This window comes from Euleptes europaea, chromosome 1 (genome assembly GCF_029931775.1).
Source record: "Euleptes europaea isolate rEulEur1 chromosome 1, rEulEur1.hap1, whole genome shotgun sequence".
NCBI classification, from domain to species: Eukaryota; Metazoa; Chordata; class Lepidosauria; order Squamata; family Sphaerodactylidae; genus Euleptes; species Euleptes europaea.
In genome coordinates, this window is record NC_079312.1 from 25,761,930 (window position 1) to 25,906,108 (window position 144,179).

Sequence of the window (144,179 nt, forward strand, 5' to 3'; positions counted from 1 at the left end):
CCAGTTTTATTTAGGACTGTATTTGATTGAATTGTGATTTTAAATTTTGGTTTTGTGTTTTTAGGGTAATCTATTTTATGTATTTTATTTATATTGTTTTTTAATATTCATGGTAATGTAAACAGGGCTCCAATAAATAGCTGGTAGATGGATATGACAGCAAAGGGTAGGAAAAGGCATGCAAGGCGGACTGAAATGTCAAGAAATCCTAACTTGCTAGTTAAGTGGTCTGCCCTAGAAAGGTTCTATCTAAGGCTGTTAGCAAGTCAAAGAAATGGGAAAATCCAACCATTTAAAGGGTCTTCCAAGCTGACTGAATCCAGGTCATAAGAACATAAGAAAGGTCATGCTGGATCAGATCAAGGTCCATCAAGTCCAGCAGTCTGTTCACACAGTGGCCAACCAGGTGCCTCTAGGAAGCCCCTAGACAACTGCAGCAGCATTTTCCTGCCTGTGTTCCAAAGCATCTAATATAATAGGCTTGCTCCTCTGATCCTGGAGAGAATAGGTATGCATCATGACTAGTATCCATTTTTACTAGTAGCCATGGATAGCTCTCTCCTCCATGAACATGTCCACTCCCCTCTTAAAGCCTTCTAAGTTGGCAGCCATCACCACATCCTGGGGCAGGGAGTCCCACAAGGTCCTAGACACTTGATCTCTATTCCAGGAGTGAAGGTCAGCATCTGTCTGTGCTTTTCTAATGCAATCCTTTGCCTTCTTTCCCTTGTAGGCACAAGTCCAGAGGAACAACCATTGAAGTTCTGGGGAATCATTCTGATCTCATTAGTAGTGACTACGGTTGTTGTTGCTGGATTTGTTGGGTTCTGCTACTTTTGCAGAGTAAGGCAGGAGTTCCAGCTTCCTTCAAATCAATGAGTGTTTGGGTTGATGATTTAATCAGAGCTGTGTAAAAGTTTATTGGGGAGGGAGGAGGCGCTGTGTTTCAGGCAATTTGCTTCTCTGCATCTCTCACGACACTTTCAAAACATTTCGTCATCCCAAGCAATGTATAACCCCACCCATGCACCTGTCCTCTCTCTACCCTCCTGTTAGTTCCAACGCAACATGGGTTCATGAAAAATAACCTGGGATATAAAGCAAGTCAGAATTACCATTCTATTGCAGGTGTGAAGAAAAAGTGGCTTGCACATGACCATCTTGTGATTTCACAGACCTGAGATTTGAATCAGGGTCTTTCCAGTAGGGCTGTGCATATCAGTAAACCTGAGCTGGAAATAGCAGAAAATTGCCATTTTGGCTTATTTTCGGCTTGGGTTTACAGGAAAAAACAAAAAACACTTGAATCAGCTGAAGTTCACAATATTTCTCTGTGGAGGGGGGTGACCCCCTCCAAACCCCATAATATCGAACCCCCTTGCTCAATCTTCACCAAACTTCAGGGGTCATGCAACGAGAGTCCCTTCAAGCTACGCTGTAAATTTGGGGGCTCTACCTCCAAAAATGGCCCCCCAATGGCTTTAAAAAATCGCCATAAATGGGCCCGAATTCTTCCAGTAAACCCAGAAATAAGCTGAATTCCCATATTTACCAGTATGGATATTCAGCTTATTTCGGGTTTACCGGAAAAAATCAGGCCCAATAAACCAGAACCCGAAATTTACCAGAATTCTTTTTTTGCACATTCCTACTTTCCAGTACACATACAGCCATTACAATGGACTAGCTTTGTAGATCACAGTGTGTGTGTTAAGTGCCATGAAGTCACTTCCGCCTCACGGTGACCCTATCAATCAATGTCCTCCAAATCATCCTACAGTTAACAGCCTTACTCAGATCTTGCAAACTGAGGGCCACGGCTTCCTTTATAGCAGGGATGGGAAACCTTTTTTTCCACCAAGGGCCATTTGGATATTTATAACATCATTCGCGGGCCATATAAAATTGTCAACTTAATAATTAGCCGACCAAGCCCCAAGCAGGCAGCTGCCCCAGATGACCCCCCCCCCCGCATGGGCAAGCAGGCAGGCATCCAACCGGTGGCGCACTCGCCCACCTGGTGGCACAGGATGGTCTGTTGCACCAGCCGGGCACAGCTGTCCAGCCGCACACGGGAGTTGCTCCTGCTCCGCATGGTTGGGGCCGGATTCTACAGCTGGCTGCTGCTACCTCCACCTGCAGGGATGAAATGAAGACACACTGGCTAAGAACTTGACACCCCCCCGGACGCGCATTCTGGCCCTGCCCAATTTAACCCCTCCATTGTTGCCACTTCCGCCCCCAGCCCTCTTGTAGTACAGAGGGAATACGTTTCTCCATGGCCCGGGTGGGAAAGGGCTAACACAGTTTCTTCAACGGTCCTAGCAGCTCCATAGCTAAAGACTCTTCTGCAAGGGGGGGGGGGTTTCCTTTTCTCGGCAAAAAAACTCACATCTGCCTTGAATAGAGGCTATTCCTGTCCGTGGGAGGGGGCGGATCACCAGTCTTAGATCCTTCTGAGCTAGAGATCTGCCAGGACCCACAAAGGGCCGGACCAAATGACTTCACGGGCCTTAAACAGCCCCCAGGCCTGACGTTCCCCACCCCTGCTTTATAGTGTCAATCCTGAGATTTGAAACAGAGTCTTTCCAATACACATACTGCCATTATAATAGACTACTTTCTAGATCACTAGAATCCTGTAATTTTAGGCATCAAAAAAAAACACAAAATTCTACTCAGTTTGATTTTGAACCAAACCACCAAGCCAGCCCTGAAACAACAGGAGCCTTAGAAGGTCATGGATACTAAATTAACAGCCTCTGATTTCCTTACACATTCGAGACATAAAGTTTGAAGAGCTGAAAGCCCGCCCTCCATTTCATTCCAAGATGATCACATAAAATAAAAGTTATCAACAACTGAGGTGGGAAATATTTGAGACTTGTACAACTTTTACTGGGCAATATTGGTAAACTGTGCAACCTATATGGAATAAATTATAGAAAGCAAACATTCTCTTAATAAATTGCAAGATTTGGTATTCTTCTGATTACAGAATATTGTGTTTATTATTTCATTTGAAGTATTTATACCCTGCTCACTTTGTTTTAGGATTTTAAGGTTTGCTTACTAGAAAACACAAAAATGAATATAGGAACCATTTCCAGAGCTTTTAACTGTGGCGTTAGGGAGGTGGCTGTTTGAGAGGTACATCCATGTGATTAATAATTCCATATGAGTGAGGCTTAAACCCAGGAGCTCTCCTCATTTCTGTACCCCCCTGTCAATGAAGGCTGTGTTTGTTGAATTTCTGCCTATCAAGTAGCTGTTGAAGGCACAGATGATCTTCTAGCAAAGCGAAATGATGCTGTTTTACATTTCAACATTGTTGCTCAACAAGACAGCCCAGGTTCCTCATCTGAGACCTAAGCCCTGATTGTAGGTCCCTGTAAAATAGTCTATAGGTTGGAACTTAATGGGTAGAACAAGGCTGTCATATGAGATGTGCTGACTGTTTGGTCCTGATATACTGCCACTGCTATGTTTGCAAAAAAGCCTGGAGAAAAATGTCCTCTCCTGTTAATAAAGGTGGAAATGGGCAGCTGAAGCATTTCTTGGCATGCAGGGAATAACACCACCTGATAAATAGCATCCCATTAAACCTCTGTTAAGGGAAAGAACTTTTTTTCTCCAGGCAATTGGCAACCCTAATTCTGTGTTTAAAATTCCATTTTCCTCTAGGGTTGCCAACCTCCACGTACTAGCTGGAGATCTGCTATTACAACAGATCTCCAGCCGACAGAGATCAGTTCACCGGGAGAAAATGGCCACTTTGACAATTGGACTCTATGGCATTGAAGTCTTTCCCCTCCCCAAACCCTCCCCTCCCCAGGCTCTGCCCCAAAATCCTCCCGCCGACGGTGAAGAGGGACCTGGCAACCCTACTTTCCTCTCTTTTAACCAGAATATGTGTTTGTCTTTTTTCCAGAAGAATTATTTCTAAGCCATATGCTCATCCCGACTCTTCTCCTCAGACCATCGAGATCATCTTGTTCAATAACATCTGACCTTGAATACAAAGACAAAGGGGTTCAGAGAGAAGAACTGCTGTTATTCTTGACAACCAAGATCCAGCAAGCTTGCACTGTGGGCGCATGTATCTTCCAGAGCAGCCTTCAACAGGATATTGTCATTCTTGAACAGGCACTAAAACAAAAAAAAGAAAGCAATGCTTCAAAATATGTTATAAACACAGCATAAAGCAATCTCAATACTGTGAAATTAGATTCCTTTCTCCTCTCCTCCCCGCCCCTTCTCGCCAGCTTCTCAAACTCTCTTTCTGAAGCATACAAAGTGTGATATCTTGGTTACCCTACGAAACGAGGTCACCAGAATGTCCGACATGAATGTCTGACTGCCCAGTCAATGTTCCAGAGGCATTAAATACTTAACAGTTCGGGTTGCCAAACTCCAGGTACTAGCTGGAGATCTCCTGCTATTACAACTGATCTCCAGCTGATAGAGATCAGTTCATCTGGAGAAAATGGCCACTTTGGCAATTGGACTTTATGGCACTGAAGTCCCTCCCCTCCCCAAACCCCGCCCTCCTCAGGCTCCCAAAAATCTTCAGGTATTTCCCATGCCGGAGCTGGCAACCCTATTAACAGTGTACATAATTTTGAAGTGTATATGGTGAGCCGTAGAACTGCTAAGAGGGAGGTAGGGTTGCCAGCTCTTGGTGGGGAAATACCTGGAGATTTTGCAGGTGGAGCCTGGGGTGCGTGGGTGGGGTTTGAGGAGGGAAGGAACCTCAATGCCATAGAGTCCACCTTCCAAAGCAGCCATTTTCTCCAAGGGAACTGATCTTGGTCATCTGGAGATCAATTGTAATAGCAGGAGATCTCCAGCTGCCACCCGGAGGTTAGCAGCCCTAGGAAAGTTGCTGCCAAATGTGCTGGGTAAACAAATCTGATGGGAGCCCCTGAACCATTCAGAGCAAGAGATCAACAAAGAGCCAGTATAGGAAAGTCTACTTTGCATAACTGAAAGTTACATAATTTGACATTACTGCTCACGAATATGATGATTAATAATATAAAGTTTTTGCCTCCCGTATACTGGTTATTGGGTCGTACACTAGTAAGTGGCACACCCACAGTCTCATGAAATAAGTAATAAATATACCCTGTGTGATTGCTCTACTGCACTGACATAAATCTGTACAAGGTCTGTACTTGGATTACTGACAACAGTTCACCTGTATAATTTCCCTTTCTATAAAGCATCTCTGAGAAACCTCTTTGTTCCATAAAGTCTTTCCCTGCCATTCTCCTCCCATACTTATTATAACATCCCACTTAACCCCTCCAGTAGACATTAAGATTTAATTTTTCTTTTGAAAAAAGCCAGATTTGCTTCCATACTGATCCACATTTGGCTCTATAGCAAACCCCTGCCCTGAACCTTTGGTCAACAGAGGTCCAAGCAGCTGCTGCAGTTTGACAGCTGAAGGGTGTGGTTTTTTCGATGGGAGGAAAGAGAAGAAGAAGAGTTGTTTTTTATATGCTGACTTTCTCTACCACTTAAGGAAAAATCAAACCGGCTTACAATCACCTTCTCTTCCCCCCCCCCCAACAACCCTTCAGATATCTGATGAAGTGAGCTGTGGCTCATGAAAGCTCAAACCCTGCCAGAAATTTTGTTAGTCTTTAAGGTGCTTATGGGGAGCAGGGCAGAGCCTCCTCCGTCTCCCCAGATCAAACCACCCCCAATGGCCGAGCCTCCCCCAATGTTCCAGGACTTTGATTTGCATAAGGAACAGAGACAGATGAAATGGCCACAGCTTTGTTGTTACTGCAATAGACATTGGCATGGCATTGGGGCGTGATCCTTAACATCGGCCCACCCGGTGCAGGCCGATGTGGCAGACCTCCCAGCCTGCTTGCTGGGAGCAACAGAGATAGCAGTATCTGAACCCCACGTGGATGGAAGCCCTCTGTGTGGTCCCCTGCCACTTGGGAGGAGGCCCTACCCACTTGCTTCCAAGCTGGGCAAGTCCCTTGACAGCCCCTGAGCTGGGCTTGTCCCTGGCAGCCCCCAGAGTTTGGCTTGCTCCAATGCATCTCTAGGCCTCCCCAAAAATCCCTTATTGGGATCCTCATAGTGAGGGATAAAGGGGGCACACAGGCTGGCTTGCCCCAAACTGGATCTGGCCCCAAGCCAAACACTAAACAAAACACTGAACAAAAGGAGGGTGGGTGGGTGTTCTTATGGGATTCTGAGATAGCGGCACAGCATCTTGATAAACAGTATGATGGCTTAACCGGGTAAACATATAAAGATACACACACACCCAAAATAGTTGTATATATGCTTTTGATGAATAATGAATATGCATTTTGCATGATTATCATTGTTGTTTATTTTAGCATAAACATCCGACAGATTTACAGTAAGTTGTGTATATATATATTTGGGGGGGGGGGTCTTTATATGTTTACCTGGTTTAGGCACAATGCTGTTTATTACGTTTGTGCTCAGTTTGTCAGCAAAGGTTTGTTCTTGTAATTGCCTCAGGCACAGCATCTTGGGCAGAAAAGTCAAAGGGGGGATTAGGGTTTTTGGCTTCTGGGCTAAGAAAACTGGAAGTAGAGACAAAGCATTCCTGTTTTCTCTTTTTGTTTTCGGGGTTAAGAATAGCTGTGGGGGGGGGTGTCAGTTTGGATCTACATAATTTCACAGAGTAAGGATTAAATCCCACCAAAACCCCACCAGAACACAGAAAGATCCATTCATGGATCTCCCAGTATCGCAACTGGTTTGGCCCTCGGAACTTAACTATTTTGTATTAACAACTATTATAGGACATTTGAAAGCTTTCTTTTTTTTGTGTAATGTTTTAGATTAGCAGAGCCAGCATATAATGGTTAGAGTGCCAGTGGGGAGACCCAGTTTGAAACCTGATCTCTATGGGAGTAATACCAAGCAGGTCTGTGTGTGTGTCAGATGCCATTAAGTGGCAACCCTATGAATCAATGTCCTCCAAAATGGCCTATCTTTAACAGCCTTGCTCAGGTCTTGCAAACTGAAGCAGGTCTACACAGAGTATAGACTCCTGTCATTACATGGGGATTACTGCCAGGAGTGTCCTTAGGATTCCAGCCGATGAAGATCAATCATGATCTCAGACAAGTCATTCTCTTTTTTATATATAATTTTTTTTTATTTTTCAAATTAATTCAAATTCAGTTACAATTTGTCCATTAACATATTGTATAATCTAATAAGTTCTATCTTATCATTTAACAAGTATATATATCTTTGACTTCCCCTCTCCCCTCCTCTGTCCATTTATTATCATTGTTATCTTCTTTTTGATTTATTAATGCTGTAAGTTTTGCCATTTCAGCTAGTTCCATCATTTTGTCTATCCAAGCGGTCTTATCAGGTATCTCCGACATTTTCCATTTCTTGGCACAAGACATTCTCTTTCAGCCTCACAGGGGCATTCTTCACGGTAGATTTTGCTTCGGTTTTGCCATGGACTAAAAAAAAACACGATTTAAATTATTTTTTCATGGCCGCGATTTATCCCTGTCAATCTCAATGTAGTTTTGGTTTTTCATGGGAACAAAGCACGCTGTATTTGACAACGGTTTGGTCTGTCCCTTTTGCAGGAGGCCTCCCCTTCCAACAGGCTCATTGTTTATGCCTGCCCCCAGCTCCGCCCCAACTCCGCCCAGCAGATTACCTCCTGCGGTTCACCAGCCCCAGCGCAAAAAACAAGCACCAGTCCCTCTGGTCTACCCCAATTTTTCTTCCACCCTCGCTCTGTTCTGCTTTGGGAACAGTCAGATTCCAAATTGGGGGGGGGTGGCAAGGCATCGCTTTCCTCAAAGCTTCCCTCTATTTTCTATAGGTGTGGAACCCATATCCCTTTAATGATAGACAGGATTTGGGGGGGGGCAGGGAATCCATGTGCCCAGAGAAGTGTTTAGCTGAAAGTGGGAATGGGGGGGGAGAGGAAAGAAGGCCCTTGGATTGTGCGCTGGCCATGATCCGGCCACATTGCATCGTGAGAGACAGGAGGGCTCCTAGCTTGCGCACCAGCCCCGATCCAGCCTGTGTGCATGGCGGGGGGGGGGGGGAGAGGAAAGAAGGCCCTTGGGTTGCGCACTGGCCATGATCCGGCCACATTGCATCATGAGACGTCCCCCTGGGCTTGAAGGTGTGGGCCCAGCTCCAAGGCCCATCCCGGGCGAGGGGCGGGGAAGGTGTTTGGGGACGGAGGGAGAGAAATTCTAGGCAGGCAGGCAGCCAAAGGGGCGGTATTCTTGTCCGAGCGTAAAACTCCCCCAGCCAATCACCTTTCTTGGGGGAGGAGAAAGGAGACGTCCCAGGGAGCGAAGCAAACATTTTTTCATGGGCATCCGCGCAAGAAAACATGTGTCCACAAGAAAGATCGTTTCAAAAGTGGTTTGGATTGCCTCTCTTTTATCCCGGCTTATTTTGCTCGGGGGGGGGGGGAACCGATCTGCAGTGAATAACCAAAATTTGACTCCGACACAAACGAGCGTCGAAACAGCAGCAAATCTCCGTGAAGAATACCCCACACAGTTATGATAAATGGAAGAGGAGATGTAAGAAGAGATTCCCTCCTGCATCCTATTAGAGGATCTGTAGTAAACATTTTCTAAGGCGTTCCCTGTGCAAAAATAATTAGCAGCAGAGTTCTCCAGAATTTATTTTACTAAAGGAGATTTACAACCTTTACCTCTGATAATACAAAAGAGTAAGGGGTTGAGTTCGGTTCTCTGAACTATTAACCAGCAAACCAGACAGAACACCTGTAGAAACGTTTATGTTTTATTGAGGCAAGACAATATTCTTTTTATTGAGCAAGGCATGAAAAAGTTAACCCTGCAATTACTGTGAAGATAAATGCTAAAATTATCAACGTTCCTTGCATTCTTTATTCATATTATAGCAAGTAAAAGTTTTTTAAATCAAGTTCAATCTTTGTCTCACTGCTTTTAGAAATTATCAAAAAGCCCAAGTTACCCAAAAAATCTCACCTAGAGATCTCACTGATTCTTCTTCTGAGACTTCCAGCCAGAGCAATCAGAGTTGCTTGTCACATATTTGCATATTTCTAGGAAAATATGAATCTTATCTTTCTCTTAATCTGATTTATTAGAATCATATGGTTGATTGCTAGATAACTGATTAGTTCATAAGTAAATTTGAGATAAGTAGCATATGTGCAAATAAACCAACCAGCAGGCGCACACGAGTTACATGTGATGAGGCAAGATAAGAAGGCCAATCTCAACTCTTAACCTCTATTAAAATGCAATTAATCTAACCTTTTTCTGTAATTGTTTCAACTAACTGTCCAAGATAAAAGTAGCTCTAAGCAGATGGATCCCCAAACAAAAATCTATTCCAATTTATCAAAGGCTTTCTCAGTATCCAAAAAGAAATGCAGGGTGACATGTCAACATTTCTTGCTATTGGTTCTTGTAGGTTATCCGGGCTGTGTAACCGTGGTCTTGGAATTTTCTTTCCGTGGTCTTGGAATTTTCTTTCCTGACGTCAGGAAAGAAAATTCCAAGACCACGGTTACACAGCCCGGATAACCTACAAGAACCAATGAACTCTGACCGTGAAAGCCTTCAACAATATTTCTTGCTATCATTTGATTCCATTTATTTACTAAGAACTGTGCTAAAGAAGTCCCTTTTCCAGGCTCTGCACCCCCCAATAATCTCATAGGGCAAATGACCATTTAGGGAAGTAGAATGTTACATTGGCAGCTTTGCAGGCTGAAGGGGTTAAACCCACCCCCACAGAGTGCTATGTTGCTGGCTCAAATAGTCCTAAATTTAAAAAAAGGATGGTTGTGATTCTGCAAGTTTCCATAAAAACTAAATATGTCCTGACTTCTGCCCATGATCTTACTATATACTCTACACCCCTCCAATCAGTCGATCACACTTACATTTTAAAGAGAAGCTAGATTTTGAAAGAAAGACAAAGTGACAGCAGAAACTAAATGCATGAATTACAGTGTTCAAATGTTACTTTAGACAAATTAAAATTAAATCTGCCTCTCGCAGGAGCAAAAATGATGACTGAGCCAGTTAGTATTGACATTTAACTGGTAAATTGAGAAGCTGGGCTTGTTCTCCCTGTCCGGGGATGTGAATTCTCCTAGTAGTCTCATTGCATCCTCAACAAAATTACAGTTTGCGGTTGCAGCGATCGATATCGTCACAGCAGCGGTATTCATAAGTAACTCCATTTCTTAGACTCTCAGAGGTTCCACATTTGTGGAAAATGTGGGGATAGTAGCAAGTCTCCTTACGTGCCAAAAAAGTATCACCTGCAAATGGGGAGAAAATGTTTATTTCAAATATGTATATGCCCACCCAAGGACCTCAGGGCCCCAAGGCAGGTACCCGCAGCATAAAAAACAATTGGAAAATAAACAGTAGAGCAATGGATATGCAGTATGTCAAAACCATATTAGTGTCCAATCGAAAAACACCCCTGGCTAGCTATTCCCCCTTACCGCCAGATCAGTCTGCTCCCAGAATAATAATTTAAAAAGTCTCTCCAGAATAACTGTTTTACAGCTTCTCCAAAAAACCAGGATGGTAGGAGCCCTCCTGACCTCTTCTGAGAGGCTGTTTCACAGGCAGGGGCAGCCCCTAAAATGCCTAAGCCAAGACCTTTGCAAAAATTACATTAGACAGAGGGGGTGCTGACAATACACACTACCCCCTCCATACTGGCTGAATATTTGTGTTCACTGTTAATCCTGAAAGAGACGGCCTTATAATGGAGTGTGTGTTACAGAGATCTGTGCCAGCAAGTGCCAGGCTTTGAGTGTCAAGGCAGAAAATGAGGTGGGCTTTGGTGGGAGCTGAAGGTATCTTCTCCCTGGATGATCCCCAGTGCCCACAGCCTGCAGAATCAACTTGGTTTCTGTCTGCTGCACAGTCCCATTCTGGGTTCAGTTTCTGGGATGCAGCTTGCGCGAAAGGAATGAGACATCTGGCAGTGCTCTTTTTTGCACAAGGGTGGAAACCATTCCTCCTTTGCACCTGGCTACCCTGAGCATGGCCTCCACAGTGGGACAATGTAAAAAAAAAAAAAAAACCCACACCAATAAGAACATTCTCCATACCTATAAGCACATTCACAGCCATGCAGCCTGCCGCTGTCCCATGGATGGAACATGTTTTGTCACAATAGTCCCCTGGCTCCTTTATGAGACAGTCTGAGCATATGAGGGCATCTGCTGGAAAAGACAGATTTTAACATTCTAACGTACCTCTGCATGCATTGCTCCTAGCAGAAAGACCACCAAAAGTGAAGATTGGGGGTTTTTTTTTGTTTTTTTGCCTTCCCTCTATAAAAAACTGCCACAAAGCACTTTCACTATCCCCATGGAAGCATATTATGGTTGTTCTTCACAATGATGGAACATTGATAAAGTAAATCCCTGCAGTTCTGATTATGGGTGGGGTGGGGGCTCAATTTTGCAAACCTGCTAATGAAGTTTGTGTCAGACGTTCTTACCTCCTAGCCCGAGGCTGAGGAGAGCACCGATTCCAAGTAGCCAAGACGGAGCCATATCTGATCCTCGAATCCTGAAGAAGAAGCTGTGTCCTATAGGGTGTCCCTTTGGCTCTGGTTTTAATCCCCTCTCTGGGACAGCAGCTGGTTTTTAAGGTGAAAGCTCAATAGCCTCAGAGAAGACTTCTGCTTTCTGTCCAATCAGTATCGGCACAATCTATGCTACAGAACAGGTAGTTTACAATGAAAATGTCAGGCCTGAGACAACAGTTATATTAGGTCAGATGGGACCTTACAGGCTCGTCACATCATCTGATCCTGTTGTGATTGGAAGCTGCAGTGGCCCTCCAGTTAAGTGAAGGGGAGGTGCTGCTGAGCGGTGGAGACCAGGCCAGAGATTCACGCTGCAGTCAGGCTTCTCTGGTAACAGAGGAAGCACAGCCTCCTCTTGCATACAGTAAGTTATCTTTGCCATTATAATGTCTCAGAATGCCCTGGTTCACAGTCTCATGCGTCTTACATTCCTGTTTTGAAGTGTTCTTACATTCAAGAAACCAACCCATCCTTTAGGACTGGATGAGAAGGAACATGGCAAACATAAACCATGAGATTTGTGCTTGTTCTTTTAATACTGGCACTTAAAATGCAATATTAAAATGCCTGAGGCATTGCTGGCTGGCAAGCTTATTTATTGCTTCCAAGTGTATACTGAACTTGGCAAAACTCACCAAAAATCGACTGTATAAACCAGTGGTCGGTAAACCGCGGCTCACGAGCCGCATGTGGCTCTTTGGGCCCTTGAGTGTGGCTCTGGCGGAGAGATGGTCCAGGGCCCTGTTCCCAGAGCAGCCACAGTAGTCGCACTCGTCCCGGCGCCTAGGAAGCGGCAGCACAGGACAAGGAGGAGGAGGAGGCGGCACTCTTGCTGCTGCTGACAACTTCGGTGGCGCTGCGAGCCCCGGTGAGGAGGCCGGGAAGGGATCTGCTGGGGGCGTCACCCGAAGAGACCCGAGCAAGGCGGATAGGAGCAAAGCGGGCGCTCAGTCAGTCAGTTGGCCAGAGCGACGGTCGGCCGGGCCTGGTGGCAGTTGGGGACTTGAAGGGTGATGTGCTCGCGCAAGGACGGGGAGCGCCCCCTCCCCCCCTCCGCCTATCCCGGCGGCAGCTCCATCTCTCTTGTTTTTCTCATGCTCCGGCACCCCTGGGGACTGGTGGGGAAGAGAAAGAGGCCTGGATGCTGGGGGTGGTGTTACTTCCGGGCTGCCTTCCCCTTTTTTACTCGGGAGTAGGAGGCGTCCCGAGCTCTTCCTCCACTGCCACCATTATTCGAGACTACAGAAGAAGAGACGGGCTGGCAAGGGGAAGAAGAAGCCTGGTCGAGCTGGGGAGGAGGCTTGAGTAGCCGGGAAGCCTATCATCCCTCCCCTGTTTGGGACTGGATCCTCCTCCTGGGCTTCTTCCCTCTCCCCCCCCCCGCAGTACTCTTGCGTAAAGGGGGGATCAGGCTGCGAGGGTTGTGCGCAGATGAGAGGCCAGGCTTCCCCACCCACCCCCCCACTGAGTTCAGGGAATTGGGTGGGAGGGAAGTTATTAGGTATGATATCAAGTTTTATTCAGTGTATTTATAGTTTAATTAAGAATTAAAACTTTAATTAAAGTTTATTAAGTTAATAAACAGTGTACCTACCTATATAGTTTAAGTTTAAGAAATTTGGCTCTCAAAAGAAATCTCAATCGTTGTACTGTTGATATTTGGCTCTATTGACTAATGAGTTTGCCGACAACTGGTATAAATAATAGAGAATAATGTATATATTACATATTCTTTACTTGCTGAATAGCCAGACGTTTCTTTACCAACTGACCTGTCAAAATAGTTTGCCCAGCATATAGAGGAGACATGTCATCAATTCTCTATAATCCCTTCAATCATCTTTGATGTCTTGAAGAAATCTAGTTTGATACCCTGTTCACTGTAGGAGTAATCCTAAACAGGTCTACTCAGAGTACGTTTCGTGTTGTTGGGGATTACTCCCAAGAAAGAGTCTTTAGGATTCCAAGTTTTGAAGCTTGTTGCCGATTCTCTCTCAGCCTCATGCAGTCATAGTAATGATAGTATGCAAGAGGGGAGAACTAGATGTGCCCCCCCCCAGGGTGCTCTTTGATGGAAGGACAGGGTAAACATAAATATGTAAATCCTAATTCAAAGTACTTGATGCTTGTTGATTTTGATTTTTTTTCTAGGAGATCACCTCAACTATTTGCACTTCTTTCTAGAATTGATATGGGTTAGGCATGTTGAGTTGCTTGGTTGAGACCTTACGTTTCTTACTGGATTTCTAAATTCTAGATGTTGATACATTTTTGTTCCTATGTATATATGTTTACATGTATACACATTTATATGAAACAGAAACAAATCTGCCTACTAATAGTAATTATATAGATCAGGAAAAGACAATAATGTTAAATAAAGTGGAAGACAGCAGGAAAAGAGGAACACCCTATGTGAGGAGATGGACTGACTTTACAAAGCAAGCTACGATCTTCAGTTTGCAAGACCTGAGCAAGGCTGTTAACGATAGGTCATTTTGGAAGACATTGCTTCATAGGGTCTCCATGAATCAGAAGTGATTTGACAGCACTTAACACACACACACACACACAGTTTGCAGTATGTGAATTTGTATTGGAATAGGGTGATGCTTCACTGGACAAACAAATATCGTGCTGTAAAAGAGCTATAGCAATGATATGAAAACAGCACAGTAGGCAACAATATATAATAATGTCACAATTATAATAAATTAACCCATCAAAGTAATTTGCTTTTGTAATTTATGTCTCCAAGTCTGATGTGTTTAGCCCTACTTTGATGGGTTAATTTATTATAATTGTGACATTATTATATATTGTGACATTATATATTGTTGGCCACTGTGCTGTTTTCATTTCATCACTGGACTCCTTGGCCCTTTTTAAAAACCAAGGCTTGTTTCTTGTGTGTTTTTAAATTGTTCCCTTGTTGAATACAATGTTCTGGCAGTTTCTCTGCTTTGAAGAAGGTAAGTTCAGAGAATTGGCGGATTTTGAAAAGCTGATAAAGAAAGAAAAAAACCATCTCCTGGGTAAGATATGCAAACTTCTACTGAAGTATGACAAAAAGACTGAACAGGTAAAAGGATGCATAGTCAAATGGATGCAGAATTTTGGGAAAGAGATATCCATGCAACAATCGGAATATCTTTGGACTAAAGCGATAGAATTTACAGTTAGCCAGAGCCTGAAAGAAATCGGGTACAAACTGTTTTACTGTTGGTACGAATCACTGAAAGATATTTAAAAATGGATAAGAATGCTGATTGCCATTGTTGGAAGTGCAAAGAAACAGAGGGAACTTTCATTCCTGGTGGACGTGTAAAAGGATTAAATGTTTTTGGGTAGGACTGCATAAATAAATGCAAAAAATACTGAAAGTTACTTTTCCGCTAGACTCCAAAACTATGTTACTGGGAATCTTACCATCAGCTATAGACAAAAGTAAGGGAAAGTATTCAGATATATGACAACTGCCTCTAGAATGGCAATCGCCGCAAAATGGAAGCAGGAACAAACACCAGGAATAGAAAATTGGCAAGAAAAGCTTGCAGAGTATGCGGATGACAAACTTTGTCAACAAAAGACCCATGGAAGAGTTCGAAAGAAAGTGGAAATTATATTATCAATATGTTTCTGGTACTATATAATATTTGCCTTAAGGGTATTGAAGAATGTTTGTAAAGTTGTTAAAGAGATTAAGACTTGTGTTCAAGAGAACTAGGTTAAATATAGGTAGTCTGACAGTAAGAACAGAATAGATAAATATGTTCATTTAACTCTATAAGATATAGACACAATAAGCAGGTTTCCAATATTTGATATGAAGAAATAATAGATTTATAATTAAGCTTAAGTCATTTAGCTATTAGAATTCAAAAATAATAAACATATTAGTCAGGTGGAGGAGTTAAAAAAATGATGATTTCAATAATATGATCAGAAATAGACCACATCGGTTTTTAAGAGACATCTACGTGAAATATAATCGTGTAATAGATGGTAGATACAAGAATGTCAGAGCTACACCCAGATTAACATCAGGCGTTAGTTTGTAGAATAGTAGTTGGGTATGGATGTTTATGTTGAGTGTATGTTGTATTGTACAAGTCTGGTGTTATTTGTGTATTATTAAAAATATTTTAAAATGTTCTAGCTGTCTCTGTTAAGCACTTACCTACAAATGAAATGGGAACACTGTGTAATAACTATTTTAATTTTAGTACGACATGACTATTAATTGTGTTTATTCTACCAAAAAGGGGAAACGTTCGATGACCATATTGAGAAATTAATTTTCCATATCAATGTACTCAAATTGTTTTAAGAAAGGCATCATGATCCTTTGTTTAGTTTATGGTGTTCCATTTAATTGTCCTGTTTTCTGTGCGTACATCTTTATTTTCCAGGTTAAATGCCATCCCCTTGGGCCTTTTTCTCTATTAAGCTTGTCAATTAAGTTGACAATCTTAATTCAAATCCTTATAATTCCACCAAAACATAACAGAATTCATTATGTCTATCAAATATAAAATATCTGCAGCAGATAAACTGATCTCATTTTAAACTGATCTTATTTTAGGGGTCTGTCCTGGGCCCTGTGTTGTTCAACATCTTTATAAATGATTTAGATGAAGTAATAGAGGTTGTCAACCCTAGGATAGGCCCAGGGAAGGGTAGGGACTATTTGGATTTGGCCCGCCAAAATTGATGGCCAGCTAGGATATACTCTGATTACCTTGTATTTTATCATAATTTATATGGTATTTTGTATATTAGCTTTGATCTTTATTGTATAATTTTCTTGTTTTATAGTCAAAGAGCCCATTCCTGAGGTTGAGAGGTGAGCTGGTGGCTGGAGGCAGTGCAGGGGGGGGAACCACCAAAGCAGGATCCATCCCCCCCCCCATTGAAGCCGGACAGCTGCCCTTACCTTTGAGCCGCATGGAACTGCTCCATAGCGTTCCACAGGGTAATGTCACCTAAAAAGGTGGAGTAAATTGAAGTAAGGGCAAAGGGGGTGTTCCCAGCCTGTGAGCAGTTTGGAAGATGCCTAAAGGCAGCTCTACTCCCCGGAAGGCCCCGTGAATGCCCCCAGGGACAACGGTGCATGGACTTGTACTGTCAGGACACCAGCGGGAGGTAGAGCCGGCGTCCAAGGGCTGCACTACCGTGGCAGTGCAGGGAGGCTGGCGTTGAGTGCCCCAATGACAGGGTCCGTGCCAGTCTTGCTGGTGCAAGTGGCAAGGGCGCCGCCACAAATGGCATGGATGCCAGTGCGGGCCCTTGCACTCCTCCTGTCCACTTTTGGCCCTCAGGCTTAGGAATGGGCTGTAATTTATTTTGTAATTGCCCTTGGCAACCTACAAATAAATATTTACTTGTAAATGATGCCTTTACAATCCCGTAGCCCCATTCACGAGGGACACTGGCTTCCAGATACTATTGTCCATGTTTCCACTCATAAATAATGCATTTTCAATCTGCACTGCAACTGGATTTTACTGTAGGAAATGGGAGAATCCAAGGGCATTATTCAATGTGCATGAAAGCTTTCCAATGGATGCTGGCATGTTTTACTCACATTGTAACATTATCCACAAGAGCAGTACCCCTTCCATTTTCTCCTAAGAATGAATTGCAGACAATACATTCAATAGCGAGCAAAAGAAAAGGGGCACACTGTGGAGATATGGTTGGCTTGGGGGTTAAATTTGGAGCCTGCGCCTGGTGTCTGGAGATCAGTTATAGAAGAAGGAGAAGAAGAGTTGGTTTTTATATGCCGACTTTCTCTGCCACTTAAGGCAGAATCAAACCAGCTTATAATCACCTTCCCTTCCCCTCCTCACAACAGACACCCTGTGAGGTAGGTGGGGCTGAGAGAGTTCTAACAGAGCTGAAATTTGCCCTAGGTCACCCAGCTGGCTTCATGTGTAGGCGTGGGGAAACAAATCACTCAACTTTCCAACATCATGTTGTTAAATCTTCTATTATAAAAATATGGTTAAGATACAAGCACCTTTTGGAGACTAGAACACCTTTATGGATCTCGACACAAGAAATGTTATCATTGCAACCACTACGACCTTCCTCCTTTATAACTTATCAGGATATTTTGTTATGGGACGGTAATAGAGTAGCCCTAAAAGAATATGAAGAACTGAAGGATCATTTGACTTGGCTTCAATATTATCAAATAAAGTCGGTATTCGCTCAGAACATGAAAATAGGTTTTACAAAAGATAAATCACTATTGCAACGGACGTTATTAGATACAGATGACCATTTAATTTCCAAGATGTATAAAATACTATTGATGATTTATACAGAACAAGATCAAATTAAACCTACGTTGATAACATGGGCACAGACATTAGGGCGTAATATACCATTGAACAGATGGGAAAAGTTGTGGTCTAAGGATATGAAGTCTTTGCTTTCACAGTCATTAAGGGAAAGCATTTATAAGATGATATACAGATGGTATTTGACTCCAAAAAAATTAGCAAAAATGTATGGAACAGGTCGTCAAAATGTTGGAAATGTCAAAGTGAAGTTGGTTCCTTCCACCATATTTGGTGGACATGTGAAAAAGCAAAAAACTTTTGGGATATGATCTATAATGAACTTAGAGTGATTTTACAGCATAACATCCCTAAAACACCAGAAATGATGTTGCTAAGTATTGTACCAGATACTATAATAACTCAGAGATCCTTTTTAATATATGCCACCACAGCAGCAAGATTGGTGTATGCAGCAAAATGGAAAATGTCCGAAGTACCGGACAAAATGGACTGGATAAATAAAATGATGGAACTAGCAGAAATGGCTAAATTGACAGCATTAATAAATCAAAAGGACAACGGGGGATTTGTGGGGGAATGGGAGGCATGGAGAATGCATTGTCACAGCTCAGGTTCGCTGTGGCAACCAAGGAGAACTAACCGAGCCTTTTGAACTAGTCAAGGTAGTTAGACAAGGTTGCCTCCTTGCTCCTCTCTTGTTTAATCTATACCTGAATGATGTGGCAAACAATTTCTCAGAGTTTTGCCACCCCCCAAAAGCTTGCAAGCCATCCCACCCCGATTCTACTCTATGCTGACGATGCAGTTCTCCTGTCCCGCACAAGAATTGGTTTGAAAAGATCTTTGCAAACTTTTCTGAGTACTGCTCTAGGGAAGGTCTTAAAATAAACCATCATAAATCTAAGATCATGATCTTCACTAAGAGGAGAAAAATGCCTCTTTTTCGCTGGGTATTAGATGGCTTTGAGGTTGACCAAGTCAAGGAGTTTGTTTACCTTGGCATTCTGTTTTCCCATAACCTAAATTGGAATGCCCATCAAAAAGCAGTGTCCAACAAAATTAAACCTGGGGTTGGTGCTATTGTCAATTTTTTTCACACCAAAGGTGGCAAATATATTCCAGGGGCTATTCAGGTTTTTAACCTGAAAATTACCCCAATTATCCCCTTTGGTGTTGCCATCTGGATTACAGTCATCAATGAATCTATAGATCGTCCACTGCTTCAGTTCTTACGAAAACTCCTAAATGTCCCTCGATGTGTTGCTGGCGTTACTCTTCGTTCCGAGTCTGGCCAAATGTCACTTGAAGCTAGGGCATGGTTGGCCGCCTTTAAACTACACCTTAAACTGTGCTTTAGCACTGAGGGGTTCCTAGCTTCTCTGAAGCATGACCCTTTCAAATCCTCATGGCAAAAAATCTTAGATGAGAAACTGGCGTTGCTGGGCTTCTCGCAGGATATGTTATCAGATCTTGGGAAAACTGAAGCTTTTGCCAAAATTAAAAAACGCATTAAAGAGCTCGATTATAACAGCACTACTTTTCGTGCTCGTCGCGTCTGTTCATCCCAGTTCTTCGGAATACCCCCTCCACATGGTCTGCCTGCCTATACATATTATCTGACAACTCCTCGTCTCTGCAGAGCTTTTTGCTTGGCTAGGTTGAATGCTAACCCTTCTATGGTAATGCAGGGCAGAATTCTGAATATACCATACTCAGACAGGATCTGCCCTTGCTCTTCTGGCTCTATTGACACATTAGCCCATGCCCTTTTGGAATGCCGCTTTTATGAGGAACTTTGATCGCACTATATTTCCCCTCTTTTAATATACAAATCCAATGTCTCTGTGACTGACATAATGCCTTTTTTACTAAGCGACAGGGACCCCAAGGCTACATAGTCAGTGGCAAGATTTGTTTCAGTCCTTATATCCCTCCAACACTAGATATATGCTGATCAAGATCAATTGATCAAGGAGCTTCTAAGGGATAAAAAGAAGGGCTTCTAAGGGATAAGAGGAAGGAAGGAAGGAAGGAAGGAAGGAAGGAAGGAAGGAAGGAAGGAAGGAAGGAAGGAAGGAAGGAAGGAAGGAAGGAAGGAAGGAAGGAAGGAGAATGCATTGTGGAAATGAATTTAACTTAGCAAATATCCAAGGATTTGAATTAATTTGAATGTATAGGTTCATATAAGCGTGTTATTAGTTTTTAAACGTTGAAGGATATGATATAATCCTATGATAAAGAATGATTTAAATTAGAAAATATATGCAAAGGGAAGTACTAAGAGTATAAATGGATAGAGGAGGATGGTGGGGAAGTCAATATTTTTCTTTTTTCTTTTCTTTTCTTTTTGGTATTGATTAAATTAGTAATGCTTATATCTTTTTAAATCAATATAATACATATTGTTCTGATATTATTAAAAATAATAAAAACTTTTTTTTAAAAAGGGGGGGAAACAAATCCAGTTCACCAGATTAGCCTCCGCAGCTCATGTGGAGGAGTGGGGAATCAAACCCTGTTCTCCAGATCAGACTGCACTGCTCCAAACCACTGCTCTTAATCACTACACCACACTGGCTCTCTCTTATACTTCCAGGAGATCTCCAGGCCTTGCCTGAAGGTGGGCAACCATTCCTAAAACCTCAGTACATCTCTCAGAGAAGTGAGCCTTGATGGGCATGCCCTTGTTCTGGTACACGGAATCTCACAGTTAAGCAAAGGAGGAATCGTTTGGCTAGTGACAACATTTGCAGGGATTCATTAGACTCAAAAAGGTCTGTCTTTTGCAGTAGATGCTGTAATATGCTCCAAATGTTTTCTCCTGATGCCAAGAGAGGGTTGTACGGAGAAATGTGAAGTCAGTGGAGAATATGCAGGCTGCATGACCTGCAAAATCTTTTCAGGTAAGGTGAATTCCCTAGCTGTGTGTTTGTGTGTTTTACACTGTTCTGCTGCGGGAGCCATGCTCAGGGTGGCAGGGTTCAAAGGAGAAGAGGGGTCCCCTAGCTTCAGCACTTCTGCCAAGAGTGTTAGAGCTGCTGTGGCATTTCTCACTCTTATACAGCAAGCAGCATTTGAGATGCAGAACCCAGAATAGGACTATGTACATGGAGAGATAGAAGATTCTGCAGGCCGTGGGCTCTGCGGACATCCATTGAGGAAGGCGAATTTATCACCCACCCACCCCAGAGTCCTTCATTTTCTCCCTTGATGTACAGAAGCTAGCACTTGCTGATGCAGACCCCTGTAACACACACGCCATTTGCCGTGGATTAATGTTTACAATAGCACAAATATTCTGCCTTCTCTCGCCGTCCCAGATAATAATTGGGAGAAGACTCAAGTGACTTGCTATGATATTGATGACTTCAACACATGTGGAGCTATCTGGTTTCTGGTTGATGGATAACGCCACGCATTCCACTGCTGTTCTAACAGGGATTACTGCAATGTCCACAGGTCATCCACTTGAGAGTATAGTTGAATAGAAGTACTAGTACGAGAATTCAGAACCCTGGACAGGGGGGACAAAGCCATCTTCCCATATTTACCAGGTATTGACACGTGTCAATACCAGCTGGCTCAGGAATTGGTTCTACCCTTTCTGCATGCTTACAGAAATGTATCTGCCATTTATTTTTTAATATAACATTTGAACATTGTTGTGCGTTTGTCTAGGGGACCGGGGCTCCTACTGTAGCAACAGCAGGAGAAATTAAGTGGTCAAAATTGATGTCACAGCCAAACATTAGCAGCCCCTGACACTCTATGGCTCTACTATACAGTTTTGGAGGATTTCTAGAGTGTCCCAAAAATGCATGACATCACTTCTGGTTATGTGACTGAAAGTGACGTTTCAGTGTTGAATGATGCCATATGACATGTTGCCTCACCTCCTAAAGCTCCCAGGGGTTCCTTGAAAGGAAAGAGACTCTGAATGTAAGATGGCCCTCCCAAAAATTATACACTCAAAAAAATTGCTGGATATAACAATACTTTCTATGCAAAGGTAAGATGACCCCTTTTCTCTTTTCTTTTGACGGCATAATGAAAAAAAACCTAGTCTTGTTCTTAAGTGAACACAATACCTAGTTTTTCTCGAAAGTTGCAAAATGTTTTTTAAAAAATCTTGTTAGCCAAATTTCCTAATTATGAACAGTTAAATCATGAGATGGGGAATAGCAAATTAACAACTGGCAAAAAGGCGTAATTAAACAGGATCTAACCTGTGTATACGAGAGCTCTTTCCATGACCCCCAGAATAAGGCGAGGGCGATGGATTTTGTTTAAAAGGTTTTACTTAATTATATGTATGCAGGCAAGCAAAACAAACTTTCACAACATACAAACAGAACCTAGAGAATAAAGGTGGTACAAGCAGAACGTTCACCAAATTGGCAGGGTCCCTTTGAAGATAGGGTGATAGTGACCTGATCCTGCAGACGGCGTCCTGGGTTCTGTGTGGCGGAGACAAGGGAGAGGGGACAGGGGGTTCCCGTGACTTGACCAGCAAGGCGGGAGGAGTGCGTGGTTGGGCAGCACTACCCAAACCGACAGAGTGACAGTGGGTGAGAGATAGGAAAAAAAGGAGGTTTTTTTTTAGAGTGTATGCTGGCATCCCCAGTTATACTTTTACTGGGGTGGGGGTTGATGAGATTACCCCGTGTGGTTTCCTGAGTGAACAAAGACCTTGATGGTCTGCTGAGAGGTGGGGCAGAGGGCAATTTGGACAGACTACGCCTAAACCATTGACTGAGCACATTTCGGGAGTGTCGGGAGACGTTGGTAGATGGGATTATCCAGTCCAGGACAAAGATTCATAGAGCTGCGCCCGGGTGATTAATCCTTTGATGCCAGGGGTGCGATCTTCTGTTGCTATTATCTTGGAGGTTTCCGATGAGCCATCAATCATGCAGATGGAGGGTGGGGCGGGCTGCCCGCGTGTCCAGTCGTTCTTTGAGAAATGGCTGCTGCTGGAGACTTGATCTGGGCACAGAAAAAATGGATTCCCTCTGGTTCTCCATGAGGGACTTCTCTGCCCATGGTTCCTCCTTGTCAGTTTCGCTTGATAGTGAGGGAGCCTCTGTCCATAGCATCTGGGCTTGGCACAGGTCTGGGATGGCTGTGACACATGTACATTTGGAAGCTATTTGGCTACAAGTCCGGGAGATGGTTGTTGACTAGATAACTGATTCATTCGTAACTAAATTTGAGATAAGAAGCATGTGCAAATAAACAAACCAGCAGGAGCATATGAGTTACATCTGATGAAGCAAGATAAGAAGGCCAATCTCAACTCTTAACCTCTATTAAAAAGCAATTAATCTAACATTTTTTCTGAACTGTTTCAACTAACTGTCCAAGATGAGAGTAGCTCTAAGCAGATGGATCCCCAAACAATAATCCATTCCAATTTATCAAAGGCTTTCTCAGTATCCAAAAAGAAATGCAGGATGACATGTCAACATTCATTTGATTCCATTTATTTACTAAGAACTGTGCTAAAGAAGTCCCTTTTCCAGGCTCTGCCCCCCCCCCAATAATCTCATAGGGCAAACAACCATTTAGGGAAGTAGAATGTTACATTGGGGGCTTCGCAGGCTGAAGGGGTTAAACCTACCCTCACAAAGTGCTATGTTGCTTGCTCAAATAGTCCTAAATAAAAAAAAGGAGATGGTTGTGATTCTGCAAGTTTCCATAAAAACTAAATCTGTCCTGACTTCTGCCCGTGATCTTACCATATACTCTGCACCCTTCCAATCAATAGATCACACTTACGTTTTTTAAGAGAAGCTAGATTTTGAAAGAAAGACAAAGAGACAGCACAAACTAATGAATAAATGCATGAAATATAATGTTCAAATGTTACTTTAGACAAATTAAAATTAAATCTGCCTCTCGCAGGAGCAAAACTGATGACTGAGCCAGTTGGTATTGACATTTAACTAGTAAATATGAGAAGCTGGGCTTGTTCCCTCCAGGGATGTGAATTCTCCTTGTAGTCTCACTGCATCCTCAACAAAACTACGGTTTGTGGTTGCAGAGGTCGAAATTGTCACAACAGCTGAATTCATAAGTAACTCCATATCGAGTCTGAGAGGTTCCACATTTGGGGGAAGGGTGGGGATAGTAGCAAGTCTCCTTACGTGCCAACAAAGCACCACCTGCAAATGGGGAGAAAATGTTTATTTCAAATATGTATATACCCACCCAAGGACCTCAGGGCCCCAAGGCAGGTAACCGCAGCATTAAAAACAATTGGAAAATAAACAATAGAACAACAGATATGCAGTATGTCAAAACCATATTAATTTCCAATCTAAAACACTACTGTTTAGATATTCCCTGTTAGCCCAAGCTCAGTCTGCCCTCAAAGCTCTCCAGAATATCTGTCTTACAGCCTCACCAGAAAACCAGGATAGTAGGAGCCCTCCTAACCTTCTCTGGGAGGCTGTTTCACAGACGTGGGGCAGCCCCTAAAATGCATAAGCCAACACCTTTGCAGAAGGTACATTAGACAGAGGGGGTGCTGACAGTACACACTACCCCCTCCATACTGGCTGAATATTTGTCTTCACTGTTAACATTAATCCTGAAAGAGACGGCCTTATGGGGAATGGAGTGTGTGTGGGATCTGTGCCAGCAAGTGCCAGGCTTTGAGTGTCAAGGCAGAAAATGAGGTGGGCTTTGGTGGGAGCTGAAGGTGTCTTTCCCTGGATGACCCCCAGTGCCCACAGCCTGCAGAATCAACTTGGTTTCTGTCTGTGCTCTTTTTTGCACAAGGGTGGGAACCATTCCTCCTCTACACCTGGCTACCCTGAGCATGGCCTCCACAGTGGGACAATGTAAAAAAAAAAAAAACACACACCAACAAGAACATTCTTCATACCTTCAAGCACATTCACGACCATGCAGCCTGTCTCTGCATTATCTATGTAACATGTTTTTTCACAATTCTCCCCTGGCTCCGTGAGGTAACACTCTGAGCATATGAGGGCATCTGCTGGAAAAGACAGATTTTAACATTCTAACGTACCTCTGCATGCATTGCTCCTAGCAGAAAGACCACCAAAAACAAGTGAAGATTGGGTGGTGGTTTTTTGTTGTTGTTGTTGTTGTTTGTTTTTTGCCTTCCCTCTATAAAAAACTGCCACAAAGCACTTTCGCTATCCCCATGGAAGCATATTATGGTTGTTCCTCACAATGATGGCCTTCCTCTTACTTGTGATAAAGCAAATCCCTGCAGTTCTGATTATGGGTGGGGTGGGGGCTCAATTTTGCAAACCTGCAAACAAAGTTTGTGTCAGACAATCTTACCTCCTAGCCCAAGGCTGAGGAGAGCACCGATTCCAAGTAGCCAAGATGGAGCCATATCTGATCCTCAAATCCAGAAGAAGAAGCTGTGTCCTATAGGGCGTCCCTTTGGCTCTGGTTTTAATCCCCTCTCAGGGACAGCAGCTGGTTTTTAAGGTGAAAGCTCAATAGCCTCAGAGAAGTCTTCCGCTTTCTGTCCAATCAGTATCGGCACAATCGATGCTACAGAACAGGTGGTTTACTATGAAAATGCCGGGCCTGAGACAGCAGTTATATTAGGTCAGATGGGACCTTACAGGCTCCTCACATCACCTGAGCCTGTTGTGATTGGAAGCTGCAGTGGCCCTCCAGTTAATTGAAGGGGAGGTGCTGCTGAGCACCTGAGACCAGGCCAGCGATCCGCTCTGCAGTCAGGCTTCTCTGGTGACAGAGGGAACACAGTCTCCTCTTGCATAAGTCATCTTTGCCATTATAATGTGTCAGGGTTGCTTTTTACAGGATGGGATAAGAAATAATACAGAATTTGAAGATCTAATCAGTAAAGAATCAGATCATATCTTGGGAAAAATTTATAAACTGTTACTTAAAAATGAAGAAGAACAAGAACAAGTTAAGGTATGCATGGTAAAATGGATGGAAAATTTCAAAAAGAAGATAACCTTCCAACAATGTGAAAGACTGCACCAAATCTATTAAATTTACAGCTAGCAATAATCTGCGTGAAAATTGGTATAAACAATTTTTAGATGGTATATCACACCGATAGACGTTAAAAAAATAGATGAGTCATGCAATAGTCAGTGTCGGAAATGCAAGGATACAGATGGAACATATTTTCATATGTGGTGGACATGCAAGAAAGTCAAGAAATTTGGGTACAAATACATCAAGAAATGCAGAAAATTTTAGAAATAAGATTTCCCTTGAACCCAGAGACTATGTTGTTAGGAATTGAACCTAATAAATTATTATTAAAACCTAATAAATTATTATTAAAAATTAATTATTAATTTTTTTAACATGTTCTGGCAGTCTTGGTTAAGCACTTACCTACAAATGAAATGGGAACACTGTGTAATAACTTTTAATTTTAGTACGACACGACTATTAATTGTGTTTATTCTACCAAAAAGGGGAAACGTTCGATGACCATATTGAGAAATTAGTTTTCCATATCAATGTATTCAAATTGTTTTAAGAAAGGCATCATGATCGAGACTTCCGGTAACTGAGCTGGTGCCAGCGCTCTTCCCTTGGGAGAGCTCCCAAGGGAATCCAAGAAACGTTTTGAATTGGAGTGCTTTTAGCACACCAACCAGGTCCTAAATAGTGGACCGGGATGCAGGAATTCCTTTGCAGCCCGAAGAAAGCGGTGTGACTCCCATACTCTCCGAGGGAGCTTTTTTAAGCCCCCCGGAGGTGTGGATGTTTGTCCCTGCTGGCATCGAGAGGAGATTGCATCGCCGCAAGCGTTTTCTTTGGCATTAGGCTTGGACCTCCATTACCTATAACCATCTTATGAACTGTTTTAATGAAGAAAAACCTCACCCTCCGAAATCTAAGTGAGTAACAAGAATTCTTTTGATCTTACCGGGAATAGAAGGTTGAACTGATTGGGAGAATTAACTGGGAACTCCGCATTTTCCCTCCTTATCGGATAATAACTTTATTATTAAGAAAAGATATCAGATAAAATGGCAAAGACTCTATCAAGTAGATCTTTGGGTAGACTAAACGACTGAACTTTTTGAAGGATGGGGCAATCACCAATCAGACTGTGTGACGTTTGAGAGGAAAGGAGAAATGAAACCCTCCTACCCCTTGGTCACGATACCTTTTCCGGGCTGGGAAGGTCCTCCAGCCACGTTTTCAAGATCCATTTTGAAGTACCGGAAGACCTCTAGGAAATAATATCACTGTACTGCAGACGGCCATTGATAACAGGGAGATGGGAAAGATAGAGGTTTCAGGACAGGACGTGAATCCCCTCGGTGCACCAACTAAAAGGTTCGTCACTAAAAACTACAAAAAGGGGATGATGGAAGGTCCGTGACTCCACAATTTCAGGCTAACTTCCTACTTCCTGTATGCTTGCCGACCTAGAGCACCCAGAAAACTTGATGGTACTTCAACCTTTATAACCTAAGCGATTTTGCTCAGCAACTACCCACATGCTGGAGATAATATTTTTTTACCTGTCAAAATTGTTCAAATCCAAAGACCCTCGCAGACAGTAAATATGGAAAAGGAAATTCAAGATATGTTTTCCAAACAAAATGAGACAACTGCAAAACAATATGAACAGCTGTTCAAACAACAAGAGCAGATGTCAAAACAGATGAAATTGATGACTACTCTGCTGAACACTTTTACCCAGTCAATTACTCAAAAAATGAACAAGGTAATAGAAGACCTTAAAGACTTTAAAGATATGCCTCTAGCTGCCAAGAGAGATGAAGAACAGAAGAATCTTGCAGTGGAAATAGATAATTATAAAAATCAAAGTGCAATAATCCAGATGACAACAATGATTTTGAATGTGAGTGATCACTTGGCTTTACCAATAAACTCCAAGGATGCCCTTTGACGCTTACTATTAATGGGGAAAAGAAGGAAATGCTGGAAATTCCGGGCAAAGGGACTAATTTAAAAGAGTTTGGTTTCTCTTGTGGATATGATTAAAAGGAACTGATAAAAAGGACTGGCCTTAACGGAAATAGAACCATATATGATATTGATTTACCAGAACTATAATATGTTTGAAATGAGTGTTGGGGTGAAATGGAAGACTAATAAAGTAACTAATTTTTAATGGAAATGGAGGGAGGTGTAGGGGAAGTTAACATGCTTTTTATTTTTTGACTATATACAAACATCTTTCAATGGTTCCTATTTGTTTTTATCTCTTACTGTTTATCCTAACTGTTAAACTATGCGTTTAATATTTTTGGAAAAATTTAATTTTCAATGGGACCATTTAAAGAATACTTTTTGATCTAATCCCTTATTTACACCTTTTATTAATTTTATATTAGGTATTGATCTAATGATGTTAGATAGGATAAGAATATGTTAATTAAAATAGTAATGGGATTAGTTCCGTTAGCAAAAGTTTATACAATTTATTTCTAGATGGAAGAGGGAGAGGGGGAAGTCCATTTATTGTTAATTTAGAAACATTATTTGTGTTTTTTAGTATTATTATTATTTCTTAATTTTGGATATTGTTTTATATGTTAATATACCAAATTAGGAAAATAAAAAAATATTTTTTTTAAAAAAGGCATCATGATCCTTTGTTTAGTTATGGTGTTTAATGAAAAATGGCAACCATTTTTAATTTAATTGTCCTTTTTTATATAAGGTTTTTATTAAATATATATGGGGTACAGAAAGGAAAAATAAAGGACAGGGGAAAATAGGGGGGTTCGTCTGCGATAAACATTAGCTAAGAATATAATGATATCATTCTAATGAATTCCAAAAACATTAAAGAAGTCTTAGTAATTTAAGTAAACATTTGCTACTTGTAACATTTTCTACCTTAAAAATATATATTTTTATTCAAGTAAATTTAATAGTGGTTAAATCGTTACTGAAATATTCTCTATAAGTTTGTAGTAATATAACTGTAAAATGGTTGCCATTTTTCATTAAACTGTTCTATTGATTCATTTGTGGTATGGTTCATCATGAAAGTCATTCTGGCCATATTAGTGTAGTCAAGGAGTTTCTCTTTCCATTCTCCTATATCAGGTACAGACGTTTGTTTCCATGTTCTTGCCAGTACAATTCTTGCCGCTGTTGTAGCATATTTAAAAATACCTCCATAGTTTGAAGGCAAGTCAGATGGTAATATGCTTAGTAAGAAATGTTAAGGATCCAATTTTAATTTCATACTTACAATGCTCTGTAGTTCATATTGAATTTTCTTCCAATATAGCTGTACCTTTGGGCACATCCACCAAACATGGAAGTAGGAACCATCTATTTGTCGACATTTCCAACAGGCCCCCTTTTTCTCTTTCGGATTGACCATCTGAGAGATCATATTGGGTGTCATATACCACCTGAAGAAAATCTTATACCAGTTTTCTTTGACATCTTGGCTTACAGTATATTTTAATTCTGAAGAACAAAGTTTTTCCCAAGTATCCATTAATATCATTTCTCCAAAGTTTTGCATCAATTTTATCATATTCATTTAACTTGCTCTTCTTCTGTATCATATTTCAAAAGTAATTTATAAATTTTTCCTAATAAATGGTCATATTTGTTGGTCACAAGTGATTCAAATTCTGTCAGTTCTCGAAATGGGCCAAATTGTAAACAGTCTGTCTTCAGGCGGGAGCGCAATTGAAGGTATGTCAACCAACTCAGCTTTTCAAATTTATCTTGAAGTATTGATAAACTTATAATCTCTCCTGTTGAATCGACCAAATCACAGTATACTAATAACGAATTGTTCTTTAGTTTAACATCATCCAGATAAGCTTCGGTTGGAGACATTATTGATGGTGGAGATGGACTAATTCTTTTTTTATACTTTTTCCATGCTTTAAAGATTGCTGGTTTAACATCACAGTCTTCAATGGTTTTATCTGGATACACAGAATTCCATAAAGTTTTATGAAAACCATGTAGGAGGTCTGCTCTTTCAAGTGTTAAGTTTCTGTTGAGAGGACATTTGATCCATTCTGCAATCCAGGTCAAGCAAGCTGCATAGTAATATAACTTAAATTTTGGTAGTGCCAATCTGCCTCTCTTCTTCTCATCCTGTAATACTTTAAATCTGATTCTTGGCTTTTTGCCATTCCATACAAAATGATTTATTTGTTTCTGCCAATTATCTAATATCTTGTCAGATATGCTGATTGGTAAAAACTGAAACAAAAAGTTTAGTCTTGGGAGAACGTTCATCTTAACGGTTGATATTCTTCCTAACCAAGAAATCTTCATCTTTGACCATCAACTCAGATATTTTTCTATTTCTCCCCATATTTTAAGATAATTTGCTTTAAAAAGAGTCTTATTTTTTGAGGATATATTGATACCCAAATATTTGACAGAGTCAGCTATTTGACATCCTGTAAGTTCTTTAATATATGTATCTTCAGCTTTGGTGGTGTTAAATGACATTATTTTCATCTTTGTCTTGTTCAATTTGTAACCCGAGTATTTGGCAAATTCCATAATATGATGTTGTATATAAGGAAGATTGTCTGAGGGTTTTGACAAAATAATACAATGTCATCCGCATAGCTTCTGATTTTGTGTTCTTCTTTTTTAAATTTAAGTCCCTTGATGTTTGGGTCATTCCTCATATAGTTAGCTAAAACTTCCATAGATAAATCAAATAAGAGAGGTGAAAGTGGACAGCTTTGTCTGGTACCTTTTAAGATGTTAAAGTGTGACGTCAGAGAACCATTGACTTAAAGCCATGCTTTTTGAGCTGAGTATATTGCATTGAATATTTTAAGGAACATATCTCCACAGCCCATTTGTTCTAACGTCTTTGATATGAATTGCCAAGAAACGTTGTCAAATGCTTTTTCTGCATCAAGAAAAATCATGGCTGTTTTCAGTGATTTTGACTTAATATACTTAATCACACTAAGAACCAATCTCACATTGTCTTTCATTAGTTTTTTGGGGATGAACGCTGTTTGATCAGGGTGTACTAGCTTAGTAATACATCTTTGAAGTCTCTTGGTTAATATAGAAACAAACAATTTGTAATCCACATTCAACAGGGAGATCGGTCTATATGCCTGAGGAAGATGGGGATCAGTACCTTCCTTCGAGAGCAAGGAAATATGGGCCTCCTTCCAAGAATTAGGAATCTGTCCATTTTCCATTATGTCATTAAACAAAGATAACAAAACAAGTGTAAATTGTTGTTCGTAAAGCTTGTAGAGTTTTGGAGTTATTCCGTCGGGGCCCGGAGCTTTGTCAGGTTTTAGATTGTTTATAGCATCTACAATTTCCTGAGTGGTTATCTTTTGATTAAGATTTTCTTGTTCATCTTCTGTCAGTGTGGAGAGTTTAGCTGGTGATACGTTTGTAATCCCTGTTGCTGCAAATAGTCTTTTGCATAAAGTTGTTTGTAGTAATCAACAAAAAAAATCAATTTCTTCTTGTTAGTTGCAAATCTTTCCATTATATTTCGCTCCTAGGATCTTCCTTTTCATTTCTTGTTGCCAGAGTTGGTTGACTAAAAATCAGCCAGGTTTGTTAGCCTTCTCAAATAATCTTTGGCATATTTAAGCTTCTGATCTGTCTCTATTGCTTCTATTTTATGGTTAGTCAACGATATTATGAGTAATAACTTTGCTTGGTTTTGTTTGAAAGTCTTTTTCTAATTGTCTTTGTTGTTTCAATAGATTTTTATAATTGTTTTCTTTGTCCTTGTCCTTTCTGAGTTTGGCATTGAAGGCTATCATTCTGCCATGAATAAATGCCTTGCTGGCGTCCCAAATGGTAAAGCTGGAGACTTCCGGAGTTTTATTAAGGATGAAAAATTCTATAATATCTCGTTTACATTGTTCAAATACTTGCTTTTTTCGAAGTATCTGGTCATTTAATCTCCATCTTCTTAACCAGATCTTCCTCTTTTCCAAACCAATTCAAGTGGATTATGGTCAGATAATGTTCTGGGGGCGATGTTAATGGATTCCACCTTCATCAAGATTGGTCTGGAGATCCAACACATGTCAATTCTGGAATGTGATCCATGCCGATCAGAGTAAAATGGAAAGTCTCTGGTTTTAGGGTTTCTCATTCTCCAGACATTAAGTTCCTTCATATATTTAGAAGCATTTTTTGGAAGTTTTCCCGAAACACTGTTGTGTGATCTATCAATTGCTGGGTTAACAACTGCATTAAAATCTCCTAGTAGCACAATTTCTCCTTGATGATAAAGTATTAAGTTCTTGAAGAAAATTTCATAGAAGATTTCTTTAGCAACACTGGGAGCATAAATGTTTGTCAAGGTAAAACAAAGTCCATCAGTACCATGTAATATTAAAATTTAATATTGTCCGCCTGGTCAGCATATTGATTCCTGACAATTAATATCCTTTTGTTAATATAAGTGACATTTCTGTGCGTACATCTCTATTTTCAAGGTTAAATGCCATCACCTTGGGCATTTAACCTTGGTCTGGTTGATGCTGGACTAGTCACAGTTCTCTCAGCCTCACCTACCTCATGGGGTGTCTGTGGTGGGGAGGGGGAGGGAAGGTGATTGGAAGCCGGTTTGAGTCTCCCTTAAGTGGTAGAGAAAGTCGGCATATAAAACCAACTCTTCTTCTTCTCCTTTTTTGATCCTTTGCCCTATTCTCTCTGAGCTCTCTCTGCGTTAAAAGCTTGCTTCAGCATTATGCCCGTAGCGACACACATTGCTTATCTATTAGCCAAGGACATAGACGTGTTTAGATAAAATAATATTAATAGTTTCCCTTCTCCAGCACCAGACAGGGCCAGGAAGAGGTAATGGCAAAGAGAAAGCAGGCTGACCCCGTAAAAAAAATTTTTTAATTGAATCGAAATACATAGGGAAAGTCAAAAAATTCTGAAGATTAACTTTCCAATGGACCCTAAAATCATGTTATTAGGAATCCTACAACCAGCAATAGCTAAAAATGTGGAAGAAATATTCAGATACATTATTACTGCTGCTAGGGGTGGCTATTGTGGCTAAATGGAAATTGAAAGAATTGCCTACAGCAGAACACTGGCTAGACGAACTAGCAGAAAATGCTGTGATGGCCAAACTGACAAATTCACAGATCATTCCTGACAGGAATACCCAGCCAAAACCTCCACCCGGTGCAAAAAAACCATGCAACCCTAAGTGGCATAATGCCCCGGGAACGCCTCCTGGGATGCTGTAACGCCTCCCAGGCTACCGCTGCGACCTTTGCCAGTGGCCGGTGTTGCTATATGCGCTGCCTGACCTCCAGCCCTGGTCATGGCACCCACACCAGAGACTCAGTACACTGCCTGAGTAGCAAAGCTTGCTGCTTTGGCAAGCTCTCCCCCGCTTCGTGCAAGCCAGGCTGTCCAGAACCAGACAGAGACCGCGTCACCCCTGCAGAACCAGCCAAAGGGAAGCTACGATCCTGATTGTCTTCTGATCCAAAGGGAAGCCATAAAGCCGAAGTGAAAGCATCACGGCGCCTTCTCCTCAAGCATCCCCCCCCCCCCGTATCCTGTGGGAAAAACCGTAATCTGCATTAAGGACTGCTCTGCCGCTCCCCAGGAGTGCAAAGATTTACAGCTTCCTGACATGAGAAGACCGAATCAAGTCATCCCGAGGGTGTGCAAATCACTGGTGCCAGCTTAGTTTACAAATTGTCACTTTGCCTGATTTTTGGATACGAAGTCTTTGATCCCTATTGTTTTGGGAAAGGAGCCATCTGGGGAATCCCACTCCCCCCCACCCCCAGAGAAGGGTATATTTTGCCCTCCCCAACAAGGTAGTCCGGTTCAGATCTGCCCTTTAATTCTGTCTTGCCTCTCTTGTGTGTTGAGTTTTGCAGAGCTCCACACCCCCTCACCTTCCTCCGGTAACTTGGCTGGCTCAAGGCTCCGGTAAAATCCTTCTCCCAGTCCATGTTGTACTTTGTTGTATGCCCCAGGGATATCACTCCTCTCCCAGCATCTGTCACGCACATGTGGTTCAGATGTGGAAAAGACTCCAGCCCGAGTCACGTTCCCATGTTCTTAGTTACGTGGATGATATCCTTGTCCTCAGGGTCAGTAGAAAAGACAGCAGAGGTTACCAGAGAAGTACTGAAGCTTATCGAAGAAACAGGCTTCAAAGCCAGCCGCAAGAAAGCACAGCTGGTACAGACTAGCGTCAAGTACCTCGGACTAGCACTAGGACCTGACGGAAGGACTCCGGATAGGCAGCGGGTCGAAGTAATTTCCAAGCTCCCCAATCCTACCAACATGCCTTCGCTCAGAGCCATCCTAGGCACCTTTAACTTTTCTCGCGACTTCATTGAATCTTTCTCCAATAAGGCTATTGCTTATATTCCTGTATGCGCTTCTCAAAAAGAACACCCCCTGGACTTGGGGAAGAGAACAGCAAGAAGCCTTTGCGGTGCTAAAAACTGATATGATGCAAGCTCCTGCACTGGCTCACCCCGATCCCTCCCAACCTTTCCACATACAGCTGGCAACCTCTGAACGCAGTATTGGAGCTACCTTGACTCAAGACCCCGCAGGCTCGCATAAAGTGATTGCATATGCCTCTAAAAATCTTAGCCCCGTGGAAATGAGGTTCAGCCTCTGCCAAAAGGTTTGCTTAGCTCTGGTGTGGAGCATCACCCATTGGGAGTTCATAGTAGGAGGGTCCAAACTCGTGGTCCATACCACGCACACCTCTCTCAAATACATCCTATCTGGAAAAATCCAAGACAGGCAGGTGTCCAATGCAAAAATGGCTCAATAGACCCTTGCCCTCGTTAGCAAGGGAGTTGACTTTAAGAAAGAGCAGAACGAGCCCGCATCTCCAGTATGGCAAAAAAAAACCCTGGAACACCCAAGATGGGAAACCAGTTGCCCACCAGCAACGCTGGATGGACATGGCCACTTTAATTCAAAGGAGAACAGCGAGTACTCAAATCTCTCACATTAAGGGTCATCAGAAGAACAATCCCGCTGTTGTTTATTGGAATGCCCTGGCAGACCAGGAAGCCAAAGCTGCTGCTGCTGTGAATTGCCCATCCCCACTGCATTATATTGACAGAATTGAACCAGTAGTCACTCACAGAGCTGCGGCACAGAGGCAACCCCCCGAGGTTCTTGACTTAGCCACCCTACAGGAGAAAAATCCTGACATTCAGGCATTGGCTCAAGCAGGCAAGGCCTCCACGGGCAGGTATTCTATTGAGACTAAAGATTCTATAGTCTGGGCTGTAGATTCTGATGGGAATTTCCATTGGATCGTGCCCATGGATGTTCGGGGAGATCTCATTCAGTTTGTGCATGAACAAGGGCACCGAGGGAAGGAGCACACGCTCTCCCATGTCCAGGAAGTGGGGTGGTGGCTGCACATGCACCAGGAGGTGGCACAATGGGTAGACAACTGCTCTCCTGTGCAATGGTCAACGCGGACCCTTCCGGCCCCAAAGTACCCCTTCAGCACCAAAGGATCAAGGGACCATAAACTAGCATACAAATAGATTTCATAGGACCCTTACCTACCATGGCCAGAGGTAACAAGTACTGCCTAACCATCATAGACCCCTTCAGCCAATGGACTGAAGCTTTCCCCTCCCAGTGCAATGATGCAGCCACAACTGCATGTATCCTATTCAATAACGTATGGAGTAGGTGGGGGATTTGCGATGTCGAGAGCGACCTGGGTTCGCACTTTACAGGACAAATCACTCAAGAATTATGCAAAGCCTTGGGCATCAAACAGCGTTTCCATATAGCTGGCAGACCCCAGTCATCTGGGAATGTAGAAAGGGCAAACCGTACTATCAAAGAAGCCCTCAGAAAGATGGTAAAATCTTCCGGGAGAGACTGGGACGAAAAATTGCCCATCATCCTAATGGCAATTAGGGGCACCATGGCCACGCATGGATTTACCCCGCACATGATTATGACAGGGAGAAAGATGCGGCTCCCTGAATCATTCTGGTTGGATTCGAAAATGCCTAATAGCCTGAAAACTGTGGTCATCAATGAGGAGTGGGTCCGCAGTCTAGTAAAAACTGTGCAGGACATCCACTCACAGGCAGTCTGCAATCTCGGGGTAACCCAGCAGAAAATGGACAAGAGCAATGTGATGAAGGACAATTAGTCCTATACAGGAAGTTTTCCCGGGACAGCCACCTGCTGTCCGCTAAATGGCAGGGTCCCATATCAATCACTAAGCGTGTTAGCCCTGCAGTGTATCAGGTGGCCATCCCCACAAAGAACAGAGAGAACTGGCTTAAGTATTTCCATTGCTCCCAGTTGAAGGAATGGAAAGGAGAGCCTCCTGAATCACAGCAGCCAGCTGAGCGGACCGCCCCACAGCCCTCGCCACCTCCGATTTCTGCCGTACAGGTGACTCAGGTCTCCATAGGCAGTGTATTTCACCTTCCAACAGTTTCTTTGGAAGGAACGTTTATGGAGCTCTGAGCACCCCGGCTACTCAACAGCAGCTGACCAGCTAATGTGTGTTTTTCCTTTATGTTAAAGTCACAGGAAAAACAAAGGAGAGAGGGAGAATAAGAAAAAGACCAAGCAGAGAATACCCCTCCCTCCCGACTCATTTTTTTTGTACTTTTCTTGTTATGCCCCACAATCCCCCTGAACGTGCCCCGTCTCTGTACTTGCAGGGATCCAGAATACCCTCACAATGGAATGGAAGACATGGATCAGGACCTTGTGCTTCCTTGCCAGCCTGCCATTCGGTAACAGCCAATCCATGAACAATACCGTTTTCAGCATCCTGGGAGAGCCTCACTGGCAATGCAGACCCACTGAGGAAGAAAATGAGCCCATGGTCTGTGATATTCTTAAGAGTAATTATGCACACAGAGAGTTCCCGTCTTTTCCATCAAGTAACACATTCAGAAGTTGTGAGGAACAATGGGTCAAACTCCCCAACTTGGTTCTCATGTGTATGGAATTATAGATTCACTGAAAACAACCCTCGTATACACTGGGTGATTCCACTATATAAATTAGTGCCACTGCTCATGCTAATTTCACCAATCAAAGAGCACTTTGGGTAACACCAGATGCCAATGGCAGGCTCCGTCGGGGTCCGGGCCCAGCGCTGCCACAGCAGCGGCCGGATACCAGCATCTGGCCCTGCATGCCAGAGCTGGGGCCACAAATGCCAATGTGCACTGCATGGATGCCGGCTCTGTGGGCCCTTGCGTCAGCGGAGGCCTTTGCTGGTCTCCAAAGGCCTTTGAGTTGGGCTGCCAGTGCATCTCAGGAATGTGCTATTAGTGAATAAAAGATCCATGGAAGAGTTCAAGAAAAAGTAGAAATTATATTACAACTATGTATTTTAAACTGTAATTAAATAATGTAAGCAAGTTTATGAATGTGTACAGTAATAGTGATGGTGACTAGAATGAAGAGAACTTGATTAATGTATTTGTTTCTTTTAGAATAATACATATAAGGCATAAATACGGTTTTGAATAGAAGAATGTCTTATACACCAGTGATGTCAAGATACATTTAACTATTTCTTTTTCTTTAATATTAACTGCAATTACAAGAAAGGTGGGAGATAGGAAAAATATGTTATATGTTAGATTAGTGAATGTTATTGGTATGTATTGTTTGTATTGTGGAGTGGTATGTTGTGCAAGTGTAAACATATATATTTTTAAAAGCAGGCCAACCCCAATCTTGAGATAAGCAAGCTGAACAGCGGCATCCTGGGAGAAGACCATTCCTCAAGAATGCCCAGGAAGGTAGATCTGCCCCTATCCTGAATAGGGTTGCCAGGTACTAGCTGGAGATCTCCTGCTATTACAACTGATCTCCAGGTGACAGAGATCAGTTCCCCTGGAGAAAATGGCTGTTTTGGCAATTGGACTCTATGGCATTGAAGTCCCTTCCCTCCCCAAACCCCACCCTCCTCAGGCTCCGCCTTTAAAATCTCCAGGGATTTCCCAACCCGGAGCTGGTAACCCTAATCCTGAAGGATCTGGGCCAATGGCTAGCAAGGGTGGAAAACTAGAATTAGGGGTGTTTCAGCTGCCATACACCCAAAGAGCAGAGGTACATCTCTCTAAGCCGGCCAACGTATAGATGAGATTTCTATGTTCTGTGCTGGGTGTCAGCATGAGTGGAATCATGAAGTAACATCGCAGGAATATAAATGGGTGCTTTGGGGTATTCATGCCCTCTGGTCATGGCTGGAAAATGCTCTGAATGTCCTCTCTGTGATAAGTTGTTAAACTATCTCTGGGATGCCAATAAATCATGTTAGCCTCTCAGACTGGCTTGGGTTATTTTAGCATATACATCTGACAGATTTACAGTAAGTTGTATATATATGGGGGGGGGTCTTTACATGTTTACCTGGTTGAGGCATCATGCTGTTTATTAGGTTAGTGCTCAGTTTGTCAGCAAAGGTTTGTTCTTGTAATTGCCTCAGGGACAGCATCTTCGGCAGAAAAGTCAAAGGGGGAATTAGGGTTTTTGGCCTCTGGGCTAAGAAAATGGGAAGTAGAGACAAAGGATTGCTGTTTTCTCTTTTTGTTTTCTTTTTGGGAGTAAGAATAGCTGTGTGGGGGCCCCAGTTTTGATTTACGTAATTTCACAGAGTAAGGATTAAATCCCACCAAAACATAGAAAGATCCATTCATGGATCTCCCAGTATCGCAACTGGTTTGGCCCTCGGAAATTAACTATTTTGTATTAACAATAATTATAGGACATTTGAAGGCTTTCTTTCTTTTGTATGATGTTTTAGATTAGCAGTGCCCACATATAATGGTTAGAGTAGCAGTGCGGAGACCCAGTTTGAAACCTGCACTTTATGGGAGTAATACCAAGCAGGTCTGTGTGTGTGTTAGATGCCATTAAGTGGCAACCATATGACTCAATGTCCTCCAAAATGGCCTATCTTTAACAGCCTTGCTCAGGTGTTGCAAACTGAACCAGGTCTACACAGAGTAAAGTCTCATGTCATCCCATGGGGATTACTGCCAGGAGTGTCCTTAGGATTCCAGCCGATGAAGTTCAATCATGATCTCAGACAAGTCATTCTCTTTCAGCCTCACACAGTTATGATAAATGGAGATGGAGATGTAACAAGATATTCACTCCTGCATCCTATTAGAGGATCTGTACTAAACATTTTCTAAGGCGTTCCCTGTGCAAAACTAATTAGCAGCAGAGTTCTCCAGGATTTATTTTTCTAAAGGAGATTTGCAACCTTTAACTCTGATAATACAAAAGAGTAAGGGGTTGAGTTCAGTTCTCTGAACTATTAACCAGCAAACCAGACAAAAGAACTGTAGAAACATTTATGTTTTATTGAGACAAGACAATATGCTTTTTATTGAGCAAGGCATGAAAAAGTTAACCCTGCAATTACTGTGAAGAGAAATGCTAAAATGATCAAAGTTCCTTGCATTCTTTATTCATTTTATAGCAAGTAATAGTTTTTTTAATCAAATACGGTTCCATCTTTGTCTCACTGCTTTTAGGAATTATCAAAAAGCCCAAGTTACCCCAAAAATATCACCTAGAGATCTCAGCAATTTCTGAGACTTCCAGCCAGAGCAATCAGATTTGCTTCTCTCATATTTGCATATTTCTAGGAAAATATGAATCTTATCTTTCTCTTAATCTGATTTATTAGAATCATATGGTTGATAGCTAGATTAGTTCATAAGTAAATTTGAAATAAGAAGCATAAATGCAAATAAACCAACCAGCAGGCGCACACGAGTTACGTCTGATGAAGCAAGATAAGAGGGCCAATCTCAACTCTTAACCTCTATTAAAAAGCAATTAATCTAACCTTTTTCTGTAACTGTTTCAACTAACTGTCCAAGATGAAAGTAGCTCTAAGCAAATGGATCCCCAAACAGAAATCCATTCCAATTTATCAAAGGCTTTGTTAGGGATACAATGCGAGTTCCCATCTGTCAGGGCAGTCAAAGGGTTAACTTGTTTACATCAATAGTTAGTCTCAATGTGATGATGCAAAGACAGATGTAAGTATTCTATTGGCTGAAGAATCGCCATTGCAAACGTGCAGGAAGGCACATTTGCAGAAATGTTTTATTACCCTGCTCTTTTGTTAAAGGTGCTAACTTTGGGGCAGGATGCACCAGTTGCTTTTGAATCTCACACAAGCAAGATGTTTGTTCTTAGCTCTCTTGGGCTAAGACACAGACAAAGAGAATTAAGCCATAGTACCTGCTAGAGTTTTCTATCAAGACTTATAGGGAACTAGATAGAAAGATTGTTATTGTTTTACACCATGTTACCCTTCCTAATTTTATTACAGTAAAGGATCTTTTCGTTTGATTAAGAAACAAGTCTGTGACTCTGTTGTGTGCTTGACCAGAATTCTTTCTAACCACAATCGCGATTCATTAGGCCTCTTAACGAGACTTAACAGGCTTTCTCAGTATCCAAAAAGAAAAGCAGGTCGACATGTCAACATTTCTTGGGATCATTTAATTCCATTTATTTACTAAGAACTGTGCTAAAGAAGTCCCTTTTCCAGGCTCTGCACCCCTCAATAATCTCATACGGCAAATGTCCATTTAGGGATGTAGAATGTAACATTGGGAGCTTTGCAGGCTGAAGGGGTTAAACCCACCCTCATAAAGTGCTATGTTGCTGGCTCAAATAGTCCTAAATAAAAAAGGAGATGGTTGTGATTCTGCAAGTTTCCATAAAAACTAAATCTGTCCTGACTTCTGCCCGTGATCTTACCATATACTCTTGCCCCTTCCAATCAATAGATCACACTAACGTTTTTTAAGAGAAGCTAGATTTTGAAAGAAAGACAAAGAGACAGCACAAACTAATGAATAAATGCATGAAATATAATGTTCAAATGTTACTTTAGACAAATTAAAATTAAATCTGCCTCTCGCAGGAGCAGAACTGATGACTGAGCCAGTTGGTATTGACATTTAACTGGTAAATATGAGAAGCTGGGCTTGCTCCCCCCAGGGATGTGATTTCTCCTTGTAGTCTCACTGCATCCTCAACAAAACTACAGTTTGAGGTTGCAGAGGTCGAAATAGTCACAGCAGTTGTATTCATAAGTAAGTCCTTCTAGATTCTCAGAGGTTCCACATCTGTGGAAAGTGTGGGGATAGTAGCAAGTCTCCTTACGTGCCAAAAAATCACCACCTGCAAATGGGGAGAAAATGTTTATTTCAAATATGTATAAAAAAAATTGGAAAATAAACAGTAGAGCAATGGATATGCAGTATGTCAAAAACATATTACTGTCCAATCAAAAAACACCACTGGCTAGCTATTCCACCTTACCACCAGTTCAGTCTGCCCCCAGAATAATAATTTAAAAACTTTAAAAAGTCTCTCCAGAATAACTGTTTTACAGCTTCTCCAAAAAACCAGGATGATAGGAGCCCTATTGACCTCTTCTGGGAGGCTGTTTCACAGGCAGGGGGCAGCCCCTAAAATGCCTAAGCCAACACCTTTGCAGAAGGCACATTAGACAGAGGGGGTGCTGACAATACATACTAGCCACTCCATACTGGCTGAATATTTGCGTTCACTGTTAATCCTGAAATAGATGGCCTTATGGGGAATGGAGTGTGTGTTACAGGGATCTGTGCTAACAAGTGCCAGGCTTTGAGTGTCAAGGCAGAAAATGAGGTGGGCTTTGGTGAGAACTGAAGATGTCTTCTCCCTGGATGACCCCCAGTGCCCACAGCCTGCAGAATCAACTTCCAACATCCATCGGGTTGCCAATCTCCAGGTAGTAGCAGGAGATCTCCTGCTAATTCAACTGATCTCCAGCCGATAGAGTTCAGTTCACCCGGAGGAAACGGCTGCTTTGGCAATTAGACTCTATGGCATTGAAGTCCCTCCCCTCCCTAAACCCCGCCTTCCTCAGTATCCGCCCCCAAAACCTCCCGCCGGTGGTGAAGAGGGACCTGGTAACCATAGACATCCGGCAGTGCTCTTTTTTGCACAAGGGTGGAAGCCATTCCTCCTTTGCACCTGGCTACCCTCAGCACGGTCTCCACAGTGGAAAAATGTAAAAAAAAAACCACACCAACAAGAACATTCTCCATACCGTCAAGCACATTCACGGTCATGCAGCCTGTCACTGCATCATTGGCGGAACATGTTTCTCCACAATTGTCCCCAGGCTTCTTGAGGAGACAGTGTGAGCATATGAGGGCATCTGCTGGAAAAGACAGATTTTAACATTCTAACGTACCTCTGCATGCATTGCTCCTAGCAGAAAGACCACCAAAACAAGTGAAGACTGGGTGTTTTTTTGTTTGTTTGTTTTTTTGCCTTCCCTCTATAAAAAACTGCCACAAAGCACTTTCGCTATCCCCATGGAAGCATATTATTGTTGTTCCTCACAATGATGGCCTTCCTCTTACTAGCGATAAAGCAAATCCCTGCAGTTCTGATTATGGGTGGGGTGGGGGCTTAATTTTGCAAACCTGCAAACAAAGTTTGTGTCAGACGTTCTTACCTCCTAGCCCGAGGCTGAGGAGAGCACCGATTCCAAGTAGCCAAGACCGAGCCATATCTGATCCTCGAATCCTGAAGAAGAAGCGGTGTCCTATAGGACGTCCCTTTGGCTCTGGTTTTAATCCCCTCTCAGGGACAGCAGCTGGTTTTCAAGTGAAAGCTCGATAGCCTCAGAGAAGTCTTCCGCTTTCTGTCCAATCAGTATTGGCACAATCGATGCTACAGAACAGGTGGTTTACAATGAAAATGTCGGGCCTGAGACAGCAGTTATATTAGGTCAGATGGGACCTTACAGGCTCCTCACATCATCTGATCCTGTTGTGATTGGAAGCTGCAGTGGCCCTCCAGTTAAGTGAAGGGGAGGTGCTGCTGAGCGGTGGAGACCAGGCCAGCGATCCGCTCTGCAGTCAGGCTTCTCTGGTGACCGAGGGAGCACAGTCTCCTCTTGCTTAAGTCATCTTTGCCACTATAATGTATCAGGATGCCCTGGTCCCTGGTTCACAGTCCCATGCATCTTACATTCCTGTTTTGAAGTGTTCTTACATTCAAGAAAACAACCCATCCTTTAGGACTGGATGAGAAGGAACATGGCAAACATAAACCATGAGATCTGTGCTTGTTGCTTGAATACTGGCACTTAAAATGCAATATTAAAATGCCTGAGGCATTGATGGCTGGCAAACTTCTTTATTGCTTCCAAGGGCATATTAAACCCAGCAAAGCTCACCAAAAATCAAGTGTATAAACCATAGAGAATGATAGATACATTACATATTCTTTACTTGCTTAATAGCCAGAGGTTTCTTTACCAACTGACCTGTAAAAACAGTTTGCCCAGCATATAGAGGAGACATGTCATCAATTCTCTATAATCCCTTAAATCATCTTTGATGTCTTGGAGAAATCTAGTTTGATACCCTGTTCACTGTAGGAGTAATCCTAAAAAAGGTCTACTCAGAGTACGTTTCAAGTTGTTGTGGATTACTCCCAAGAAAGAGTCTTTAGGATTCCAGGTTTTGAAGCTTGTTGCCAATTCTCTCTCAGCCTCATGCAGGTTTTGAAGCTTGTTGCCAATTCTCTCTCAGCCTCATGCAGTCATAGTAATGATAGTATGCAAGAGGGGAGAACTAGATATGCCCCCCCAGGTGCTCTTTGATGGAAGGACAGGGTAAAAATAAATACCGTATTTTTTGCTCCATAAGACGCATAGTTTTCCACCTCAAAAGTGAGGGGAAATGTCCGTGAGTCTTATGGAGCGAATGCCGACTGGGCTCATGCACGTCGGAATGCGCGACCGGCGTTCCCCGCCCCGATGGCCAGCTGGGAGGTGGGCGGGGCCACACAGAGCGGGCCGGTGCATATGCCCAGCTGGCTCTGTGCGCCCCGCCCACCTCCCAGCTGGCCGTCGGGGCGGGGAACGCCGGCTTGCGCCATCTGGATGCGCACGCACCCAGCAGGGTCTGTGCATCCCGCCCACTTCCCAGCTGGCCGTCGGGGTGGGGAAAGCCGGCTCGCGCAGTCCAGACACGCACGTGCCCAGCCAGCTCTGTGCGCCCTGACTGCCTCCCAGCTGGCCGTCTGGGCGGGGAACGCCGGCTCGCGCCATCCCAACACACACGCGCCCATCTGGCATTTGCTCCATAAGACAAGTTTTTAGAGGAGGAAAACAAGATTTTTTCTTGTTTTCCTCCTCTAAAAACTAGGTGCGTCTTATGGAAAGGTGCGTCCTATGGAGCAAAAAATACGGTATGTAAATCCTTATTCAAAGGACTTGATGCTTGTTGATTTTGATTTTTTTTCTAGGAGATCACCTCAGCTAGTTGCACTTTTTTCTGGAACTGATATGGGTTAGGCATGTTGAGTTGCTTGGTTGAGACCTTGTTTCTTATTGGATTTCTAAATTCTGGATGTTGATACATTTTTGTTCCTATGTATATATGTTTACATGTATACACATTTATATGAAACTGGAACAAATCTGCCTACTAATAGTAATTATATAGATCAGGAAAATACCATAATGTTAAATAAAGTGGAAGGCAGCAGGAAAAGAGGAATACCCAATATGAGGGGAAGGATTGACTTTACAAAGGAAGCTACGATCTTCAGTTTGCACGACCTGAGCAAGGCTGTTAACGATAGGTCATTTTGGAGGACATTGCTTCATAGGGTCACCATGAATCAGAAGTGATTTGACAGCAATTAACACAGAGACACAGTTTGCAGTATGTGAATTTGTATTGGGATAGAGTGATGCTTCACTGGACAAACAAATACTGTGCTGTAAAAGAGCTATAGCAATGATATGAAAACAGCACAGTGGCCAACAGTATATAATAATGTCACAATTATAATAAATTAACCCATCAAAGTAGGGCTGAACACATCAAACTTGGAGTCATAAATTGCTTTTGTAATTAATGTCTCCAAGTCTGGTGTGTTTAGCCCTACTTTGATGGGTTAATTTATTCTAATTGTGACATTATTATATATTGTGACATTATTATATATTGTTGGCCACTGTGCTGTTTTCATTTCATCACTGGACTCCTTGGACCTTTTTAAAAGCCAAGGCTTGTTTTTTGTGTGTTTTTTTCTTGTGTGTTTTTAAATTGTTCCCTCATTGAATACAATGTTCTGGCAGTTTCTCTGCTTTGGAGAAGGTAAATTCAGAGAATTGGCAGATTTTGAAAAGCTGATAAAGAAAGAAAAAGACCATCTCCTGGGTAAGATATGCAAGCTTCTACTGAAGTATGACACAGAGACTGAACAGGTAGAAGGATGCATGGTCAAATGGATGCAGAATTTTGGGAAAGAGATATCCATGCAACAATCGGAATATCTTTGGACTAAAGCGATAGAATTTACAGTTAGCCAGAGCCTGAGAGAAAACTGGTACAAACTCTTTTACTGTTGATACGAATCACCGAAAGATATTTAAAAAATGGATAAGAATGCTGATTGCCATTGTTGGAAGTGCAAAGAAAAAGACTGAACTTTCATTCCTGGCGGACGTGTAAAAGGATTAAATGTTTTTGGGTAGAATAAATAAATGCAAAAAATACTGAAAGTTACTTTTCCGCTAGACTCCAAAACTATGTTACTGGGAATCTTACCACAGCTATAGACAAAGGTAAGGGAAAGTATTCAGATATATGATAACTGCCTCTAGAATGGCAATTGCCGCAAAATGGAAGCAGGAAGAAACAGCAGGAATAGAAAATTGGCAAGAAAAGCTTGCAGAGTATGCGGATGACAAACTGTCAACAAAAGACCCATGGAAGGGTTCGAAAGAAAGTGGAAATTATATTATCAATATGTTTCTGGTACTATATAATATTTGCCTTAAGGATATTGAAGAATGTTTGTAAAGTTGTTAAAGAGATTAAGACTTGTGTTCAAGAGAACTAGGTTAAATATAGGTAGTCTGACAATAAGAATACAATAGATGTTCATTTTAGCACTATAAGAACTAGACACAATAAGCATGTTTCCAATATTTGATATGGAGAAGATTATAATAGATTTATAATTAAGCTTAAGTAATTTCGCTATTAGAATTCAAAAATAATAAACATTTTAGTCAGGTGGAAGAGTTAAAAAGAATGATGATTTCAATAATATGATCAGAAATAGACCACATCGGTTTTTAAGACAAGTCTACGTGAAATATAATCGTGTAATAGATGGTAGATACAAGAATATCAGAGCTACACCTAGATTAACATAAGGTGTTAGTTTCTAGAATAGTTGTTGTGTATGGATGTTTATGTTGAGTGTCTGTTGTATTGTACAAGGCTGGTGTTATTTGTGTATTATTTAAAAAAATATTTTAAAATGTTCTGGCTGTCTCTGTTAAGCACTTACCTACAAATGAAAAGGGAACACTGTGTCATAACTATTTTAATTTTAGTACGACATGACTATTAATTGTGTTTATTCTACCAAAAAGGGGAAACGTTCGATGACCATATTGAGAAATTAATTTTCCATATCAATGTATTCAAATTGTTTTAAGAAAGGCATCATGATCCTTTGTTTAGTTTATGGTGTTCCATTTAATTGTCCTGTTTTCTGTGCGTACATCTTTATTTTCCAGGTTAAATGTCAACAATTAAGTTGACAATCTTAATTCAAACCCTTATAATTCCACCAAAACATAACAGAATTCATTATGTCTATCAAATATAAAATATCTGCAGCGGATAAACTGATCTCATTTTAAACTGATCTTATTTTAGGGGTCTGTCCTGGGCCCTGTGTGGTTCAACATCTTTATAAATGATTTAGCTGAAGGAATAGAGGTTGGCAACCCTTGGATAGGCCCAAGGAAGCCAGTGCGGGCCCGGTACACGCATCCGGTACACTTTTGGCTCTCAGGCTTAGGAATTTACTTTGTAATGGCCCTTGGCTACCTACAAATAAATATTTACTTGTACATGATGCCTTTACAATCCTGGAGCCCCATTCACGAGGGACATTGGCTTCCAGATACTATTGTCCATGTTTCCACTCATAATAATGCATTTTCAATCTGCACTGCAACTGGATTTTACTGTAGGAAATGGGAGAATCCAAGGGCATTATTCAATGTGCATGAAAGCTTGCCAGTGGATGCTGGCATGTTTTACTCACATTGTAACATTATTCATAAGAGCAGCACCCCTTCCATTTTCTCCTAAGAATGAATTGCAGACAATACATTCAATAGGGAGCAAAAGAAAAGGGGCACACTGTGGAGAAATGGTTGGATCGGGGGTTAAATTTGCAGCCTGTGCCTGGTGTCTGGAGATCGGTTATAGAAGAAGAAGGAGAAAAAGAGTTGGTTTTTATATGCCGACTTTCTCTACCACTTAAGGCAGAATCAAACCAGCTTATAATCACCTTCCCTTCCCCTCCCCACAACAGACACCCTGTGAGGTGAGTGAGGCTGACAGAGTGTGACTTGCCCAAGGTCACCCAGCTGGCTTTGTGCGTAGGAGTGGGGAAACAAATCCAGTTCACTAGATTTGCCTCCGCCGCTCATGTGGAGGAGTGGGGAATCAAACCCAGTTCTCCAGATCAGACTCCTCCGCTCCAAACCACCACTCTTAACCACTACACCACTCCAGCTCTCTCTTATACTTCCAGGAGATCTCCAGGCCTTGCCTGAAGATGGGCAACCATACCTAAAACCTCAGTACATCTCTCAGACAAGTGAGCCTTGATGGGCATGCCCTTGTTCTGGTACACGGAATCTCACAGTTAAGCAAAGGAGGAATCGTTTGGCTAGTGACAACATTTGCAGGGATTCATTAGACTCAAAAAGGTCTGTCTTTTGCAGTAGATGCCATAATATGCTCCGAATGTTTTCTCCTGATGCCAAGAGAGGGTTGTACGGAGAAATGTGAAGTCAGTGGAGAATATACCTGCTGCACGACCTGCAAAATCTTTTCAGGTAAGGAGAATTCCCTAGCTGTGGGTTTATGTGTTTTACACTGTTCTGCTGCGGGAGCCATGCTCAGGGTGGCAGGGTTCAAAGGAGAAGAGGGGTCCCCTAGCTTCAGTACTTCTGCCAAAAGTGTTAGAGCTGCTGTGGCATTTCTCACTCTTATACAGCAAGCAGCATTCGAGATGCAGAACCCAGCATAGGACTATGTACATGGAGAGACAGAAGATTCTGCAGGCCGTGGGCTCTGAGGACATCCATTGAGGAAGGCAAATTTAGCACCCGCCCCCCAGAGTCCTTCATTTTCTCCCTTGATGTATAGAAGCTAGCACTTGCTGATGCCATTTGCCGTGGATTAATGTTTTACAGTAGCACAAATATTCTGCCTTCTCTCCCCATCCCGGATAATAATTGGGAGAAGACTCAACTGACTTGCTATGATATTGATGACTTCAACGCATGTGGAGCCACCTGGTTTCCGGTTGATGGAAAACGTCACGAATTCCACTGCTGTTCCAACAGGGATTACTGCAATGTCCACAGGTCATCCACTTGAGAGTATAGTTGAACAGAAGTTCTAGTAGGAGAATTCAGAACCCTGGACGGGGGGGCAAAGCCATCTTCCCATATTTACCAGGTATTGACACGTGTCGATACCAGCTGGCTCAGGCATTGGTTCTACCCCTTCTACATGCTTACAGAAATGTATCTGCCATTTTAATATAACATTTGAACATTGTTGTGCATTTGTCTAGGGGACTGGGGCTCCTACTATAGCAGCAGCAGGAGAAATTAAGTGGTCAAAATTGATGTCACAGCCAAACATTAGCAGCCCCTGACACTCTATGGCTTTACTATCCTGTTTTGGAGGATTTCTAGAGTGTCCCAAAAATGCATGACATCACTTCTGGTTATGTAACTGAAAGTGACGTTTCAATGTTGAATGATGCCATACGACATGTTGCCTCACCTCCTAAAGCTCCCAGGGGTTCCTTGAAAGGATGGAGACTCTGAATATAAGATGGCCCTCCCCAAAATTATACACTCCAAAAAATTGCTGGATATAACAATACTTTCTATGCAAAGGTAAGATTACCCCTTTTCTCTTCTTTTTTTTTGACGGCATAATGAAAAAAAACCTAGTCTTGCACTTGAGTGAATACAGTACCTAGTTTTTCTCAAAAGTTGCAAAATGTTTTTTTAAAAAACATCTTGTTAGCCAAATTGCCTAGTTATGAACGGTTAAATCATCAGATGTCTGATAGCAAATTAATAACTGGCAAAAAGACGTAATTAAACGGGATCTAACCTGTGTATACGAGAGCCCTTTCCATGACCCCCAAAATAAGGCGAAGGCGAATTATATGTATGCAGACAAGCAAAACAAACTTTCACAACATACAAACAGAGCCTAGAGAATAAAGGTGGTACAAGCAGAACGTTCGCCAATTTGGCAGGGTCCCTTTGAAGATAGGGCGATAGTCACCTGATTCTGAAGATGGCGACCTGGGTTCCGTGTGGCGGAGACAAGGGAGAGGGGACAGGGGGTTCCCGTGACTTGACCAGCAAGGCAGGAGGAGTGTGTGGTTGGGCAGCGCTACCCAAACCAAGAGAGTGACAGCAGGTGAGAGATAGGGGGTGCAAAAAAAGGAGGTTTTTTAGAGTGTATGCTGGCATCCCCAGTTATACTCTTACTGGGGTGGGGGTTGATGAGATTACCCCTCGTGGTTTCCTGAGTGAACAAAGACCTTGATGGTCGGCTGAGAGGTGGGGCAGAGGGCAATTTGGACAGACTATGCCTAAACCATTGACTGAGCACATTTCGGGAGAGTCGGGAGACGTTGGTATGTATTTGGTATGTATTTCGATTCAATTTAAAAAATTCTTTTTTACAACGCAGTGGTGTTGCCTCCTAAGGAGGTTTCAGTCCTGCCGAGACCTCCCCCTGGTGCAAAAAAACAGTGCAGCCCTCAGCGGCAGAATGCCCAGGGAACACCTCCTGGGATGCCATAATGCCTCCCAGGTCACCGCTGCGACCTTTGCCAATGGCTGGATGCCAGAGGCAGGCTCCGTAGGCATCCAGGCCCAGCGCTGCCACAGAAGCGGCCGGAGACCAGCATCTGGCCCTGCACTCCAGTGCTGGGGCCACAAACGCTGGTGTGCACTGCATGGACGCTGGCTCTGTGGGCCCTTGCATCAGCAGAGGCCTTTGCTGGCCTCCAAAGGCCTTTGGGTCGGGCTGCCGGTGCATCTCAGGAATGCGCTGTTAGTGAAAAAAAGATCCATGGAAGAGTTCAAGAAAAACTGGAAATTATATTACAACTGTGTATTTGAAACTGTTATTGAATAATGTAAGCAAGTGTATGAATGTGTACAGTAATAGTGATGGTGACTAGAATGAAGAGAACTTGATTAATGTATTTGTTTCTTTTAGAATAATACATATAAGGCATAAATACGGTTTTGAATAGAAGAATGTCTTATACACCAGTGATGTCAAGATACATTTAATATTTCTTTTTCTTTAATATTAACTTCAATTACAAGAAAGGTGGGAGATAGGAAAAATATGTTAGATGTTAGATTAGTGAATGTTATTGGTATGTATTGTTTTGCATTGTGGAGTGGTATGTATGTTAGCCTCTCAGACTGGCTTGGGTTATTTTAGCATATACATCTAACAGATTTACAGTAAGTTGTATATATATTGGGGGTGTCTTTATATGTTTACCTGGTTTAGGCATGATGCTGTTTATTAGGTTAGTGCTCAGTCTGCCAGCATAGGTTTGTTCTTGTAATTGCCTCAGGGACAGCATCTTGGGCAGAAAAGTCAAAGGGGGAATTAGGGTTTTTGGCCTCTGGGCTAAGAAAACGGGAAGTAGAGACAAAGGATTCCTGTTTTCTCTTTTTGATTTCTTTTCGGGGGGGTAAGAATAGCTGTGTGGGGGTCCCAGTTTTGATTTACATAATTTCACAGAGTAAGGATTAAATCCCACCAACTGGTTTGGCCCTCGGAACTTAACTATTTTGTATTAACAATTATTATAGGACATTTGAAGGCTTTCTTTCTTTTGTGTAATGTTTTAGATTAGCAGTGCCCACATATAATGGTTAGAGTAGCAGTGGGGAGACCCAGTTTGAAACCTGTTCTCTATGGGAGTAATACTAAGCAGATCTCTGTGTGTGTCAAATGCCATCAAGGCCCTTCTGACTCATGGCGACCCTATGAATCAATGACCTCCAAAACATCCTATTTTTAACAGCCTTGCTCAGGTCTTGCAAGCTGAAGCAGGTCTACGCAGAGTAAAGTCTCATGTCATCCCATGGGAATTACTGCCAGGAGTGTCCTGAGGATTCCAGCCGATGAAGTTCAATCATGATCTCAGACAAGTCATTCTCTTTCAGCCTCACACAGTTATAATAAATGGAAGAGGAGATGTAAGAAGAGATTCCCTCCTGCATCCTATTAGAGGACCTGTACTAAACATTTTCTAAGGCGTTCCCTGTGCAAAACTAATTAGCAGCAGAGTTCTCCAGGATTTATTTTACTAAAGGAGATTTACAACCTTTAACTCTGATAATAAAAAAGAGTAAGGGGTTGAGTTCGGTTCTCTGAACTATTAACCAGCAAACCAGACAAAACAACTGTAGAAACGTTTATGTTTTATTGAGACAAGACAATATGCTTTTCATTGAGCAAGGCATGAAAAAGTTAACCCTGCAATTACTGTGAAGATAAATGCTAAAATTACCAATGTTCCTTGCATTCTTTATTTATATTATAGCAAGTAATAGTTTTTTTAATCAAATACGGTTCCATCTTTGTCTCACTGCTTTTAGGAATTATCAAAAAGCCCAAGTTACCCAAGTTATCTCACCTAGAAATCTCAGCAATTCTTCTTCTGAGGCTTCCAGCCAGAGCAATCAGATTTGCTTGTCACATATTTGCATATTTCTAGGAAAATATGAATCTTATCTTTCTCTTAATCTGATTTATTAGAATCATATGGTTGATGGCTAGATAACTGATTAGTTCATAAGTAAATTTGAAATAAGAAGCATAAATGCAAATAAACCAACCAGCAGGCGCATACGAGTTACATCTGATGAAGCAAGGTAAGAGGGCCAATCTCAACTCTTAACCTCTATTAAAAAGCAATTAATCTAACCTTTTTCTGTAACTGTTTCAACTAACTGTCCAAGATGAAAGTAGCTCTAAGCAAATGGATCCCCAAACAAAAATCCATTCCAGTTTATCAAAGGCTTTCTCAGTATCCAAAAAGAAAAGCAGATCGACATGTCAACATTTCTTGGTATCATTTAATTCCATTTATTTACTGTGCTAAAGAAGTCCCTTTTCCAGGCTCTGCACCCCTCAATAATTTCATACGGCAAATGACCATTTAGGGAAGTAGAATGTTATATTGGGAGCTTTGCAAGCTGAAGGGGTTAAATACACCCTCACAAAGTGCTGTGTTGCTGGCTCAAATAGTCCTAAATAAAAAAAGATGGTTGTGATTCTGCAAGTTTCCATAAAAACTAAATATGTCCTGACTTCTGCCAGTGATCTTACCATATACTCTGCACCCTTCCAATCAATAGATCACACGTTTTTTAAGAGAAGCTAGATTTTGAAAGAAAGACAAAGAGACAGCAAAAACTAATCAATAAATGCATGAAATACAATGTTCAAACGTTACTTTAGACAAATTAAAATTAAATCTGCCTCTCGCAGGAGCAAAATTGGTGACTGAGCCAGTTGGTATTGACATTTAACTGGTAATTATGAGAAGCTGGGCTTGCTCTCCCCAGGGATGTGATTTCTCCTTGTAGTCTCACTGCATCCTCAACAAAACTACAGTTTGCTGTTGCAGAGGTCGAAATAGTCACAGCAGTTGTATTCATAAGTAATTCCTTTTACACTCTCAGTGGTTCCACATTTGTGAAAAGTGTGGGGATAGTAGCAAGTCTCTTTACGTGCCAAAAAATCACCACCTGCAAATGGGAAGAAAATGTTTATTTCAAATATGTATATACCTACCCAAGGACCTCAGGCCCCCAAGGCAGGTAACCGCAGCATAAAAGAACAATTGGAAAATAAACAGTAGAGCAATGGATATGCAGTATGTCAAAACCATATTACTCTCCAATCTGAAAACACCCCTGGCTAGCTATTCCCCTTACCGCCAGTTCAGTCTGCCCCCAGAATAATAATTTAAAAAGTCCCTCCAGAATAACTGTCTTACAGCTTCTCCAAAAAACCAGGATGGTAGGAGCCCTCCTGACCTCTTCTGGGAGGCTGTTTCACAGGCAGGAGAAGCCCCTAAAATGCCTAAGCCAAGACTAGGGCTGTTGATTCAGTTCGTTCCAAACCGAAAAACAGCCGAATTTCCCCTGATTCTGCATTTTTTGGTTCAGCGGGAAAACAGGGAGCCGTATTCAGCGATTTCAGGGTGTTCGGCGAATAAATTCAGCAAATTCGGGGTTCCGCACAGCAGCATAACCGTCAGTTAGTAAGCAGCATTCTCCTGCGGCCAATCAGTGGCCAAGCTGGGTCTTCTTCCCCACCCTTAATGTGCATCTCTGACAATGGGGGTTTGCAATTAGCAGAGCTTGCCCCCCATGCCCAAAGCTCCCAGCCACGACTTGCGGGGAGCAAGGGCAGGGCAGGTGGGAAGAAGATGGAACAGAAGACATCCACAGTAAGACCCATTTTGGGGCTTTTCTCTATAATTTTTCTCCTGTGTGTGTGGGGGGGGGGGGTTGGGGGGAAGCAGAGTCTGTGTGTGTGGGGGGAAGGAGCAGTTTCTGTGGGTGGGGGGGAAGCCAAAGGGGGCTTTTGCCTGTTCTGCGGGGGAAGTGCCCCCTGATGGAACAGAAGACATCCACAGTAAGACCCATTTTGGGGCTTTTCTCTATAATTTTTCTCCTATGTGTGTGTGGGGGGGGGGGGAAGCAGAGTCTGTGTGTGTGTGAGGAGGGAGCAGTTTCTGTGGGTGGGGGGGAAGCCAAAGGGGGCTTTCGCCTGTTCTGCATGGGGGTGCCCCCTGATGGAACAGAAGACATCCACAGTAAGACCCATTTTGAGGTTTTTCTCAGGCTTTCCCTGTTCTGCGGGGGGGGGGTGCCCCCTGAGTCTCTCTCTCCCTGGTTTGAGGGGGGGCTTCAGTTGTGTGTCCTCAGTTTTTCCCTCATTCATAAGATCGGTTAGGTCTATTTTGATGCTTGCTCAAAACTGGCTTTCAAATTGTGACTTAAAGAATGCATTTGCCTGGTCCTGAGTCCGATGCAAAAGGGGAAATTCCACCCCTCCTGCTCCTTATGCATAGCTAGCTGACTCTGTCCCTTTCCATGGTTTGCAAACTCCCAGGTGACAGGTGTTGCTTTGCATGGTTGAAAACGTGTTGCTTTGCATGGTTTGCATGGCTGCAAACATGTTGCTTTGCATGGTTTGTATGGTTGCAAATGTGTTGCTTTGCAAGGGTTTGCATGGCTGCAAATGTGTTGCTGTGCATGGTATGCAAACTTCTTCGCACCTGCCCCACCCTTGCTCCCCGCAGCTCAGTTGTTTGTCGGGGCTGGGAGCTTTGGGCGAGGGCGGCAAGCTCTGCTAATTGCAAAGGGGGGACCCCTTTCGGGGCCCATATCTCAGCCCTCCTGACCCAATCTTTACAAAACTTGGGGGTTCTTGCAAGAAGGGTCCCCTCAATATACGCTGAAAGTTTGGGACCTCTACCCTCAAAAATGCCCCCCCCGGAGCCACGGAAAGGCGCAATTCTGTTTTTAATGGCTTTATTCGGCCGAATTTTTCCCCGAACGCGGATCTCATGCTGAATTGCATGGACCTGAAGCGGAGGAGTTCGGACTTTGGCATTTCCCAAATAAAAACGGGCTGAATTTTGCCGAATCCGAATTTTACCGAATTTTTTTTCCGACAGCCCTAGCCAAGACCTTTGCAAAAATTACATTAGACAGAGGGGGTGCTGACAATACACAGTACCCCCTCCATACTGGTTGAATATTTGTGTTCACTGTTAATCCTGAAATAGACGGCCTTATGGGGAATGGAGTGTGTTACAGGGATCTGTGCCAGCAAGTGCCAGGCTTTGAGTGTCAAGGCAGAAAATGAGGTGGGCTTTGGTGGGAGCTGAAGGTGTCTTCTCCCTGGATGACCCCCAGTGCCCACAGCCTGCAGAATCAACTTGGTTTCTGTCTGCTGCACACTCCCATTCTGGGTTCAGTTTCTGGGATGCAGCTTGAGGGAAAGGAATGATCCCTTCCACAAGGAGCGTGTTACTATACAGCCCTGGTTGGCAGCTGAAGAAGACCCTGAATGGTCGAAATAGGGAATATCCGGCACCCTGTCCTATAATTTGAAGATTGCCACCTGTGAGACCCTATATCTAAAAGATTGTGGCAAGAAAAAAAGACTACCTTATTGCAAGAAACCCTTGCCACTGGGACTACCTTCACATCTCCAAGACGCAAGTCAAAGCGAGATATTTGCACAATTTGTGAATGTCAATTGATATATTGTGATTGTACAAATTCATATATGAACTTTAATATAATGTGAATATTTGTAAAACATATATCTAACTAAAAAGATTGCAGTATAAAACTTCGCATATTTTCTGCTATTTCATGGTTTACTAACCTTCAGGTAGTAGTAGGAGATCTCCTGCTAATTCAACTGATCTCCAGCCGATAAGAGTTCAGAGAGTTTGGCAATTAGACTCTGTGGCATTGAAGTCCTTCCCCTCCCTAAACCCTGCCCTCCTCAGTCTCCGCCTCCAAAACCGCCCGCCGGTGGTGAAGAGGGACCTGGCAACCCTAGACATCCGGCAGTGCTCTTTTTTGCACAAGGGTGGAAGCCATTCCTCCTTTGCACCTGGCTACCCTCAGCACGGTCTCCACAGTAGGAAAATGTAAAAAAAAAAAAAACCACACCAACAAGAACATTCTCCATACCTATAAGCACATTCACGGCTACGCAGCCTGTCACTTCATCATCAAAACATGTTTCTCCACAATACTCCCCTTGCTCCGTGAGGAAACAGTCTGAGCATACAAGGGCATCTGCTGGAAAAGACAGATTTTAACATTCTAACGTACCTCTGCATGCATTGCTCCTAGCAGAAAGACAAAACAAGTGAAGATTGGGTGTGTTTTTTTGTTTGTTTTTTTGCCTTCCCTCTATAAAAAACTGCCACAAAGCACTTTTGCTATCCCCATGGAAGCATATTATTGTTGTTCCTCACAATGATGACCTTCCTTTTACTTGTGATAAAGCCAATCCCTGCAGTTCTGATTATGGGTGGGGTGGGGGCTCAATTTTGCAAACCTGCAAACGAAATCTGTGTCAGACGTTCTTACCTCCTAGCCCGAGGCTGAGGAGAGCACCGATTCCAAGTAGCCAAGACAGAGCCATATCTGATCCTCGAATCCTTAAGAAGAAGTGGTGTCCTATAGGACGTCCCTTTGGCTCTGGTTTTAATCCCCTCTCAGGGACAGCAGCTGGTTTTTAAGGTGAAAGCTCAATAGCCTCAGAGAAGTCTTCTGCTTTCTGTCCAATCAGTATCGGCACAATCGATGCTACAGAACAGGTGGTTTACAATGAAAATGTCGGGCCTGAGACAGCAGTTATATTAGGTCAGATGGGACCTTACAGGCTCCTCACATCATCTGATCCTGTTGTGATTGGAAGCTGCAGAGGCCCTCCAGTTAAGTGAAGGGGAGGTGCTGCTGAGCGGTGGAGACCAGGCCAGCGATCCGCTCTGCAGTCAGGCTTCTCTGGTGACCGAGGGAGCACAGTCTCCTCTTGCGTAAGTCATCTTTGCCATTATCATGTGTCAGGATGCCCTGGTCCCTGGTTCACAGTCCCATGCATCTTACATTCCTGCTTTGAAGTGTTCTTACATTCAGGAAACCAACCCATCCTTTAGGACTGGATGAGAAGGAACATGGCAAACATAAGTCATGAGATCTGTGCTTGTTGTTTGAATACTGGCACTTAAAATGCAATATTAAAATGCCTGAGGCATTGCTGGCTGGCAAGCTTATTTATTGCTTCCAAGGGCATACTGAACCCGGCAAAACTCACCAAAAATCGAGTGTATAAACCATGGAGAATGATAGATACATTACATATTCTTTACTTGCTTAATAGCCAGAAGTTTCTTTACCAACTGACCTGTAAAAATAGTTTGCCCAGCATATAGAGGAGACATGTCATTGATTCTCTATAATCCCTTCAAACATATTTGATGTCTTGAGGAAAGCTAGTTTGATACCCTGTTCACTGTAGGAGTAATCCTAAAAAAAGATCTACTCAGAGTATGTTTCATGTTGTTGGAGATTATTCCCAAGAGTCTTTAGGATTCCAGGTTTTGAAGCTTGTTGCCAATTCTCACTCAGCCTCATGCAGTCATAGTAATGATAGTATGCAAGAAGGGCGAATTAGATATCCCCCCCCCCCACCTGGGTTCTCTTTGATGGAAGGACAGGGTAAAAATAAATATGTAAATCCTAATTCAAAGTACTTGATGCTTGTTGATTTTGATTTTTTTCCCTTGGAGATCACCTCAGCTATTTGCACTTTTTTTTAGAATTGATATGGGTTAGGCATGTTGAGTTGCTTGGTTGAGACCTTATGTTTCTTACTGGATTTCTAAATTCTGGATGTTGATACATTTTTGTTTCTATGTATATATGTTTACATGTATACACATTTATATGAAACTGAAACATCTGCCTACCAATAGTAATTATATACATCAGGAAAAGACAATAATGCTAAATAAAGTCGAAGGCAGCAGGAAAAGAGGAACACCCAATATGAGGAAGCTATGATCTTCAGTTTGCGAGACCTGAGCAAGGCTGTTAACGATAGGTCATTTTGGAGGACATTGGTTCATAGGGTCTCCATGAATCAGAAGTGATTTGACAGCACTTAACACACACACACTCAGTTTGCAGTATGTGAATTTGTATGAGGATAGGGGGCTGCTTCACTGGACTCCTTAAGTTATGCAACAAACAAATATGGTGCTGTAAAAGAGCTATAGCAATGATATGAAAACAGCACAGTGGCCAACAATATATAATAATGTCACAATTATAATAAATTAACCCATCAATGTAGGGCTAAACACATCAAACTTGGAGTCATAAATTGCTAAACAATATATAATAATGTCACAATTATAATAAATTAACCCATCAATGTAGGACTAAACACATCAAACTTGGAGTCATAAATTGCTTTTGTAATTTATGTCTCCAAGTTTGATGTGTTTAGCCCTACTTTGATGGGTTAATTTATTATAATTGTGACATTATTATATATTGTGACATTATTATATATTGTGACATTATTATATATTGTTGACCACTGTGCTGATTTCATTTCATCACTGGACTCCTTGGCCCTTTTTAAAAACCAAGGCTTGTTTTTTGTGTGTTTTTTTCTTGTGTGTTTTTAAATTGTTCCCTCATTGAATACAATGTTCTGGCAGTTTCTCTGCTTTGAAGAAGGTAAGCTCAGAGAATTGACGGATTTTGAAAAGCTGATAAAGAAAGAAAAAGACCATCTCCTGGGTAAGATATGCAAGCTTCTACTGAAGTATGACACAGAGACTGAACAGGTAAAAGGATGCATGATCAAATGGATGCAGAATTTTTGGAAAGAGATATCCATGCAACAATGGGAATAACTTTGGACTAAAGCGATAGAATTTACAGTTAGCCAGAGCCCGAGAGAAAACTGGTACAAACTGTTTTACTGTTGGTACGAATCACCGAAAGATATAAAAAAATGGATAAGAATTCTGATAGCCATTGTTGCAAGTGCAAAGAAACAGAGGGAACTTTCATTCCTGGCGGACGTGTAAAAGGATTAAAAGTTTTTGGGTAGGACTGCATAAATAAATGCAAAAAATACTGAAAGTTACTTTTCCGCTAGACTCCAAAACTATGTTACTGGGAATCTTACCATCAGCTATAGACAAAAGTAAGGAAGAAGTATTCAGATATATGATAACTGCCTCTAGAATGGCAATTGCCACAAAATGGAAGCAGGAAGAATGTTTGTAAAGTTGTTAAAGAGATTAAGACTTGTGTTCAAGAGAACTAGGTTAAATATAGGTAGTCTGACAATAAGAATAGAATAGATACGTTTGTTTAATATGTTCATTTTAGCTCTATAAGATATAGACACAATAAGCAGGTTTCCAATATTTGATATGGAGAAGATTATAATAGATTTATAATTAAGCTTAAGTCATTTAGCTATTAGAATTCAAAAATAATCAGAAATAGACCACATCGGTGTTTGTGAGAAGTCTATGTGAAATATAATCGTGTAATAGATGGTAGATACAAGAATGTCAGAGCTACACCCAGATTAACATAAGGTGTTAGTTTGTAGAATAGTAGCTGTGTATGGATGTTTATGTTGAGTGTATGTTGTATTGTATAAGTCTGGTGTTATTTGTGTAACATTAAAAAAATATTTAAAAATGTTCTGGCTGTCTCTGTTAAGCACTTACCTACAAATGAAATGGGAACACTGTGTAATAACTATTTTACTTTTAGTACGACACGACTATTAATTGTGTTTGTTCTACCAAAAAAGGGGGATAGTTTGAATGACCATATTGAGAAATTAATTTTCCATATCAATGTATTCAAATTGTTTTTAAGAAAGGCATCATGATCCTTTGTTTAGTTTATGGTGTTCCATTTCATTGTCCTGTTTTCTGGATGTACATCTTTATTTTCCAGGTTAAATGCCATCCCCTTGGGCCTTTTTCTCTATTAAGCTTGTCAATTAAATTAACAATCTTAATTCAAATCCTTATAATTCCACCAAAACATTAACAGAATTCATTATGTCTATCAGATATAAAATATCTGCAGCAGATAAAAAGCAGGCGCAGCACCGCCATTCTCGCCACCGGCGTGCCAGGCTAAAAGGGGACAGGGAGCAACTCCTCTCTCCAGCAAGCTCCAGGAACACCTCTGGGGATGCCGGAACGTCCCCCGGAACACCGGCACAGGCATTTACGCCAGCGTTGTGGCCGCTCACGATGGCATAAGTAGCCTGGAATGCTCTGTGTGGGGTGTTTCAGCTGGCATACACCCCAAGAGCAGAGGTAGATCTTTTTAAGCTGGCCAACGTATAGGTGAGATTTCTATGTTCTGTGCTGGGTGTCAGCATGAGTGGAATCCTGAAGTAACATCGCAGGAATATAAATGGGTGCTTTGGGGTATTCATGCCCTCTGGTCATGGCTGGAAAATGCTCTGAATGTGTTCTCTGTGAGAAGCTGTTAAACTATCTCTGTGTTGCCAATAAATCATGTTAGCCTCTCAGACTGGCTTGGGCTCTCTGTTATGCCAAAGAAGAGATAAGGTCCTGTCGCCTCTTGACAACCCCAAGAATGGATCTCTCTTGCAGGGTTGGTAGTGGCCATTAGGCAGGGGTGATTTGCAATAAATAATTATCCCAACCCCCAAACTGATAAAACTAGAAGCCCATATAGTAGCAGATTTAATACCAATATTAAATAGATGTAATCAAGGGAATTTGGAAGAGGATTTAACAGTCTGCATAAGTACATGACAGTGCCCCCCCAATGTTAGCCTAATTGCTCTGTTATGAATAATATGGGGAAATTAGTGTTCAATAACCGGCAGTGGGCATAACCTAGGGATTGTTAACCAACATTTATGGGAGTCCAATTCGAGACTCAATAGAAAATATGAAGGCAATTGGGTTTAGTTTAAAGGTTTTTACTTAATTAATAATTAAATGTTCACAGACAAACAAATATCATATACACAATGTTCATTCAGTATCTAAGAGCAAAAGGGAGGAGAAAAGCGACAGTAGCCAATGTGGCAGGTCACAGATGACGGGTGATACGGTACCTGTCCAGAAGAGGAGATGTCCTGGGCTCCGTGGACTAAAACACTGGGGTAAACTGGGCAGAATGGAGGGGTTCCCAGGAAAGGGGAGAGTGTGGGTGAGCTACGCAAAGTCCAACTAGCAGAGTAACGGCAAAGAAGCCAGGGGAAGACCAAAGGGTTTTGGTATGGCCTGCAGGGTCCCCAGTTATACTATTTTCGAGGGGGGAGGGTGATGCGATTACCCTCGCGGCTCCCAAGCTAAGACAAAAGGTGACAAAAGGATTAACGATCGGCTGCCGGGGTGGGGAAGTTTGATAATTTGGTAGACTATACTGTTTCCATGATTTGCGCAACCCTGGGGGAAGGCAGGAGTCTCTGTTGATGGGCTTTGCTGCTCATACAGGAGTTGCACATTGCGAAGTCCAGGAACGCATTGCCTTGCATAGCCGGAGGAGATGCTGTATATTTGTTGCCTTAAAGTCTCTTAATTATTAGCTGATTAAGTCGATCAGCTCAAGGTGGGGGGGAAGAGTGTAGATGGTGGTGCGTGCTGACTTCTCCCTGCACGATGGCTTCCACTGGAACGGGGCACTGCGATCGGTGAACTCCCTCTGACTCGCTGAAGGGTTGACCTGGCCTCTGCTTCTTGACTGCCGGTGGGCGGAAGGACAGAACTCTCCTTTCCAGGCGGCTTTAGGCATGCCACTTGCTCTGGAGAGGAGTGGGCACATACTGACTGGGGTTGCCATGACCAGTCCAGGAAAATAAGCACCCATATAGTAACACCAATGATATCTAAGCAAGAGGGGGGATGGGATTCAAACAGGCCTCTTTCAAAGTAACTCCTGAGCTATACAATTTTTCTGTACATATAGTAAATTTAGAGTCCAGTAGCACCGTAGAAACCTTTAGAATTTACCAGGGTATAAGGTTTTGTGAATCAGAGTTTATTTTGTCAGTCTCAGTATTTGTAAAATAAGTTTTGACTCACAAAAACGTATGCCCTGGTAAATTGTAACATTGTAGGAACCTAGTAAAAGTAGTAGATATAATTTGTTTTGATGGAATATATTTTTGATAATGGAATAATTTGGTCATAAGGGCTGTTTGTTTGGTTAACCTTATATATTCAGCAGGAGAGCTTTTTTTATTTACCTACTCGCTAACATGGCCACCCATCTGAAAATAACCATATATTTAAAGGCCAAACCTCCTCTCAGTGTGTGCCAGTGTGATGTAGTGGTTAAGGTGTCAGACTAGGATCTGAGAGAACTCAGGTTCGAATCGGGTTTACCATGGAAACTCACTGGGTGACCTTGGTTCAGTCATGCACCCTCAGCCTTACCTCCCTTACAGGGTGGTTGTGAGAATAATGTGGAAGAGAGGAGAGCAAACTGCTTTGGATCCCTGTTGGGGAGAAAATCAGGATTTAGATATCTAAATTTCAAAAATGCTGTATGAGTTGACAGAGAGAGAGAGAGAGAGAGAGACCAGAACGAGGCTGAGAAATATCCAGCAATGGATATTTTTTTCAAAATGGCTGAGGTGACTTCTTTGGAATAGGAAGCATTTTAACCCAACTCCTGTGGTTTTCCTGAACACATCTCTTAATCCCCCCCGTATAACTGAATGCTCACAACATGTGCATCCCCCAACCTCCCAAAATTGGCACTGTGTGTACTTGATGGAAGGGTGTTACTTTTCATTAGCTAGTAGCCAATGATAGACCTCTCCTCCAGGAATCTATCGAATCTCCTTTTAAAGCTCTCTATGCAGTTGGGATCCTTAGCTACGCATAAAAGATAATTTGGGTGACACTTGAACAAATCGGTGTACAACTTCACTTAGTTAGGCCCTTGTTAGAATGGGAAGAAGTCCTCTGCCGTATAGAACAAATCATGTGAAATTGGAAGCTTAAATATTTATCATATATTAGATTGTAATATATGACTTATGGTATATTAAGACTTGTTCACACTTGGTATCGTGTAGCATGATTTAATGCATCTTTTTATTTACACCTTGGGATTTTCCACATGGGTTTTTTCTGTTGGTTCTGGCCCCATACTGCTTCAGTTTATCCCATGATTTCCGCACACATTTTTGTGCCTTCTATTTCCACATCAGTGTTTTTTGTTAATCCCCGGGTTTTGTCCAGTTCTTCTGAGAATACTTTAACCCCATAGTTTTCCAGAAGCTGATTTTTGTGTGTAGTGTTTCTGTTGGTTTTTCCTTGTGTGTAATGCTTCTGTCAGTTTTCTTTGTCCCACCGACTCCCACCAACCTCCACCTCCCTTTTCAATGACAGCCATCATCGTCAAACCATTCCCTCTCCTCCCCCCGCCTCTCATTCTCCCTGCCCTGAAGATGAACGGTTTCAGTTTTTATTTTTTAAAGGACCCTAAAATATTGATGCATCAATGTAGTGTTGTAATGATAGTTTAAGCAGCTTCTCTGAATTCCCAGATTTCATATTTTTTAAAGCGTCTCTAGCCCCTTCCCTCACCGAGATATAAGGGAAAAGGCATATAAAGAAAGGGGCTAGAGGGGGGCGTGCTGTGATGCCGCTGATGACAACACCGATAGCATCTTCCCTTGAAAATCCTCACTATTTAAGGCTTATGCAAAACAAAATAAGTTGACTCCACAACTGTGAAAATAAATAGGGAGGGCAGAAATCCGGAACAACCATGCCCCAACAGATTCCAACACTTGTCGATTGACTGCCAAAAAAATCAGGAGTAAGCTGAATGTGCGGGAAAGGTCCTTGTTTAATTTAATGTGAATGTAATAAAAAAATTGTAATAAAAAGGGGACATGATAGAGGTTTATAAAATAACAAGCAGCAACCTGCAAGGACTTGCAGGAGGCATCTCATTTCCCCCTCCCCCGCTATTTCCTCTTTGCCTTTCCTAAAAGCCCCCATAGCCTTTCCCCTTTTCCTGCTTCCTTCTCTCCTTCTAAGGTTGCCAACTACAGGTGGGGCCTGGAGATGTCCTGGAATCACAACAGATCTTCCAACTACAGAGATCAGTTCCCCTCCAAAGCAGCCATTTGCTCCAGGGGAATTGATCGCTGTAAATAGGAGATCTGTTATAATTCCAGTTGATCTCCAGCCCCCAACTGGAGGATTGCAACCCTAGTTCCCATTGAGGAAAAGGTGGCTTTGGAGGGTGGAGTCCATGCCATTATACCCCTCTGAGGTTCCTTGCCTGCACAAACCCAAACCTCACAGGGGGGGGGGATCCCTCTCCCCCATCACTGCTGCTGCCATATTTTCCAGCTACTCAGATCCATCATTGCCAACTTGCTTTCTCAGTATTCAAAAAGAAAAGCAGGATGAATTTTTCAATTTTTAATGTGATCATAAACCTGATTGATCCTTGTCAACATTTCCTGCTATCATTTGATTCCATTTATTTGCTGGGAATTATGCTAAATAAGTCCCTTTTCCAGGCTCTGCACCCCCCAATAATCTCATACGGCAAATGAACATTTAGAGAAGTAGAATGTGACATTGGGAGCTTTGCAGGCTGAAGGGGTTAAACCCACCCTCACAAAGTGCTATGTTGCCGGCTCAAATAGTCCTAAATAAAAAAGGAGATGGTTGTGATTCTGCAAGTTTCCATAAAAACTAAATATGTCCTGACTTCTGCCCATGATCTTACTATATACTCTACACCCCTCCAATCAGTAGATCACACTTACGTTTTTTAAGAGAAGCTAGATTTTGAAAGAAAGACAGACAGCACAAACTAATGAATAAAAGCATGAAATACAATGTTCAAATGTTACTTTAAACAAATTAAAATTAAATCTGCCTCACCGAAAGCAAAACGGATAACTGAGCCAGTTGGTATTGACATTTAACTGGTAAATATGAGAAGCTGGGCTTATTCCCCCTGTCCGGGGATAAGAATTATCCTTGTATTCTCGCTGCACCCTCAACAAAGCTACAGTTTGCGGTTGCAGAGGTCCTCATTGGCACAGCAGAGGTATTTATAAATAATTCCAGCTTTCGGAGTCTCCGTGGTTCCACATTTGTGGGACGTTTTGGAGTTGTAGCACATCAGCCTAAGTGACCTGAATGCATCAGCTGCAAATGGGGAGAAAATGTTTATTTCAAATATGTATATACTCACCTTTCTCCCAAGCACCTCAGGACCCCAAGGCAGGTAACCGCAGCATAAAAAACATTTGGAAAATAACAGTAGAACAAATGATATGCAGTATGTCAAAACCATATTAATGTCCTATCTTAAAACACCACTGGTGAGATATTCCATCTTAGCCCAGGCTCAGTCTGCCCTCAAAGCTCTCCAGAATATCTGTCTTACAGCCTTGCCAGAAAACCAGGATGGTAGGAGCCCCCGATTTCTACTGGAAGAATGATTCACAGGCAGGGGGCAGCCCCTAAAATGCCTAAGCCAACACCTTTGCAGATAGTACATTAGACAGAGGGGGTGCTGACAATACACACTAAACCCTCCGTACTGGCTGAATATATGTCTTCACTGTTAACATTAATCCTGAAAGAGAATGGAGGGTGTGTTACAGGGATCTGTGCTAGTAACTGCCAGGTTTTGAGTGTCGAGGCAGAAAATGAGGTGGGCTTTGGTGAGAGCTGAAGGTGTCTTCTCCCTGGATGACCCCCAGTGCCCACAGCTTGGTTTCTGTTTGCTGCACAGTCCCATTCTGGGTTCAGTTTCTGGGATGAAGCTTGCGGGAAAGGAATGAGACATCTGGCAGTGCTCTTTTTTGCACAAGGGTGGGAACCATTCTTTCTTTGCACCTGGCTACCTAGAGCATGGCCTCCACAATGGGACAATGTAAAAAAAAAAAAAAAACCCACACCAATAAGAACATTCTCCATACCTAAAAGCACATTCACAGCCATGCAGCCTGCCTCTGCATTTTCGACGGTACATGTTTGTCCACAATTCTCCCCTGCCTCCTTGATGTAACAGTCTGAGCATATGAGGGCATCTGCTGGAAAAGACAGGTTTTAACATTCTAACGTACCTCTGCATGCATTGCTCCTAGCAGAAAGACCACCAAAACAAGTGAAGACTGGGTGTTTGTTTGTTTTTTGCCTTCTCTCTATAAAAAACTGCCACAATGCACTTTTGCTATCCCCATGGAAGCATATTATGGTTGTTCCTCACAATGATGGCCTTCCTTTTACTTGTGATAAAGCCAATCCCTGCAGTTCTGATTATGGGTGGGGTGGGGGCTCAATTTTGCAAACCTGCAAACGAAATCTGTGTCAGACGTTCTTACCTCCTAGCCGGAGGCTGAGGAGAGCACCGATTCCAAGTAGCCAAGACAGAGCCATATCTGATCCTCGAATACTTAAGAAGAAGCGGTGTCCTATAGGGCGTCCCTTTGGCTCTGGTTTTAATCCCCTCCCAGGGACAGCAGCTGGTTTTTAAGGTGAAAGCTCAATAGCCTCAGAGAAGTCTTCCGCTTTCTGTCCAATCAGTATCGGCACAATTGATGCTACAGAACAGGTGGTTTACAATGAAAATGGCAGGCCTGAGACAGCAGTTATATTAGGTCAGATGGGACCTTACAGGCTCGTCACATCATCTGATCCTGTTGTGATTGGAAGCTGCAGTGGCCCTCCAGTTAAGTGAAGGGGAGGTGCTGCTGAGCGGTGGAGACCAGGCCAGCGATCCGCTCTGCAGTCAGGCTTCTCTGGTGACCAAGGGAGCACAGTCTCCTCTTGCGTAAGTCATCTTTTCCATTATCATGTGTCAGGATGCCCTGGTCCCTGGTTCACAGTCCCATGCATCTTACATTCCTGTTTTGAAGTGTTCTTACATTCAAGAAACCAACCCATCCTTTAGGACTGGATGAGAAGGAACATGGCAAACATAAACCATGAGATCTGTGCTTGTTGTTTGAATACTGGCACTTAAAATGCAATATTAAAATGCCTGAGGATTGCTGGCTGGCAGGCTTATTTATTGCTTCCAAGGGTATACTGAACCCGGCAAAGCTCACCAAAAATCGAGTGTATAAACCATGGAGAATGATAGATACATTACATATTCTTTACTTGCTTAATAGCCAGAGGTTTCTTTACCAACTGACCTGTAAAAATAGTTTGCCCAGCATATAGAGGAGACATGCCATTGATTCTCTATAATCCCTTCAAACATATTTGATGTCTTGAAGAAAGCTAATTTGATACCCTGTTCACTGTAGGAGTAATCCTAAAAAAGGTCTACTCAGAGTACGTTTCGTGTTGTTGGGGATTACTCCCAAGAAAGAGTCTTTCGGATTCCAGGTTTTGAAGCTCGTTGCCAATTCTCTTTCAGTCTCATGCAGTCATAGTAATGATAGTATGCAAGAAGGGAGAACTAGATATACCCCCAGGTGCTCTTTGATGGAAGGACAGGGTAAAAATAAATATGTAAATCCTAATTCAAAGTACTTGATGCTTGTTGATTTTGATTTTTTTCCCCTTGGAGATCACCTCTGCTATTTGCACTTTTTTCTAGAATTGATATGGGTTAGGCATGTTGAGTTGCTTGGTTGAGACCTTATGTTTCTTACTGGATTTCTCAATTCTGGATGTTGATACATTTTTGTTCCTATGTATATATGTTTACATGTATACAAATTTATATGAAACTGAAACATATGTCTACCAATAGTAATTATATACATCAGGAAAAGACAATAATGCTGGGGAAAGTCGAAGGCAGCAGGAGTAGAGGAAGACCCAATATGACATAGATTGACTCTATGGGTGAAAATGCATGGTCGCTTTATCCTCCTTTAATCCCTGTTTCAGCCAGAATTTAGCCAGAATTGAACACATACGTTTTGCCTAACGTGCATTCGATCCTGGCTAAAACAGGGATTAAAGGAGGATAAAGCAACCATGCGTTTTCACCCTTTAAAGGAAGCCTATGACCTTCAGTTTGCAAGACCTGAGCAAGGCTGTTAACGATAGAACGTTTTGGAGGACATTGCTTCATAGGGTCACCATGAGTCAGAAGCAATTTGACAGCACTTAACACACACACACACACACACACTCAGTTTGCAGTATGTGAATTGGCATTAGGATAGGGTGCTGCTTCACTGGATTCCTTGTCCCCTTTTTAGAAACAAAGGCAGTGGCTTGTTTCTCTTGTGTGTGTTTTTTCCTGTGTTTTTTTTTAATTGTTCCCTCATTGAATAAAATGTTTTGGCAGTCTACCTACAAATGTAATGGGAACACTGTGTAATAACTATTTTAATGTTAGCACGACATGTCTCTTAATTGTGTTTGTTCTCCCAAAAAGGAAGAAAGCTCAATGACCATATTGAGAAATTAATTTTCAATGTCAATGTAATCAAATTGTTTTTATGAAAGGCATCATGTTCCTTTATTTGGTTTATAGTGTTCCGTTTAATTGTCCTGTTTTCTGTATGTACTTCTTTATTTTTCTCTACCTTGGGCCTTTTTCTCTATTAAGCTTACAGTTGACAATTTAAATCCTTATAATTCCACAACATTCCTTATAATGCCATATAATTCCGTAACATTGATTATGTCTACCAAATATAAAATATCAGCAGCAGATAAACTGATCTTATTTTATTGGACCTTTATTGATGTAAGCCTTGTGAAAATTATTATTATTGTGAAAACTAGTATTAAAAATGTGTTGCATGTTTTCACCTGCATAGATGTCCCTAGCCTGGAAATACTGCCTTCTAGAGGGAGGTGCTTCCTACAGAGGACGCAGGGTGAGTGGTTGCCTGGCAACAGGGCAGCTGTAGGGTTAGGGTAAACTCCAAGAGGGAGAAGCAGCCAGAGAAGAAGCTGATGCATTTTTACCTCCTGATGGTGTGGCACATTTAAAAAGAAGAAACATCTGGGGAAAACAGACAGTGGAGACAAAGAAAGGCAGTTAGCAGAGGAGCAGCCATCGTCTCAACTGAGCCATCGTCTCAATGAAAGAGTGTGGCTTCTCACTGACTGAGTAAAATTGGCTTCTTGGAGACTGTGAGGCCCACTTTTCATGGACGATTTTGATGCTCTCTTGCCGCGGAGCAAAAAAAAAAAAGAGCGATTTAAATTTATTTTTCATGGGCGCAATTTAAATTTATTTTTTCATATCCCCGTCAATCCAGAAGTAGTTTTGGTTTTTCATGGGAACAAAGCACGCAGTATTCTACAACGGTTTGGTCTGTCCCCTTCTGAAAAGCTCATGGTTTATGCCTGCCCCCAACTCCACCTCAACTCCGCCCAGCGAATTACCTTGTGCGGTTCACCTCTGAGGACACAGCCCCAGTGTAAAAAAAAAGCAACAGTCCCTCTGGTTTCCTTATATAACTTTTCTATTTACCATGCTCCCCGTTTTCCCCTCCCCATAATTGGCCACGCCCTTTCCCAGGCTTTGACAGACGGTCATCATTGTGCCCCTCCCCGTAGAGCTCCGGCCATCCATTGCCAGGACTTCCATCCAGATAGAGGAGGGAGACCCAGAGCAGACTGACTGCCCCTCTTCAGAAGGGTGATGGGAGGGAGCTTTGCTTTGGATTTTCCACTCTCAGGATGCCCCCCCTACACACGCACACAGGATCGCACCAGCAGGGAAAGTATGCATAGGATGGAAAACAATGGAGGGGGCACCACAAACAGGGTGGGAAAGCCGGGCACTCCTTGCCCCAACCTTGGCGCCGGGCAGCGGGACCTCCTGGCAGCTTGGCTGTGGCTGTTGTGCCCGAGTAGACCCAAAGCAGACCGGCCGCCCCTCTTCAGAAGGGTGATGGGAGGGAGCTTTGCTTTGGATTTTCCACTCTCAGGATGCACATTTTCCCCATCCAAATTTTCAAAACTCAACAATAAGCCCCCAAAGCAGAGTTTTGAGAATTTTGATGGGGAAATGTGCATCTAAAGAGTGGCAAACCCAAGGCAAAACCTTCCATGCATAAATGGCCAAACACTCTCCCTTCCCTTCACAGCATGCCAATCTGTCCTGCCTTGGAGGGAGGCTGTCCCCCGGGCTTAAAACTCCCCCAACCAATCGCCGTTCACAGGGGAGGAGAAATTAGCTGACATGGGCGGGGACAATTGGTCCAAACCCAGGAACGTTTTTCATGGAGCCAAAAACCGCATAGCAACTACAAAGAATGGACCAACAGAGGTTTGAGAAGACACGGGGTTGAAGCGATTTTTCTGCTAAAATTCGAAGCATTCATAAAAAATCAAAAATTAGCAGCGGGGCAAAACAAAAGTGAAACCGCACCAAACCTCCGTGAAAAAATGACCTGAGATAAAATGGCTTCTCTGTGACTTTGAGAGAAAGTGGCTAGAAGACTTTCTTCTCATTTGTGCTAAGTTTGGGACTTCCATTAAAGTCCCAAAATGGGTCTTACTGTGGATGTCTTCTGACTCTTCTGTTCCATCAGGAGCAGGGACTGGGAGTCAGGAGGACTCAGGACACAGGAGTAATCCAATACGATTCCATTTATGCATGGGACGTTTTGCCTTGGATTTGCCGCTCTCTAGATGCACAGGATCGCAGTAGGTAGATGGGGGAGACCGCATAACTCGGCACCCCCTGCCCCAATCGTCACCAAACTTGGGGGTTCTTGCAAGAAGTCTCCCCTGAAGGTACACTGAAATTTTGGGACCTCTACCTCCAAAAATGCCCCCCAGAGCCATGGAAAGGCGCAAATGTGTTCTTATTCTCTTTATTCAAATGGGCAATTTGGGGGGGACCCCTACCGGGCCCCATATCTCGGGCCCCCTGACCCAATCTTCACAAAACTTGGGGGTTCTTGCAAGAAGGGTCTCCTGAAATTTTGGGACCTCTACCTTCAAAAATGCCCCCCCCCCGGAGCCATGGAAAGCAGTGAATGTGCACACGCACCCCCACACACACACAGGGATCTCTCTCACACACAAACAGACACTTTCTCTTTCTCTCCCCGGGGCCGCGCAGCAGCTGGGCTCACCACTCAACCGCGACTGATTGGCCAGAAGAAGACCCAGCTTGGCCACTGATTGGCCGCGGGAGAATGCTGCTTACTAACTGACAGTTATGCTGCTGATTCGGAGCCCTCAAATTTGCTGAATTTATTCGGCGATCGCCCCGAACTCGCCGAATTCAGCTCGTCGTTTTCCCGCTTTTTTTTTTAATTCAGTTTCATTCGAACTGAAAACCACTGAATAGGGGGAAATTTGGCTGTTTTTCAGTGCAGGACTAACCGAATCGACAGCCCTACAGAGGATTTATTGATTTACCACTATACCACACAAGCTCTCAGTGGTCAAAATATTTACTTATTGTGCTATCTCCACTGCATTGGTTAGATTATTATTCTCTCTCAATAAAGGGACCTGAGGACTTTCCCTGGCTAAAAAGCAGAAATTCATACCCATCCTATGTTGGGGATAGGGTTGCCAGCTTTGGGTTTGGAAATACCTGGAGATTTTTGGGGCGGGGCCTGAAGAGGGTGGTGTTTGGGGAGGGGAGGTACTTCAATACCATAGAGTTTACTTGCCAAAGCGGCCATTTTCTCCAGCCTTTTCTCCATTTTCTCTATTAGCTGGAGATCAGTTGCAATAGCAGGAGATTTTCAGCTAGTACCTGGAGGTTGGTGAACCCTAGATGGGGATTGGTTTAGAAGACATTTTCCAAATAACAAATTGTCTAGGCACTCTATAAATATAGCTGACAGTATATTATTATTTACTAAGAAATCTGCAACAGGTGTGGTGTACCTCCACCCACTGGGTGGGCAAGTCAGGATGCTGAGCCGTAAAATCCTCTCTGATAACCAGCTTTTGATGAGTACCACTTTTCATGACAGCATTCATAAATACTTCACAGACTAGGGAGACTGGCTAATGTGCACTTGGAAGTGCAAAGAAGTACAAAAGGTCAGGTAAATACATCATGGGAGTTGCATTAGAGCAAAGATAACATATTTCTAATTAAAATATTTTATTGGAAGCTTATTAAAGTTACAGTCATGATCATGTATCAGAACAGGAATGCTACAAAAATAGTTCTGGATCAAACAAAAATGGATGGTCAGATGGACAGCTGTGTACAGAAGAGATGGACAGGAACACAGTCAGAACTACACATCAGGACAACATGTTATATGAAGGATGGCTTGTTTGGTGGTTAGGTGAGTGGACATTTCATAGAATCATAGTATCATAAAGTTTGAAGGGGTCACCAGGGTCATCTAGTCCAACCCTCTGCACAATGCAGGAAATTCACAACTACCTCCCCACACACACACACACAGTGACCCCTACTCCATGCCCAGAAGATGGTCAAAGAAACCCTTCAGGATCCCTGGGCAATCTGGCCTGGAGGGAAATTGCTTCCTGAACCCAAAGTGGCAGTCAGCAATACCCTGGGCATGTAAGAAAGGGCCACGAGAGCCAAACACTGACACAACCCTTCCTGTCCTCCCTCTTATGATCTGCCTAAGTTCACAGAATCAGCACTGCTGTCAGATGGCCATCTCTCCTTAAAAACCTCTAAAGGAGGAGAGGCCACCACCTCCTGAGGAAGCCTGTTCCACTGAGGAACTGCTCTGTCAGGATTTCTTCAGTGTGTGCTTGGATACTAAAATTAAGCTTAATGGATAGCAAACATGGTGGGCGCTGTCCTTCTTAGTCATTTCAAGAATCTCAAGATAATGGGAAAGTTTACAGCTTGGGGGGCGAATCTGGACTCTGAATAAGTGTTAATAACATCAGGGAAGTATGGGAATGTTTGGGGAAAACAAAGTACGGTTCTATAGCAGTAAAAAAAGGACTCTCTGATTAATGTAGCTGGAAGAAAATTAATCTTCATCAGGAGGTTTCTCTGCATCATCCCACTCAAGTGGTGGCCAAGGAGCAAAAGGAAACTCAGACAAAGGTAGATATGGATCATCTGGCAAGGGTGGCTTAGGAGGATTGGATGGTTTTGATGGTTGAGAAGGTCTTGGGTGTCTAGTGTCTGGAGATGTGAGTGGTCCTTCTGGTTTTCCAGGCACTAGAGGCCCCAATGGTTGAGGACTGACAGGTTTGTGAGGCCTCTCAGGCCCCTCAGGCAATGGTGGGCAAGGTGCAACAGGAAGCCCAGGAAAAGTTATATCACCAGACAGGGGTGACTTCAGAGGGCTTGAAGGCCCTGGGTTGTTGGGCTCTATAGGCTTTGATGGTTGAAAAGCATGTCTAGGGTCTGGACTTGCAGGAAGTCCTTCTGGTTCTCCAGGCACTTCAGGTCCTGATGGCTGAAGATTGTAAGGTTTAAGAGGCTCCATGGGCCACACAGGCAATGGTGGCCAGGGTGCAACAGGAAGTCCAGGAAAAGCTGAATATGGATCATCAGGCAGTGGTGGTGTAGGAGGACTCGATGGACCAGGATTTGGCACCAGAGGGCTGCTGGGTGGTTCAGGAGGATCAGACCCAGGATGACTGCTAGACATGGTGAAGTCTCAGCGGAAGACCAAAACTGTAGAATCCAGAAATGGGAAACAGTGTTACTTCAATACACCTTCCCAGCTCCTTAGTACAACACCCAGTCTGACCCAGAAACAATTAATTGGAATTGGAATTGACTGATGGTGTGACAAAGTGCTGTTAAAAACTTCCATTGTTTATTGAATATCTACCAGACGGCCTCATCTCTGTCTATCAAATGATAGATAAAGAAGGCAACCAGTGGGTTAACTGATCCAGCTCACAATACCATCTAAAATATGAAGCTGTCTTTTACTGAGTCCGATTCTTGGTCTATCAAAGTCAGTACTGTCTACTCTGATTGGCAGTTGCTCTTCTGGGTCATGGATGAAGTTTTTCACATTGGTTTCCACCTGATGCTTTAAACAAGAGTTGACAGAAACAGAAACTGGGATCTTCTGCATGCAAAGCAGACACTCTACCACTGAACTATGGCCCCTCCAATATACCTAGAGCATTGTTGAACACACAGTGGACACACAAGGCATATTCCATTCTGTCTTTGAAATCCCCCAGTGAAGATTCCAGCTTCTGCTATTTCTGAAATTCTTTCATAACTAGAGCTGAAATGACCTCTCCCCCATTTTTTCAGAATTCACCCCATGTGTCATATTAAACTTCCTTATACTGATTCAAACCATTGGTCCATTCAGGTCAGTACTGTCTACTCAGACTGGCAGCGGTTCCCCAGAGTCTCCAGTAGAGGTCTTTCACATCACCTGCTACATGTTCCTTTTTTAGCTGGAGACGCCAAGGATTGAACATGGGAACTTTGGCATGCCAAGCTAATGCTCTACCACTGAGCCACAGATCAACCAAAGTCTCCTTTGTTGATTTCATTGTCAAATACTTTCTGTGAACTTGCTCTGATATATGAATAATTCTAGTTAATCCATAAATACTTTATATATCCACATTCGACATATGAAATTTTTGCAGTACTTGACAGTTCCCGACGGAATATTTTCCCCCAGTGTAACTGACATATGACAGCCATTATTTCACTGTATCTAATAAGTACTTTGCAAGATAATTTAAAGCACCAGGTTATTACTGACTCATGGGGTGATGTCACATCACAACGTTTACTAGGCAGACTATGTTTATGGGGTGGTTTGCCATTGCCTTCCCCAGTCGTCTACACTTTACCCCAGCAAGCTGGGTACTCATTTTACTGATCTCGAAGGATGGTAGGCTGAGTCAACCTTGAGCCAGCTTCCTGAAACCAGCTTCTGTTGGATCAAACTCAAGTCGTGAGAGAGCTTTGACTGCAGTACTGCAGCCTACTACTCTGTGCCACGGGGCTCTTATAAGGTAATTTAATAAGTCCATTCATCCAACCTGTCAAAACAGGCAAATTTCACAACTTGATGCCTAATTTCAGTACATTTCAAGTGGCAATTTCCAGTGACACATTTTCATGTCAAAATCTGAATTTAGACCTCTGAAATTTTTCAAAATTTCATTACAGTTCTAAAACCAGGGTCTCTCCCCCCCACATCTGGTCACAGTTTAAAGCTACTGTTCCTTTTCCATCTTTGCATCCATCTATATAAGACCAGGCTTGGTGAAGAAGTACCCACTACAACCAGCAAAAGCCACAATCTATCGCAGACTTCACACACTAGGGACATATCAACCAAGACAGTTATAGCCTGCAAAGCCTCTCTTTTCAACAAGGTAACTTTTCAGATCTCTTCTACTCCATCTGCTTGACAGGAAAGTGAAGGAAATCAAGGCACACTATCTGCACTAGAAAATAATCCTTAGTTGGCTCTGGTAACAAGTTTAGGAGCTGAATGCTTCTCCTTCCAGTCTCCACAGCTGCTCTGACCCACTTCCAACATACACCCATTCTTAGATCACCTTTACAGAGCTTTTCAAGTAAATTGTCCAGTTGGTTATGTCTAATGGTTGGAAATTGCTGGCTTCTGCTCCAATAGGAAAGCAAGTTGCCCCTCCTCTCTAAACCTCAGATCTTTGGTATTCTGATGACTTCTTCTGGCTTTATAAACCCTTGGGGACCAGATAAACCAGTGCAGCTGGAGTTACTGAAATAGCAACGTCTCCACCCTCAGTAGACGCAACTCCCCAGATACCATATTGAATTATAGTTGAGGGATGACCAAAAAAAATGCTGAGTCACAGGAGAGCCCCACGGCAAAAGTCGCCAGAGGCTAGGGACTCATTAAAACACAAACAGCAGAAAATGCTATATTACCTACCCCTGTAACCCACCTCTTTTCTGTCAATGAGCTGAAAATTGTGTACATGGGATTCCAAGGTATCCTCCCACACCAGGCACTGACTAGATCCACCTTCCTTAGCTTTTATCATATGGCTGTGGCATGTGTCTTCAGAACACACAGCTGAAGCTTAATGTTGCGTTCCTAACAACACTTCCCTGGGAGTAAGCCCCATTGATTAAAATGGGACTTACCTCTCAGTAGACCAGTTTAGGGTTGTTCCCTAAAGCTGTTTTCTAATTTCAAAGATAAATAGGGCTGCCAACCTCTAGGTAATAGCTGGAGATCTCCTGCTATTACTACTGATCTCCAGCCGATAGAGATCAGTTCACCTGAAGAAAATGGCCACTTTGGCAACTGGACTGTATGGCATTGAAGTCCCTCACCTCCCCAAACCCCTCCCTCCTCAGGCTCCGCCCCAAAAACCTCCCACCAGTGGTGAAAAGGGGCCAGGCAACCCTAAAGCTAATAAAGAAAAATTAAAGCAAGGCTTCTTGGAGGCATACTAATAATAAAGCTATTGGGGATGCTTAAAATATAAGTATATGTCGTCATTAATCTACATGGCATTTTACCAAGTGGCATATGCAAAATGAATGTATGAATCCATGACCAAGGAGCTTACATTTAGAATTACCACCAGCTTTTTTTTTTTACCAATGTAAATATTAAGGGAAAGGATTTGGGTAAGATCGCTGAATACTGCAATATCTTCTTTCACATATCTCAGAATTTTTTATCCCAAGTTTGGAATTACTATATCTAATAGCTAATGACATCCTTTTGTCTTGCCATCCTCTGTCTCTGAAGCATCCTTGAACAGATGAGCACATGAAGCTGCCTTCTACTGAATCAGACCCTTGGTCCATCAAAGTCAGTATTGTCTACTGAGACTAGCAACAGCTCTCCGGGGTCTCAGGTAGGGGTTTTTCACATCACCTACCTGCCTAGTCCCTTTAACTGGAGATGCCAGGGACTGAACCTGGGACCTTCTGCATGCCAAGCAGATGCTCTACCACTGAGCTACGGCCCTTCCTTCTTCCTAACACCTGCACTTCCTTCTTCTTGCAGCTGTTTAAATAGCGTCAGAAAACATACCTCTTCTCTCAAGCCTCTGACTTCTAAAGTCTGCCTCACCTTTTTCATACCTTTCCCTTTTCTTATACTCTTGTCATTTTTACTTTACAAATCTGCAGACCCCAACTGGAATTTGGTGAAACTGATGACAGGGAGTATGTAGGTTGGTCACCATTTCTGAGTTGAAAAAAATACCCACCTGCCAAGTCACTTATCTCACAAGGACATTCATTTATGCAGGATGTTAATATAGGAATACATTGTTTCTTTTTGTTTGTTTCATACTTAAATTTAAAATAATGTTAACAGTTGTGAATGGACAATTTTGGAACTCTTGATTGCTTACATATAAAATATTTACAGACAGCTATTTAAATAGCTCAAAAGTTTGCATTAGAGCACAGAAAACACATTTTTAATTCAAATTTTTTATTAGTAGAAAAGAGTAAGAGTCCAGTAGCACCTGGAAAGCTTATACCCTGCCAGAAATTTTGTTAAGTCTTTAAGATGCTACTGGGCTCTTGCTCTTTTCTACTGCTATTGACAGACTAACACGGCTACTCATCGTGAAATATTTTATTGGAAGCCTCTTTTTCAATACAACTCACAACCAGCAGCCACCATTTAATAAAACAGCTGAAATTGTATCCAGAGTAGTTCTGGATAAGACAGAAAGGCTAAATACATAGACAGATGCACTTGCAGATCAGATGAACTGAAAGACAATAAAAGTGCAAGTCAGAACAAAGTGCTATACTGGTGGATGGGCTGATTGGTTAGAGGGTGGGTGGACATTTGCTCAGTATCATGGGCGCCAATGTTAAGTTGCTTCATCAACAGATTACGAATATAGTAGGCCTCAATCCGTCTTAAGCAGCTTTCAAGAAACAACAAGATAATGGAAAGGTTTACAGCTGGGAGCCAGTCTGAATACGTTTTGGTACCATTAGGTAGGTATCGGAATGTGTTGGGAAAAGCAAGGCGTGGTTCTATAGCAGCACAAAGGAGTCTCTGAGGAAAACAAGTGGAAGAAAATTAATCTTCATCAGAGTGGTCCTTAGGAGGCTTCTCCGAATCATCCCACTCAGGCAGGGGTGGCCAAGGAGCAACAGGAAATATAGAAGGTAGATATGGATCATCTGGCAAGGGTGGCTTAGGAGGACTGGATGGTCCTGGAAATGGTTGTGGGTTGTTGGGTCCTGAAGGTGGTTGAAAAGGTCCTGGGGGTTTAGGTTCTGGAGACCCGGGAGGTCCTGCTGGCCAGGGCTTCCCGGGCACCAGAGGTCCCAGTGGTTGAGGATCTGTAGGTTTGGGAGGTCCCACTGGCCAAGGTTGCTCTGGAACTGGAACCAAAGGATTGTTGGGTTTTGGCACAGGAGGAACACCAGGTGGGCCAGAAGAACCAGACCCGGGCTGACTGCTAGACATGTTGATACCACACAGTAGAATCCAGACCTGGAGAATTCAGAAGGGGAAAGAAGGTTACCTTAACACCTCTATAGGGCTGTAAGTCATCTGTCAGATACAGGAGTATATTAATTATTGTATCAGATCCGATCAAACAAATATTTGTTGTAGCACCTACCTAACCTTGCCAAGTATTTATTGCTACATGTTGGGTGCTGTCAAATACTAATTCCTACTGCAGGCCTGCTGTCAAGTACTGTGAAATATTGCAAAATCTTCCCATATCAAGTGTAGCTAATGAACATAAAATAGTCATTAAATATACATTAAAATTTACACTTTGGAGAATATCTGGGCAACATTTCCCACCAAAATGAGGTAATGATGGTACTCCAGATGGTACTCCAGTGTCACATGTCACTTAGTTAGCAAGTGCACCTTGGCAGAAGATGTGGATGGCCAGCTATAAATTTAGCAAAACATGCCCTTGATCAGTGATTTCCCTTATGGTGCCTGTGCATGTCATGGCACCCAATAGGGATGGATTAGGAAATTTAAATGGCCCTGGAGAAAGCATAGCTGAGTGGTCCTTCTGATGCTACAAGCCACCATTGCACTCAGATAGCCACCCATCAGGAAATTTCCCTAATAATTAAATGGCCAGTCTGCCTCAGCACCCACCAATATGTTTCTTGGTACCAGCTTCCGTCTCCAAAACACTTGTTCACAAATCAAAGAGTCAATCCTGGCTTTCTTCCCTTATTTCAGAGTAGGTAGTACTTCAGAAGATCACAAGAGGCATCACCATTGTGTCTGTAGGGAGCACCGATTTAGCAATAGCTGCCTCTGCCATAGAAGGATGCTTGACCTACAACCTGCCAACATTTTGTGGAACGTCCCAAAGTCTTGTGATTGGTCACATCATCCATGGCAGTCATTTGTAGTAGTATGTACTACCTGCCCACAAAATTTCAAAAGCGTCCACAAGTCCAGCAAGGTTGAGGACACCTGCCTTAGATGGTCCAAAGAATAAGAGGAAAATCTCCAAAGTCACCAGCTACAGACGGACCTGTAGGAAAATCCAATTTAACCCAGTCTAGTTTTAAAATTTACAAAGGCCATTTATGTATGGCTGTTTCCTCACAGTCACCCTTCCGACTACATAGAATCATGGAATCATAGAGTTGGAAGGGACCACCAGGGTTATCTAGTCCAACCCCCTGCACAATGCAGGAATTTCACAACTACCTCCCCCACACACACCCCAGTGACCCCTACTCCATATCCAGAAGATGGCCAAGGTGCCCTCCCTCTCATGAACTGACTAAGGTCATTGAATCAGCATTGCTGACAGATGGCCATCTAGCCTCTTCTTAAAATCCTCCAGGGAAGGAGCACTTACCACCTCCCGAGGAAGCCTGTCCACTGAGGAACCGCTCTAACTGTTAGAAAATTCTTCCTAATGTCTAGATGGAAACTCTTTTGATTTAATTTCAACCCGTTGGTTCTGGTCTGACCTTCTGGGGCAACAGAAAACAACTCAGCACCACCCTGCCAACTACTTCGGGGCTCTGCTTTGATCATGCTTGCATTTTCCAACCATCAGAGGTCACCTCGCTCTCCCTACATGTTTTGCGCATTTTGCCTGCATTTTCTGGATTCGTGTTTAGCCAGCATCCAAAAAACACAGGAAAAACACGCGGAAACACGCAGTGAGAGCAAGGCGACCTCTGGCGTTCGGAAAATGCAAGCATAATCAAAGCAAAGCCCCGAAGTAATTGGCAGGGTGACCGCAAGGAAATGAATAAATGGCCAGAGTTGTTTGCCCTGACAGGAACTATTCTGAAGCAGTTATAAGCAAATCAGTTGTAAGCAGAAGCCAAATTCACAAAGTTGTCGAAGTATGCCCTGAAAGCAGAAACAACTCAGCCTTTTGGGGACTTGTAGCCATTTTATACTTTACATGGCAATCCCTGTCACCTCTCTCAGCTTGCATGGCTGGGAGACAGTCTGCCTCCGGTGTAGTAACCAGTCAGCAAGCAGACAATATAATACTGGCCCTTAGGGCTGTTGATTCGGTTCGGCCCGAACTGAAAATCAGCCGAATTTCCCTTGATTCGGTGGTTTTTAGTTCGGGACGAACCGAACTCAAAAATGGCGGGCAACCAGGGGGGCCAAATTCAGCAAGTTCGGGAGTTCACGAATAAATCCGGCCATTTCGGGCCGTCAGTAAGCAGCATAACCTTCAGTAAGCAGCATTCTCCTCCCCCGGCCAATCGGTGGCCAAGCTGGGTCTCCTTCTAGCCCAGGGGTCGCCAAACTCATTAGTCAAGAGAGCCAAATATCAACAGTACAACGATTGAGATTTCTTTTGAGAGCCAAATTTTTTAAACTCAAACTATATAGGTAGGTAAACTGTTTATTAACTTAATAAACTTTAACTAAAATTTAGCAGAAATGGAAACCAGTAGAGCACCCACTGCACAGTGGGGTGGTGAATGGCTGTGGGGAGAGTGTAACCCCCCCCGGTTCCTTTTGAAAGAGGCACAAAGTAGCAGGAAGAGGGGAAACCTGTAGTAATAGGCCAGGGGAGGGCTAACAATTGCCAGACAAAAAGGCCCACTGTTTTCTCCCCCACACACACCATCACCCAGCGAGGGTCCAGATGTCCAGGGATCCCAGGCACAGAGGAAGAGGCCAGCAGGTCCCCAATCTGTGTGTGTTCCATGCAAACAAACAAGGGGGAGATGCACAGTCCATCCTTCCTTTCCCCCCCCCCGCCACGGACATGCCAGTTCCCTCCTGGCCAGAGGGAGGGGCAGGTGCTCACCCCCCCCCACCATTCTGGGACCGACGGGCTCCAGATTCAGGGCAGGCAGGTGGGTGCCCGGGCAAGGTGGCTTGGCTGGAGGAGCCCCCTCCCCCAGCTGGGGGGCAGGCAGGCAGGGCCGCGCGTCCAGGCGGCTTCCACGGGGGGGGAGAAAGGAGAGTCCCACAACTGCCCCTTCCTCCCTCCCTCCCTCCCTCGAGGCCACGGCGCCAGCCCCCTCCCCACTCCCAGGGGTGGCCTGAGCACCGCCTTGGGCCCACTCTGCAGCCCTGGGGGCGAGAGCGGCCGTACCGAAAGAGAGGCCCGCGCGGCAGGGAGGGGGGAGGTGGCGGCCGCCGGAGCAGCTCGCTCTCTGCCTCCCCCTCCCCTCCGGGCTGCGGGCGGCCTCAAGAGAGAAAGGCGCTGCGTGGGGCTTCCTCATCCGGGCGAAGCGCGTCCAAACCAATGAGAATTTCTCTCAAGCCTTTCTGAAGAGGGACTCTAGGAGCCAACAGCAGAAGCCAAGAGGCAGCGGGTGGGCTTACCGTGCAAATATCGAAACGGCGGCTGCTCCCTCCGCTGCTTAAGAAACCCCCAATCCCCACAGCAGGCCAGCCAGCAGCAGCAGCACATGGTCGCTCCTTTGTAATTCGAGTGCCTCCTGCGCAGACCTCCCCACAGCAGGCCTGCCAGCAGCAGCGGCACATGGTCGCTCCTACGTAACCCAAGCACCTCCTGCGCAGACTCTCTCCCGCCCTCCGCCCCTTTCGCTACTCAGCCGGGCCCGGACATGGAAAGAGCCACACTCAAGGGCTCAAAGAGCCGCATGCGGCTCTGGAGCCGCACTTTTGCGACGCCTGTTCTAGCCAATCAGTCAGGATTGAGTACTGGAGGAATCAGCTGATGTGCGGCCCCGCCGGGGAAAGAGAGAGAGAGGGAAATCCTCCTGTGTGTGTGTGCAGGGGTGCTTGTGCACATTTGCTCCTTTCCGTGGCTGCAGGGGGCGCATTTTTGGGGGTACAGACCCCAAACTTTCATGGGTTATTCAGACAAGCCTTCTTAAGAGACCACCCAAGTTTTGTAAACATTGGGTCAGGGGGTCCCGAGATATGGGCTCCACCCCCTTTTTCTTTCCATGGCTGCAGGGGGCGCATTTTTGGGTGTGCCGACCCCAAACTTTCAGCGGAGCATCAGACAAGGCTTCTTAAGAGACCCCCAAGTTTTGTAAACATTGGGTCAGGGGGTCCCGAGATATGGGCTCCACCCCTTTTTCCTCTCCCCCCTTTTCCATTTCCGTGGCTGCAGGGGGGGCTTTTTTGGGGGTGCAGCCCCCAAACTTTTATCATAGCTTCAGACAATCCTTCTTAAGAGACCACCCAAGTTTTGTAAAGATGGGTTCAGTGGGGGCAGAAATATCGGCTCCCCCCTTTTCTCTTTCCGTGGCTGCAGGGGGCGAATTTTTGGGTGTGCCGACCCCAAACTTTCAGCGGAGCTTCAGACAAGGCTTCTTAAGAGACCACCCAAGTTTTGTAAACATTGGGTCAGGGCCCCCCGAGATATGGGCTTTCCCCTTTTCCCTATTGGGATGAATGGATCACCCTCGAGAGATGCATACATGTGGATCTCATATTGGATACAAATGGAATCATATTGGATTACCCAGCCTCCCAGCCCCTCCTGATGGAACAGAAGACAGCCACAGTAAGACCCCTTTGGGGGCTTTAATCTGTAATTTTTCTTTTCTGTATGTGTGGGGGGGGGAAGCAGAGTCTGTGTGTGTGTGGGGAGGGAGCAGTTTCTGTGGGTGGGGGGGGAAGCCAAAGGGGTTTTTTGCCGGTTCTGCCTGGGGTGTGTGTTCCCCCTCCAGTCTCTCTCTCCCTGGTTTGAGGGGGGGCTTCATTTTTATGTCTTCAGGTTTTCCCTCATTCATAAGATCAGTTAGGTTATTTTGATGCTTGCTCAAAACTGGTTTTCAAATGGTGACTTAAAGAATGCATCTGCCTGGTCCCAAGTCCAATGCAAAAGGAGAAATTCCACCCCCTCCTGCTCATTATGCATAGCTAGCTGCCTCTGTCCCTTTCCATAGTTTGCAAACTCCCAGGTGTCAGGTGTTGCTTTGCACTGTTGCAAAGGTGTTGCATTGCGTGCTTGTGTTGCTTTGCAGTTGTATTGTTTTGCAAAATTCTTCACACCTGCCCCGCCCTTTGCATGTTTGCAAAGGTATTGCTTGCAGTTGTGTTGCTTTGCAAAGTTCTTAGCACCTGCCCCGCCCTTGCTCTCATCAGCTGTTTGTCGGGGCTGGGAGCTTTGTGCATGGGCGGCAAGCTCTGCTCAGAGATGCACATTAAGGGTGGGGGGACCCCTTTCGGGGCCCATATCTCAGCCCCCCTGACCCAATCTTTACAAAACCTGGGAGGTCTCGCAAGAAGGGTCCTTTGAAGCTCCTCTGAAAGTTTGGGACCTCTAAGCCCAAAAATGCCCCCCCCCAGAGCCGCGGAAAGGCGCGGTTGTGTTTTTAATGGCTTTATTCGGCCGAATTTTTTTCCCAAACTTTGAATTCCCGCCGAATTACACAGACCCGAAGTGGGGGAGTTCGGACTTCGGCATATCCCGAATCTAAACGGGCCGAATTCAGCCGAATCCGAACTATACCGAATTTTTTTTAATTCAACAGCCCTACTGGCCCTGAAGGATGAGGAAACATGGACTCACTATAAGGCACCTACACAAGTTCCACCCGCCTGGCTTGGTATGAAAAAACAAACTTCTCAGAGTAGGCTATAAAGGAGTTTTCATAAGAACTTTCCCATCCTGACTACACCTCTCTAATAAGGATTATCACTTATTTTTCTATCCTTTTCCCCTCCTGTGAACTGAACAGCTGCCCAATTAGCAAAAACATTTGCGGTATAGAAGTACAGGGATGCTGAACTCCAAATTTTGTCTGCTATTTGAAGTATAGGAATCCAGCCAAGAAAACGAAAGGGGGAAGATTTATTTTTAACCCAGACATCCTGGTTCCCAACCTCTCCCCTTTTGTTCTTCTTATGCTTTGACCCTTTATACAAGTGTTTCGGATACCATGGACTGCAAAAAAAAAAAAAAAAAAATCAGTGGGTTATAGATCAAATCAAGCCTGAACAAGCTAAAATGACCAAACTCAGGCTGTTGTACTTTGGCCACAATATGAGAAGACAAGAGTCACTGGAAAAGACAATCATGCTAGGAAATGTTGAAGGCAGCAGGAAAAGAGGAAGACCCCACAAGAGATGGATTGACTCAATAAAGGAAGCCACAGCCCTCAATTTGCAAGACCTGAGCAAGGCTGTTAAAGATAGGACGTTTTGGAGGAAATTCATTCATAGGGTCACCATGAGTCGGAAGCGACATGATGGCACTTAACACACACACACATCAAATCTTCATTTGAACCAAAACTTCAGTTCCTCAGCTTAGCCTCAGAATATGTGCAGTAGTAACATAATTCCTCTGACCATGCGCCAAGTGCTTTCTCTTCAGTATCAAGTACCCAAAAGTGGCCATTATAATCTGAGATTAGGTAGAATTAATTTGGTAGGCAATAACACTCAACACAATAATGCTTACTTTCCAAAATGCCAGAGCTCATGTTTCTACCAGTAAGGTTTGCTCTTTAATCTTAGATTACTGCAGATATTTACGGTAATCCTGCTCTGCAAGCAGATGCATTCAGATTAATCTAAATTAATCTCTCGATTCACCACCTCTCCTTTAACAAAACAAATCCCAACCACTTTCCTTTCCTGATCCTTCAGTCCCTCCACTCACCCTCCACTGTTCCAACATATACCTCACCCTAGGTCACCTTTAAATAACTCAAGTAAATTGTCCAGGTGGTGATACCTAATGGTTGGAAATCTCTGGCTTCTGCTCCCTCAGGAAAGCAGGTGGCTCCTCGTCTCTGAACCTCACAGCTCTGGTGTTCTGAGGGGTTCTCCTGGCTATATAAATCCTTGGGGACCAGATAAACCAGAGCAGCTAGAGTTACTGAAATAGCTCTGTCTCCACCCTCAGTGGAAGTAACTCCCCAGACACCATATTGAATTATACGTAAGGGAGGAGAGCGAGAGTGAGTCAGCAGCTTTGGGAGTCATACATGGCCAGGGCATAAAATGCTGAGTAACAGGAAGGAAACCCTGGAAAGCCCCAAAACAAAAGTAACCAGGAAGGTCAAGAGAGGGCCAAACTAGACAGTACAGCATCCATGGGTCAAACCCATGGACATCGACGCCATTTTAGAGAAAAATCTGTCCATTTAAAAATGTCACAAGGCCCCAGTGACGGTGGCACAGTGGGACCAGGTGATCTTGTCCCGTTCCCCACATGTTTCAAGTTCCAAAACAGCCATAGGGCCATTTTGGCACTCGAAAAGGTATGCTGGGGGAATAAGATTGCCTGGCCCCCATGTGGGCACAATCAGGATCAGGCTCTCAGCATTTTAAAATGGCTGAGTTCTTTACTAATATGGCTTCGGTGGATGCCATAACATCTAGTTTGGATCTTATTTCGGGTCATTAAGACAAAAACAACCAGCAAGATAAGGAGTTAGAGCAGAGATTCTCAAACTGTGGGCCCTGAGTTATTTCATGTTGTTTTTAAAATGTGCTGCTAACTCAATGAAGACCTTCGTGCCAAGGCCCACTCAAGACATTTGGCTTCTCCTGGTTTAAAACATCCAGCAATGAGCATGGAGCATGAGCTAAGAGGTCTAGCCCCACATCCTATGCAATGCTGCAAGATTAGGATATGCCTCTCCAATTGCACACTACAAACACCAGTGCCTGCTCATGAGACACAAGTGTGATTTACATCCTTCCTCTAAATCACTCTGGGAGATGAACATGGGGTTTTCCTTCCATCTTAACAGTCATCTCGTAAAGTGGGGTTAGACATCAGCCATTATCAACTTGCCCCAGACAATGACTGGCCCAAGGTCACCTAATGAGCTTTTTATGTTGAGTGGGATAGATTTCCCCAGATGTCTACCCACTACTCCATAGCTGCACTCCAGCAATATTACATGTGCAGTGTTGTAAGACTGTAAACAATATAGGTGAGACAGAGGTGTGGCAGCCAGTGTATGGCCCTTGGGATAGCAAGTTACTTAACTAAATTATAATGGTATTTTGGATTAGATTACCCAGCATGATGTAATGAGAACAAACATGGAGCATGTAGTGGTGATAGTGTTGGACTGGGACCTGAGATAACTGAGTTCAAACCCCTGCTCTCCATGGAAGGTTGTCAGAGGACCTTGGGGCAACCACCATCTCTTAGCCTAGCCTACCTCACAGGGTGATTTTTGTGAGTATGTTGGAAGAGGGGATGTAATAAGCTGCTTTGGGTTCCCATAAGGAAGGAAAGTGAGACATAAATTTAAAAAACAAGAAAACAGATGTATTGCTGTTGGAATATAGCAAAGGTCCTTTATGCATGGGTACTTGGACTCATGTTCATCCCTGGACTGACACTGTTGTTCCTTGGAGTTATGCATGAGTTTTACGTCCCGCTGGCAAATCCCGGGTCTTCCCGTTGCTGTGAAATCCCAATTCTTGGATCTCTCCTGAGATCAGGCTGGATGAAATCCTCCTCCTCTACATGCATAATCTAAAGCTCGGGAGAGTGGAGCTGGGGGGTGACATTTTTGTTACAGTAAGCATTACAGCCAATTACAAAGCAGCATTTCAAGGGGAGAACTCAAATGCTTCCTGATTTTTCATCTCCCACCTGGAGTTCTGTGTCACATAAAAATGGGTTTTAAAATAATGCTTGGGTTTCTCCCCCACCCCCATTCCATTCCTTTAAAAGAGCTCCTTTTTGTGAAATGGATTTTACCATGGCACTTGGGTTTCCAAGGGGGGGAAGGGAAATTGATGTTTTTTCTCACAGTAAGCTCTACAGCCAATTACAAAGCACCTTTTTCAAGGGGCGGGGAGAAGGGGCGGGGAGATGCTGCTGTATTTGATCTTGGTGACTTTTGCTGGTGCATAGAATTTTTGGATTCGCAGCAGAAAAGTCGAGCGAGCACTGAACCCCAGGTAAAACACCCATGCATAAAAGACCTTTATGTGCAAAGAAGAAGAAAAGATCCTGCAGGGGGCAGCAAGCTGTAACAGGATTGTAGGGGGAGTACTCTCTTTCTAAAAGGGGATTCTCTTTCTCAAAGGGGATTCTCCTTAGTAGAAAGCTACTCTATGGCTTTTCTTCTAGAACAGTCTAGATAGAACTCTCAGCTAAAAGGTAGCTAGGTTCTCCTCTTTCCCATCAAGCTTTATTACTATTGATCAATTTGATTTCCTGACTATTGCACAGGCACTCTACCAGCAATGGGGATTCAAGATTCCTGTTTCCTAGGAAGGAAGCAGAGCATGATGCAGAATGTTTAGGGTTAATGGTACTTTCTTCTTGGTAATGAAGCATGTTGAAAGAATCAGCTGTTGAGGACGGACTATGCTTGGAGGAAATGTTTTGCATGGTCTGGAGCTACAGTTCCTGCCAGGCAGGGAAGAACACAATGCCCCTGTCCTTGCAAGAGGCAATGACTGTCACCAGGATTTCACCAGCAAGCCATTGCCATTGCTGCACCGAGACAACACGAAACCAGTTTGCACCTGAGGATTCAATAAGAACAACTCTGTGTTCCCTGATGAACAAGAACACAGCAAATCAAATGGGAACACTTAGGACACAGGCTCATTTCAGCTACCGATATAGCTGAAATGGAGAAATTATAGTGGGATATCTGGACTGTTTGTATGCCACCTCTCCACAGTCCTCCTCAAGGCGGCTTGCAAGGAAGAACAATACCATACAATCATTAAAAGCACCTCAAATGATCAACATAAAAACAAAGGAAGCCATTAAAAACAAAACAAGCCATTAAAAGCAAGCCAAGGGCATTAAAAACAGCATAAAACGACCACTATCTAAAAAATATCCATAAACAGGCTTCAGACCAAAAACAGTCTGTAAAACAGCTAAAAAATAGGTCCTTGGTTAAAAGGCTGAGTAACAAGAAATGTTTTGGCTTGTTACACCCTTCTAAGCCCACTTACTTCAGTCTGCACTTATATGTGCAGGACTCAGCCCAGATGTTTGAATGAATTAATGTGTAGACATTCGTGTTGAGTCAGTGGGCACAATCCCACTCCCATTTGCAGTATGGCATACGTTACTCCTTGGGGGGTGGAGCCAGGAGAGGGAAGTGTCCCTGATGCTTTGATGTCACTTCCTAGTGAAGTAGGGATGCTGGCTCTCAGGAGGCCTCATGGCATCTTGTCTTGTTGCTTGCTGGCACCTCAGGTGCTGGTGGAAGGAAATGGAGGGGAGGAATTCTCACTGGTATCATACCAGCACACTCATGTCACTTCTGGTAAAAACCAGAAGTGACACAGCAGACACTTTAGCAATTTGCAAAAACTCTATGAAAATCATGGCTTTTTTGCAAAAGGCTGTCCACCATGTTGCTTCTGGTTTTTACCGGAAGTGCATAACCGCTCTGGCACAATGATGACATGCTGGGCCCCACCCTGACATTCCCTCCCAAGGGTTGTTGGCTGCAGTCTGGAACCCCTATAGTGAAAACCTGGAAGTGATGTCACACACACATACACACACACACAGCACTCAAGGTAAATACCATAGGGATTGGGTCAGTTGCTAAAGTGTCAGGGGACCCTGTGACATCATTTCTGGGCCTTCAACTGGAATTGCTGTCAAAGTGTCAGTGATGTTGCTGTCCCCCCCACCGCCACTTTTAATATAAATTTTTATTAATTTTTTTAAAAAGGAAAACAATACATACATACTGCCACATATACACAGCCCTTCCACCCTTCCAGTGTGCCTATACCCATCATATTTGTTTAATAATAACCCCTTAATTACAAATAGTAAAATCTATTTTACTAATACTATAATAGAGAATTCCTAACACCATATTTGTCCTGATTATTACTGCTTCTCATTTCTAATTTTATAGCTAATATTTATTCATCTTGATACTAGTTCGAGAACACTCTGAATACAAATAACATTCTAAATTCGAACTGTGCATTAAAGAAATTGCTATGTTTAGAATAACTGCTCCAACCATACAATAAGGATACTGTTACCATTACAAAACGATAGAGTCTCAATTTTAATATACATTTCACCATTTTGATATTATGCTTCAACCTGGTATTTGTTTGACATAATCATAATAACCTTCCCATTTTCTTTGTGTTTCCCCCAGAGGTCTCTAATTCAACAAGTGTGTCAACTTGGCCATAGCCCCACCACCATTTTTCTCCCACAGCTCACTGGATCAAGGGCAGGGAATCAAGGAGGAGGGCAGGAGGCACATGATGGCCCGACTGGCCATGCACACAAGGTGACCACTGCCCCCCCCATGAGGTGCCAGGCTGGGCAGGTGAAGCAGCTGCTGTGCCTCTCACCCAGCATGCCCACTTCCTCCACACACAGGCACAGGGCTAGGGTTGCCAACCTCCAGGTACTAGCTGGAGATCTCGTGCTATTACAACTGATCTCCAGCCAATAGAGATCAGTTCACCTGGAGAAAATGGCTGCTTTGGCCATTGGACTCTATGGCATTGAAGTCCTGCCCCTCCCCAAACCCCGCCCTCCTCTGGCTCCACCCCAAAAACCTCCTGCTGGTGGCGAAGAGGGACCTGGCAACCCTACACAAGGCTGGGTTGCTGGCAATCATGCAGAGGTACGGGGCAGGGTAGCAAGCTTGTGCCCACTCTTCCTCATCCTCTCCCAATGTGTGGAGGGGTGGTGTGGTCAGGGCTACCTACAGCACATGATCAAGCCATGGACCGTGAACAGGGTTGGAAGAAAAAAAAGGGGAATAAAACCCAACCTGAAAACAAAAGCTGGGTACCCAGGGTTGGGTGAGAGGAAAATTAGAAGCGCTATACAGATTTTAAAATTCTTTAAAAGCATTAAAATGGCACAATGGCCAAACTTAAGGTTGATATCTGTAACCACAAACCCAAACGCGTTTCGGCCTCTAGGGCCTTCATCAGTGGTTAGTTAAAACCTTTTCTAAAATCTGCACACATATATAGAAATACAATGATGTGAACCAATACAAATACAAAATACAAACAGTTTAAAACCCAACCAGATAAGTGAATATGTTGTAAAGTTTATTCTCAATTATTCAAACAACTGGTATATTGGGTTTTTGTTGTAGTACTGGTTAGTATAGGTCTCTCGTATATTTTGTGTGCAGATATCAACCTGGTGAAGCAGGGTTGCCAGTTCCAGGTTGGGAAATACTTGGAGATTTTGGGGTGAAGCCTGAGGAGGGCAGGCTTTGGGGAGGGGAGGGACTTCAATGCCAGAGAGTCCAACTGCCAAAGCGGCCATTTTTCTCCAGGTGAACTGGTCTCTTTTGGCTGGAGATCAGTTGTAACAGCGGGAGATCTCCAGCCACCACCTGGAGGTTGGCTACCCTAATTGTGAATAAGTGACGTTGTGAGTTGCAAAGGGTCTGGCAAGGGTCGGCTGTAAACAAGTGTCATTGACCAAAGTAGTGTCTGGAAAGACCCTAAGTATCTGAGATGTCTGCTCTGGAGCTCCCTCTTTCTGATGGCTGGCAGAATTTTTCAGAAGCAATGTGAGTGGTTTTTCTTAAGTGAGTTTTCACTGGCCAGGACTAGCTAAGTTAGTTCCTGCTCCCTTTTTGCATCTGGCTACCATGGTTACCATTATTTACACAGGTTGGTGTTAGTTCTGGAAGGCCTTTTCATGTCTGTCACCAGAGCACTTAGAAGAAGTGATTCCACCCTCAACGTCCATACGCCAAGTATTCCCAATTGTATTTCAGCTTTGTATGATACCCCCTCTAGTGTCCACGCAAAGGTATTTAAGTATCCCATTTACAAATAAAAGCAGGAAGGGAGAAAATCTCGCTTATTGACTTCATAACTTTGTTTCAGTTTTGTTTGTCCTTGAAGCAAGTCAGACCTATGGCTCAATTTTTACATCCTTTCTGTTTCCCTATATTGAATTTATATTGCGCAAAAACTGTGTCAGAGGGAAACCAGCACCCAAAATGTAGACGAAAACCATTCACAATGATGACATACCAGGGTGGGGTACAGGACAAAATAGGGCATAGTCAGGGGCTGATCAGCCATTTAACTCACAGGGAAAGTTTCCAGTGCACCACTGACCAGAAGGGCCCCTGGCAGCCAGGAGAAAACAGAACTATGCTCCAGTATTTGATTGTTTAGACCCCACTTTACTCCCCGGTAGGGGAGTTGCCATGTCAGTTGCCATGGAGACACACAGTTACCAAGATGGGTTGCCACGGAGATGTAGGTGATTCTACAGCCAGTTCTAGGACAGATTGGAGACTGGAATGGCATGGGACACTGGGGTCCAGGCCTAAGACCAGTGTAGAGAAAAGACCGTTGAGGGCTACCTTTCTTGACAGGGCTGCAAGTGCAATTTCGTACTTTCCTTCATATATTTATTACAAATGCAAAGTTAAAACATACTTTTTTTAAAAAAAAAATCATATTAAAATATCAGTAAAATCTTACTGGGTACCATCCATAATCTTATTTAAGCAAATGTCATGTTTAATGTGTCTCACATCATACTTCTGCAAAATGAATAGCAGGACAAGATAAGACCAGCTGCCCAAGTGTCTTGTCACTTCCATGTTGCTTCCAGTAATTTTTGGGACAGAACAAGTCACTTTTACAGGAAATAATTTCTGAGACGCGTTGGATGGCCATACTGCTTAACAGCTATAAGCTTTAACCTGGAAGTCCACTCTCCTATTCTCAATAATCGACATTCATTACCAGTACTGTCTCTCTCAGAGGGAGGGGCTTAAAGCAGAAGGGGGGTACCACATTGGCCATTTTCTTGCTAGTACTCTGTACCAGCCCATACCAGCTTATTTCCACCCACACTTGTTCCAGATATTTTTTGGATGATGTTGTGTGATGAAGAAAAGTCAGTCTGCAAACACTCACTTATTTTTGTTTCTTGTTTCAGCCTGATTCCAATTCCCCCTACCTTTCCTGTTTTGATAGCCAGTGTGGTGTGAAGGTTAGTGTGCTGGATTAGGAAGTATCAGGTTCAAATCTTCACTCTGCCATGGCCAGTAAGTCCCTGTCAGTTTAACCAACGTCCTGGGGTTGGTTTAAAGATAAAAGGGAGGAGAAGAGAACCACCTGCCTGCTTTAAGCTCCTTGAAGGAAAGGTGATAAAATGTAATAGATGAAAAAAGGTTCTGGGGCCAATGTCTGGGTCATGCTAAAATTATCTTGTTAAACCCATTTAAAGCTGGCATCTAAGACTGGCATCATCATGCAGATGTCAATGTCCCTTCTTACCGACCTGCTCAGGTGGCCCAGCAGTTGTGAACAGCATCTGCTGCTACTAGGCTTGCCAATCTCCAGGTACTAGCTGGAGTAGGCTTACCAGGTCCCTCTTCTACTTCAGCGGGAGGTTTTTGGAGTGGAGGTGGGGGAGTTGCACCCTCCCGGAAGTGCTTCACACTTCCGATTTACACCAAGAAGTGCTCCATTGCAAAGGGCCGGTTTCCACTCAAACTCCCAGTTTGAGTGGTAAAGGCCTGTTGCGATGCGGCACTTCTGGGTGTAAAACGCACCACAAGGGGCCATTTTCCACTCAAATGGCCCCTTGTGATAAATTTTACACCCAGAAATGCTGCATCGCAACAGGCCTTTACCACTCAAACTGGGAGTTTGAGTGGAAACCAGCCCTTTGCAATGCAGCACTTCCGGATGTGAACCGGAAGTGACCTGTCCCTGCCTGCACAGATTGCCCGCCGACCCTCAGCTGGTCAGCAGGCGGCCAGGTGGATTGGCGGGGGTTTGCCAGCCGCCACCTGGCACTTGGCAACCCTAAGCTGGAGATCTCCCGCTATTACAACTGATCTCCAGCCAATGGAAATCAATTCACCTGGACTTCCGCTAGGGATGCTGAGCTGAGCACCACGTCTCTTGGGGGCTCCCAAGAGAACCAAGATTCGTTCGAATCTGGGGTGTAATCCTGCACCCCTACCAAATCCTAAATAGTGGATTGGGAAACAGGATTTCCCCTGCTGCCCACGAAGTGCGTTTGACCCCCAGTTTTGCTGAGAGAACCATTGGACAACTCTCGGAATCCTGGATGAGATCCCGCCTGGCCTGAGGGGAAACCATTGCCACAAACATCTCTCTGGAATTAGGCTCAGCTCTCCCCTACCTATTACCATCTAAGCAACAATACATAAGCAAGAATACCTACTCTTCTAAAATCTGAGTAAGTAACAAGAACTCTTTTGTTTAACCTGGAATTGGAAGTCCCGAAGGAGTGGAAAAAATATCTATGGAATCCATATCTCCCCATCTGAGGTTTGGATGACTCTTTGACATTTAAAAATAACAAATTAAAATTCAACAAACTACCAGAAGTAGCAACCATGGAAAGTGAGACTAAATTCATGGATCAACTAGTCTCTCTGACAAACAATATCTACGAACTTGTCAATCGGAAACTGGATGTAATTTCGGGAGATCTCAAGGATATAAAAGACCGAATTATGACAATGAGATCAGAGATGAGAGAAGGAAGCTCCCCAAATGACAAACCATTAAAAGAAGAATTAAATTCTGCAAAGGAGATGGAGAGCTATGAAGGACTACCAAAGGATATACATCTGCAAGAAGAAATTGAACCAACCCAATTGACAACCATAAATATGAATGTAAGAGACTTTGACTTTTGTTTGTATGATTTACCTGATGAACTTTTCAAAGTCAACTGGGAGAATTTAAAAGGACAAAAAGCTGGAAATAACAGGATTTTTCTTCTCGCCTTAGGGATGGAAGAAAACATGCTGCAGATTTACTATCCCCCATCAATTTTCACAGAGGGAATTGCACTAACAACCTCCATGGATGCCCTTCGACATTTAAAGCTACTGGGAAAAAGAGAAAGATGCTGGAAATTTAAGATAAAGAGACTGGGTCAAAGGGTTTAGTCTTTCTCGAGATTTAATTAAAAAGGACTGATTAAATGGCTTGGCTTTGACAAAAACAGAATAATTAATGGTATTAACATAACTGATACTTATTAGATATGTGGGAGAAATGGAGGAATCATAATGATATTCATTCTCAAAGGAAGTTAAAAATGACACTTATTACCTAATCCATTTTTTATTATAAAAATAGTGCTTTTTATTTATGTTCTTCTTTCTTTTTTATTTTTCTTTTCTTTTTCTTTATTTGAATATGGATAAATGAAATAGCAAATACTTAGATTATGAGTAATGTTAAATAAACAAAACAAAAAAATACCTTATAAACGTTTTTAACAATATTAGGATTAGAATCTTAAACAAAGGAGATTACAAATAAATGACAAGATTGAGGGAGCTGTAGGGGAAGTCTTTATATTTTATTTTTTATCTATATATGTATGTATTTTCAACAATTGTTTATTAGAATTTATACTCTGATGTTTACCTATATTGATTGTTGAATACTTTGTCTAATTAGTATAGAAAAATAATAAAAAAAACTAAAAAAAGGAAATCAATTCACCTGGAGAAAATGGCCAGTTTGGCAACTGAACTCTATGGCATTGAAGTCCTTCCCCTCCCCAAACCCCACCCTCCTCAGGCTCCTCCCCCCAAAACCTCCTGCCGGTGGCAAAGAGGGACCTGGCAGCCTTAGCTGCTATCAGTTACTTGGTCTCCAGTAGGCTGTTCCAACTATCTCTTTTGCTGTTAACTGCCTGCTCTCTTGTACACCCGCCCCCTGGTGAGTAGGCACAGGCAGTGTTGAGTCCATGGCATGTGATCCACCTGGATCTGGCACTAGGCCCAGTGCTTCATTCCAACTGGAGTGACTTTCTTCTGGGAATAAGGGGGCCCATCCATAAGTCCTTTAAGTCCAGAATCTAAAATTACCTGGTCTCACCAATGGCTACATTAATTCTATGTCTACAAAGCAAGGTCTGGTTTCTGTAGCTTCTTCCAAAATAGTGCTTCAGGGCTTTGTTTTAATTATTAGGGTTGCTAGATCCTCTTCGCCACATGCGGGAGGTTTTTGGGGTGGAGCCTGAGGAGGGTGGGGTTTGGGGAGGGGAGGGACTTCAATGCCATAGAGTCCAATTGCCAAAGTGGCCATTTTCTCCAGGTGAACTAATCTCTATCGGCTGGAGATCAGTTGTAATAGCAGAAGATTTCCAGCTAATACCTGGAGGTTGGCAACCCATTATGCATGTATGTTCCAACCTTAGAAATCGCCTCCCTCTCCCCTCGCATTTTCCCTGTGTTTTGTGGATGCTGTTTTACCCTGAGTTAAATGTCTGCATCGATCCCAAATCCGGGTTTTTCTTCCCACACCCATTCTTGCTTCTCCCTTCCACTTGTCTTTCCCTCTCATCCAATGCCTCCTCTCAAAGTTGAAAAACTAGGAGGCTGCTTATTTGGTCAGTTTCACAGCGAGTGTTGGTCAATTTCAGACACCTGTGTAGAGTGACTTCAGAATTCCATTGCAAATATAGTGAACACATGAAGCTGCCTTCTACTGAATCAGACCTTTGGTCCATTGAAGTCAGTATTGTCTACTCAGACAGGCAGCAGCTCTCCTTGGTCTCAGGCAGAGGTTTCCCAGCTATTGGGCTATGACAAGCAGTGGGAGAAGATGACCACGCTCCGCCCCACAAGCATGTCACCCAAAGCGCCTGCGTATCAGTTCAGTGCATCCAGAGAGCAGCATATCCAAGGGAAACAACCAGCACATAAAAGCCAATGTCTTGTTTATGTCTCCTGCTCTCTAGTGGGCCATATGGTATTTGCTGCTTGTAGGTTTTCATTGCCATCTGCAGGGATGAATTAATGTATGCATGTGCTGAGATACACATTTAATGTAAACAGTGTTCTGGAACTGGGAACATATTATTCACATATGAAAATTAAGTGGTTCATGTTTAAATTAGCCTGCAATGCAAATATAAGGCCCTACACTGGCCAGAATCTTCATCAGCATTATAAATATAACAAGTCAGACCGGCCAGAGGGGAATCGCAAGAAGAATAAATTATTGGGACATTTCCCCCTGGTCCAAAGTTTCCCCTTCAGAATACTATAAGGTCTTAGGCTTGCATCCTATCCCTCAGCTCAGCAAAGTTTGAAGACTTCCTCAAAGCGGCTTCTCAGCTGGCAGAAAAGTCACTTCTGTCACAGGAAACTTCCTTAGGCTGGAGGAAGGCATCCAACTCAGCTGAGTAAAATGTTAGGAGTATAGCATGCTCTGTACTCAGCAAGCCATGAGGGGAGGGGTCTCTATAATTTACAAAGCAATGTTTTCCTGCCTTCTTCATATGAGAGGGAACAACCTGGGAGACCCTGAAGAATCATGAATGAGAAAGTATTCAGAAATTTCCTACATGGAAACACAAATCTCCACCTGTAGGATTCCATAAGCTCTCAGAGGCTTCAATGAGCGAGCCAGTTTCCCCTCCCCTCAGTGTTTTTCCATCTCGTCAACTGGCTGTTAACTGCTCTCAACATTCCCTGCCTTCTGGATCTTGATAAGTCCTCATCAGGCTATTGGGTGTGTCTTTTTCCCTTCAGTTAACTTACAAAGTAAATCACTTTAAAATATCCCAGGAAATTAACTTAGTTCCAAGGAACAGAAACCTTTACACTTCTGGACAGCCAGGGTGGTTTAGTGGTGAGAGTGCTGGGGTAAACCAAAAAGGCTTACAAAAAACGCGGGGGGGGGGGAGTAGTGTGATGCAACATATAAAAGAACCAATTCAATTATGTGCACAACACATAACACCAATAATTTAATATGTAAACAAATCCAAAACAGGAAACAATTGTGCAAATACAATTTTTATGTTTTATAACTTTTATTGAAAGTAGTCCTTTTATTTAAAAAAAAAAATCAAGCAAGCAATGACCAGGAAGTCAAATACTCTAACAGTCACAAACCATTATGGTCCTAACATTATCTAAGAATGGATGTTACCACAGCTGGTGATAATGCTAAGGGTGCAGCCAATGAAATCCTTAGTTTCTACTCACCAAACTAGCTCACTAAATGCTCTAGCCTTAACTGGCAGGGAGAAAACCCTTGATTTTCTCCATTTTGTCTTTCTTCCTTCTTCTAAATCCTACCATAATTAGGAACAGAACCCCAAAGACTGGATTTCCTCACACAGATGCCATTTCAGTCTGAAGGGAGTGAAGTCATAGCAAGTGTCAAAAGATCTCCTTAGATAAAATTAAAGATTATGGTGCGGGAAAGCAGTGGGTTTTTAAAAAGCATTTGTGGTGTACTTTTTTTATACCTCTTAATGACCCCAAATATAAGCAATCCCCGGGAGTCATCTAAAATACAGAGGGGGGACAAAGCCCCATCCCCACCCATTTTAACTGCCACTCTTCAAAGAAGAGTTCCCGCTTAAAAATCAGTCTCTGAATCCTCAGCAGAATCTGAAGCGTCTGGGGGACTGATTGTTATCGGCCATTTTGAACTGGATACTTGAGGTTTTGTTATAGTTACAGGAGGCACGGATACAGTTGGAACAATATTAGTCATGTATTCCAGCTGAGAGGATGAAAGGATCTCAAGTTCAGGTGGCTGTGCAGAGACAGGCGGTGCTTGCAGAGAGGGCTCTGAAGCACCAGAGAAGCCGGACCTTCTTGCCGATCGAGTAGCGGTGCTAGTTGCCTCAGTTCCACTAGGCTTGCTGGGCTCAAACAGGTCCTTCAGGCTAGGAAACCAGGACAAGAAATCATCTTTCCGGGGAGCTTCAGAACTTGACTCGCTTGAAAAAGCATCTATCAAGGGCTTTAAGAGTTTGGGCAGATCAGAAATCGAAAATTTATCTTCGTCGACTGAATTGGTTTCCGATTCGGCCTCCTCGCTGTCATTCGCTACCTCTTGTTCTTCTTCATCAACAGCCCTCTTGACAAGGAGGCTAAAGAAGGCAAGAGCATCATCCTCATCATTTTCATCATCTGTTACTGCTCCGTTACTAACTACTGGGGGCTCTTCCAAGTCGGTAGTTTCTGTCTTATTGACATCACTCACTGCTTCCATGTCATCATCTTCCAGGGTATCATCAGGCTCAGTCAAGTCCTCCTCTTCAGAACTGGGTTCAAATTTGGATCTATCAAGGACAGGGTCCTCTTGATAGTCTCCAACCTTCGGCCCACTTGCCACATTGGGGGATGTTGTGGCAGTCGAGGCAATGGACCTAGATGTCACACCTGAAAGGGCCATAAAAGAGAGATAGGATGAAGCAGCAGATTTATGAGCCAAGAAATCCAGAACTCAACATGAGCTCTGAAAAGCAAGTATCCAGTTATCTCCCCAACCACAGAGAGACTTCATTGCCAGAGGTCACCCCCATACTGGAGACAAAATATTGTATTTCTAATTGAGTATATTTTTATCCCACTCTTCCTCCAAAGGCTGCCAAGTGGCCTAGAGAAAAATGTCCCATCCCTTTAATAAGAGACTGAATGAGATATTACATACATCCTTGGCATGAAAACATTTGGTTGCCCATTTCCACACGTGTTTGGCGTCAAACTCACAACGAGGCTGCAAGAACATCTTATAGGATGTTTATGAAAGCCTATGAGGTGGCGGTGAAGGCTGCTAAAAAAGAATACTATATGTAGGGTTGCCATCCTCCAGCTACTAGCTGGAGACCCTCACAGACGATCTCTGTCGGCAGCTGGGTCAAGGAGGGTCAGGGCTGCTGATACTTTTAAATCTGTCAGTAACCTTTAACATGGTCAATTACAATCTTCTAGACCAAAGCTTCTTAAACTGTCAGTCGCGACCCCATAAGGGGTCGTGTAACTGAATGTGGGGGTCGCGAAACAAGCACATCCATCTCATTAGTATGCAAATTTGCTTTTGTCTTTAATAAATGGTAAAATTATATGTATACCAAAGAATTGTTTTAAAATAAATTTCTTTATGATCTATTATCAGTAAATGTTTGATCTGTATAGCTATTTTATATACCTATATACCTGGAGTTGCATAAACATTTCTTGGGTAAAAAGGGGTCGAGAGTGGGAAAAGTTTAAGAAGCCCTGTTCTGGACCACCGTCTTCCTGACATTGGGATCTGGGGTGTAGTCCTTCAATGGCTTCGCTCTTTTCTCATGGGTCAAGGATAGAGAGCGGCACTAGGGGAGGAGGTGTCGCAGCGACACCATCTAGTGTGTGGGATGCCTGCCGCAGGGTGCGATCCTCTTCCCTAATGACATCTCTGCCCCGTGACAGGCAAGCAATTTCCTGTAATCTCTATGGAGGAGCCCCATGGCACCGAGTGGTAAGCTGCAATACTGCAGTCAAAGCTCTGCTCACGACCTGAGTTCGATCCCTATGGAAGTCAGTCTCAGGTAGCCGGCTCAAGGCTGACTCAGCCTTCCATCCTTCCAAGGTAGGGGTAAAGTGTAGATGAATGGGGAAGACAATGGCAAACCACCCCATAAACATAGTCTGCCTAGTAAACTTCAGGATGTGATGTCACCCCATGGGTCAGTAATGACCCGGTGCTTGCACAGGGGACTACCTTTATCTTTAAACACAATACATGGAGAAACTTCTTGAGAAGTTCCCCTGCATGTGGAAAATTGATGTGTCACAAAGACACCTCCACTTGAGAGGCTAACATTCTACCTATTATTTTTTTCACTTTCTTCCACAGATCCCAGTACAGCAGAGTGAATGGGTTTTGCCTTCCCCCATTTTCTCTGCTCTACAATGCCCTGAAGGAGGGTAGTCTGAGAGTGAGAGGAAGTGATTTCCTGAGAGTTGTTGCAGCACAAGAGCATTCATACACCCTATCTCCCACCTCTATTCTCCAGTGGTATGGGGCCCAGGAGGGTTGTACTACAGGATTTCTCCAAACAGGCAGTTTGCTCTCTATTGCTCCATCTAAGGTGTTGCTCTTGTTGATGCCACAGGCAATGGCTCACACGCCTACCAATTACTCCCAAGTAATAATTTGTTCCAATGTCTGCCTCACCCTTTTACGAGGAACAGGTGACAACACACTTCCATATCCATGTAGTGGCACAACATCAGATAGGGAATTCTGTTCCCATTTAACAGGTGGGAAACAAAGGCCATCTGCCTGCCTACCCCACCTACCCAAGATGGCTCACCAAACCCTGAGCTTATATTCCTACTATGTTTTCCCTAAACCCTGCTTTTGCATGCAGTCCTTGTGCTAATGTTTTAGCATCAATGGGATTACTCATAAATAGGTGGGTTGAGGTTACATTCTTCATTGATTGAATCCTGGCTGGGAGGAACCAATCTCATTTGCTGATTTCCACATCCAGAAGCCAGTCTGGGAAAGCAGGAGGGATAAGGGGGATTTTCCCAGTTCTCTAAGTCAATCCTTCACCCACATTGTTTTCTCTGAGTAAAAACATTGCATAATCCCCAGGTAAGACGTCACCTCTCTTTTTTTGGCAGGACTTTCACAAACAGTCAACAGGTACAGCTTTCCCCATCACTACACTTCCATGCTGGGAAAGGTGTAGCTGCTGAATATCCTCCTATCGTGTGATAGTTAAAGGCACAAGAAAGAAAGGTAGACATTTAAGAGGCAAACCCCTTTCCCATCACTACCTCAATGGAGGGAGGGAGACTGTTGTGCTGTTCTCACAACACATTTTTTTAAAAGACACTACAGTGTTTAACTAGGAACTTTGCTGTTGGAGGATCCACAGCAAAACTTTTGTGTTTTGTAATTTATTTGCACAGGCCATTTATGCAGGGTCAGTTTTGATGCTTGCTCAAAGCTCTTTTTTTAAATGCGACTTTTAAAATGCCTATTCACGGTCCCCACACAAAAGGAGAAATTCCACCCTCTCCCCGCTCGCCTGCTCCTTCATTCCTTCCTCGAGGTGGAAGCAGGGCAAACACAAAAAGTTGAAAATATTGTCGAAGGCTTTCACGGTCAGAGTTCATTGGTTCTTGTAGGTTATCCGGGCTGTGTAACCGTGGTCTTGGAATTTTCTTTCCTGACGTTTCGCCAGCAACTGTGGCAGGCATCTTCAGAGTAGTAACACTGAAGGACAGTGTCTCTCAGTGTCAAGGGTGTAGAAAGAGTAATATATAGTCAGAAAGGGGTTGGGTTTGAGCTGAGTATTGTCCTGCAAAAGTATTGTCCTGTAAGTATCAAGATAATGTGCTAATGAGGGTATGGTATGTTAATATGGAACCATTGTATCCTGAAGTGATCTGTTAATGTGTGTAATCCAAAACTAATCTGTATGGCTATTGTTGAATGTTGTCTTTGTCTGGAGGTTTTTCAGGGCAGGAAGCCAAGCCTTATTCATTCTTAAACTCTCCTCTTTTCTGTTAAAGTTGTGCTGATGTTTGTGAATTTCAATGGCTTCTCTGTGCAATCTGACAAAATAGTTGGTAGAATTGTCCAGTCTTTCAGTGTCTTGTGGAGAAGTTTACATCGGGACCACAAAACGCAGCATACAAACAAGGATAAAAGAACATGAAAGATACTGCAGACTTGGCCAACCTGAGAAATCAGCAGTGGCTGAACATGGACTGACACAAACAGGACACAGGGTCTTATTCCAAGACACTGAAAGACTGGACAATTCTACCAACTATTTTGTCAGATTGCACAGAGAAGCCATTGAAATTCACAAACATCAGCACAACTTTAACAGAAAAGAGGAGAGTTTAAGAATGAATAAGGCTTGGCTTCCTGCCCTGAAAAACCTCCAGACAAAGACAACATTCAACAATAGCCATACAGATTAGTTTTGGATTACACACATTAACAGATCACTTCAGGATACAATGGTTCCATATTAACATACCATACCCTCATTAGCACATTATCTTGATACTTACAGGACAATACTTTTGCAGGACAATACTCAGCTCAAACCCAACCCCTTTCTGACTATATATTACTCTTTCTACACCCTTGACACTGAGAGACACTGTCCTTCAGTGTTACTACTCTGAAGATGCCTGCCACAGTTGCTGGCGAAACGTCAGGAAAGAAAATTCCAAGACCACGGTTACACAGCCCGGATAACCTACAAGAACCAACAAAAAGTTGAGTTAAAAGGGGCTCTTAAGAAATGCAAAGCACGTATGTGCCTGCTTCGCAGTCACTTCCTGAATGACGGTTCAGTGTGAAAAACTTATATATATATATATATATATATATATATATATATATATATATATATATATATATATATATATATATATATATATATATATATATACGGGGCACTTCAGCCTGGAACGCGCTGCTAATTACCAAGCATAAATGGCCACAGACTACCTAATACCAGCTTGTTCTTTTTGGGCCTGGCTCATCCTGTGTCCTTTATATGAAAACAACAAACTGGCAGCCTCTCTCTTGATAACACAAAGTGCTATAAAGCGCACTGCTGAGAAAAGTGCATCAGGATACAACAGAGGACAGCTTTGTCCACTGAATTACTGCCTCCTAAGTTGCTGCTTTCCCTGACCTGGATGGCCCAGGCTAGCCTGATCTCGTCAGATCTCAGAAGCTAAGCAGGGTCAGCCCTGGTTAGTATTTGGATGGGAGACCACCAAGGAATACCAGGGTTGCTGTGCAGAGGAAGGCGCTGGCAAACCACCTCTGCTAGTCTCTTGCCATGAAAACCCCAAAAGGGGTCGCCATAAGTCGGCTGCGACTTGAAGGCACTTTACACACACACATATTGCTGCTTAATATACAAGAACTATGCCAGAAAAACAAAGTAGCAAGTTTAACTTCAGTGTACATAAGCAATTTGTCTGAGTTTTCATAGATCAAAACCATCATGGGTCTCAGAGTACTGAGACTCATAACAAAATGACAGAGACTCATAAGAATTTTTAAGGCTTGGCTTTGTATTACTTCAAGGGAATTCTGATTTTAAAAACCTCAGGGCCGCTCTGAATATAAACTGACCTTCCCTGTGATTGCAATTGTAAATTTCATTTATAGAGCCACCAAGCTCCACCTTGAAACCAATTAAATGGTTTTTGTCACCTTTAGCTCATCTTCAAAGGTTTCAAACTGATCTTGCCTCCAAGAATCCTTGGGAACGAGCCACTTCAGAATGCAGATGGGATATGGCTTTTTTTTTTAATTACCTTTGTGTTAAAAAGTAACCTCCATTAAAAAAAAATTAACATGTGAGTGAGAAAAGAGAGGCTTTTAACTTAGCACTCTCCCCTGGTGAGCCAGTGTGGTACACTGATTAGAGGGCTGGTGTACATCCAGGAAGACCTAGGTTGAAAACCCACTTGGTCTGTATGCAGATGAAACAAACAACCATTATGATGGGTAGCCATGTTTGTCTGTCTGTAGCAATATAAAAGAGCAAGAGTCCAGTAGCACCTTAAAGACTAACAAACTTTCTGGCAGGGTAGGAGCTTTCATGAGCCACAGCTCACTTCTTCAGCAACCATTACACTGGAACGTGGATGCTTTTCACTAGGTCAGTTTGTGCCTCAGGTGGCATGTGATGAAAGAATCTATGATTACCCGTGATACACTAATGCTGGTATGTGAGTCAACCAGGGTTAGAATCCCACTTTGGGATGGGGGAACTAAACTATTGTATAAATTCAGGTTTAGAATTCCAGTTGTGGGGGAGAGGGGATGAAACTAACTCTGGTTAACCCATGTACCAGTACTCACAAGTCACCAGTATCTAGTATTTTTTCATCATGCTGTCTGGGAAGGTGTGAAACAGTGATGCAAGGCCAGCAACAAGCTGGGTTCCCATAAATCCTGGCTTAATGTTGGCTTGTTGTGACACCTGAATGCCAATTTGAGCCAGTCACTGCATCCCAGCTTCACCCACCTTGGAGGAGGAGGAGACGGAGAAGAAGAAGAAGAAGAAGAATTGGTTTTTATATGCCGACTTTCTCTACCACTTAAAGAAGAATCAAATCGTCTTACAATCGCCTTCCCTTCCCCTCCCCACAACAGACACCCTGTGAGGTAGGTGGGGCTGAGAGAGCTCTAAAAGAACTGTGGCTAGCTCAAGGTCACCCAGCAGGCTTCATGAGTACGAGTGGGGAAACAAACCCGGTTCACCAGATTAGCATCCGCCGCTCATGTGGAGGAGTGGGGAGTCAAACCAGGTTCTCCAGATTAGAGTCCACTGCTCCAAACCACCGCTCTTAACCACTACACCACGCTGGCTGAACAAAATGCTGCAATGGTCCATGCCCTGAGTTCCTTGAATGAGCAGAGGGATTTTTAAAAATCTAGTTTAATAAATAAATAGGGTTTTTTTTCCATACAGATAATGACATCTCCTGCATTCCTGTATGTCTGATCAGGAGCTAGCATGATCCACATTTCTATCTAAGGGCGAAAACGCACAGTCGCTTTATCCTCCTTTAATCCTTGTTTCAGCCAGGATCGAACGCACATTAGGCGAAACGCATGCATTCGATCCTGGCTGAATCCTGGCTGAAACAGGGATTAAAGGAGGATAAAGCGACCGTGCGTTTTGAATCACAAAAGTTTATAGCCTAGAAAAATTTTGTTAGTCTCTAAGGTGTTTGTGGATTCGAACAATGTGATCCATGTTGACTCTGGATGTCATTCAGTATCAGCTTTACCATGTAGTTGTTCGAAATGCTTTGGGCAAATCACCTCCACCAACACCAATCCCAGATATGAAAGGACTAATTGCAACATTGGGGAGGCTTTCTGTAGATGTTCAGGAGCCTCCTGAGCCCACTATTGCATGCAGAGACTGCACTACCAAGCAAGTGTGATATTATCTAGCTAATTTTTACCATTCAGCAAGTGATTAGCATTGGAAACTGGCTTAAAGAGTAAATGCAAATTGGCCTTTAAAAGGGATGCTTAGCGCTGCAGAGAATGGAATTGAATTCTTGCCTCTGCAGTGTTTGTCCTAAATCTACACTGCAATGCCCTCCTAATTCATGGGCTAGTCATCCATCTAAAGTGGAGCTTTCTTTACCTAAGGCAGGGGAGGGGAACATCAGGCCCGGGGGCCATTTAAGGCCCGCGAAATCATTTGGTCTGGTCCTTCGTGGGTCCTGGCAGATCTATAGCTCAGAAGAATCTAAGACTGGCGATCCTCCTCCTCCGGCAGACTGGAATAGCCTCTATTCAAGGAAGATGTGAGTTTATTTTGCCGATAAAAGGAACCTTCCCCCCCCCTTGCAGAAGAATCATTAGCTAAGGAGCTGCTAGGACCACCCAAGAACTTGTGTTAACACCTTTCCCATCCGGGCTGTGGAGAAACATATTCCCTCTGTACTACAAGAGGGCTTGGGGCAGAAGTGGCGCAATGGAGGGGTTAAAGGGGGCAGGGCCAGAATGCGCGGGGGGGGGGGGAGCTCTTAGCCAGTGTGTCCTCATTTCATCCCTGCAGGCGGAGGGAGCAGGAGCCGGCTGTAGAATCTGGCCCCAACCATGAAGAGCAGGAGCAACTCTGGCGTGTGGCTGGACGGCTATACCAGGCTGGTGCAACAGACCACCCTGTGCCACCAGGTGGGCAAGTGCACCACTGGTTGGATGCCTGCCTGCCTGCCCGCGTGGTGGGAGGTCACCGGGGCAGCTGCCTGCTTGGGGTTTGTTTGGCTAATTTTTAAGTTGATAATTTTGTATGGCCCGCGAATGATGTTATAAATATCCAAATGGCCCTTGGCGGAAAAAAGGTTCCCCACCCCTGACCTAAGGCAAAAGTATCTGCAACATTTGCAGAATGATTGAGCCACCCAGGACATTTACTGTGCTTAAACCCTTTCTGTGTTTAATTCAAATGTATCTATTTCTTTTTTGTTAAGGACGAACTATGGAGGGGAGGAATCCACACTTCTGCAAGTTTGCAACAGAAGGCAGGCTGTGGGTGGTCCTGATTAGCTGGCATGCCATGATATCATCAAGAAACTCATTATCCTCAGTCCCCAAGACACTAAAAATCTCCTTTAAGAAAGCAATGGACGGAGAGCTAACCTTATGGCGTATTTTTTAAGTAGAGTCCGCCCAAAAGCATGGGGGAGGGGCATTAAGCAAGACTGAAGGCCAAACTATGTGAAGCTATTTTCATTCCCTCTCTTTGTATCTTACAGCTGTCTTCATCCATACAATAACATTCCAGTTTAAATTAAGCATGGAGATCCACTGGATTCAAAAGGGGAAACTGAAGCCCATTCTTCACACTTGCACTGAAATCAATGGGGCTGAAATGGTGCTTATATTTGGCTGGGCCATGCCTTTATTCTGCTTTTCAGTTTCATTGTTTATTTGACTAATCTGTCTGCCTTGCTTAAGACTCTGTCAATGAGCAATAAAGGTTCATGATGATGATGTTTTGGAGAGCTCATTCATAATACTAGAACTTGGAGCGGGGTGGGGGGGTCACTCACTGGAGTTGATTGGCAGCCAGGTTCGGGATGGGTTAAAAAAGCATAATTCTACCATTTATATTTAACATGTGGAACTCACTGTCACAAGTTGTGATAGTGGGGCCACTGGCTTAGAATGCTTTAAAAGGGTTTAGACAAGGGGCAAAAACGCATGGTCGCTTTAACCTCCTTTATTCCCTGTTTCAACCAGGATTCAGCCAGGATCGAACGCGAAAAGAAAAAAAGGGGGGAGATACAACATTTCTTCTGAAATGTGGTCACTTAAGTTTTGAGCTCTTTATTTTGGGGCATGGGCTTTAACCGAGAAAATAAAATGGCATCTGATGACATTGACACACAGCTAGGTATGTGACAAAATAAACAAAAGGCTGTAACGTTGCCATCGATTTGAGCCTGAGGCAAGAGCCACTTCCCACAAATGAAGTGTTTCAAGCGTGTGATGGCTTGTTGAACTGGTTGGTTAGTAGCGTGAGGTGTGCTTTATGAGAGGGTTAATACGAACGCACTACACATAGGGTCATCTAAATTACTTCTTTTCACTCTCTGAACCACCAATGTCCATCTGTGGGAGAAGGGAGGGCTGGAATGTCCCAAGCTGTCCCAGAAAGCATCATACCAGAATTAGGCAGAATTAGAGGGAAAGAAGACTCTGTCTCCTTTCACACCCTATGCTGAAGCAGTTGTGTAACACGGAGTTGATACACAAAGCTTCCAGGGCAGCGGATCCTTGAACATGGCATGCTTTGGCTCACATAATAGCTGACGTTCGCTCACTGAGTGAGATCCATGGTGCAGTGGCTGCAGTCAGATTGGGGAGGCTGAGGATCAAACCCTCCCTTCAATCAGAAAATCCACTGGGTACGGCTGCAACTTGACGGCACACACACTCTGAGGACAGGCACTGTTTCTCAGTCTAATCTACCTCGGAGGGTTGTTGTGAGGGCAAAATAGAAGAGATAGCCGTGTAAACCTCTTTTGGAGGAAGGATGAGATAAAAAAATACTAGAGTGCTTCAAGGCAAATCACTCGCAACCCACCTCACAGCTTGTCTGCCCTGCTTGGGCACTCTTCCCCTCCTCTCCTGTCACGGGAAGCACACTTGAAATCTCCCTGGTTTGAGAAGCCTTTAGTCAAACTCTAGTTTGCCACAATGTCCAAACACAAACATCTGGGCAAATTGGAGTCCCCCCATCCCTAAAGTGGGAGTCAGGCATTTTTATTACACTTCTACAAAATGTTTGCTGCAATTCCTTCAATGTGATGCAAGAATGAGGTGAATTTTCCAGCTCAACGTGTCAACAGCTATTAAAAGTAAAATGCTAATCCCGATGCACAAGGTATCTCGAAATCTTAACCTGATGGAAGCTGGGAGTGGCAGGAGGGAGTGAGGTACTCAGCTGGCTTTGTTTAGCATTGCCATGAATGTCCAGACCTGGCAGTTGTCAGACAGGCAAACACCTGTTCTGCATGAAGGCAGTTCCAGACTCAATCCCTGGCTCCTCCACTTCTCAGGAAGCAGGTTCTGGAGAAAGCTCTGCTCTTCTGGAGCCCTTGAAGAGCAGCTGCCAGTCAGAGGAGACAACTCTGAGCAGGCTGGAAGAGTAGCCTGAATACACTATGGTTGCTTTGAGGCATTTGAGGCCAATCATATCCTGTGAATTTGCCCCATTTGCAAATCCTAACCGACTCCGTATTTCCCAAGCTACCCGTTTCCACAGTGTCTCAATCTTATTTACATTCTCTTTTTTTGGAATTGCCCCTTTCGCTGGCCTACCTGGCAGAAGCAAAGTCACCGCCAAGATGAAGGCAAACGTCACCTCCAGGGGCCTCCTGCCCAGCCTGCGCTTCATCCTTCTGGCTTCAGCAACGCCGGGCCCTCGTTTCAATTGTCAGGACAGCCTCGGCACCCGGATAAATTGCTCCAGACACTCTCCAAGGGACAGTTTATATCCTTGCTGATGGGGAAAAAATGGGCTGGGCCTCCCAGACTGCCAGGGCGTGGGGCATCGCAATCACCTGCAATGGGAGTGCCTGACTGTTTCAACAGGGCTGATGCTGTTCACGACAGCCTCCAGTTGGGAAATTGGCAAAGCAAGATGGGAATGAGGAAAAGGCTCTAACCAATGGACAGCCCTGTTCCCCTGCCAACTGAGGGAATGTTTTCCCTTGTTCTGGTCCAGCAAATACCACCACGTCATCCCTCTCTCCTCCCAGCAACCACACTTGGCTCACCCAGTTCGAGGAAATAGACCATAGGGCTCCCTTCACCTTGGGCTGTTACAACATTTTAATCTGAAGAGCTTTGAGGGAATAAAAAAAGAGCGTTCCCTTAAAGAGCATTATGGGATGTTATGGGAACGTTTGTTTACATGATAAGATGACCACACTTGATAGGAATTTCTCATTGCCTCAGCCTAGAGGATGCTGAAATAGTTGGTCCTTCAAAGTTCACATGTAAAGTGTTCTGAATGTTTATGATACACAAGAAGACAATGGGGGGGGGGGGATCCTATCCCAGCAATTCCCAAACTTGTTGAGTCATGGAGCACTTTTCAGGAGAGAAATTAGTCACGGAGCACTAATTTTCACCTAGCACCTATATACTAAACCAAATGACAGTAGTATTTTTCTTTCCAATCTCTTCACGGAGCACTAGGAGATGTTCTGCAGAGCACCAAGTGCTCCACTGAGCACAGTTTGGGAACAGCTGCCCTATCCTATCACTCCTCTGAGCAAGGTTGGAAGTCTTCCTCCAGCCTAAGGAGACTTCCTCCAACTTAAGTGGCATTTCTGCTGAAGGGTCACTTGAGCTGGAGGAAGTCTCCTTGTAGGATGGTTGGATCCACCTCATTAACATGAGAGTACTGATGATGATCACCCCGTTCAAACACCTGAAGGGCTGTCTTATAGAAGATGGCAAAAGTTTGTCCTCTAATGCTCCAGAGGGCAAGACTAGGCCTGTTACTGCACTAGGTATTCCCAGGGATGTAGTAAGAGTTTGAAAATGTTATAAAAAATACTGTTCGCACTTTCTATGTATTCCCACGGATGAATTAAGAGTTTGAAACTGTTATAAAAAATACTGTTCGCACTTTGTTTGGCCTCTTTAGCTGTGAAGACGTCTTCCAACCATTTTTTAGCCGTGGCATCCAAAAGCCCTGGGGGTTACTGCACTTTGTATTCCCAGCGATGTATTAAGAGTTTGAAAATGTTATAAAAAACATCGCTTTAAGGGTTTTTGGATACTACGGCTTATAAATGGTTGGAAAACGTCTTCACAGCTAAAGGGGCCAAACAAAGTGCGAACAGTATTTTTTATAACGTTTTAAAACTCTTAATACATTGCTGGGAATACAAGTGCAGTAACCCCCCCTTTTAGAGCGATGTTTTTTAGAACATTTTCAAACTCTTAATACATCGCTGGGAATACCTAGTGCGTTAACAGACTAGATCTAATGAGTTTAAGGTACACAAAGGCCATTCTAAGTTGAGCATCAGTAAAGCTTCTTAATGGTAAGAACAGTTTGACTATGGAAACCGTTATTGGCCAGGGAATTTGCCATCACTGGAAGTCTTCAAGCCAGCTGAATGGAAGGCTCTAACTTTGTATTTCCTACACTGATTGAGCAGGAGCTTGGACTAAATAGTGTGTAAGGCCCCTTCCAGTTCTATCAATTCTATTTCTTTTTCGCCACATCCAGACAGAAGAACACACAAACAGCAGCTGACACCTGTCAAGAGGCTGGGGGGGGATAGGGACATGGGGAGGCGCTGTCACATTGACAGTGTGATATCAATTCCAGGGTGAACCTGGAAGTGATGTCACACTATCCATATAACAGTCTAGGAATTCACCAGAAACGCTATGGTTACTATATAGTTTCCTTTGAATCCTAAATCATGTCAACAGAATGACATTACCTCTGTGTTCATCTTGGAAATGATGTCACACCGTCAATGCAAGGATGATTTTCAGATCATTTCCCCCCACTGCCCTACTGAACACTATAGAGGGTGCTGGTAGGGTGCCAACCTCCAGGCACTAGCTGGAGATCTCCTGCTATTACAACTGATCTCCAGCCGATAGAGATCAGTTTACTTGGAGAAAATGGCCACTTTGGCAATTGGCTGTATGGCATTGAGGTCCCTCCCCTCCCCTAACCCCGCCCTCCTCAGGCTCCACCTGAAAAACCTCCCACTCGTGGCGGAGAGCGACCTTGCAACCCTAGGTTCTGGGCTGCTGCTGGGAAGTATCCCACTATAATGGGAGACATGGCAGCCCTACTGAATAGTGATTGAGAGGGAAAGAGAGCCCAGCATTTGCATGACAACAGTGGAATCACCAAAGGGTTGCTAATTCAGCGCATGCATGCACATAGCTGCTGAGTGGCTCACAGCATCCAGCATGGACCACTGGTGTCAAGGCCCGCACACACTCTGGGAAAAACTAGTCTCTAAGAAGTCACACATCCACAAGCATGGAGCCTCTATGACAACTTTGTAAGGTCCTCCATAAAGGGCAATGGGGAACCCTCCAAACAGCTGCTGGTCTAAAAAGCTGATTCTGCTACTGGCAGGAACAACTGTAATGTGGTCTACACAACTGGCTAAGTGGTGTCTTTCCTTCTCACTCGCATACCTGCTGGGCCACAAACCTGTTCCTTGCCAGGGAGGAACCATAGTGAGGAGGTAGCCTTTGGGCTTTGTGCCAGCACCATCCCTGGCATCTGCACTTGAAAGATCACATGTAGAAGACTAACCTCAGACTCGGGAAAGCCATTCTCATCCATTGAACTGGACTTCGACGGGTAATTCAAGAGCCTAGTTGGCAAGGGGTGGTCAAACAGGTGGTCAAGGACCACTGGCCAGTTTGTGGTGGACCACCTATTTCTTCCTAGTTGCTAGGATTCTTGCAAAGTATGTTGGACTATCTTTGGAAGGAATTCCCCCTTTCCATCAGTTGCCTGGGCTTACTTAGGATAAGAACCAAGGGCCACTTGCTACCAAGGTGAGGATCAGGCCCACAAAACAATCATTCTCAAACATGAGTATGCTGTCAAAGTATTACTAGTGTGCCACAGGAAGTGAAATAGGTAAGTAATTAAAGGGTCCTGTGTGCACAATATATTCCATACAGGAGGCTGCATCTCTGCGTGAGTCACAGTTTTGCCTTCCCTCTTTCCAATAGGGAGGCATGCTATTATAGAACAGTAACTCAAACAGAAAGACAGGGCGCACTAGTCTGAAGTAGATAATTCTTACTCTTCTACATCGTAGAAGTGAATGCTTTTGAGTGCCTATGTGAAATGTGTCTTCAATTTAATTGGCTGACCCCAATTATCGTATTTTGGTCACATTATGAGAAGACAAGGGTCACTGGAAAAGACAGTCATGCTAGGAAAAGTTGAAGGCAGCAGGAAAAGAGGAAGACCCAACAAGAGATGGGTTGACTCAATAAAGGAAGCCACAGCCCTTTCCACTATTGTATGCATTGATTACACTTTGATGTTTCACTCATTTGTGTTGTAGTAATTATAGCCTAAGATTCCTGCACTAGTACCTGGAGGTTGGCAACCCTACCTCTGTGGCAGAGAATTCTCCAATGATGCATGGGGTACAGAAAGTGAAAAGAACTTTTCTCTCTCCCTCCCATAATACTATATGTAATCTGCCTTGAGTCTATATAAGAAAGGTGGACTACAAATAACGTAAATAAATGAATAGCACTAGAACTCAGAGTCATGCAATAAAATTGGCAACATATTCAGGGCAGATAAAAGCAAACTTCATTCAATGTACAGCACCCACTGCTAAATTATGATGACAGTGATAGTTATAGCCATCAGCTAAGGTGGCTTCAAAAAAGGATTGGACAAATCCATGGAGAACAATCCAAGGAGCTATGGATTATGACAGCTTAATGGGTTCTGAGTTGATGCGCTACCAAATACCAGTTGCTGGGAACAAGAGCAGGTGAGAGTTGTTGTCCTACTGTGAGTTTCCCAAGAGCATTGGTTGGACTCAGCAGACCAAATGACACATAACCTGTGACAGAAGTGAGGTTGTGCATATAAAATCACAAAGCAGGACCCCGCTGCTCTTTTGAGGGTGGGAAGGAAGAATGAAGTTCTTTCTTCCCCCTTATGTTCTGGAGTTGACATGAGCCCCAGCACACTAGGGAATATTACTCCCCTGATGTCATGTCTGTCTGCAAAAAGGATAGTTAGGTTGTGGGAACTGATGTGACTCATACCATGAGTAACTTGTAGTTGTCCTTGAGAAAAAAGCAGAACGAGATGAGCCTTTGGCCTAATCAAGGAGGACTCATCTTATGAATGTCAAAGAGGTCAAGCAGGTGGCAGAACTTCCCATACCAGCTTTACTGCCCACATAGCATAACCAGGATATCCTAAAGGAATGTGGGAGGGTCACAGCGTGTCCTAGTATGCCAATAAGTTATCTGAAATGTTTTCTGCATCCTTTTGCCAAGCAGGCCCTGGTTTCCTGAATAACAGGTCGATATCGGGCAGTATTGGTAGATATCTACCACATTTCCTGAAATAGATGAGTAATTCTGAATGGCCCCATGAAAAAGGGACATTATGGCTTTATACAGAGAAACAATGAACAGATAAAAATAGCCTCCATTTTAAAAGGAAGGCGGCTTAACCACAATGTCTTCAAACATTTTTATAAATAAATGATAAACTTATAATACAAATTAGCCATCTGAGGAGAAGGCATTCTAGAGAAACACTGGGGAATAGGTAGGGTTGTCAGCTCCAGTTTGGGAAATACCTGGAGATTTGGAGGGTGGAGCCTGAGGAGGGTGGGGTTTGGGGAGGGAAAGGACTTCAAATGCCATAGAGTCCAATTGCCAAAGCGCCCATTTTTCTCCAGGTGAACTGATCTCTATCGGCTGGAGTTCAGTTGTAATAGCAGGAGATCTCCAGCTAGTACCTGGAGGTTGGCAACCCTAAGAATAGGGGAGAAAGAGGACATCTTCTCTTTTTCCACTCATTTCTCTGTAAGTGGGCTTTCCTTGTGTGCTTCCAAAATGTTAGACTGTCATTCTGGTGTTTAATTGAATTATCTGAATATCCTGCCACCAGTTTTTCAGGGTTTTTTTTTTGTTTTGTTTAGTCTTAATGCTACTTTACTTAATGCTACTGTTTTTATTTGTCTCATTGTCACCCTATATTGTTGAGATATAGTTTTGGTATGTATGCCTCAAGCATACTTTGGAGTGTACAGCATATAAATTTATAAAATATATAAATAAATGTCGCATTCTGTTCTGGGGTGGCGTTACTACTCCAGCCATCGATGATACAAACTTCTTTTGGCTTCCTTCAGATAGTTTGGGAAGAGATCAAACATGCAAAGAGGTTCCTGCATCCTTGCCAACACATCCTCTTCAAACGTAGGTGTTTCCAGGGAGCTGGGCCATGTGAACAAGACAGGGCTGGCTTCCTATACGCTGAGCGCAGACTTTGCCCTCTGATTTGGCCCTCAAATCATGACATATGGAAGCAATGCTGTCTTTTTTCATTACGCTTGCAGAGCTGTGTGAATTCTAAGCCCGCAGGGGCAGCAACTGCTTCCTTTCAGTACTTGGTAGTAAAAATAAGCAAGAGCAGCTGATAGTTGGCACTGCCCTTTAAAGATTTTAGAAACCAAAATCTCCCTACCATCTTGAAATCATACTACTAGCTGGTATTTTTTTCATCCATGTCAATAAATCTAACTGTACCGTACTAGGATTTTTCAGAATTGTAGCAATCACATTAGCATACTTGTTAGTACATCTTTCATCTTAGTGTTTCCCAGCTGCCAATAATACTTTATGGCAGAATTTTATGCCAGCAGCATTCTGTAGGTGCAGCAGTTTTACAGCACTATGAGACAGCGAAGTACAGCTCAGTTTTTGAAAAAACATAACCTACAAACAGTGTTTAAACCCACCAAGAAAATACAACAGATGCTACGATCAGCAAAAGACAAAAGAGACCCCCTCACCTCTGCAGGAGTATATCGTATACCTTGCAGCTGTGGACAAGTTTACATCGGGACCACAAAACGCAGCATACAAACAAGGATAAAAGAACATGAAAGATACTGCAGACTTGGCCAACCTGAGAAATCAGCAGTGGCTGAACATGGACTGACACAAACAGGACACAGGGTCTTATTCCAAGACACTGAAAGACTGGACAATTCTACCAACTATTTTGTCAGATTGCACAGAGAAGCCATTGAAATTCATAAACATCAGCACAACTTTAACAGAAAAGAAGAGAGTTTAAGAATGAATAAGGCTTGGCTTCCTGTCCTGAAAACCTCCAGACTAACAAAGACTACAGTCAACAATAGCCATGCAGATTAGTTTTGGATTTCACACATTAACAGATCACTTCAGGATACAATGGCTCCATATTAACATACCACACCCTCATTAGCACATTATCTTGATACTTACAGGACAATGATTAGCACATTAGTTTTGATACTTTTTGCAGGACAATGATTCAGCTCAAACCCAACCCCTTTCTGACTATATATTACTCTTCCTACACACTTGACACTGAGAGACACTGTCCTTCAGTGTTACTCCTCTGAAGATGCCTGCCACAGCTGCTGGCGAAACGTCAGGAAAGAAAATACTAAGACCACGGTTACACAGCCCAGATAACCTACAAGAACCAATACAGCTCAGCTGTCAGGCTGTAAGTGTCATTGGTTGTTTGGGCATGGGAGTTTTACCTGGGGTTCAATGCTCGCTCAACCCACACTCTTCTGTAGTGTGAATCCAAAAATTGCTATGCACCAGCAGTCTCCAAACTCAAATCTGGAAGCATCTCCCTGCCCCTTGAAAATGCTGCTTTGTCATTGGCTGTAGTGCTTACTGTGAGAAGCAGCGGATCCCCGATCGGGGGGATCCGGATTTGCGGACCCGCGGGGGGGGAGGAGCGGGGGAGCAGGGCACGCGCCCACTTACCGGCAGCGCTGCCGTCCGAGGCGGCGGCGCTGGTCCAAGGGGTCGGGATAGAGGGGCCGGCTGGCCCCACGGGTCGGGGCCGCGCGGGCCCTACGTGCGGTGGCCCGGGACGGGCCATGGCGGCTGCAGGCTCCCATCCACCCCCCGCGGCCGGCCGCCCACCCCTTCATGTGGTCTGGCGGGCTGACCCAGGGGTCACGGGGCCGCCCCGACCCAATGGGCACGCTCCGGCCGGCGGGCCGGGGGGAAGGATATAAGGCAGCCCTCCCCCGGCCGCAGCCATTCTTCCCCCTCCACGCGGTTTGTTTTGCTTCTGCGCAGCCCCGCTCGCTGTCCACGCAGCCGGTTGCCGCTGAGATACCCGCTCCTCGCTCTCCCCCCCATCACGCCACAGCAGCGGACCTAGACGGCCAGTGTCTCTGCAACCCGCGCAGGTATCATGGCCCCAGCCAACGGAGGGCAGGGAACCAGGCGCGCTCCAGGACAGGGCGCAGGGCGCACGGTGACTGGTGGCCGGGGGGTTCACAGCGGCAGAGGGATGAGGGCCAGCCATGGGGGCGGCAAGAAAGTGGGGCAGAGCACCTCCTCTGCCCGCAGCGGAGGCGGCGAGAGGAGGACACAGGCGTCGGCCGGGCGTGGCAGCAGGAGCAGCAACTCAGAGCCGGCAGAGGGGGCGGGACTGCGCTCAACTCCCCCGCGCACTCGCAGCCAGGCTGGTGGCGCAAGGAGATCATGGGCAGCACTGGCCCCTAGAAAGAGGGGCGAACCGCGGCGGGTGGCCACGGGCGACACAGCGGAAGGACCCCCGGGACCCTCAGTGAAGCCGGCTGACGGGCAAGCAGCGCCAGGCGAGTTGGGGCAGGCACGCGAACTGGGCAAGAAGGCGACCCCGGTTAGAAAAAGGGGGGCCTCGGACGGCACAGCCAGCAGCTCTTGGCAAGGGGTCGCGGCGATGGGGCACAGGAGGCCTGCCTTAAGATCAGACAGCTCCTCTGGACCAATGGGGGCCGCAAATGCCTCCTTGCAGGGCTTGGCCCAGCTCGTGGGGCAGCTGGTCGAGGCCGGGCTGAAAGCCACCGCTGGCAGGTCGCCGCCTTTAGAGCAACGGGGTTCGTCACAACGGGGCCGGACCGGCGGTCGCCCCCCACGGCGGGCACGTGGCGAATCATCTCCTTCTGCATCCGACGAGTCAGACTCCAGCGGATCACGAGTCGGACGGGGACGGCGCCGCAGTAAGAAGAGTCGGTTGTCTGGGTCTGCACGGCGGAGGGAGCGGTCGCACCTTGACGATTTCAACGGGGAGGGTGCCTCCAGTGAGTCTTCCGACGGGGGAGAGTCAGATGGGGCATCCTCCGGGTACTGGAAGGCGACTGCAGACGTACCTGGACTCCCGGGTTGGGTCCATCGCCGGAGGGCTGACGGGGATGGCCTCGAGCGGGGGGAGGTGTCCAGGGGGGTCTGGGAGCAGAGTGCCGAGCGCTCCTTCCAGTCGACATGCGGGTCGGGGGACAACCCCCCTGGAATGCACCTGCCCAGGGAACTAAGGGAATTGATTCTGGACGGTTTCTATATAGACGTTTTTACCCTCATGAAGCCGGAGGCATCTGAGGGCAAGAGCTCCCGGGTAGGGAAGCGGGATGCCAAGACACCCAAGATGGACCCACGGGATCGCACATTCGACAATTGGCTGACGGGCTTCGACGTATATATGGGGGTGGTGGCCGCTTCTTACCCAAAACGGGCCTGGCACCTCATCAATCACCACAGCTGTGTGCTGAAGGCACGCGCCTTGGCGGGGGATGCGGCGGCTTTGGAGTACGATGAGGAATTCCGCAAACGGGCCTCTCACAACGCCGCATGGCGGTGGGATCTCATTGACAGTCACTTATGGACCACCTTGGTGAACCCCCATGCCAAGGGCAGGCCCGAAGCCGGGAGATACAGCAAGTGGGGCAACCGCAAGGACTCTTCCCGGCGGGTGTGTTGGGACTTCTCTCAGGGGCGTTGCAACCGCTCGAGGTGCAAGTTCGAGCACATTTGCGAGTCGTGCGGCAGGTCGCACTCCAAGAGCAGCTGCTCCAAAGGGTCCAACAGCCTCCAGCCCTTTCGCGGGGGCTGGCCCCCTGCACACAGGGACGGGGGTGCCGGCAGCGCTGCGGTCGGGGGCAAATGAGGCGGCCTTGGTGGGGGGACTAGCCTGCACTCCAGTCAAGTTAGATTCACTCCTGCCTTGGCTGGCGGAGTACCCCAACAAGGGGGCGGCTCAGTTCTTGGGGGCAGGGTTCACCGAGGGTTTTCACATTCCGTTCCAGGGCCCCAGGGTAGCCATGCTCTCGGGTAACCTTAAGTCGGCCACTGAACTGCCGGGTGTGGTCGCGGACAAGATACGCAAGGAGGTCCTGGCCGGAAGGGTAGCAGGCCCCTTCGACCGCCCCCCCTTTGGCCAACCTCCGGGTGTCCCCACTGGGTGCTGTCCCCAAGAAAGCTCCTGGGGAATACCGACTCATTCACCATTTATCTTTTCCATGGGGGGCCTCAGTCAACGAGGCCATCCCGCCTGAGCTTTGTTCAGTTCGTTACGCCTCCTTCGACCAGGCAGTGAAGCTGGTGCGGGCATGCGGCCGGGGGGCCCTCATGGCCAAATGCGATATAAAATCTGCATTCAGACTGTTGCCTGTGCATCCTGAAGATTTTTGCCTGTTGGGGTTCCGCTTTGACGGGAAATGGTACGTGGACAAGGCTATGCCCATGGGGTGCTCAGTGGCCTGTGCTGCCTTTGAAGCTTTCAGCACATTTCTGGAGTGGGCCGTGATCAGGAAATCCGGGGACTGCCAGGTGACTCATTACCTGGACGACTTCCTGTTCATGGGCACAGCAGACTCATCGGGATGCGCTGACCTCCTGCGCTCCTTCCATGACCTGGCGGAGGAACTGGGGGTCCCGTTGGCTCACGAAAAAACGGAGGGGCCCGCCACCAGGTTGACTTACTTGGGCATTGAATTGGACTCGGTGGCGGGTACGTCCCGCCTCCTGTCCGACAAGGTCCTGGCATTGCGGGCGCTGTTGTCATTGTTCCTGGCCCTTAAAAAATGTACTCTCAAACAACTGCAATCACTGGTGGGCCACCTCAACTTCGCATGTCGGGTCGTCGCACCGGGCAGGGCCTTCTGTGCGCGCCTCGCCAGGGCCACCGCACAGGGGTCACGCCCTCACCACCGGGTCCGGATCACAAAAGGCATGCGGGCGGACCTAAAAGTGTGGGAGCAGTTCTTGAGCACATTTAATGGAACTTCCTTTTGGCAGGAACGGTGGGACATCGGGGATTCCTTGCAGGTGCAGTCGGACGCAGCAGGCGGGCTAGGGTTCGGCGTCTACTTCGAGGGGAGGTGGTGCGCACGGCGGTGGCCACCGCAATGGGCTGCTCAGGGCATTACCAAGGACCTCACGTTCCTTGAGTTCTTTCCAATTTTAGTGGCAGTCACGCTATGGGCGGGGCGCTTCCAGGACAAGCGGGTGGTGTTCTGGTGTGACAACGAGGCAGTGGTGAGGATCATCAACAAACAGTCCTCTCGCTCCGAAAGGGTCATGCGATTGGTCCGCCGGTTCGTCTTAACATGCCTTGTTTCCAACATTTCCTTTACAGCTAGACATGTGTCCGGGGTGGATAACAAACTGGCGGATGCGCTGTCTCGCTTCCAGGTCGAACGGTTCCGGACCCTGGCCCCGAGGGCGAAGCCGGGCCCGGACAAGTTCCCGGAGGAGCTGTGGTCCCTTGGCGCAGAGCTATAATGGATGGGGTGTGCAACTCCGTCGCGCCATCCACCTGGTGGTCATATTCGGCAGCGGCCGAGTCCTTCATCACCTTCTCCAGCAACACCGGATGTCCAAGGGGCTGGCCGGCCTCGGAAGACATGGTCCTGCGATACCTAACGGAGCTGAAGGAGCGCGGGTTGGCGCCCAGCACCATGGCAGGCCACATGGCGGCCATTTCCTTTTTCAGCAAAGTGCATGGCTGCGCCGACCCCTGTGATTCCTTTATCGCTAGGAGGGCAGTAGAAGGCTGGAGACGGTTGGCCCCGCGGCTGGCTGACGTCAGGAAACCCATCTCCCTAGACATACTGGCCGGCCTAATTGCGGTATTACCGCAGATCTGTTGGTCGCCATACGAGGTCACCTTGTTCCAGGCCGCCTTCACATTGGCATTCTATGGTGCCCTGCGGGTGGGAGAACTGGTGGCGGGGTCCGCCAGGGACATATCAGGCCGCGCACTGCAGTTCAACGAAGTAACGGTCCGAAAACGGGAGGTGCGCATCAGGGTGGCTTGCTCCAAAACCGACCAGGCGGGTAAGGGGTGCGTGCTCAGGCTCGGCAGGGCCCCTCGCCCTGCGCCCTGCCCCGTCAGGGCCACCACAGCCTTCGTTTCCATCAGACCAGTGGGGGGCGGGGTCTTCCTCAAGCATGCGGCGGGCACGCCACTCACAAGGTACCAATTCACGGGCATGATGCGCATGGGGTTGTATAAGCTGGGCCTCAACCCCGGGGACTTCGCCTCTCATTCCTTCCGGATAGGGGCAGTATCCACGGCGGCCGCAAGCGGGCTTTTTGTGGATGTCATCAAGTCCATCGGGCGCTGGCGCTCCCCCGCGTATAAGTCGTACGTCCGCCCGTTGGGGATGCTCTCTAACATTTCTTATTGAGTTTCAGCGATTGGCTGGCGACACGGCGAACTCCGGACCGGGCACGGTGTCGCAGCAGCCCCTTGCCAGTGCAGCAGGAAGAGGAAGGTGCCGGGGCTGGAGGTGGTTGGGGGTCCACCAGTGGAATTCGGACATGCGTCAGTAAGGCGCGACCTGCTGGCACCGGCAGGGGCGGTCAGACATGCCAGGATTGACGGCTACATCGCACCCCGCCAGGCGGCGGGGCGGGCAGCAGGTCATGGCGGCAAAGGGGGCCTGCCATGGGAGGAGCCGTGATCCCGCACACGGACCGGCCTCATCGGATCACGACCGCTGGGCATACGGCAGCGGCTCGGCTGGTGCCTCATCAGGTCACGGCTGCTAGATACATAACAGCGGCTCGGTTGGTGGTTGCAGCATTAGGCATTGGCGGGAGACGCCCGGAGAGGCGGGGCTAATCTCTCCGGTCTCCTCTTGTGGCGGTTTGGGCATGGGGCCGGATCCAGTTTGGGGGAAAGATGGCCTGCTTGCCCCGCTTCCCATTCTGGGGACCCTAATAAGGGGTTTTGGGGGGAGGCCAGGAATGGTTAAGCCTGGTCGGGGGCTGCGGTTTGGCCTCCTCCCAAGTGGCAGGGGATCACACGACTGGCTGCCGCCCGCGTGGGTCCCAGCATACTGCCATCTCAGGCTGCGCCCAGCAGGCGGGTTGGGCGCAGGGTGCGATCAGCTAGCAGTCGGGTCAGCTGATCCCTGGATCCCGCCCTACATGCTTGCCAATGCCTAACGCTGTAGTCAATAAAGTTGTGGCCTGTTTACTCCAGCCATCGAGTCTGTCTTTCTTGGTAAGATCGGGCCTTCTGCCCCCAGGGAGGGTCGGCCCCTGGGGAGGGGCGTCCCCCGTTCCATTCCCCCCCCCATAGGGCTGGGGCCGCAAGCAGCGGATCCCCGATCGGGGGGATCCGGATTTGCGGACCCGCGGGGGGGGGAGGAGCGGGGGAGCAGGGGACGTGCCCACTTACCGGCGGCGCTGCCGTCCGAGGCGACAGCGCTGGTCCAAGGGGTCGGGATAGAGGGGCCGGCTGGCCCCACGGGTCGGGGCCGCGCAGGCCCTATGTGCGGCGGCCCGGGACGGGCCATGGCGGCTGCAGGCTCCCATCCACCCCCGCGGCCGGCCGCCCACCCCTTTATGTGGTCTGACGGGCTGACCCAGGGGTCACGGGGCCGCCCCGACCCAATGGGCATGCTCCGACCGGCGGGCCGGGGGGAAGGATAGAAGGCAGCCCTCCCCCGGCCGCAGCCATTCTTCCCCCTCCACGCGGTTTGGGCATGGGAGTTTTACCTGGGGTTCAATGCTCGCTCAACCCACACTCTTCTGTAGTGTGAATCCAAAAATTGCTATGCACCAGCAGTCTCCAAACTCAAATCTGGAAGCATCTCCCTGCCCCTTGAAAATGCTGCTTTGTCATTGGCTGTAGTGCTTACTGTGAGAAAGTCGTCCAGTTTCCTTTCTCCCCCCAGTGGAAACCCAAGTGCCGTTTTACAAACCACTTTAAAAAACGGCGGTCTTTAAAAGGAACGGGGGCGGGGAGAGAGAGAGAAAGAAACCAAAGCGTCGTTTTAAAATCCTTCCTTGTGTGAGACAAATGTCTACTCGAAGAACTCCAGCTGGGAGATGAAAAATCAGGAAGCATTTGAGTCCCTGCCCCTTGAAACGCTGCTTTTTGTAATTGGCTGTAGTGCTTACTGTAAAAAAAGTCACCCCACCCCACCCCCAGCTCCTCTGTCCCACGCTTTGGCTTATGCATGAAGAGGAGGACGATTTGACCCAGGCTAATCTCAGGAGTGATCAAAGAATTGGGATTAAACAGCATCGGGAAGACCCGGGATTTGCCAGGGCTGGGCACAAGATCATCTCTAATGGACAGAAAACTCATGCATAACACCAAGGAACAACCAAGACAGACTGGGGGCAAATGTGAATGAAGGTACCCATGCATAAAGGACCACTTTATGCAATCATCTCAAGGACTCAGGTAAACCCAAAGATGGTAATAGATAAGCAGAAGTAGGGAGCCTGCAAAGACTTGCAGAAGTCACTTGCTTTTACTTGTATCACCTCCCCCCCATATTCCCTTCTGATAGCCCCCATATAATCTCTACTTTTCCTGTTTCCTTCTTTCCTTCCCATTAACATTTTATTTGCCCCCGCCCCCGTCTTAAACTTTATTTTATGTATATATTTATCTACTTCATACCCCACCAATCTCCCTAATGGGAACCCAAAGCAGCTTACATCATTCTCCTTACCTCCATTTTATCCTCACAACAACCCTGTGAGTAGGGTTGCTCGGCCACAACTGACAACCTCCAGAAGCAATCAGGTGGTGAAGGAATGGTGCAGCAACAAACCATAGAGTTTTGTAAATCCTAGAGTGTCTATGACATCCCTTCCAGCTTTAACCAAAAGTGACATCGGGATGCCAGCACAATACTGGTGCACACCCCAATTCCCTCCCCCATTCCCTCCCTCTGATGCTTCAGGGGCAAAACAAGGCGTTGCTGGTAGATCTCTCGCTATAGATTAGGCTGAGCGTGGTTGGCTCAAGGTCACCCAGTAAGGTTGCCAACCTCCAGGTGGGGCCTGGAGTTCTCCTGGAATTTCAGTTGATCTCCAGACTACAGAGGCAGAGACCAGTCCCCCTGGAGGAAATGGAAGCTTTGGGGAGTAGACTCTAAGGATTTACATCCCCGCTGTGGCCCCTCCCCTCCCCAAACTCCACCCTTCCCAGGCATCACTCCCAAATCTCCAGGAATTTTCCAAGCCAGAACTGGAAACTCTATAGGGTTGCCAGGTCCCCTCTCCTCCGGCAGGAGATTTTGGGGGCAAGGATTGCACATGTGCAGCCACAAGCAACGCGATCCCGTCACTTCCGGTTTATTTCCGGAAGCACTGCAGTACAATGGAATGATTTACCACTCAAACCCCCATTTGAGTGGTAAATCGTCCCTTCACACTGTGGCGCTTCCGGAAATAAACTGGAAGTGACGGGATCGCCTTGCTTTGGGCCGTACACGCATGCGATCCTTACTGCAAGCCGGCCAATGGATTGGTGGGCAATTGCCCACCATTCCAAGCCACCTGGCAACCCTCCAACTCTATCACCCAGCAAGCTTCCACAGCAGAGCGGAGGTTTGAACCTGGGTCTTCTAGATCCTGGTCTGAGACTCTAACCACACAGGCTCTACTTTCTTTCCTTCCCTCCCCCTCAGAGCCTCTCCCTGGGAAAATCTGGGCAAGTTGCAAATTATGCTGTAGCAGGTTCCTCAGGTGAGTTGTGTGGTGGCCACTGCTGGGCCCAGCCAAATCATGAAAGTTGTGTGGAGGCTGCCACTGAGCCCGGACCAGTTGTGTGGCATCAAATCATACCCACCACCACACCTGGTTTGCTGGCAAATTGCATACCTGGTGACTGTGGCTGGGCCCAATGAGCCTTCTCTCCTGGGCAGGAGGGAGAGGAGCTGTGGTAGACCGGGAGGCCAAAATAGCCCTGGAAAAGGCCCTCCCCTTGCCTTTTATTGGCAGCAAATGAGGAATAGTTATTTGCTGGTATCTTGATATGTCAGCATAGCCCTTATTTGGAGAGGAACTGAATGCTCAATGTGGGGAATCAAATTGCAAGGGCAAGGCCGAGCTTCGTTTTCTCTAATTAAAAAAGAAATTAAACATTTCAACATCAACCCTCATGATCGACTGTAGAAAATCATGTCTACGTCAAGTTTTTAAGCATACCTTTGCTTGCCAATATTTTTCAGGATTCACAGGGCTTCTATGGGGCAACAATTCTCAGTTTTATCCGCAAATCTGGCACAAATTTAGGTGTGCATCATGCAGATTAAATCAAGCTCCGATAACCACGGTCAATCTTCCATGAGGACTTAGCCACTTACTAAGGTGTGTCTGCTACAAATGACATCTACATCTGGAAAACAATAATTAGACAAGAGAGTGGAAGTCGGATTCCTGGAGCCCATGAACAGAAGCAAAGCAGCCAGATGAAGAAGAATAAGTGCTGGTTTTTAAATTCCGACTTTCTCTATCATTTAAGGCAGACACAAACCAGCTTACAGTCAGCTTCCCTTCCCCTTCCACAACAGACACCCTGTGAGATAGGTGGGGCGGAGAGAGTTCTTAATAGAACTGTGACTTGCCCACGGTCACCCAGCTGGCTTCATGTGTAGGAGTGGGGGAACCAATCCAGTTCACCAGATTATCATCCTCCTTTCATGTGTAGGAGTGGGGAATCAAACCTGGTTCTCCAGATCAGAGTCCACTGCTCCAATTAAGTCCAGGGTATTTGCCCATATGGGATGTGGAATGGTATGGTGCAGCCTGATCTCGTCAGATCTCAGAAGCTAAGCAGGGCAAGTTCTTGGATGGGAGACCGCCAAGGAAGGCTCTGCAGAGCACAGCAATGGCAATCCACCTCTGCTTCTCCTTTGCTTTGAAAGCCCCTTGCAACTTGATGGCACATACATGCATGTTAGTCCAGCTAGAAACTGACTGTTTTGTTCAACATACAGGACAGAGTTCATCTTAAACGTTCATCTCTCTCACATATCCAGTGTCGTGTAGTGGTTACAGTGTTGTATTATGCCCTGGGAGTCCCAAGTTCAAATTCCCACTTAGGGAGCAAGCCTCGATAAGTCTACTCAGAAGTAAGTCCCAGTTTATTCATAGAATCATAGAGTTGGAAGGGACCATCAGGGTCATCAAGTCCAACCGCCTGCACAATGCAGGAAATTCACAACTACCTCTCCCCCCACACCCCCAGTACCCAGAAGATGGCCAAGATGCCCTCCCTCTCATCATCTGCCTAAGGTCACCGAATTAGAATTGCTGACAGATGGCCATCTAGCCTCTGCTTAAAAACCTCCAGGGAAGGAGAGCTCACCACCTCCCGAGGAAGCCTGTTCCACTGAGGAACCGCTCTGTTAGAAAATTCTTCCTAATGCCTAGACGGAAACTCTTTTGAGTTAATTTCAACCCCTTGGTTCTGGTCCGACCTTCTGGGGCAACAGAAAACAACTGGACACCATCCTCTATATGACAGCCCTTCTAGTACTTGAAAATGGTTATCATATCCCCTCTCAGTCTTCTCCTTTTCAGGCTAAACATTCAGTGGGACTTACTCCCAGGAAAGTGCTAGCATTGCAGCCGTAGCCAAAAAGCTCATTGAGTGACCTTGGACCAGTCACTCCCTGCAGCAGGAGCTGTTGTGTACAGCACTGATTGGGTGGGAACCAGCAATCTGCCTCCTCAGCAGATTTCCAACCATTTTTTAAAAAACTAGCCATTTTACAGGGGGTGAATTTCCATTTAATTGAACAAATAAGATCCTTCAGTGCAGCACCGAGCATGAACATATGGAGCTCGGGGATGCCTAAAATATTAATAACGTACATAAAACAAATTACATTAAAAACATAAAACCAAACTTCAAAATCAGTTTAGGACTGCTTTAATCAAATGCAGTCCTACTGTCTTCAGCTGCCTGCTAAGGATCAAAAGTGTGGGGGGGGGGGGGAGGCGCAACTTCCTGGGAAGGTTGCTCCATAATCTTGGGGCTGCCACTGAGAAGGCCCTCTCTTGTGTGTCCACCAAATGAGCTTCTTATGATTAATGAGGCAGTCGGGAGGGCCTCTCCTGGCAATCTTAATTCCCAGGCAGAAACATATGGGAGAAGACAGCTCTTCAGAAACCCTAGTCCCAAGTCATGTTGGGTTTACCCTACCAACTCCCACCACGGTACAACAGATGTTCATTGGCACTTTAAAGAGTAACAAAATAGACTGAACTAAACAGTATTATTGGTAATCTTTGAAGTGCCCATGGCATGAAGGATTCCCCCGCAAAAAAGCTGCATATCTCCTCCTTCAGAGGTACTGCATCCTCATCTAGAACAAGTTCCTTCCCATCAGCTTTATTTCCAGCCCACAACAGTTCCCACATGGCTAGATTAGATTTAGTTTCATTTCCCCTCATCCAGTCTTTTACTTCCTCCCAACCGTGCTTTAGTATTTCCACCACCTCCCTGGATTAAGATAGAAAGAAGAGATAGACTATGGATTTAGATAGAACGGAGAAATTTGGATTTAGATAGAAAGGAGAGATAGAGAGCCAGTGTGCTTTAGTGGTTAAGAGGGGTGGTTTGGAGTGGTGGACTGTGATCTGGAGAACCGGGTTTGATTCCCCACTCCTCCACATGAGCAGCGGAGGCTAATCTGGTGAACCGGGTTGGTTTCCCCACTCCTACACATGAAGCCAGCTGGGTGACCTTGGGCTAGTCACACTCTCTCAGCCCCACCTACCTCACAGGGTGTCTGTTGTGGGGAGGGGAAGGGAAGGTGACTGTAAGTCGGTTTGATTCTCCCTTAAGTGGTGGAGAAAGTCGGCATATAAAAACCAACTCTTCTTCTTCTTCTTTGTGTCACTGGTATATTGATGATGCTGTGCTCCAAAACATAGGATGATCTCTTTCTGCAGCTGTATAACATGTGGCCAACAATATGCAGTAAGAAATTCCAGGAGCAGCACACACCTGGGTGGGTTCCCTTCCCCAGCCAAAGCCAGGCTCAGGGCGGCTAACATGGAATTCAATACAATAAAACTATAAATACAAGAAAAACATACAATGCAATACAATATCCCATAAAGACATCAGTAAAATAATAAACATGTGGCACATTGATTAATAACACACAGAGGCTGCTATGGGCCTGGAAGGCAGCCAGGGCCCCAAATGATGTTAACCAGAATGTAGCACCCCCAGAGATAATTGGACCAATATAAGACCCAAAAGAGGGGGGCAGGGAGGCCAGTACTGATGGAAAATCATGACTGCCCTCAACTATAGGCCTGGCAGAGCAACTCCCTTGTTCCTTACCATTTAACCTTTGTCACAGACTCCATATGCAGTAAGAGTTTGCTTTAGTTATGCTCATTTCACTGTTAACTTGCAGTCTGCTGTGGAAACGGCTCTGAAATGTAGCCATCCAAAACAGTTTCTATTAATGGTGATCTTTTCTTTCCAGGAAATTGTGTTTCACAAGCCAGAATCCAGTGGCTTTAGTATTGATTGATTTATCTGATGTTCTTATTTAGAACATTTTAATCCGGTTTCTCTGAGAATGCTTTTTACTGCCCAGCCCACTCATTTCATTTGTCCCAAAACACTGTGCAATTATTTTTTGCTATTGATAGGTAATGCACCTCTCATTGGTTTTCCATCATCACCATCACCACCCTAGTTAGCATTGCTTCATTATGTTCATTTCTCAATTGCAAATGCAGTGGGAAACAATGTTAATTACTGAACTCTCCAGGATGGTTACTGGAAATCAGATCATTGATTTGGTACGAACGTGTCTGCCAACGCTTCACGTTGGAAAGGAGCATCACAGAAAAGTGAAGACATTGGCATATCAGAGTAGGGTCGCCAGGTCTGGGTTGGGAAATACCTGGAGAATTTTGCGGTAAAGCCTAAGGAAGGCAGGGTTTGGGGAGGGTAAGCACTTCAATGGGGTATAATGCCATAGAATCCACCTTCCAAAGGGGCCATTTTCTCCAGGTGAACTGATCTCTGTCGCCTGGAGAGCAGTTGAAATAGCGGGAGATCTGCAGCCACAACCTGTAGGTTCAACCCAAACAAGTTAGCCTGCTGTCCAGTAAGTTCAACCAAGAAACAGCAGTAAAGAAATGTGCTTACACCAATAGTTAGAAAATGCCAAACATGTGTAATAGAGGAAAACCACATACAAATATTCCTCAAATAACAATAGTTACAAAGCAAAGGAAAAGCTCAACAAGAATCCAATACCAAATAGCTCCTTGAGACCAAAGTCCATAGTAGGTTGATCTCCCCAGGGTGAGGAAAATAGAAGTTGGGCTTTTAGACAAGATGCAATGACCGTGCAGTTGATTTGTGGCTCCGAATGGATCCTTCTAGGATTGAAACAGTAATAACTGTGAATCCTTCAATCTTTTTTCCCTTCCTATAGTGTTTATACAGGAGCCCCGTGGTGCAGAGTGGTAAGCATTTCCCCATCTCTCCCACCAATGTCCTCTCCTGTAGGAGGTGAACAGACTGCTATGAGTTCCGGAGAGATTTTGGGAGGACCGCATAAAGGGGAGAAATGTCACTGGGACACGGTTTACACGATTAGGTGATACACCCTGCAATGATGGAGCATTTTCTGTCAGCCCTGACAATTAATCTTGCACAAATAACTGTTGCAATCTCCTCTGAGCAGGCAGCTGTGACATTTCGCTGCTCACACAAGTAGGCGGCTCATGTGTTGTCATACTTCACCTTGAGATTTCAGGTTCTCAATAGGAAGGGAAATCATATTTTTAAAAAAATACGCCATAAAGATAAACAATGTGAATCAAAGACTGACTATGGGAACTGACTCTCACATCTACCAGTTAGGTTTTGGGATGGCCCAAGCCAAAGATTCCCAGTTCCTCTATAGCTCCCCCAGTCCCAGAAGAGGACTCTTGTTATACAGTGGTCTTGACAGTCAAAAACACTCAGCTGTGAAAACAAAAAGACCCCATAAAGGTCTGAAAAAAGGGAAGGTGCTTTGCTCAACTCCCTCTTGAAGCTCCACCTGTAGCCACCCTGGATTTCTCTTTTAGGGGTGGAAAGTACTGTCCTGTCACAGCTGATTTATGGTGACCCCATAGGGTTCATAAGAACATAAGAAAGGCCCTACTGGATCAGACCAAGGCCCATCAAGTCCAGCAATCTGTTCACACAGGGGCCAACCAGGTGCCTCCAGGAAGCCCCCAAACAAGATGACAGCAGCAGCATTATCCTGCCTGTGTTCCACAGCACCTAATATAATAGTCATGCTCCTCTGATACTAGAGAGAATAGGTATGCAGCATGACTAGTATCCATTTTAACTAATAGCCATGAATACCCCTTTCCTCCATGAATATGTCCACTCCCCTCTTAAAGCCTTCCAAGTTGGCAGCCATCACCACATCCTGGAGCAGGGAGTTCCACAATTTAATTCCCTAGGCAAGAGACAAACAGAGGTAGTTTGCTACTGTCTGCCTCTGTCTCCCATCCAAGTACTAACCAGGGCCAACCCTGCTTAGCTTCCAAGATTGGGCTAGCCTGATTGGGCTCTGAGCCACCTAGGCCAGGGCAAATTTCTTTTTTAAACTGGATCAAAATAAGGTTTTTACTTTGTTCTGGTTTAAACAGGGATGCCCCAGGAGCCCCACAAGTTGTGCTCAGGAGCATGACATCATGTAGAAGTTCCCAGAAAATGCAGGAGCATGCTGCTCACCACGTGGGAAAAACTCGCATGGAAGCATCCATAGTTTATTTTGTCCTGTGGGGCAGTAAGTATTCCCTTTGAGGGGATAATTGTAGCGATCCCAAACTGAAGCTGGGAATGGAATGAAAGAATCACAATTCTCCAACTTTTCTTGTCCGTTTCATGGATTTCTAAACCTCTTCGAAGCTATTTTTCTACATTCTCTTTCCAGGGCTGATAGTTTGACATTCTCTTTCAAGCAAAAGCTCAGATTAATAGATGACCGTTTGTCAGTGCACTGAGCCAAACTGTTCATATGGAGACACATTACACACAATGCAGATGATTCACCTGCTTGGCGTATGGCTGCAACATGCAGGTAATCCTTGCGCTTAATACTTTAATTCACTTCTCTTCCCCCCTTGTAATCTAAGACATTGACTCATTCACCTACACAAAAATATAGCACGCTGAATGTAGGCAGATCATAAGTTACGCTGTAAACAAGATTCAAGAGAAGCTCACGTAAAGAGGTTGTTCAACAACTGGTTTTGGGACGTGACGCAAATGTGGTGAATGAGAAGAAAACAGGCCATGCACTTTTTATTCCTCCCAAATTTTGCATGTCTGTAGGAGCTTTAAGAGAAGTTATGGTAATGAGAGAATGCTTTCATCATAAAGATGCACGTCAATGCCTAGTGTTCCCTTATCTGGCACTCTCTATCCTCCAAAGATCAGCATACTGTTTCTCTACATCCCAGCAGCGTATGAGATCGCAGCATGAACTCACCATAAAGGCACTCCATGGTTCATTATGAATCTATTTTCCGTTGTTGGCAAGCCTATGGCAACGAAATCCCACATGAAAATACTTTTCTTCAACAAAGGTTTGAATTGCTCACAACCTCCCCCTTTATTTCTCTTTTTCATTCTCCTTTTCCCTCTTCTTTTTTAAGGAGTCACACACTAAAATTGCAGGTTAGTCCAGAGAAACAATATTTAATACCCTTTATTAGAACCAAGGGAGATGCCACAAAAGTGCAATAAAACAGAGATCAACCATTCAAGTTCTACAGGACACTTGACTAGATGGACCTCTGGTCTGATCCAGCAGGGATCTTCTTCTTTATTTTTATTTTTTATGTTATTTACAGTCTGTCTTTCTCACTGAGACTCAAGGTAGATCACATAGTGTATGTCAATGCAATTAACAGGATGGAGGATCAAATAAACAATGTGATAGGATTTGGATTGCAGAAAACTGAAACCATGCAGAAATGTTAAATAGAACTGAAACAAAAAATAAGTATTAACACAGCATGCTAAGCAATGCAGAAATTGCATAGTAGTAAGATCATACTTACAGCAACACACAGTACAAACTATGCACAGTAGTACAGTCCCTATCTCTTCAACAATGCATCTTTCTGAAGCATTTTATTATATTATACCCCTACTGATCGATTGCCCTCAAGTCACAGCTGACTTATGGCAATCCTGTAGGATTTTTAAGGCAAGAGATCTTCGGAGGTGGCTTGCCATTGCCAGCTGGAATGTTTTGATCTCTAAAGAGTCACTGGAAAAGACAATCATGCTAGGAAAAGTTGAAGGCAGCAGGAAAAGAGGAAGACCCAACAAGAGACGGATTGACTCTATAAAGGAAGCCACGGCCCTCAGTTTGCAAGACCTGAGCAAAGCTGTTAAGGATAGGACGTTTTGGAGGACATTGATTCATAGCGTCGCCACGAGTTGCCAAATGACTTGACAGCACTTCACACACACACAAGATGTGTGCTACAGATTTGCTACAGATTTAACATAGTTTTCCATCTGGCATTATAAGCAGCAGCAACATAGACCTTTAAACAGAACAGAGTAACAGGTAGGGATGGATCAACTCCCCACTGCAGTGAAAGACAGAGATGGACGCGACTGTAATGTGCCCTAAGGAAGGCTAAAGAAAGCATTGAAGGGGTAATAAAAAAGGAGACAGTAGGGGCTTAAATGCGTCTGGGACATATACCCTCTAATCAACAAGCTTTTGCCAGTAGTCAGCGCCTCCTTTTACTTGAGAAGTCTGACAGGTGCCAATCAAGGCTCCTCTTGGCGCCTACCCCCGCGCCGCCTAATCTAACCAACCAGCTCCTTTTTGTTTTTTTCTTCTGTTCCGGCGCCGCAGCTATGGAAGCACCGCCCCAATCCACGACGCGCGTCTTTGTCAGCCAATCACGTACACAGTTGTTTTTTTTAAAAAAAAACGACAAACGTCCCCGCGTGCTGCCTTAAAACCGCCGCTGCAGAGGAATCGGTTTGTTGTGAGCGGGTTTTGTTGCGCTTGCGCAGTAGCTGGCTTGCCCTTTTCAATGTTGCCTTGTTCCTCTTTCTCTCTCTCTGTGATGGCAAGCCCTTGACTGGGAGAAAGAGATTTCTTGAATCTAGAAAGGAGTGGGCGTGGTTAAGTTTTAAAAAGAGAAGCGAGGGGAGATTTTGTTCAGGCGGTATTATTTCCCTCCCTTTTTGCTGTCGTTGTTGCAGGCGTGAGAGTTTTACTCGTGGCTTGCAATACCACGCGTTCATTTGGGCTGCTAGGATTTTAATCGAAAGGGGATCCGCTGCTTAACACCCACACTGGAACTGGCTGTGTTGCTGTGCAGGTAGTAACTGACATAGCAAGTTTATTGGGTATCATTTATTTTTTATTTATTTTCATATTGAAGCAGATCTTATTTTTGGAAGCTGTCAAGCTCTAGGCAGCTTAATCACTCTGTTGCACCTGGCCGCAGCCTTCCTATCCCTTTTTGAATGCTTTGGAATTAGCCAAAGGTCGGGTTAGGAAAAATTAGTGCAAGAGCCTCCCTGGACACATGCAGAGTGCTTTTGCAATACCTACCCACAGAACCTGAACAGCTAGCTCACCTTAGAAAATGACTGAATATATATTAAACTCCCAGAATTGCTAAGGGAATGGAGAGGCATGCTAGTTTACATAACCATTGTGCATATAGATGACTGCCTTTTTCTGATGGAGTCAGACATCACGCAGACTCAGAGGTCACAACAAAGAATGGTGACATTTGAAAATGCAATGCATTTAGTATTTGAATCTTTTCAACTGTTCATCTGTTCTTAATAGCCTTGAAAGGGAATGGTTGCTCAGCTCTCGGGAAATGAAACAGGAGTCCGGTGGCACCTTGGACTGTGCGTGTTATGTGTTAAGTGCTGTCAAGTTGCTTCCGACTAACGGCGATCCTATGAATCAATGTCCTCCAAAACGTCCTATCCTTAACAGCCTTGCTTAGGTCTTTCTTGCAAACTGAGGGTTCCTATAGAGTCAGTCCATCTCGTCTTCTTTTCCTATTGCCTTAAACTTTTTCTAGCATTATTGTCTTTTCCAGTGACTCTTGTCTTCTCATAATGTGTCCGAAGTACAATAGCCTCAGTTTACTCATTTTAGTTTCTAGGGAGGGTTCAGGCTTGATTTGATCTAGAACACACAAATTTGTTTTTTTGTCGATCCACAGTATCTGTAAAACTCTCCTCCAGCACCCCATTTCCACTGAATTAACTTTCTTCCTGCCAGCTTTCTTCATTGTCCAACTTTCACATACATACCTAGTAATAGTAATCTTTGTCACCAGCGACACACCCTTATGCTTAGGAATCTTTTCTAGCTCCTTCATGGCTGCCCTTTCCAGTCTCAATCTCCTTCTGATTTCTTGGTTGCAGTCTCCCTTTTGGTTGATGATAGAGCCAATGAACAGAAAATCTTGAACAATTTCAGTTTCTTCATCGTCAACCTTAAAAGTTGAGTAATTCTCCAGAAGTCATTACTTTTGTCTTCCTGATGTTCAGCTGTAATCCTGCTTTTACACTGTCTGCTTTATCCTTCACCAGTATTCAAGTCGTCACTGTTTTCTGCAAGTAATGTGATGTCATCTGCATATCTCAAATTGTTAATGTTCCTTCCATCAATTTTCACTCCGCCTTCTTCTATATTTAAGCCAGCTTTCCTAATGATATGTTCTTCATACAGATTGAACAGATAGGGAGATAAATACATCCTTGTCTGATATCTTTGCCAACTGGAAACCATTTCTATGTCAGCAATGTGAACTTGGGCTGATCATGAGAGGGAGGGCAGGAAGGGTTGCGTCAGTGTTTGGCTCTCATGGCCCTCTCTTACATGCCCAAAGAAATGCCGATTGCCACTTTGGGGTCAGGAAGCAGTTTTCCTCCAGGCCACATTGGCCAGGGATCCATGAGGTAGTTGTGAATTTCCTGCACTGTGCAGGGGGTTGGACTATATGACCCTGGTGGTCCCTTCCAACTCTATGAGTTTGTTTCTCCATATTGTGTTCTAACAGTAGCCTTTTGTCTGGAGTACATGTTGCACATCAAAACAATCAGATTCTGTGGTACACCCATTTCTTTTAAAACCAACTGTAGCTTTTCATGATCCACGCAGTCAAAAGCTTTGCTGTAATCTGTGAAACACAAGATGGTTTTCTTGTGAAATTCCCTCCTATGCTCCAGTAACCAATGTAAATTTGCAATATGATCTCTAGTGCCTCTTCCTTTTCTGAATCCAACTTGAACATCTGGCATTTCTGGTTCCGTATATGGTAACAGTCTTTATTATAAGATTTTAAGCCTCACTTTACTCATGTGAGAAATTAATCTGATGGTCTGATAGTTACTGCAGTCCTTCATTTTCTCGGAAACCTTGAAGACTAGCAACATTTATTCCAGTATGAGCTTTCTTGAATCAGAAGCGCACGTACACTCCATGCATGTGATGAAGTGAATCTGATGAAGTGACCTCTGCTTTGCAAAGGCAGATACTGGAATAAATGTTAGTTTTTAAGATGCCACTGGAGTCCTGATTGATTTTTCCTTAACAGACTAACACAGCTACCCCTCTGGATGTATTGTTGTAGAAGCACCTGTCAGGCAGGCTCTGTTTTCCTCGCAATTCTTTTGTGTCAGATTGCAATCTGTGCTCATGTCAAATGGCTTAGGCAGCTGATTCACCAGGAGCCCAGCTTCCTGGGACAAGTGGGTATTCATAGTGTGCCTGTCTCCTTCCCCCTCCCCTCTATCTGGGCTTAAACCAGCTAGGGTATGAGACAGTTTTTGGTCAGGGAAATGACCACCCACAGCACTTCAGCCTCATGTTGTAGATTTTCCTGCATGCTCCTATCCTCCATTTTATCCTCACAACAACCTTGTGAGGTAGGTTAGGTTGAATGTGGCTGGCCCAAGGTCACTCAGTTTGCTTCCATGGCAGAGAGGGGATTCACACCTGAGGCCCTCAGCTCCTAGTCCAACACTAACCACTCATGTTCACATTGGTGCTTACATTCATGACAAGGGTGTCTCCTACCACAAAGGAAGCACTGTGCTGCCTTGGGTATAAGACTGGACAAATAACTGAGTGACTGATGGGGGGAGTGAAAGCAGGAAATCTGGGTAGTCATATATTTGCATTGTGTTCTTACAGCGTTTTCTCGCGTAAGGCTTTTGCATTTCCTGTATCTGTAATCGTGGTGTAGTAGTTAAGAGCGGTGGACTCTAATCTGGAGAACCAGGTTTGATTCCACACTCCTCCACATGAAGCCTGCTGGGTGACCTCGGGCCAGTCACAGTTCTCTCCAAACTCTCTCAGCCCCACCTACCTCAAAAGGTGTTTGTTGTGGGGATGCGAAGGGAAGGTACTTGTACGTTGGTTGGAGGCTCCTTAAGGTAGAGAAAATCAGGGTATAAAAACCCACTCTTCTTCTTCTCTACAGTGATGTCCAAGGCCCCAGTTCTTCCACCAGGCTGTCCCGTAAGCCTAGGCTACTTTTCGGAAACTCTGGAGGGGCAGCTACTAAGACACACTGTGGAGGGCAATGTCAAAGAAGCCAAGATACTGCTGAAGAGAGGTGAAGTCAAACTGTTTCAGCTCAGTGTTGAGACTTTTACCGTGTGGGTTGCATTGCAGCGCAGGTGACTTTTGTGACAGATTGTGAGGACTGCCTGTGGCTGGTTGTGAGGGTGCAACATGGAGCTTTGCCTGATTGCCTCAGTATGGCCATTTATGCATGGGCACTTGGACTCACGTTCGGCCCCGGTCTGACTCAGTTGTTCCTTGGAGCTCTGCACGAGTTCTCCATCCATTCGAAACGACTTCACTGCCAGCCCTCGCAATGTCCAGGTCTTCCCATTCCTCTGTTAATCCACCTTTTCCCTCTAACCTAAGCTCAGCCCGGCTGAAATCTCCGTGCAGATGGCAAAACTGGGCCACAAAAATATTGGCTCCTCTCACAGCCAATCACAAAGCAGCTTGTAAAGAGGTGGCGATTCAAATACTTCCTGCTTCCTTGGAGCTCTTTCTGAGCAAAAGAAAGGTGTTTTAAAACGGAGGTTTGGATTTCTCCCCCCCCTTCCTTTCGGATTGCTCTGTTTTTTTGTTTATTGTTCTTAAAATGCTTTTTTATGCAGCAATTGTTTTTTTTGGGGGGGGGAATCTTCTCTCACAGTGAGCATTGCAATTACTGTTAAGTGTGCGTGGGGAGGACATACGAGGTCTGAGACGGAGTTCCAACAACAACCGCTTTATTGTGAACGAGAACAGAACTGGAGAACAGTGGACTGACCCCCCCCCCCCCGCTTATATACCCCTCTGGCCGCCTGCGGCCACTCCCCGCAATCCATGATGGGGGGGAACAACCCCTAGTGACCAATGGCGCATACGGGTTTAGGATCCTTCGGAGGAACCCCAAGCTCTGCGGGTTTCCTCCTGCCTACTGTCCTAACATACATAACAATTACAAAGCAGCATTTAAGGGGGCGGGACTTGATTTGAGCTTGGAGGCTGCAGGTGCAGAGATTCCCAACAGGAAAGTGTGGGTCCAGCCAGCAGCGAACCTCAGGCAAAACTCCCATGCATAAATGACCTATGTTTATTCCCCTCTGAGATAGGGGTTTAGTTTTGGTTGACACTGAAGCAGTGCGTTCTAGCACATCCAGTCTTTACTTTGCATGCCTTTCGCAAAACCGTGTGCTGTTGCTGATGGGCAGTGTACGTGCTTCCTTCCTTCTTCAGGTATGGATGTGGACTGCCACAATGCAGCTGGACAAACAGGTCTATATCTTGCTGCTTTGCTGGGACATGCCTCTGTGGTCCAGCTCTTCTTGCGCTTCAGTGCTAATCCCAACCAGTAAGTGACACAGAACTCCTAGAGTTTGGCTCAGATTCTAATTACATTTCTTCGACCATTGGTCCAGTCCAGCATGACTGTATGTGTGTGGTTTTTTCTAGCGTGGTGTAATGGTTAAGAGAGGTGGTTTGGAGCGGTGGACTCTAATCTGGAGAACCGGGTTTGGTTCCCCACTCCTTCACGTGAGCGGCGGACACTAATCTGGTGAACTGGGTTGGTTTCCCCACTCTTCCACATGAAGCCAGCTGGGTGACCTTGGGCTAGTTACAGCTCTCTCAGCCCCACCCACCTCACAGGGTGTCTGTTGTGGGGAGGGGAAGGGAAGGTGATTGTAAGCAGGTTTGAATCTTCCTTAAGTGGTAGAGAAAGTCAACATATTAAAACCAACTCTTCTTCTAAAGTGCCATCAAGTCGCACCCGACTTAAGGTGACCCCTGCAAGGGGCTTTCAAGGCAAATGAGAAGCAGTGGTTTGTTTGCCATTGCCTTCCTCTGCAGAGTGTTCCGTTGGTGGTCTCTCATCCAAGTACTGACCCTGCTTAGCTTTAGAGAGCTATTGAGATCGGGCTACACCATTCTGCCTTTCCTCCCTAGCATGACCACTCATGTTCTTATAAAAGAGGATTGGTCAGATTTCTGGAGGATAGGTCTGTTGTGGGCTATTAGCCACGATAACCACATGAGCCCTTCAGAAATTAAGCGAAACAAGTCATTTCACTTTTGGAGAGGTGCTGGTATTTCCCAAGCCTGTTTCTTCCCTTGTATCAGAATTCCCTCCCCAGTTTTCAGATGGAACAAGACTGGCTTAGTTAAGGTAGCTAGGCAACCACAATTAGTTGGAAGCCCTTGCTCCTGAACTGCCATCTCTTCCCCAAAAGGGTAGATGTGACAGTATGACTTGGGGAAAAGATGTTTCTAATGTTAGCTACAAAGAATTACAAGTATGCCTCCCAGCACCTCCCCGAAAAGGAAATGCCTCTACAAGTCCTGAGCTAGGAGTTTCACATCAGTATATATCAGATCAAAAATTACATCCCTTAAGGGCTTGGATGTATTATTCTTAGCGTCTGATTCACTTAACATCTCCAAGCCAAATGGTCTTCTCTGTGAACATATAAGTATGTTATTGGGTTTATAAAAAAAGCTGTTTCTTGCCTTCCTGGTTAGAGGTGGTAGCACAAGAAGTACCTTGAGCTTCAAACAATGAGAAGCCATCTGAGCCAATAACGTAGCCCGAACATGTCTCACACCAGCCCCTGATAATTTTTTTTTTTTTGAGCCAACAGGGCATCAGCACTGAACAAGTCCTTTGAATTCCCAAAATTAGGACTCTCCAAATCTCAGGTGGCCTCTCTGTCCATTTGCATTGTGGCGCCTCTTTTCTTTTTCCTTAAAGCCGTTGTTATGATGGTAGCACCCCGGCCCATGCAGCCGCCTTCTCTGGCCACCAAAGACTTCTCGAAAACATTCTACAAGCTGGAGGTGATTTAAGATTCCATGATGAAAGGGGACAGACCCCTAAAGACTGGGCTGAACAAGTTGGGAATGAACAGAACGCTGAGGTAACAACTTCACTGTGATCTGTGGATAATGTAGCCATGCCTGGTTAGGCTGTTTGCACATGGATGCTTTGCTCTGCCTTGGCTTCCTTTCTGCAGTGCTGTTTTGGGGAGTGGTTGCTGTTCTCACCCTACCCCTAGAGGCCTTTTTTCAGACCTTTTTTTTTTTTGCTTAATTTTATAGCATTGTAACAATCTATTGCCACAATCTGCTAGTTTCCAGCTCTCAATTTTTTAAAAGTAAGTTTTGCCCCTTCCTTTACAGAGTTATAAGTGGAAATGTTCACGATGCACCTTTCCTCTTATAACTCTGCAACAAAAAGGGCTAGAGACTTTTTCTTTTAAATGAAAGGTGGGAACTGGTAGATCATGGCAATAGACTTATAATGCTATAGCTGGTGAGCAATTCATGATTTTCTTTCAGCTGTCCAGTGGAAAGGGGGAAGGTGGCGGGGGGGGGGGAGACTGAGACAAGGAAAGTTAGGGGGAAACTGCTACGTGGATGTTTTGTTGGCAATGGGAGCTACACAGAGTATAGCCTCCCTGTCGAAGCTGCCTTGTTGTCTGTTTCTGTTGTTAATAGGTCATGGACTTCATATACCACTGCTATAGCCATATGGTTATGCTGGTGCACCATCAGTCACTCTGCTCAAAAGTGTCAGGAGCATCTCCACGGAGCCTGCATTCTTCTTTCACATCACACTTGTCTACCTCCTTCTGGTAAGATGACTTATTTAGTGTAAGGCTGGGGGAATACAGTGTATTACTCCATCTCAATTCAGCTGTTAAGACAGAAGACTGCATTGAGGAAAGCCTATTTGATGCACGCAGCTCTGGAGATTATACCTCTCCTTCATGTGGTACTCTCCAGTAAACATACTTTCATCTGTATCTGCTAATAAGAGTAGAGGGACTGCCAAAATGGTTCGTTGTGGGCTATGTAATCCCCGGTATCATATGCTTGCGGATGCTTCTGTAGTGTGGAGCATTGGCTTTGTTCATGTAGTGACAAGGCTGTATGGAACAGAATGTACAGTTTCATTTTCTTCCTTTCAAGCGACAGCAGAGGATGCGTCTCATGTTTCTTTTGTTGCAGGTCTCTGGACAGCCCCAGGATGCTAGGGAGCACAAGGGAGCCAGCTATTGGATATGGACAAGTAAAGGAGCTTTTCTAAAGGATTCGGATTCAGGGTGGCCAGGGTGCATTTGTGTTCCCTGGGCTCAAAACCTCAACCCTTCCTTTCCAGCCCTGCCTAAGTAAGCACCAGCAGGCTGTGACTGCTGCCTTCACCTTCGTGGCAGACAGCCATGAGCTCATGAGAAGCAGTGGAGAACCAGGCTGGAGTTATCCAAATGGGCCATACACCCTCATGAAGAAGTAAGAGTGTTCAAGAGGTCAGAGTTGTGTAGCTCTGTGTGTGGCCCATCCCTTCCCACAGCTTATCACTGTTAGAAATAATTATAGCCTCTTATTTCAGCAGACGCGAGGCCTGAAGCAATGGTCACATGGCATTCTGCATCCTGCCAAGTGTTTGTTCTGAAGCACTGACCTTAGGGTTGCCAAATTCCAGGTACTAGCTGGAGATCTCCTGCTATTACAACGGATCTCCAGCCGATCGAGATCAGTTCCCCTGGAGAAAATGGACACTTTTGCAATTGGACTCTATGGCATTGAAGTCCTTCCCCTCCCCAAACCCCAACCTCCTCAGGCTCCACCCCAAAAACCTCCTGCCAATGGCAAAGAAGGACCTGGCAACCCTAACTGACCTAATTCACCAGCATTTGTTCTCCCGCTAGGTACATCTCACCGCTCTGGTGCCATGCACTTTCTTTTTCCATCAAAGATATGTCCGTGGCAGTCTTAGAGATTCCGGTGCCCTGAGCAAAAATCCCTGGGGCCAAGGTGCAAGATGGGTGGGAGCTGTCACCAAAAGGCAGCTGCCCAAGCCCCAGATGGAGCAGGCACAAGCAGCAACAGGAGCCTACTCTTTTCCTTCTTTCCCTCCCTCCTTTAGAAAGTGTATGTGAAGAGTTCCCCCCCCCCTTACTGAAGAATGCAGGCTCTGGGCAGCTGCCCCTGTTGCCCATTGGCTAAGATGGCCCCCTGTTGTGTCTCTTGTAGAAGACGTTGGTTTTTATATGCTGACTTTCTCTACCACTTAAGGAAGAATCAAACCGGCTTACAATCTCCTTCCCTTCCCCATAACAGACACCCTGTGAGGTGGGTGGGGCTGAGAGAGTGTGACTAGCCCAAGGTCACCCAGTTGGCTTCATGTGTAAGAGCAGGGAAACAAATCCAGTTCACCAGCTTAGCCTCCGCCGCTCCTGTGGAGGAGTGGGGAATCAAACCCATTTCTCCAGATCAGAGTTCACTGCTCCAAACCACCGCTCTTAACCGCTACACCTGGCTCTCAATTCACCCATCCACATCTCTGACCAAGCCTACTAAAAATATTTGTAAGCTACCCTCAGTATCTCAGTAGAAGGGCAGGGAGAAGCATAAATATCATTCTGCCTCACATCAGTTTTCGCAGTGGCAGTGCTGTAACGTTTATTTGATGGTTTATTCGTTTCCACTAGGCGATCATTAATGTGCCTTCTCTCTCGTATTGTTCAATGTGGACTGGCTTCCCCTGTACCCCAGACTGCCGTGTACCTACTTATCTTCACCTAAGCTATCTGTTTACATAATTTCTGCTTGCACAGAGTTTATTCCCACCTATGTTCCTTCCCTCCTTGTGCCCATCCACCTCTTCAAACATCTTTTTTCTTTCATTTATTCTTCCAGTCCTCAATCTGCAAGATCTGAGCAAGGCTGTCAAAGATAGGACATTTTGGAGGACTTTCATTCATAGGGTCGCCATGAGTTGGAAGCGACTTGACGGCACTTAATACACACACATTCTTCCAGTCAGTGTTCCTCACAGTTAATAATCCCTAACTCAGTAGCCGTCTCATCAATCCAACATAAGCACAGAATCTACTGATGCTTGGCTGATGTTAAGCTATATGCAGGCCCTGTTGGAAAGGGAGGGGTAGTTATGAGGAGTGGCGCCAAGGAAATAGGGCAGCAATAATCAGAACAAATGAGTTATGTCCACGGGCACATGAAAACATGCAATTAATATTGTATACCATTTGGCCCTTAGATGATTGCATTTGATCCTCTAGCATTCAAAAACTTACAATGTGATTTGCAAGAAAGAATGCATAAACATAAAGCACAGGGAAATGCGGCAACTGCAGCAACAGCCAAAAGAGACGTTAGGAAGTTCAAGGATAGTCAACTGGGGATTAAGTGAATCGATGAAGGTTTAGAATTCCTCATTTCAAATCATGGTGAAGAGGGTAGCTGGAATCCAGCTCCTTGTTCTGACGCAGTTCATTCCTGCTTCCAGCTTGCTGTGGAACGGGCAGTTTGTCACTGTGCGAAGCTTAAAGCCAGAACTGCACTCCAATGACCGTAAACTGCAAGGCGCTGTGGACTTGTTGTTAGCAGAACAAGAATACTGCAGGTAATGTCAGCTGGCAGGCTTTAAGAATTGGCTGTGTTACGCTGGTGCTGAGAGCAGATATTTGGCATTGCTTCCCTGTTTCCTGTAGCCGGCTCCACCACCCCAACCTTTTGCTTCTCTTGGCTGTGAGCCCCTCCCTGGATTTGCAAGATCTCCAGCTCGTCTACGAGAGAGTAGAGATGTGCTCCCTATACTATGCCTTGCACTGTGAGGTAAGTGAGGCAGGCTGGGGACAGCTGGAGGTCTCTCTTCACTTTCCGAGCTCACCCTCTCTTCCTTCCCACTGTAGAATGCTGGCTCTCCAGCACCTTCCACAACTCTATGCCTGCTGCTGCAGCTCTGCGAGGCTCTCCTGTTTCTCCACTCTCGCGGTTACATCCACCGGGCCGTCACTTCCCATGCAGTGCAGCTGGTGAGACCTGGGCTCGCCAAGCTCAGCAACCTAGAATATATGCAGCAGAGGTTGGTTGAATGGATTGTAATGAGTCTGAGAGGTAGGGTTGCTCACCCAAGTTTGACTTGGAGGGGGGCGGTTCTGTTTCAGGATGCAGAAAGTCAACGCAAACTGGCCAATCCCGCCACCCCCAGCTCTCTACAACTGGCTGCCCTTGGAAGTCATTAGGCAGCTCCCAGCCTCTGTGAACTCTGACCTCTACAGCTTCTGCACTGTTATCCAGGAGATCTTCACAGGTTGGATTCTGGCTGCTGTTCGGTGGGATGGGGAGGGCTGACCTGGCTCTGGGCCCCCCACCATGAGTTCCTAGTGTGGTCCTGCTGCAGAATGGGTTAGTGTGGCCCTGAATTAAGCAGAAAAGCAATAATATATTGCTTCAGCATCCAATTCTGAAGTCTACATCATTTAAGAGATGTAAGAAAGAGGTGCAAAAATAAGCTACAAGGACGGCTTGAGGGCTAGATAAAGAAGCTTGTGGAGAGAAATTGTGGGTTTAAGTGGAGATTTGATTGATAACAGGTAGACAGAGGTGGACATAAAATATTATAGATCCTGCTTAAAGTAAGATACTTTTTTAAAAAAAGAAATGAGGTTCATTGGCCCTTAAGGGCTGCTAGTAAACGTTACAAGTATGTATCTACTAAAAAACAGTGGGTTGGGTCCAGATATGGGAGGTTTTATGCAAGATCTTACCTGTGTATTTCATTGTGTATGAGCACATGATCTTGCACAATCCATTCCACAGGTGGAACTATGTTGATTCCTTGTCCTTTTGCACATTGCTTGACCCAACCCAGGCAGTGTACTTTGTCCTTACCCTCTTGTCATTTAGGAGGAGAAGGGAAGGCCCAGCATTCCTTCACCCTTAAGGCAACCATTGGCGAGAGAGAGACTTACTACTCTTTACATGGGCTGGCTTTTCCCCACCCACTCTTGCAGTTGAGCTCCCAATGAATCTGCATATGGGGGACCCTCTTTACCACTCTGTAGAAAGCTGGAGTGTCCATCTCTTGCGCATTTGAATAGGATGCCCATCTTAATGTTAGTCGAGCCAGTAGTTTTCATGCAACAATAACCAGAGGTTTAGAAAAGAGAGAGAAAGTTAGGGTAAACTAGAGATTCTCAGTGTGCTGGCATAACCCACCTATGCACCAGTGTAGCATTGCTTTCCAGGTGAAGTACCCTGGCATGGATTGGATGGCCTTGCTGTGAAAGAGAAGATGGAGGCAAGGCAAGCTCTCTTGGCTGACGGCCAAGTCCTACAGCCTTTCGATGAGATCGTCAAGGGTGGCCTGGCTTTGAAGGAACAGGACCGGATAGGTGCTTTTGTTGACATCCGCTACATTTTGCGGGCAGCTCAACAGGTGAGAAGTTCAGTGGGACTTTAAGCTATCGTGCTTGTCTTTGGGTATTTAAGTCAGGCCTTGACCAATTCTCTTTGACTGCAGGAGCCAGCCTAAACATTTAGGAGCCAGACTAATTTTTCATCCATCAGGTTTCATATTAATGATATTTTCTAATTATTGCTGCCCCTAAGCTCTTCACGCTTTCTCATAACTTTATTAAAACTATGATGGAAGGGTTGTACGATGTAAGTGAATATGGGTGTAACCCCGGTTGTCATCACCAAAACAAAAAAGCTAACCTTTAAACCCTAACTTAATCTCTCCCCAATTTTTCCTGATTCCATTATTGCTTTCAAAAGCTCCATTTAATTGAATATTGAAGCGACTATAGAAGGAAACTGGTCAAGAAATGAATGTATCCATCACCACAGAATGATGTTAAGCCGTGGTACTCACTCTGCAACTTGCAGATAACCACATTCACAATCGTCATCCACCAAAAGAGCCACATTTGCTTTCGTCTTTGGCATGAGGCCTGCACCTCAGGGAGGCTTACAGCTTAGCTGTTTCTCCAGCAGTGGCTGTTTCAAGGTGGGGACCTCCCTGCCAACCAGCAACGCCATCAGGCAAGGGCCTTGCCCAGTTTCCTGAAATATGGGGCAGGTGCCATATTGGAAATGGTCCTCAGATGAGCCACAGGTGGTTCCCAAGCCAGTGAGTGAGCATCGCTTTTGTAAAGTTAAGTTTACATACAAATATACAGTGACAAGAACTTTGTGCACATTTAGTTTTATGTCACAGAACAAGACACTGGGATGCAAAATGGTAG